This window comes from Dipodomys merriami, unplaced genomic scaffold (genome assembly GCF_024711535.1).
Source record: "Dipodomys merriami isolate MVZ:Mamm:240054 unplaced genomic scaffold, mDipMer1.0.p SCAF_156, whole genome shotgun sequence".
NCBI lineage: Eukaryota > Metazoa > Chordata > Mammalia > Rodentia > Heteromyidae > Dipodomys > Dipodomys merriami.
This window is the reverse complement of record NW_027202893.1, coordinates 760,607-876,769: the sequence shown is the minus strand read 5'-3', so window position 1 is coordinate 876,769 and position 116,163 is coordinate 760,607. Positions and strand designations below refer to the sequence as shown.

The 116,163-nt window shown below is 40.6% G+C and overlaps 3 protein-coding genes across 6 annotated transcripts in view; 1 reads left to right on the top strand and 2 right to left on the bottom strand.

The window, feature by feature from the left end:
* Nucleotides 1-29,850: 29,850 nt before the first annotated feature.
* LOC138827447 (translationally-controlled tumor protein-like) lies at nt 29,851-57,771 on the bottom strand. Of its 3 annotated transcripts, none has more exons than XR_011372099.1 (4): nt 57,500-57,771; nt 57,001-57,047; nt 54,958-55,046; nt 42,703-44,192 (listed from the first exon to the last, which is right to left on the bottom strand). XR_011372099.1 is itself a non-coding variant. In XM_070022951.1 (2 exons), exons 1-2 carry the CDS (start codon nt 54,965-54,967, stop codon nt 29,953-29,955), a joined length of 573 nt encoding a protein of 190 aa, XP_069879052.1. In that variant the 5' UTR covers nt 54,968-54,982; the 3' UTR covers nt 29,851-29,952. The 3 variants fall into 3 exon arrangements, 1 of the variants encoding a protein (XP_069879052.1); XR_011372100.1 differs by lacking the exon at nt 42,703-44,192 and adding an exon at nt 49,946-50,706; XM_070022951.1 differs by lacking the exons at nt 42,703-44,192; nt 57,001-57,047; nt 57,500-57,771 and adding an exon at nt 29,851-30,515 and having other exon boundaries at nt 54,958-54,982.
* A 20-nt stretch (nt 57,772-57,791) lies between these two features.
* On the top strand, nt 57,792-110,386 carry LOC138827446 (apoptosis-stimulating of p53 protein 2-like). Of its 2 annotated transcripts, none has more exons than XM_070022949.1 (18): nt 57,792-58,096; nt 79,746-79,893; nt 82,676-82,789; nt 86,385-86,467; nt 88,392-88,493; nt 89,984-90,158; nt 91,089-91,270; nt 91,627-91,791; nt 92,227-92,455; nt 93,845-93,952; nt 94,283-94,431; nt 95,954-96,416; nt 97,324-98,093; nt 101,047-101,184; nt 101,840-101,973; nt 103,888-104,054; nt 105,668-105,867; nt 109,571-110,386. In XM_070022949.1, exons 1-18 carry the CDS (start codon nt 58,070-58,072, stop codon nt 109,610-109,612), a joined length of 3,396 nt encoding a protein of 1,131 aa, XP_069879050.1. In that variant the 5' UTR covers nt 57,792-58,069; the 3' UTR covers nt 109,613-110,386. The 2 variants fall into 2 exon arrangements, with proteins under 2 accessions (XP_069879050.1, XP_069879051.1); XM_070022950.1 differs by having other exon boundaries at nt 95,954-96,173; nt 109,571-110,385.
* Nucleotides 110,387-114,385: 3,999 nt separating this feature from the next.
* The window catches only part of LOC138827445 (calpain-2 catalytic subunit), a 52,654-nt gene continuing 50,876 nt past the window's right edge, over nt 114,386-116,163 (bottom strand). The window contains exon 21 of the mRNA XM_070022947.1: nt 114,386-115,834. Within this exon, the coding sequence (XP_069879048.1) occupies nt 115,811-115,834 (24 nt within the window). The 3' untranslated portion in view covers nt 114,386-115,810. The remainder of the gene's footprint in view (nt 115,835-116,163) is intronic.

The window sequence follows — 116,163 nt, the reverse complement described above, 5'->3', positions numbered from 1 at the left end:
TATTTGAGAACATTGGTACCTTGTGAGCGCCTGGAAGAGCTACGTTGTGGTTTTTTAATAAGAGGGAATAAAGAGGAATGGGAAACATATACTTAAGGGTAGCAAATCAATTTGTGGACTGAAGGTTATATTGACTCTTTCGGGTCACCATGACGTCATTCAGTACCCTAAATTAGTGGTTGCTAAAACATGAGTGCTTATTTAAAAATAAAGATTCCTTGATACCTCTTCTGAAGATTTAGGTTTAGTGGATCTGGCTGGACTGAGTCCAGGAAAACTCTTAAGTTCTTAGGGCCCAGCAAGTTTGGAAAACTATTCCTTTAGCTACATATTGGTAAATAATGATGTCAAGACCTGAGAGTATACATTATTTTGCATGATATAAAATTTTCTTATATAAGCTGGGTGTTGGTGCCTCATGACTAATCCTAACTACTCTAGAGGCTAAGATCTGAGGATCACAGTTCAAAGCCAGCCCACACAGGAAAGTCCATGAGACTCTTACTTAATTAATCACCAACAGCTAAAGTAGAGCTGTGGCTCAAGTGGTAGAATACTAGCCTTGAGCAAAAAAAGCTCAGGGACAGCTTTCAGGTCCTGAGTTCAGGGCCCAGGACCAGCACAAATATTTTTTTTCCTTATAGAAATTTATCAGATCAACATTAAAGAAAAACTTTTAAATGTAACTGAACAATATTTCTACCATTTGAACACAGCAGATTCTCTGTAATTTATTCTATACTAGAATTTAATATATTTATAAATATAAACAAAGTGAGATCCTTGGAGATTTTATTCTTTTTTTTGTATAACACATTAGATACATATTTTTTCCTTTGATGTAATATAAGGTTGGTAACTTGGTCCATTCAGGTTGCTAAAACAAAAATAACATAAGCTGGGGAAAAAAACCTTCATAAACTGAGTAGTTTACAAAAACCAAAAATTTATTTCTCCCTATTCTGGAGGCTGGGAAGTCTAAGATTAAGGCACTTGCAGACTTAGTGTCTGGTGAAGATTTGTTCTATTTCACTGATAACACCTTCCCACAGTGTCCTTATCTGGTGAAAGAGAAAATAAGCTTCCTTAGGCCCCTTTGCTAACAATTCTATGCATGAGGGCACTATCCTCAGAAGCTAATCACCTCTTCTAATACTGTCACATTGGTGATTAGGTTTCAGCATATGTACTTTAGGAAGACACAAAAATTCAGACCACAGTAGTTGCTAATTTTAATATCTAGAATTTACCTATCCATTTACCAAGTGTTAAACACTTTGCCTATTTTTAATTTTTTATAGATGATGTAATACATAGTTGGTGCATATAGCTTTTAACTTCAAATTACTTTTTTTTTTTGTTGGTCATGGGGCCTGAACTCTGGGCCTGGGCACTGTCCTTCAGCTCTTCAGCTCAAGGCTAGAGCTCTACCACTTGAGTCACAGCACCACTTCCAGCTTTTTCTGCTTATGTGGTGCTGAAGAATCAAACCCAGGGCCTTATGCATGCTAGGCAAGCACTCTACTGTTGAGCCACTTTCCCAGCTCTCAAATTACTTCTTGAAGTACTTGGTTCTACATTAAAAAAATATTATATAGCCTGGTACCCGGTGGCTCACGCCTGTAATCCTAGCTACTCAGGAGGCTGAGATCTGAGAATTGCAGTTCAAAGCCAGCCCGGGGAAGGAAAGACCATGAGACTCTTATCTCCAATAAACCATCAGAAACCAGAAGTGGCTCTGTGGCTCAAGTGGTATGGCACTAGCCTTGAGCTCAAAGAGCTGAGGGACAGAGCCCAGGACAAGGCCCATGACCAACCAAAAAACAAAAACAAAACAAAAATATTATTATGATGTATGTACTTTCTCTGACTTATATAACTGTAACAAGTTTTTTTGTTTTTTTGTTTTTCAGTGTGGGGCCTGAACTCTGGACCTGGGCACTGTCCCTCAGCTCTTCAGCTCAAGGCTAGCACTCTACCACTTGAGCCACAGTGCCACTTCAGGCTTTTTCCGCTTATGTGGTGCTGAGAAATCGAACCCAGAGCTTCATGCATGCAAGGCAAGCGCTCTACCACTGAGCACCTTCCCAGACCTAACTGTAACAAATCTAAAATTAACAAGGCTACACCTGGCTACCTGTAGGCATCTCCTTAAATGTACTATTCAAGGAAAGATAGGAACTATACAATCACTTCTAACGTGATATAACTATCCTGCATACAGATAAAAAGGCAACAACCAGGCTGGGAACATGGCTTAGTAATAGAGTGCTCTGTGGCTCAAGTGGTAGGACACTAGCCTTGAGCAAAAGAAGCTCAGGGACAATGCCCAGGCCCTGAGTCAAGCCCCAGGACTGGCAAAAAAAAATTAATTAATTAAAAATAAAAATAAAAAGGCAACACATTCTCAGAAAATGAGGTAAAATTCTTGAATGATGTTTGCTATTCTCCTTGATATGTCATATTTTATATACTATAAAATTAACAACATTTAACTACTAAAATTAAAAAATCCTATGATGAGAAGTAGAGGGAAAATAAACATTTCTTTAGTATACACATGATATATTAATAATAAAGAGAAAATACTTGTGATAATTTCAGTCCCTCTTTCTGCAACTGATCTTATAACTGTGGCTGAAATTTATATCTGTCCTTTCTCATGACCCTGTCTTCATATCCTTTGCCTTGATGAAGCACCTCAACTGGTCAGAGTTCCTTACCTGACAGACTGGTCATGAGTAGGTTGTGTTACTATAGGTTTTCATTGCCCTTACTGTGGTAATACTAGGAAATCTCTTATATTTCATACGTTCTCTTCCTGCCTCCATTATGAAGTAGTACTGTAGTTCAATATTTCTCTTTGATGGTTAGGATGGGTCACCTCACTAGCACACTAACTCCTTTCTTTTCCCATTAATTTAGAAGTCTGAGTTATCCAATGTGATCAGAAGGATGTAGTAACTCCAGTCCTATGGAAGTTATGTTTCTTGCTGGAAGAACTCTTCCCTTTGGAACTAAGACTTCTAGGCCAGCAGAGCAGAAGGTCATGAGCACAGGAAGGAGGAGGAATTTGCTAGAAAAGTGGTCTTACTAAGAAATAATCTGGGTAAAAGTGAGTGATACCGCTGTCATTTCTGACCATTGATTCCTGAACCCATGTATCTGGGCTACAGGAAAAATAGCACTGTATATTGGATGTTGATTAAGAGCATGCACAATTTTCTAAAGAATCTTGCTCTATATCTGCAAGACATTGCCACTAATTGTTGCTGTAACAGAATCTTCTGAAGGAGCTGGGCACCGGTGGCTCATGCCTGCTATAATCCTAGCTACTCAGGAGGCTGAGATCTGCGGTTAAAAGCCAGCCTGGGCATAAAAGTCTGTGAGACTCTTTTTTTTTTTTGGTCCAGTCGTGGGGCCTGAACTCTGGGCCTGGGCGCTGTCCCTCAACTCTTCAGCTCAAGGCTAGCGCTCTACCACTTGAGCCACAGCGCCACTTCTGGCTTTTTTCTTTTTGCTTATGTGGTGCTGAGGAATCGAACCCAGGGCCTGAGGCATGCAAGGCAAGCGCTGTACCACTGAGCCACCTTCCCAGCCCCTCTGTGAGACTCTTATCTCCAATAAACCACTCAGAAAACCGGAAGTGGCACTATAGCACAAGTGGAAGAGCACTAGCCTTGAGCTGAAGAGCTGAGGGACAGCACCTAGGCACAGAGTTCAAGCCCCACAACCAAAAACAACAAAAAAGAATTTTCAGAAGGCCATTTTACTCTCATCAAATTACCAGCTTCAGTGCTGGGCATTGGTGGCTCATGCCTGTAATCCTAGCTACTCAGAAGGTTGAGATCTGAGGATCATGGTTCAAAGCAGCCTGGGCAGGAAAGTCCATATCTCCAATAAACTAATAGAAAACCAGAAGTGGCTCTGTGGCTCAAACGATAGAGCACTTGCCTTGAGCTGAAGAGTGCAGGGACAGCACCCAAGCCCACAGTTCAAGCCCCATGACCGACAGACAAAAAAAAGAAAAAAGAAAATTACCAGCTTCAGGATGGTGGAAACATGTCACACTTCCTTTGCTGTGTAGTGAGTTCCATTATCAGAAGAAGGCTGTGTGGAATGTCATGACAATGGATAAGCTATCCTCTAAGTCCATAGATAGTAATTTTAGCAGGAATCATTGCATGAAGGAAAGGCAAATTCATATTGATAATTAGTGTCTCTTCCAGTAGGAACAAAACACTGCCCCTTCCATGATGAAAGTGACCCAATATAACTAACTTGCCACAGGTTGGCTAATTATCTCAGAGAACAATACCATGCCAAGGACTTGGGGCAGGTCTTTACTGCTGACAAATAGTAAGCACTCAGCAGTGGCTACAGCCAGAAGAGCCATAGTGAATGGAAGCCCATCTTGCATGAACCATGTATAACCTCCTACTACCATTTTGTTCATAAATCACCAGGCAATGAAAGAGGTGACTGAAGAAAGACAGGTAGCCATAGAATGGTTCAACCTATCAATTTGATTATTAAAAATATTCCAGGGGTTGGAGGCATAGCTCAGCTGGTAGAGCACCAGCCCATGAGCAAAAGGGTCAGATACCAAGTTTGAGACTTGATAGCAAAATGAAAAGAAAAGAAGAAAAGGAAATCTTCTGTTGAGGTTAACTTTTGGTGAGCATTCACATGGGATGCAATTATCTTCACTTTTTTTTCTTTTTGATTAGCATACACTAATTATACAAGTGGAGTTCCACTGTGACATTTGTCACATGCATACATCAATCACATCCTCTCATTACTTTATCCCACTTTCCCTTTCCCAAAACAATTTCAACCGATTTCAGCATTCTATTTTCATACATGCAAATGACATCAGCCATATTTATTTCTTTTCTTGCACCCCTCCCATTAGTCTTTCCCTCAGTAGCTCCCCCTCCAATGCAGCCTGCCTCACTTTGCTGGCATCCATTTTGCCATTTCTTTTAGTGTGCATTAATTGCATCCGTCTTCTTCTTCCTTTTTAAAAACATTTTCTTGTAAAGATGCTGTACAGAGCCATTACAGTTACATGTGTAAGGTAATGAGTACATTTCTTGTTCAGCATTGTTACCCCCACCTTTGTTTTTCTTCTACTATCCCTTCCCTTCCTCATCCTCCTCCCCAAAGTTGTAAAGTTCATTTCCAACATAGTGTCTTGTGAGTATCATTGTTTCAATGGCTCATTGTCCTTGTTTCAGCATTTTGTTATTCCCCTTCCCCTCTCCAAATTAGATAAACGTATATACAAGATGCAAGGTACCAAAATCAAATACAGTTACAACAGGGATATACCATAAGAAGAAGAACATACAAAAGAAACAAAACAAAAAAAATCACATAATACATTAAAAACAACAACAAAGAAAAACCTCCTGTCCAACTTGGGGTTCATTCCACTTAGCATCATCTTATATGGTCATATGTACATAGCTCTTGAGCTGTTCTGCTCATCTGATAAGATTATCATAGACGTATACTAATGATTGCAAATAAGGGAGACCATGGAATCTGTATTTCCATTTTCTTCTTTAAGAAAATCCATCAATATGCTTCTTTCCCAGATTTCCTTGTCATATCAGTTTTCCAATTGATGCCAAGTTCCTCATCATTCAGCCAAACCATAAGTCATAAACAATCAGTATAGAATTGTATGTCTAGCCAAGGAAGCTGTCGTGTATTCACTTAGAAGTTCTGTCTATGGAGTGAGATCTTACTGTATTTTAGGGACATCACAGAAAGAGACTACAATGTTTCATATACTTACTTATGGAGAACAATTCACAATTTATAAACCAGGCCTGAATCTTACCTTTCTCTGCCAATTGATCTTAGAATACTTCCCATGAGTTTGTAGGCGCAGGCCAGAGAGCACAGGCAGTAGAACAGAAGTGGGAACCATGGGCTTTTAGGTCATTGTAAGTGTTCCAAAGACACATATGTGTCAAGCAGACACATAAGATTAATCATCATAGGTCCCAAGCAAGAGAATCCCAGGCAGAGGGAACTGCAAATGCAAAGCCAATGGGGCAGAATGAACTTGGTGCTTCTCAAAGAAAGCTGGATAATAGTGAAAAGTAGCATAATAGGTAAGAGTTGATCATATAGGATCTACTAGGTCACAAGAAGATTATATTTTATTCTAAGGACTCCAGAAAGTAATTGTAGTAGTTTTTTTAAGTAAGAAATAAAAGGTCTTGATTTGAAAAAAAGTCAGTTTTTCTGTGGATATTAAATTGGAAAATATTAAATGAGATGGGTGGACTGGTCAATGGCTATTTTAATAATCTAAGGCAGAGATAATGTTGAGTTGGACTGAACTGATGACAGTGAAGATGTAAAGAAACATATTATGGATATATTTTGGAAAGAGACAGAGGATTGCTGATGGATTGAATGAGGTAGATAAGGTAAAAAAAGGAATCAAAGATGACTGATGCCTAGGTTTGTAAGCAATAAGATAAAAGAGGAGCCAATTAATGGGAAATACTGACTAAAGGAGAGACAGGTTTCAGCAGAGTATAAGAAATCAATTGTTGTGTTTTTGCCATGTCAATTGATAGAGAAGGAGGCTTGAACCAGTGTAAAAGAGGAAAAGATAGTAAAAAGACATCAGATACTGGATATCCTTCAAACAGATGAAAACAAATCCACAGAAAATTAGATAAAGGAGAGGAATCAGAGTGGTATAATTCACATGTAATGAAATACACCCATTTTAATTGTATAGCTTGACAAGAGTCCCACAATCAAGATGAAGAGCATTTCCACCAATCCAAAAGTTCCCTTGTGGAAAGTTGTTCTCCATCTCCACTCCCTTGCCTCAATCAACCAAATATTCTTTCCATTACATAAATTAGCTTTGTTTGTCTTAGAACTTTTTTGTACAAATAGAATCATAAACACAGGAGACATAAACAAGAATTAGACATGGTCCATTGTCTGGTACAATGTTTTTCACTTTTTTCCGCTCAGTGCTGGGATTCTAACTCAGGGCTTTGTGTGTGCTAGGCAAGCATTCTATCACTAAGCTACGTTTATATTTCTTGTTGTTTGAGATAGAGTCTTGATATGTAGTACAAGCTCACCTTGAAACTGCTATGTGGCCAAGGCTGACCTCCAACTCCTCCTCCTCCTCCTCCCCTTTTCCTTGGTGGAGCTCATGGTTTTAAACTTTTATGCCTTGATCTTCTTTGGAGAATGATAGGAATTTCAGGTTCTGTTCTGACAGTTATCTATCTCCCTTACTTGGGGAGGGGGGAAAGGAGTCCTTACTCTTAAGAATCACTTGTCTATTCTAAAAATCATGGCAGATTAGAGGGCTAACCATCTGGGAAGAAATTGAGCAGTGTTTTGGCTCATTGTGTTCCACTCTATGTGTTTGATATTTTATGGATACCAAACAATTTAATCATCGTAGATCAAAGTAATTACTCATGTCTTTGTTTTCTATCTCTTGGCTTCTTGATATTATTTTTAATAGTTCTTCCACAATCATATAATGGCTTCTTTTATAAGGTTATAGGGATCCAGGAAAGGATGAACATTCAAATAGGCTCACCAGACTTCAAATAGTTGTGTGGGGTAGGACATTCCTCAGCAGGGCTATTGAGGTTAGTATAGGAGTTTAAATTTCATAGCAAAGATTTTAAAAATCACAAAGAAATAGCAAAAAGAACAGATGTAGGTGTTGGAATCTAGTGTGTCTTAACAGAGATGTTTAAATTTTGACTGGATAGCAGAATGCCTCTATCTTCTCTTCCTCCTCCTCTGCTGCCTCCCTTCCCCCCTCCCCTCCTTCTATTGAGGGGGCTTAACATGTCAATATGAAGAAAGCCATTTTATTTATTTAGGGAATTTTTTTCTTCCCTCTTGTCTTCCTCCTTTTAAGACCCACATTACAATAATGACTTTGTATTTAGCCTTCTCTTCCAGCTACAAACTTCACAGCCTTTACACATACACCCAAATTACCAAAGAGCAGGTATCAAAAGCAGGAGGATGTTTGTTTGTTGTTGTTTTTCTTAATATTAAGAAAGAAAAGGAAGATGAGGAAAGTCTAGGCATTTCCTCCAGTTTCTCTGGTTATCCTAAAAGCCGTGCCTGTGTTCAGCCACCTGCAGGAAGCGGGATGGCATTGTTTCCACCTTCTGTAGATGTTTTTGTAGTGACTGGTTACTATATTGCACAGTATTTCTTTTGTTAGAGTCAACAGGACTTTCTTTTCTGTTTTCAAACTGTGATAATTATTCTTTTCCTGTGAAAATAATGGCTTTAATCTTTTGAGAGTACTGTGGGCCATGCAATACTTATCATATGTACTTTGAATTTGTCTGGGAATTTTTAACATTTAAAATGTTGGATTTTGGGGAGGTGGGGAGGAAAGGGATGGTAGGGGCAAAACATAGCAGGGGTAACAATGCTCAATAGGACATGGACTCTTTACCTTAGTCATGTGACTGTAACCCTTCTGTACAGTATCTTTACAATAAAAAATATATATTAAAATGTGGGATTTGTGGCTTTTATGACTGATGTATAACCTTTTCTGGCTTTTTAATGTCTTTGTGTTCTCTTGGTGTGGTTTTCAGTTGCTCACTTGCTTTTATTTTGGTTATAGGTGATTTATTTCTTTTAACTAAATTTTTTTGTCTTCTCTTTTATGTACTTGGGATCAAACCCAGGATGTTACACTTGCTAGGCAAGCACTGTGCACTGAGCTACATCCCAGCCCTGGTTATGGGTTATTATAAAATAATTTTTAACACGTTATACCTTCTTTGCAAACAATACATATAAGTATAGAAATTAAAAACTTGATGGTGAAAAACTTGTTTGGATAGGAATATTTGAACCATTAATCTGTAGAACTAATAGGCAGTTAACCTATTTGTAATCTGTATTTATTGGAGATATTGCAGTCTAATATTTTAACACATTCATTCTAAATTCTGGCCACTGGGAATTCAAATCTTGACTTGTTTCTTGTTTAGGATAAAGTAAGGCTGTGCTCCAATTTTCTTATCTGCAACAGGAACAATAAAGAATCATCTCCCGTCCCCAGAGCTGGTGGCTCAGGCTTGTAATATTAGCTACTCAGGACACTAAGATCTGAGGATCCTAGTTTGAAGCCAGACCAGACCCAAAAAAAAAAAAAGTCCATGAGATTCTTATCTCCAATTAAACACTAAAAAGCCAGAAATGGAAGTGTGGCTCAAGTGATAGAGCATCAGCTTTAAGAGAAAGAGCCAAGCTAGAACAAGTATAAGGCCCTGAGTTCAAGGTCCAGAACTAGCACTATAGATAACTAATGAAATAACTTTTTAAAAATTACAAAAATTTAAGTGAAATAATACATGTCAGGGATTTAGAACCACTCTTGGCATATAGTTAAGATGAACAAATATTGTTAGCTATTAGGATTATGGCCAAGATTTTCCAACAAGAGGCTCATATTCTTGATAGTTTTCTGCTATAACAGAAATCTACTACTATTATAGTAGATTTATTTGTTAAGTTCTAGTCCTATGTGTTTAAGATGTCACTGGATTTTGGTCACAACATGTATTAGTTACACATATTACTATTTAACAAATCACTTTCATATGTAACAGATTAGAACAGCATATAGGTATTATTATATTGTTATTGAGTCAGGAACTTGGAGAGGACTTAGGTATGTCATCTGCAAGAATCAAAGGTCTCATCCAAAGGCTCACCTAGGAACCCATCTGCTTTAACTTACTCACATGGTATTGATGTGTTTTAATCTCTCTAGTGATGTTAATGGAAGCTTCATTCAGTATCTTGCTGTTTGTTCACCAGAGCAAGTAAAAGGGGCATTCTACTTGTCAGACAAGTCATAATCCTGAGTCACTTGTTTTGTGTTATAAATAATTCATCTGGTCTTTCCTTGTATCTCCTGAGAGATAGCCTCCAAATTCGAGGCATTTCCTGAATTATAGGAGTGAGCCCTTCAACTGCATCTAAGTTACCTAACAAGGTGACTCAATATGGGGGTCTCTGTAGTTTTAGGATGGGGGTTGCTATGCTAGAAAGACCATCTATGCAAGAAAAGTGTTAGAACTTTCAACTTGATCTTCAGGGAGTAAATAAAGCTGAAAATTGAATTCAGTTACATCACATGCTCAGTGATTCAGTCAGTCATGTCTATACAATGAAATGCAAATAAAATAGGAGGACACTGAATTTTGGGTATACTTCCTGGTTGATGAACACACTGATGTATCAACATGATAAGTCCTGACTCAACTGTGAGAGACTATGGAAACTCTGTATAGTGTCCTTTCCATCTTTGCACTTGTATGTCTTCATTTGACTGGTACAGATTTATAGCCTTCACAATAAAATTATAGTAATATTTTTCTGAGTTCTGTGATCTTTCTAGTGAGTAATTAAATTTAAGGAGATAGTTAAAAACTCCCCAAACTTGTAGACAATTACTCAGAATTGCTAATGGCTTGGAGACTCCCACTTGGGCTGACTTTTGAAGTACAGTCAGACTTGTCGGAGTCTGTGCCCTTAAATATGTAGACTCTGCTCTAATTCCATGTGATTATTATAGGATTAGCATCAGTTAACACTCTAGAATTGCACCTAATCTTCAGAAACACCTTATTACCTTTGCTGTATTCTGTCAGCTAGAAGCAAGGTGATAGGTCCAGCTCACACTGAGAAGTAAAGGACTATGTGAAGGTATAGACACCAGAAGGTGGATATGGGAACCATGTCAGAAGCTTTCTGTCACAATCAGTGTACCTCTCAGAGTTTGGTGACTTGGCAAGGCAAGTCAATCAAGGCATAGCATCTTCATTGAGGCACATGAGATCACAGATTATGAATTTTGTGTGTATGTGTGTGTTACTGATCCTAGGACTGAACACAGGGTCTTGGGTGCTGTCTCAGAGCTTCTGTACCTAAAGTTAGCACTCTACCACTTGAGCCATAGCTCCACTTTTGGCTTTTTGGTGGCTAACAGGAGATAGGCGTATCATGGACTTGCCTGCTCAGGCTCTCTTGAAACAATGATCCTCAGATCTAAGTATCCTGAGTAGCTAGGATTACAAGGGTGAGATACCAGTACCTGGCTAGATTGTGAAATTTTAATGGTAGAAAGAACCTTAGGTATTGTCTAGATCAACTTAATCCTCTTGTTTTGCAGATGAGAAATATCATATTCACAGAGTATAAATGTCTTATTTGAAAACATGCAGTGAATTAGTGTCCAAGTCAGAATAAGAGCCCAATTTCTTTTCCCAATACTGACTGAATGATTTAATCTAGCTACTAAATAAAATTTAACTGTCATGAACAGTTAAAGCACACCTACAAAGCTATGGACTCCTTGGCTGAGAGAAAAATTCTAAGATAAAGAGATTCAGACAGGATCAAAAATTTTGGCAGGCAAGTGGTTTAGCTGGCAGAAAAACTTTATGTGCATTTATATTTTTAATTAGAAGGAAACAGAGAGTCCAGAGGCTACAAAACAAAGCACAGCTACAAAAGAGAATCAAGGTTCAGACTAATAATTTACAGAGTAAAAGTCACGCTCTCTAGACATATGCATAAATCAATTCTAGTTCTTCAATTTTTTCTTTTATTTGTATGTGTGCACATATGTGTGCGTGTGTGCGTACCAGGCCTGCTTGGAGCTTGAATTCAGGGTCTCATGCTCTTATTTGGCTTTTTTGCTCAAGACTACTACTATTTCAACAGCACCTCTATTTTTTGGCCTTTTTTTGCTGGTTAATTAGGGGTAAGAGTTCTATGGGCTTTTCTGCCTGGGCTGGCTTTTGAACCTGGATTCTTAGACCTCAGCTTCTTGAGTAGTTAGGATTACAAGCATGAGCCACCAGTAACGGGCTATTTCATTCTTAATTGACAAAAATTGTACACATATATAGTGTACAGCATGAATTTTGGAAATGGAACAGAGCGATTGAGTGACTTAGTACTTTTGTGGTTAAGAGCAATTAGAATCTACTCTCAGCAGTTTTCAGAATACAGCACTTTTCTTTTTAACTGTAATAACAATGTTGTGCAATAGATCTAGTGAACTTATTGCTCCTATCTAAATGAAATTTGGTATCCCTTGACCAACACCTCTGCAGCCCCCAGATAACTAATCCCTGAAACCACCATTCTATGCTCTTATAAAACAACTTGATTTGATTACAAATGTAAGTGACATCATGAAGTATTTGTCTTTCTGTGCCTGGCCTATTTCATTGAACATAATGTCTTCCAGGTTCATCCACTGCTGAACATTTGCACTGATTCCTCCTCTTGACTATATTATGAGGAGTGCTACAAGGACCATGGCAGTACAGCTATGTCTTCCTCACACTCATTTCATTTCCTTCACACTCATTTAATTTTCTTTGGATGCTCAGTAGTCCTCTGGATCATATTGTGATTCACTTTTAACTTAAAAAAAAAATTGTTGGTCGTGGGGCTTGAACTCTGGGCCTGGGCGCTATGCTTCAGCTCTTCAGCTCTACCACTTGAGCCACAGTGTCACTTCCAGTTTTCTTGTGGTTAATTCAGAGGTAAGAGTCTCACAGACATTCCTTCCAGGGCTGGCTTTGAACTACAAACCTCAGATCTCAGCCTCCTGAGTAGCTAGGATTACAGGTGTGAGCCACCAGCGCCCCGATCTAGAACTATTTTCTATATTGGTTGAACTAATTTGCAGTTCCATCAACAGTTCCTCTTTGTTCACACCCTTATTAATACTTGTTATTTTTTTCTCCTTTTTTTGTTTTTTGCCAGTCATGGGGCTTGAAGGCGGGTCTTGAGTGCTTTCCATGAGCTCTTTTGCTCAAGGCTAGTGCTAGTGCTCTAGCAAGTTTAAGCCACAGCTCTACTTCCAGTTTGTTGGTGGTTAATTGGACATAGAGTTGCACAGACTTTCCTGCATGGATTGGCTTTGAACTTCAATCCTTAGATCTCAGCCACCTGAGTAGCGAGGATTACAAGTGTGAGCCACCAGTGCCTCACTCTCCTCTTTTATTATAGGAAAAAGAACACACAAAATTTATTACATGCCCAAGGCATTTAGACATTTTTTCTTCTTCTTTAGAATACCTACATAATAGGTAGATTAAAACCATCTTGTGTGGTTTTAATTTGCGTTTGCCTGATAACTGGTGAGGTATACTATTAACTATTTATATATTTTTTTTGAGAAATACCTACTCACATTTTGCTCCCTCCTTTTCTTTTTTAAAGAAATGTTTTCTTGCTAATGAGTCATTTGAATTTCTTATGTATTTTGTATATTGGTTGTTTGTAAGATGAATGATTTGAAAATATATTATCCCATTTTGTACACTGTCTCTTCACAATGCTGATTATTTCCTTTGCTATGCAAAAGTTTTTAATGTGATATAATCTCATTTGTGTATTATTGCTTTAAAATTTTTAATTGTTATTATAAAGGTGACATACAAAGGTGTTACAATTACATAAGTCAGGTAAAGAGTACATTTCTTTTTTTTTGTTAAAAACAGTACATTTCTTTTTGGACAATGTCATCCTTTCTATTAGAATACATTAGTTGTACAGGAGAATTTCATTGTGACATTTCCACATGTGCCTATGATTGCCTCTGTATTTTTTATTTTTTGTCTGTCATGGGGCTTGAACTCTGGGCCTGGGCACTGTCCTTCAGCTCTTCAGCTCTAGATAAGCACTGTACCGTTTGAGCCACAGCGCCACTTCCGGTTTTCAAGTGATTTATTAGAGATAAGAGTCTTACGGAGTTTTCTGCCCCGGGCTGACTTTGAACCGTGATCCTCAGATCTCAGCCTCCTGCATGAGCCACCAGTGCCTGGCTGGCCTCTGTATTTTTTTTTTTTTTTAACATATCCAAACAATCATTGCCTGGACCTACGGAACTTTTCTTAATGTTTTCTTCTAGTAGCTTACAGTTTAAGGTTTTACATTGAACCTTTAATCCATTTTGAATTGATTTTTATGTGGAATAAGATTAATATCTAGTTTAATTGTTTTACATGTGGTTATCCAGTTTTCCCTGTACCATTTATGGGAGAGAATTCCCTTTCTCACTTGCATCATCTTGACACCTTTTTTGAAAATTCTGTGTAAATACATATTGCTAGGCTTTGCCTTTTTTTCTTTTTGAGTTGTAGGCTTGAACTCAGGGCCTGCACACTGTCCCTGAGCTCTTTTACTCAAGGCTAGTGCTCTGCCACTCAAGTGGTAGAGGGCCACTCTTGAATAAAAAAGCTAAGGGATAGATTTTAGGCCTTGAATTCAAGCCCTAGTATGAGAGAGAGCAGGGGAGGGAGGGAGAGAAGAGAGAAGAGAGAAGAAAGAAGAGAGAAGAGGGAAGAGGAAGGGCCTTTCAAGAATACCCCTGCCCCCATGATTTCACTTTCTTCCACTAAACCCCACTTCCTAAAGGATCTACTACAGCTCAATAACACCAAAGACTGGGGATTCAGTCTTTTAATACATGATCTTTTGGGGACATTTCTCCAAACCATAACAAGCTTTTGTTCTTTTTACTTCAATTGAAAATTCTACTTCCTGATGATTGTTATGTCCAAAGATAGTAGCGATCTAAAACTAGTTCTGAATGAATGCTTCATAGCACACAATTTGCTAAGCAGCAATTATATGATGAGCTAAAGTGGTCTGACCTCAAATAAGATGGGCAGAAACAAAAACCTATTAGGAGATACTAAGAAGAATTGTGGCCTCTCTAATTGGCTTACAAAATGACTTCCATTGTGGTCGCCAAGCAGACTGCCGGGAAACAGCAGCCACGCACTGTTAGGGAGGCTGGTGGATGTGGGCAGGAAGCAGTGCTGTGCTCCATTTTCAGCAATGACAGCAAGCAGCTTGCAAAATAGAGCAAAATGTCTAACAGTGATTCGGGATATACAGTGACCCTGGCTTCGAATGCATTTTTGGAAAAAAAGTCTTACAGAAGAGTTACAGTTGCATCATGTCATTGAGTGCAAACGTTGGCACAGGCTCTCAGTTGTCTTCATGAAGAGCAGGGCTTCAGTGAGGTTCAAGGGTACACAGTTCTTCAGTGTTCTTTCCCCCCTTTCCCTCCCCCTTCCCCGCCCCCTGCCCCCAGTCCTGTGCTCCAAGCCAGCTTGGTATTCTTCATTTACTTCCTCACATCATGCTCCTCACACTCTTCCCTTAGTCTCTCGTCACCATTTTTCCACACCAGGTAAACTTTGTCCTTCTCTGGGAAGCCTTCTTATACTTCTCCATTTTCTTACTTTTTGTATGTGTAAGCTGGTACTGTACTGGGGCTTGAACTCAGGACCTGAGTGCTGTCTTTTTGTTTTGTTTTGTTTTTGCTTAAGGCTAGAGCTCTACCAACACTTCTTCTCCTTTTTAGTGGTTAATTGGAGATAAGAGTCTTACGGACTTTTCTGCCTGGGCTGGCTTAAAACCTCCTCTGATCTCAGCTTTCTGAGTAGCTAGGATTACAGGTATGAGCTATCAGCACATTGCATTACATAATGAAAGTTTCTCAGTGTGCTAAGTGCCTTCTAAGCATTTATAGATCATCTTTCCAATAGATTTAGGAGGTAGGTATTATTATTACTGTCCAAGGAAGACCCAGAGACAGAATATCTACAAAAGACAAAATTGACTTTCCAAGACTACAGAAACACAGAAGGTCCAGTTTGCTTCATACAAACGGAAGTCTGTCAAAGGATAAAACCTCAGAATTACCAAGGTCATGAAACTGGAATAACTGTTCATAGTGGAAAAACATCAGTTTTCCTACAGGAGTTCTGAGTTCTCTTTTCCTGTCCCCTTCCCCTTCCCCTTCCTTTCCTCCTTTCCTCCTTTCCTTCCACTCTTCCTCTTCCTCCTCCCCGTTCACTCCCCTCCCCTTCCCTTTCTTGAAAATTGGATTTCTATTCGAATCCAGAATGATCTACTGGAAGCTTAAGTAAAACTTGTTATTTTCTTCCCGTTCCCATTTAACTACTTCCCAGGGCCTCTGAAATATTGAGATTTGGAGCAGCAGCAGAAATCTGCTGTCATCCAAAGACATGGAGACTAGCCTGTCCCCATAGTAATGACCAAAGAAAAATGGCTTTATCCTCTTAAACTTCCATTTCCTATGTTACAAGCATAAAACTCCAGCCATGTAATGATCGCCCCAAAGAGTCAAAAACAACTTTTTCAAGTGAAAGGAATTCCTAAGATCAAAATTTTGTTGAAAGGCCATTAATATACTTAACCAGCCAACAAAGACCATCTTTCTTTCTTTTTTTAGTGAAAAATAATGTGTTTAATAACACATTAGGATCAGTTGTTGGGTGGCTCAAGTGGTAGAGTGAAAAATAATCAGTTGTTGGTCAAGAGTACATTATAACAGTTATTTTATGAACACATTCTAAACTCTTACCGTAAACCACTTCTGTCACATACCTTTAGATCACAGCAGTATCTTTGATGATATCAACATCATGATTATAGTTTGAAAAAACTTCCCGAAGTATTCAGAGTGCACAGAATTCTTTCCATTGAAAAACACTGGCTTCAATTTGCCTATTTTGTATGTTATTCTTTTGATAGAGAATTTACTAACAGTATTTTAGCATATTAACATATACTGCTTTGTAACTTGGACAATCTTTTCCTCCAGTAACTAAAAATTCTTCTTTATGGGGTAAAGAAAACCATAGAGATTATCATATATTTCTGAAAATATATAATTGGTATGAAGTTTCCTCAAAAACTATATGATCTTGCTATACAATTCCTAAGCATATATTCAAAGGAATATATGTCAGTATATAATAGAGATACCTTTATACCTATATTTATAGCCACACTGTTCACACTAGCCAAACTATGGAATCAGCCTAAGTATTCATCTGCCAGTGATTAGATAAAGAAAATATAGTGTGTACACAATGGAATATTATTCAACCAAAAACAAGAATGAAAATATGTTATTTGTAAGAAAATAGATGGGACTGAGAACCATCATGTTAAGTGAAACAAGCCAGACAAGGAAAGACATATCACATGTTCTCTGTCATGTGGAATCTTAGCCCCCCCAAACTATGTGAAGCTGGTCACTGGTAGCTCATACCTGTAATGCTACACAGGAGGCTAAGATCTGAGGATTATGATTAAATGCCAACCTGGGCAAGAAAGTCTATTAGACTCTTATCTACAATTAACTACCAAAAAAGCCAGAAGTGGAGCTGAGGTTCAAGTGGTAGAGCACTAGCCTTGAACACAAAAGTTTAAGGATAGTACCCAGTCCCTGAGTTGAACCCCAGGACTAGCACCAAAACAATAAAAGAAAAGAAAATAAATATAGGTGTAAAACAGAAGATAAGGGGAGAGAGTTCAGGGGTGATAAATGGTGAGGGAGAGAGACAAAAGGATAGGTTAAATACCATCAAATTATTCTGTATACATTTGTGAAAATAAAATCATGAAACCTGTTTGAAAGGCCTAATAAGGGGGGATAGAGAGATACAAAGAGTCGTGGGATAAATTTGATCAAAATGTATTGTATGAATGTAAAGAAATACCATAATGAAGCAGCTTTGGACAATTAATACATTCTATTTAAAAAGACAAAAAGAGTAAGGGTGCCATAACAAACACTTGTTCTTCACAGAGGCTTGGCTATGTGATAGGAACCTGGTTCTGGTGAGGCATATGGTGTGACATGTTCATGATCTTAATGTTATCATCCCTTTGGAATCTTTGCAGGGGACTCCAGCTATTAAAGAGTCCTGAAGCAACTTTAGATAAGGACTGTCCATTTCTCTAGTGAGCCCTAGTCTTGGTGTCAATAGTTATCTACTACTCCTGCCTCTGTATCCTCCAAATTACCTGGGATTGCCTGTTGGTGTGGCTGGTACTTTCAGGCTGACTGACTTGAGGACAATCCCAATTTCAACAAGATAATCAACCTCATCAAGTTACTATAAATATAATGTGAGGTAATGTACAGAGAACACTTGGGACTATGCCAGAAGTCATGTAAGCATTTGCTATTTTCTTCTAATAGACTATAGCAATCCCATCCTTCTTGTGTGTATGTGGTACTAAAGTTTAGACCCAAGGTCTCATGCATACTAGACACTGAGCTAATATTTCCAGCCTTTTATAAAAAATTACTTTGAGCCGGGTGTTGGTGGCTCATCACACTTGTAATCCTAGCTACTCAGGAGGCTGAGATCTGAGGATTGTGGTTCAAAGCCAGCCTGGGCAGGAAAGTCTATGAGATTCTTATGTCCAACAAACCACCAGAAAACGTGGTGCTGTGGCTCAAGTGGTAGAATGCTTACCTTGAACTGAAGAGCTGAAGGATAGCGCCCAGGCCCAGAGTTCAAGACATACATATATATACATATATATATATATATATATGTATATATACATACATATATATACATATATATATGTATATATATGTGTGTATATATATATATATATATATATATATATATATATATATATAATTTTAAGTTAGAATCTCACTAACATGCCCAGGATGGCCTTGAGCTTTCCATCCATTGGCAAATCCCATGCTTTGGCTGAATTTCTCTCAGCAAACAGCACAGACATAGTATCAGACACTAAGTGTATACAAGTCTGTTCAACAATTTTGATCTCTGAACATCTCAGTACCAGCCACTTACTACGAAAGACTGTCACCTCATTCAGTAAGGGGTGGTGGTGGCACATGCTGGGATCCCAGCTACACATCTGTAAAGAAGACTGTGGTCCAAAGCCAGTCCTGAACAAAACTGCAAGAACCTACCAGAAACAAATTTCAAAAAGGGTTGTGGTCCAGTAGGCTTGTATTGGTATGAATAGTAGACAGTATAAAGAGGATAGTAACAGGTTAAGGTAAAGATCCTTTTCCTGTTAAAAGTTGTTTGGAAATGGCACAAGCTAATGCACAGTTTCTGTGCCATTGAAGGATTAATGATTAAACTAAGTAACTTCCAAGGGCTTTTCCAGCCCTATTATTCCATTTCAAGTCAAAGAGTTATTTGGAATTGGAAGAGCTAACATATAATACATACATGCCCTCCTCATTTTTTAACACAGAAATTCAGAGCCAACTGATTGATCAGTCTAGGAAGTTCTCTAACCAAGCCTTCTAATTGCTCTTGAGTATATTATGCCCCTGGCCTGTACCATGGCTATTTATCCATTATAGAGAAATTCTGCTCACCCTTGCAACTTTGGTCTTTTGTTGTAAACTACTTTTGTTATTTTAAATATCTTAACACATATAGACACCTACAGGAAGAGTTTCACAAATGGAAATGTGTGCATTTTTTGGTATTATGCATTTGTGTTTGTAACTGACAAAGACCTTAGAATTCTGGTAGCTTCTCAATGCCCAGGTCTTGAACTTGTCCTGGGGCATGAATGACAAATATCACTGGTCCAGCAACAATGACTACATATTTTTGCCCTGTGAGCAAACATACACTTGAAGGGCTTCTGTGTTCTGTGACCTGAGTTTGAAAAGTTTGCTACTCTTTAAAATTTCCAAGCTAGTCTATGTCATTTATGAAATCTAAGGCCACACCACAAGTCACATTTCCATGTAAACAGTTACATGGAATACCATATGGGAACTGTCTGTTCCCATTAACTCTACTTCAATCCAACAATGCTGCCATTCTCCCCAGACTGTAAGTATTGGTATGGTCCAGGGGTTCCTAAATCAAAATTAATAACTAAATAAATGGCACTGGGTGCCAGTGGCTCATGCCTGTAATTCTAGCAACTCAAGAAGTGAGGATACCAGTTTGAAGCTAGCCCAGGCAAACAAATCTGAGAGACTTTTATTCCAGTTAACCAGAGAAGAACCAGAAGTAGAGGTATGTAGCTCAAGTGGTAGAGTGTTAGCCTTGAGAAAAAAAAAAAAAGCTAAATGAACACATGAGGCCCCAAGTTCAAAAGAGCATGAAGCCCTAAGTTCAACCCACACATACCAAATAAGAATCAAGTGGAGGGCTGGGAACGTGGCTTAGTGGTAGAGTGCTTGCCTTGCATGCATGAAGCCCTGGGTTCAATTCCTCAGTATCACATATACAGAAAAAGCCAGAAGTGGTGCTGTGGCTCAAGTGGTAGGGCACTAGCCTTGAGCAAAAAGAAGCTCAGGGACAGCGCCCAGGTCCAGAGTTCAAGCCCCAGGACTGGCAAAAAGAAAAGAAAAGAAAGAAGAAAGAATCAAGTGGAAGGTAAAGCTGTATGCATGCAGAGTAGTTTTGAGGAGTACACTGTTGTAAGAGGTCAAAAGTGGGTCAGATATCCAGGGAAGGAAGTCAGTAGTTAAAGGACAGACAAAAAGTTCCCAATTCAAGCTGATAAAGCAGCCAGGACAAGGGTCCCCAATCAGAGCACTGGGATGGGAAGTACTTTGAGGGGCGTATCAGAAATCTAGGAGCATATGAACATGAGCTTGCCAGTCAGATGTCACTGTGAGCTCCTACTGAGAGAAGAGCTCTGACTCTTGGTAAAGTCTGCTGATACCGTCTGAAAATAGCTCTAAGAATGGCATACTGTGTTGACAAGGAAAACACTATTGGTGATCTCATAAATCTTCTGCCCAAAGCATCAATTAACTCTTTCCCCTTAAACTTGTATTGGGGGAAGACAATTTCAGTGGGAAAAGGGCAGTTAGTACGATCCTTTACCATATTGCAGTTTTAGGAACTGATAAGAGTAAAATTCGAAACAGATTTTCTCATTTGACCATCAGAACTGAGCCATAATTTTCCAATGTCAAGGTCTCTTTTTAAAATTGGTCTTTCTGTGGAGTTAAAAGCAGAATAGCATCAATCTTTTTGACTGGGCGCAGGTCAGGAGGTTATGGGATGAACAATAACTGGTGATGAGCATTTCTCTGTGGTGACTAAATAATCATTTCTTCATAGGCAGGAGTGACCACAGATAAAATGCTCCCTAAGTTATGACCAGGTCCCTGAGTCATCTGGCTTGAAATGACAGGCAACTATTAAAGTAAATCACACAGTGATGACATGAGTCCAAAAAGGAAGCTCTGACCTTCTTCTTCATAAATCTTCTCATTTTCACAGCTCAGACTCAACTTATTTTTAGGAAGTATAATTATTCTTCTTGATCCAATCAAGTAGGAGTTTCTTTTCTCACATTTTTTTTTGGCAAGACTTGAATATAATAACCTTATCCTAAGAGACTTCCTGATTATCTTTGAAATGAGAGAGAAGAAAGAGTATAAGCCAATTTTTTTTTTAAAAAGAGCATGGTTGGAAAAGCTATTAGAGGGTATTTAACTCTTTTTGAGTTACAACCTCACTTGAAGGACCTAAATACTTGGAAAACTGAACTCCTCCCTTCCCTTTCTCTCGCCTCTCTCCTTCCCCATAGTGATGTATATTGACTCTAGAGTTGTATACATTCTAAGCAAGTACTCTGCCTCCTTTCTTTCTCTTTCTTCCTTCCTTTCTTCCTTTCTTTCTCTCTTTCTTTCTTTCTCACTTTACTTTTTAACCTTCCTTCTTTTCTCTTTCTCTCTCATTCTCTTTTCTGTTTCCTTCTTCCCTCCCTCCCTCCCACCTCTCCCTCTCTTCCTCCCTCCCTTCCTCTCCTTTCTTTCTTTCCTTGGTTCGTTTTTTTTTTTTTTTTTTTTTTCATTTTTATCGGTTGTGGGGCTTGAACTCTTGCCCTGAGCACTGTCTCTGAGCTCTTCAGCATAAGGCTAGTGCTCTACAACTTCGAGCCACAGCACCATTTCCAGTTTTCTGGTGATTAATTGGCGATAAGAGTCTCACTGACTTTCCTGTCCTGGCTGGCTTTGGACCTTGATCCTCCTATCTTTGCCTCCTGAGTAGCTAGGATTACAGGTGTGAGCCACCGGAGTCCAGCTCTTTCCTTGATTTTATAAAGAATTTATAGCTAATCTAGACTCATTGTCTATCACTTAAGAATTGGGCTTCAGGTTTCTCTTGCTTCTATGAATGATTAGATCTAGTGGTAATCTGCAGTGTCTTTTGGTTTTCCATATTTAATAGGAAAACAATAATTATCGGGTATCAGACAGACTTTCCAGGCATTGTTCTAAGATGTATCTGGCATACTCTTATAAATAAAATGTAAAACATGTTGCCTCAGTCAACTTGGTAAATTATTTAATCATCTGCTAAGCAATTGGAATGAAGATGTAAGCTTTTGCTATTCGTCATTTAAACTCTATATCATACCTGACTTTACAGGTCATTTTCTTCCCCCGAAGTCTTTTCCCTAAATTAATTGGTATAAGACAATACTAAGTGATAGCTGGGTTTGAAATCTTTCGGGATTACCATCCATTTCTATTTTTACAGTACTTCTTGCAAAAACTGAACTCAACAAACAACAACAAAAAATAAACCTGCCCTGGGGCTGGGAAGGTGGCTCAGCGGTAGAGCGCTTGCCTTGCATGCCTGAGGCCCTGGGTTCGATTCCTCAGCACCACATAAGCAAAAAAAAAAAAAAAAGAAAAAAGCTGGAAGTGGCGCTGTGGCTCAAGTGGTAGAGTGCTAGCCTTGAGCTGAAGAGCTGAGGGACAGCGCCCACGCCCAGAGTTCAGGCCCCATGACCGGACCCCCCCAAAAAAAATAAACCTGCCCTTTAAAAAAAGAACAAATTTAAATCTATCTTGCTTACTTCAGATATATTCATGAGCTGTAGATAAAGTTATGTAACAGCTAAGTAGACTTAGTAGACAGGAGCCCATAAATTAACCATGAATTAACCATGAATTAGTGGATTTGTGTCTTGAATCAGATACTCAATACATTAGATTGCTTAGAAAAAGGAAGGCCTCAGATAACACATACAAGGTCTCAGGAAAACACTCTTTTTCCTCTTTGAATCCAACTAGGACATATTGTCAGGTTTACTCAGAGAGGCGGGAACCCCAGATTTTCATTCTCTTTTTCATCTTGCTTCTGGCAATAGTTCCCAACAGTTACATAATGAGCTCTTCATTTCATTGCCTTAACTTTATTTCCTTATTCAGATCTTTTCTAGGATTGTCCATTTATGCTTATAAACTCCCTGTCCTAGTAAGATTTCTGTACTTTTGTTTTTATATAATTGCATTTACACCAAATCTCCTTTTGGATTCTTTAGTTCCAATTCTTACTGCACCTTAAACACAAATTTACCATTTCCTTTCTCATATTTTACTGGCCTTTTCCACAGCACTGCCAAGTAACAGCTGTTTTGCTAATATCTATTCAAATTCCACTGAAAATTAAGTCAGAAAATTGGAATAACATGAGTTTATTGCTGTCAATACCTCTAACCTGACAGATGGAGCAGAGTAGGTAATGTGTATTTAGAAGATTCACAGGCTGGCCCATTTAATTTTTGTTTGTTTCTTTTCAGTAACTAAATGTTATACCTATAAATGTCAGAAAGCAAGAGCTTTATCAGTAGTTTTAGAAAAATCACATGAGATAGGTCACACAGGACACCTCGGATGATCACACAGGATACCTCGGATGATCCCACGTGGCTGATCATCCTGCCTTCACTCCAATGCCTCTTAGAGGAACAAAGTCTGCCTACCCATGGGAAGTGCAGTAAGGTGATAGCTGTGAAGAAGTTGGGAATAAGTTGATTCTTAAACATTCAAGGCAAATCTGTAGCATGCAGAATTCCTCAAGAAGAGAGAGGCCTGTAAGGCTCAAGACTGACTCAGTGAACAACCTACCAGTAATACGTGATAACTTCTTACATGTGAGAACCAGGAGCAAGTACCTCTTTACACCAGACATTCTCCACAAAAACATCTCTCACCCATAGTGTTTTCTCTGTGATGACCAAAGTCAGATGACAAAGGATGCTCCTGGATGCGAGGCTCTGGAACTGGACACTCTGGAAATAAAGATTGGCTCACAGGAGGGCTGATGGTAAGCACTGCAAAGCAGCCAAAGTTCTAGAGCCTTCCCCACTCCATGCTGAAGGTCTGACTGGCCTAACCTGACTGAAGATAGGAAGGGTGTTCCTCTGGGGAGAGTACAATAATATCTTTCTGTACTGGGGACAACAGACACATCCTAGGACTGGGGATTGAAGAAAGCAACTGTTGCTGACATCAGCCCTCTCCTTCCCTCTTTCTGGATTTAGCTCTAGGAGGCTAGCATACAGAACATGACCTCTGGAATTTCTAGGGGACCCTAAAATATGACCCCCTTGGGTTGTCTTCTAGTAACTCTCGGTTGGGAAACAATACACAGGGCTTTGGGCTTTTTGGCAATTATCCCCAATTCTTAATTTTGAGCACACAGTTACTACCTAGCCAAGGAAGGCCTTGGATGTGAAAGTCAAGGACCCAAAGCAGTAAGTGGAAAAAGCACCTTAAAGGAAAAATGGGAGATGTTATATCCAGGAAAAGGAGCAGGATACTCTTTTTAAAGGAAAAACTCAGAGAACCAATATTAGTTCTTAGAAATTAAAATCAAGGCAGGATTGAAAAGACCTATTTGAAAGTTGGAAGGTCAAGTTGAAAAAATTTTCCAGAAAGAAGAACTAAGAGAAGAAGAAAAATATAGAAAAGATGAAAAATGGTAGTTACAGAAACATAGAAGAGAAAATGATCCCAGAAGTTAAGGACTTGAATTTCCAGATGGAAGAGACCACACACAGTAAGAGACCCCACAGCAAAGAATACTGGTGGAAATTCCATAGATACAGCAAAGAAAAGAGCTTGCTTGCAAGTTTCTAGAAAGAAGAAGCAGCAAATCAGATGACAAAAAATAATCAGGAAATGGAGTGACTTTGGATTTCTTAGTACCAATGGTGAGTGCTAAAATGTAGTTGAGTACTGCTTTCCAAGTTTGGAAGAAAAGTGATGTCCAGCTAACCTCTCAGTTAAGTGTGAAAGGAAAACAAAGGCATTTTCAGATAATTAAAGTGTCAAAACATTTACTGCCCTGTACCCTTTATCAGAAAGCTACTAAAGGATGTGTTCCACCAAAATAAAGGGAGGGAGGGTGGGAGGAAAGGAGAGAGAGGGAAGGGAGGGGGAGAGGGAGATAGAGGGAGAGGGAGAAGGAGAGGGAGAAGGAGAGGGAGAAGAGAGGAGAGGGAAGGGAAGGGAAGGGAAGGGAAGGGGAGGGGAGGGGAGGAGGGGAGGGGAGGAGAGGAGAGGAGAGGAGAGGAGAGGAGAGGAGAGGAGAGGAGAGGAGAGGAGAGGAGAGGAGAGGAGAGGAGAGGAGAGGAGAGGAGAGAAAATGCAAGATCCAAGGCAAAGGTGAAATCAATCTGAGATGATTGGGAAAAGATCCCAGGATGGTAGCATGCAACGTGTTCAAAGTAAAAGTCTATCCTTATTTGAGCCAATTGGAAGGCTCCAAGGGAAATCTGACTAAGAAAATGAAATGTGTATTTTATCACCTCTGCATGTTCAAAAACAAAAAATCACGTGACATATTTAAAACCCAAAGCTTAATCACTGACAATCTTAAATTAGTTCAACTGTAGAATAAAATGACTATAGTCACAACTGGTTGTCAGTGGCCCACATCTGTAATCCTCGCTACTTAGGAGGCTGAGATCTTAGGATCTGAATTTAAAGCCAGTGGAGGCAGGAAAGTCCATAAGACTCCAGTTAACCACCAAAATCCAGAAGTGATGCTGTGGGTCAAGTGGTAGAGTGCCAGCCTTGAGTAAAAAAACTCAGAGACTCTGCCCCAGCCCTAAGTTTAAGCCCCAGTATGGATATGCACATGCGCGCGCACACACAGATTATAGTCAACATAAAAAATGATGGTGTTAATGATCAGGCAACTTACACTGTGTCATTTTGATAATTATTCTACAGGTGAATTATTTAGATGGCTAATGAATGCTATATTTGTACATGTCAAGAACATTGGAAAGTGATAAAAGGTCATTTTCTTGATCTGGGTTCAATTCCCAGTATTACAGAAGGAAGGAAGGAAGGAAGGAAGGAAGGAAGGAAGGAAGGAAGGAAGCAAGGAAGCAAGGAAGCAAGGAAGCAAGGAAGCAAGGAAGCAAGGAAGCAAGGAAGCAAGGAAGGAAAAAAGAGAGGGAGAAGGAAAGGAAATATATAGCCACAAATATTTTATACATAAATATTACAATAGCTTTAAGCTTTATTCATAAAGCCCCAAACTGGAAATATCTCAAATGACTAAAAAAAAAAAAAGGGCACCCATATTGTTTTTACAATTGTTTTCCCCAGAAGTGGAACTTGAACTGAAGGCTTTGCTCTCCTGGCTTGGCTTTTTTTTTTTTTTTTTCTCCCTCTCAAGCCTAGTGCTCTATCACTTGGGCCATACCTCCATTTTTTTGTTCTTACAGTTTTTTGTTGTTGTTGTTGGTCATGGGGCCTGAACTCTGGGCCTGGGCGCTGTCCCTCAGCTCTTTAGCTCAAGGCTAGCACTCTATCATTTGAGCCTTAGAGCCACTTCTGGCTTTTTCTGCTTATGTGGTGCTAAGGAATCAAACCCAGGGCCTCATGCATGCAAGGCAAGCACTCTACCACTGAGCCACCTTCCCAGCCCCTGGTCTTACAATTTTTAAAAATAAAAACCTATCGGTGCCTGTGAGCTGCCTCTAATGACTGGTTCCATGTGGTTTTTCACGTGCTTTAGTTTGCATTGAAACCTGGGCATTTGCCTTTCTTCCTATCTACTGAAAAGGACCACCACAACAAAAAACTCTTTCTTAATTCAAAACTTAATTCAAGGACTACAGTCTGCCGAAGAGCTATGGCCTAGTGATTGGTGCCTCACACTCAGCTAAACAATTACCTCATGCTTACTATCTGAACTTCTGAGTGTTACAGGTAAATCTTCACCTGCCTTCACAGCATTTCCTGAGACAACATGTCAGTCCTGGATACTTACTGTGATTTTGTGGACCACCTGCGTCATTGCTCTGCTCTTTCTAAACACAATGCTCTGAGAGCAGATTCTGACCTACCACCTACTGTTGGTCATTCCTCAGACACCTAGTTTGATCTGCCCTTCCTGTTACCATGCCAACCCTCAAAACTCAAGAAGGGGGGATGAGGAGCATGAACATGCCACAGCCTCACCCAAGTGAATGGGACTCAATATTACCAGAAGGGCAGCAATAAGTCTAAACTGTACATAGGTGAGTGATTGGGGGTTCTGTATCATGGCAGATCATGCAGGACTATGTTTTAAATGACAATGAACATTATATAAGGCTAATTTCACATGCTTCCAATGTTTTTCTTATTTCCAGGTCACTAGAATTTTTCCTCCTCTTACAAGTTGAGGGACCCTGTTTCTTCTCCCTTCCATCCCATAACTGACCTCTATATTGTGCCTAAAGTTCTCTGAATCCAGAGTGGATTTTAAGTGATGTAAGCCAAAGTGTCACAGGCTCCCAAGTTTCTGTCTGACACTGAAATCCGCTTGGACCTTCCTTATGTGATTCACTTTCCCTGCCCCCAGAAGAATATGAAATACCTTTCCTCAATTCAAAACAACAACAACAAATACTCTTCCTTAATTCCAAACAAAAATAAAACTTCAGGAAGTTTGACTTGCTAGATACCATTATCTAATATCCAATCCATATTTTTCCCATTTGCCTCAATAATGCCATCAAGATAACTGTAACTTCTTTAATTGAGAACAACTTAGCTTTTGTTTTTTTCCCCTCATTTAATGTTTCTTTTTTATTGTTTTTTTTTTAATTTTTATTGTAAAGGTGATGTACAGAGAGGTTAGAGTTATATGTCAGGTAATGAGTATGTTTCTTTTTTCTTTTTGTTTTTTTCTTTTGTCGGTCGTGGGGCTTGAACTCTGGGCCTGGGCGCTGTCCCTCAGCTCTTCAGCTCAAGGCGTGCGCTCTACCACTTGAGCCACAGCTTCACTTCCAGCTTTTTCTGCTTATGTGGTGCTGAGGAATCGAACCCAGGGCCTCATGCATGCAAGGCAAGTGCTCTACCACTGAACTACCTTCCCAGCCCCGAGTACGTTTCTTTTTAAACAGTATCACCTTTTCTCTCATTTTCTTCCAGGTTTTCCCACCCAGCTCCCCTCCCCCACAGGTTGTATAGTTCATTTTCAACAGTATCTAGAGAGTATCACTGCTGCATTTGTTCACCCTTTGTCCCACCATTTCTGTACTCCTCCTTACCATCCCCAAAACAGATAAACTTACAATACCTTCAAGACAAGATACAGAAATAAAAAACAATGACAAAGGAGAGGAAAAAGAATTTCAAAATAATGTAAAACTTTGTTTCCATTTCTTGGAGTTTATTTTGATAAACATTATTTTATATGATCATATGCCTGTAGCTATTGAACCTTTGTGGTCCTCTCCTAAGAATACGCTCCTTTACTCTCACTGTGTGAATGTCTAGAGTCCTGTATAAATTATCATGTCCAAGTTCATTTTTTCTGTCTTTTACCATCCAGTGTGTTTACTTGTAGATTTATAGGCACTTTCTAGTTACAACAAATAAGGAAACCATGAACTGTATGTTTCTTTGGGGCTGGCTTACTTCGCTTAATGTAATTTTTTCCAAGTCTTTCCATTTCCTTATGAATTGTATAATATCATTTTTTTCTTATGGAAGCATAGAATGGCACTGTATATATATATGTATATATATATATATATATATATATATCTCACATTTTCTTGATCCATTCATCTGCTGAGGGGCATATCTTGGCTATGGTAAACAATGCTGCAATGAACATATTTGTGCTGGTAGCTTTAGTGTGGCTTTGTTTGTGTTCTATGGGATAAATGCCCAGGAGTGGAATTGCTGGGTCAAAGGGAAGCTCTATGCTTAGTCTATGTTTAGTCCATACTGCACTCCAGCATAGTTGAACAAGTTTACATTCCCACTAATAGTGTAGTAGCATTCCCTTTTGGCCACAACCCTGGCAGCATCTGTAATTGTTTGTTTTCTTGATAATAGCCATTTTGCCTGGGGTGAGGTGAAATCTCAGTGTTGTTTTGATTTGCCTTTCTTTTGTAGCCAGAGATGTTGAACATTTCTTCATTTGTCTATTTGTTGTAAGGTAAATCATCCAGAAGCCACATTTTAAAATACACAATATTGGAGTCTTTATTATACAGTTAACAGGCTTTAGGCTGCCAGTTGTTACAACTGCAGCACGCAAATACACATAACACAGCTAGGAAACATGCTAAAGAGGAAAAGAATAACAAAAACAATACCAACAAGCCAGTTCAGCTCCAATGGAGAGCTGAACTGGGAAGCCATGATGACTAGAGAGGAGCCAGGATACAATGCACAACCATAGAGACACCCGTGGAAAGGCCCTCAGCGGCTAGGCTGGTCCGGGCCTAAATAGGTCGGCGCAGGGGGCAGATCCTCAGGAAATTCCCAGTCCCAGCTATGGGACTGACATTTTCAGTAACTAATCAGCTAAGTACCTGCCCCTGCCTCCAGGGGTCCAGGCATGCCCATTACCTGGAAGGCAGGTGATGGGGTGGGGGGTGGGTTCCTTCTCCCAGCATGAAGACAAGATGCCAGACCCTACCATCCACCATGTGGCCAATATGGCACCGGCCAGACCTGGCCTCCTTACTTCATATTGACCATTCTTACTTCTGCTTAGAAGTCTTTAAAATCTTGATTTTCAAGTGTAGTCTTTTTTTTTTTTTGAGTTCAAATGCACTTTATTTTTAGACAACCTACATGACATTCTTTTTTTTCTTAAAAAACAATGTCTCCACTCCAAATAAACCATGGTCAAAAGAAATGAAGAGTTCCAGATGACACCAGTCCCGTTTGTCTTAAATGCTGGTGTTGTGTGGATGACAAGCAGCAGCCAGTTATGGTAACAGGTGATAGATCCAAAATAATTGCCCAATTTGTTAACGTTTTTCCATTTCTAAACCATCCTTAAAGAAAATCATAAATGGGGTCACACCATCCTCATGGTAGTCCAGGAGAGCAACCATGCCATCTGGATTCATGTTTTCACCAATAAAAAACTGGTAGTTATTGAAATCAGCAAGAATGTGCTTGATTTGCTCCGAAGCTCCTGTCATAAAAGGCTTTACTCTTCCAGGTTTCTGTTCTTCAAGTTTGCCTTTAAGTGATTTCATGTAATCTTTGATGTGCTTTTTGTAGGCTTCCTTTGTGAAACTGGTCTCCGGCAAGTGATGGTTCATGACGAAGTCCACACCAGTGACTACTGTGCTTTTGGTACCTTCGCCCTCGGGGCCTTCGGCGGAGGCATTTCCACCCATGAGCGAGTCATCAATGTTAGCCTCTGTCCTACTGACCATCTTGCCCTCCACCTCCAGGCACAGCCCGCCCGCGATCTCCGGGATCTTGTGGATGTCGGAGAACAGCTCATCGTGGCTGATGAGGTCCGGGTAGATGATCATGATAGCGGCGCTGGCTTCAGCGGGAGCTCGGAGTGATCGCAGAGCTGGGGGAGAGAGGGAGCAGGCGGAAGAGCTCAAGTGTAGTCTTGTAGAGTGTTTCTTAGTGTGGGTTTGTTTCATATTGAACGTTTTTAGGGGGCAGGTGGAGTACTGGTGTTTCAACTCAGGACCTCATGTTTGCTAAATGAATGTTCTACCACTTGGGCCATGCCCTCAGTTCTTTGCCTTAGTTATTTTTCACGTAGTGTCTTGAGATTACAGGTATGCACCACCAATGTCCAGCTTGTATCACACATATTTTAGTGAGAATAGCCCAGAAATTATATTCCACTTTCTGGTACATTACCTCCAGGGGAAACTCATACTAACAATCAGTTTGTCACCACTATGGGTGATGTTAACTATTATCTGATGTTTTAAACATTGTTTTAAAAGCAGAGTAAGAACTGGGAGAACAAAGCTAATCAAAATGGCTGGGTGTTGGTGGCTTATGATTATTATCCTACTTAGGAGGCTGAGATCTGAGGATCTTCCCAAACAGGGAAGTCCATGAGACTTTTTTTTTTTAAGTCGGTCATTAGGCTTGAACTCAGGGCCTGACTAATGTCCTTGAGACTTTTCACTTAAGGCTAGCACTCTACCACTTTCAGCCACTCTGGTTTTCTGGTGGTTAATTACAGGTAAGAGTCCCATGGACTTTCCTGCCTGGGCTGCCTTGAGCCATGATCTTCAGATCTCAGCCTCCTAAGTAGGATAATAAACATAAGCCACCAACACCCAGCCATTTTAAGTAACCAGGATTACAGATATGAGCCACTGGAGCCCAGCTCAAAAGACTCATTTCCAATTAACCACCAAAAAACCAGAAGTGGAGCTGTGGCTCAAAGTGGTAGAGCAATAACTTTGAGGAAAAAAGCTCTGGGACACAACCCAGACCCTGAATTCAAGCTGCAAGACTGGAAGAAAGGACAAGAAAGGAAAAAAAAAAAAAAAACCCAAAATGCTAGAACCCAGTTAAACGGAAGGATTTCTTAGACCAATGCTATACATTATCTGAAGATATTTTGTATATCTTCTAATTTTTAACTACTTTTAGGAAATATAAGCATTTTCATTGCTGTGATGAGATGTATTTAAAGGAAGATGATTTGCAACATTTCCCGAATAGGCCCTGACAGGCTAGTTTGGGAGAAGCATATGGGAAAGCTAATACATACCTTACCTTTGAGTAGGCAAGTATTAGGGTTCACAGAATCCAGGGACTTCTCAAAGCCAGAAGTAGACCAGAAGATCGGAGGGGCCTGACCTCCCTGATCACCTTTTCCAACTTCACATCCTGCATCTTTACCAACAACTTTACTAACATCTTTACTAACAAGTGGTTCCTGTATGCTGCTTCATACTTCTAGCCTTTGCATACCCAAAGTGGTCCAAATGGATGAGAAAGAAAGAGAATGAAGTGTACCCAGCTCCTGCTTTAATTTGTCTGTTTTCATGACAAAGAGATGGTGAATGATTTACTGTGTAATCAGGAACTAAAGATTTACAGAAGTAGGTGTTTAAAAAAAACAAAAGGAATGAGGCCCAAGAAAGCGGAGCACAAGGGAGAGATGCACAGAGAATGAGACACCACACTCAAAAGTTCCTTCCCAAAGAGAAATTCTTCACATTTTTAGTGCCTGATCCTTTCCCACTGGGACTTGTCACCTGGGAAGCTGTTCTTGCAGTCAGATAGGTTTCTCTCTTGGGGGTTGCTAATGATAATTCAACAACAACAACAACAGAAAGACTTGAAATTAAATGTGGCTATTTAATTACTAAAGATGATTGTGTCAAGAATAGTGTTCTGTCATACTACGCCACCTATAAAATGATAGTGAAATATAATGTCTTTTTGTAAATCAGACAGACCTGTAGTATTAATAATACAACATATTGTCCTATTTCTAGAGGATAATTAGATAATGTGCTGTAGCAAAGGGGTAGTTTTGCCAATTTAAGTGTCAAATCCTGATCACTGGTGTCCATTAGTCATGTATTCTGTACATAGCCTTTCCAAAGACAGATGATAGAGACATGCAGACCAAAAGAGATAAAACATGACCAAGGAACATGGCAAAGATGGAGAAGAAGAGGACATGTAAGTATGCCTGTGAAGCTGACCAATAAATGATGCTCAGTCTAGAGCCTGTTAGTTTTAATTTCTGCTGTTTTTTATTGCTAGGAATCATCTGAGTTGTAATATTCTCACTCACCACCAGAGGGCCTTTAATTCATTGTGGTGCACGCAAAGCAAGCCCAGCCCGACCTAAGCTAAGCACCCAGCCTTGAGCATTGATAATCAGTCCTATCCTGAGTATTTGTTCCCCTGACAGGACTGACCTATTTCAGTGCCCATCTGGTCCTCCTTGTTGTGCTGGAATGCCTACCAGATGGACAGACTCTCCTCTGGGAAATGAACCAACCATTCACACAAAACCTAATGAACACTTCATTCTGTTTTAATTCTTTCAAATTCATTTTCTACCTTTCATAATGTGTCTGCATAGATTGTATATAATTTTAGCAAGTATTTGTCTGTAATTTGGATTTCTGCTTTTAATGAATGTCATTTTAGCCAAACAAACAAACAAACCAACGAATTCTAATGAATTCAGATGCTCCAAATATTAGCTTCCATTCTCCTCCTCTAGGAGCTTCCTAGATCAGCCAGACCTGATCTTATACATGGCTTGTTCTGATGTACAATTATTGTCAGATAAAAGGATTTAGGATCAAGCACTTCATATTTTCAATTACTTATGTGGCTCCTTTTAGAAATGTAATTGTGGTGATGGCCATGTAGCTCATCCTGTCATTACTTTGGTCCAAGTGTAAGGGTATCTTTATAATAAAACTTTCATTAAAGTACAACATACATGCCCAAAATCATATAAATAAAGTTATTTTCTTGTGCTTCTCATCATATAAAATATTTATTGAAATGAAGGAAAAAAAGTTTATCTCCATGTGGATCAAGACGAGAGCATTGCTGGTTGTGAGGTCTTGCTTATTACTGCTTCTCTGTTACTTCCCAGATTTGCCCTTCCATCAGCTTGGATTAGCTTTGCCCCCTTTGAACTTTATATGAATGAAATCATGCTGGGTATACTGCTGTTTCCTGGCTTCTGTGCAACACTGTGTTGTGGCATGTGGCAATAGTAGGCTTTGCTCATTCTCGCAAGCTACATGATGTTTCTCTCCCAATCTACCATTGCTGGGATTCTGGGTTCTTTCCAGTTTTTGACTATAAATAGTACTTCTATGAATATTCTCGTAGAAGTCTCTTGTGAATACACATTTGCATTTCTATTGCATATGTACCTTAGTCATTGGGTATGCATGTGCTCAGATTTGAAAGAAATTGCAAAAGGGTTTCCAAGGTCATTATATCAACAGACATAGATTTTTCTTCTGCTTCATGAAAATAGGTGCAGTGAAAACTACGTTGCTCAAGACTAAATGCTATACAGGAAATTTAAAAGATTACTTTAGCTGGGTGCCAGTGGCACATGCTTGTAATCCTAACTACTAAGAAGGTTGAGATCTGAAGATTTTGGTTAAAGCCAGCCTGTCAGGAAAGTCTGTGAGATGTTCAGCTCCAATTAACCACCAAAAAAAAGGCCAGTAGTGGAGCTGTGGCTCAAGTGGTAAAGTGCTAGCCTTGAACAAAACTCAGGGCTCAAGCCCTGATTTCAAGCCTCAAGTTCAAGCCCCAGGACCAACACAAAAACAAAACGTAAGGTTCTTGCTCATTTGTTCATGAGTGGTTAAATTGGTTTTTGGCCACTAGAGTAGTCTCCCTTTAATATTATACTTTGCTTCTACTCATTCATGTCCAGCTGTTAGGAAGTTAAGCTTAGGCTTAGAATTGAACTTCTTTCCTTCCTCACTACCAAAATTACAACGTTTTCATAGGTTTGACGGACACCTCACATGCAATCCTAACCAGCCAGTTACAACAACAACAAGATTAGCATTGTCAACTAAATGATTATTCCCTATAACAGGAAGCCATGCTATCAAGCAATGGTTAGGTCCCCAGATGTGGGTAGTTAAGGAGTTTATTAATTCCATCTTCTTGTTACCCTTACATGGTCTTTAAGAAGCCAGTGTTGGTCTCCAGGCCACAGAGAAATGCTGGAGTTGGTGGGAAACTGGCCTAGGTATCTGTACTTCCTTGTTCTCCTCATACTAAACTTGATCTTGAAGATTAGCTTTCGAGTTCTAAGGTTCTAGAAGGCAGCTTCTGAAAGGGCTCTGCCCACTTACTCATTAGACAGCATTTTTAGGATATAGGACTCTTCATTCAAGTGAGTATAAAATATAGCTCATTATGTGAACATTACATTTCACTTGGTATGTAGAATGTATCTGCTAACAAGAAGCTTCTAGTTTACCTTTCTTGCTTACAAAAAAGCTCACAGGGGCTGGGAAGGTAGCTCAGTGGTAGAGTGCTTGCCTTGCATGCATGAGGCCATGGGTTCGATTCCTCAGTACCACATAAGCAGAAAAAAGCCGGAAGTGGCACTGTGGCTCAAGTAGTAGAGTGCTAGCCTTGAGCTGAAGAGCTAAGGGACAGTGCCTAGGCCCAGAGTTCAGGCCATGACCGACAAAAAAAAAAAAAAAAAAGAAATAAAGAAAAAGAAAGCTTACAACACACCAATCTGCTGGCCTCTTTTTTTTTTTTTTTTTTTGGTGATTATGGATTTCCATAACTGTTCATGGACTTATCTCCTAAAACATTGAGATAGCCTGTTCTGACTTGTGAAATTTTTACATCAAGACCTTGGAAATTAGTTTCAAAGTGAATGCATCATTTATGCATCCATCAATTCAGCAAACTATTTAGGATTTCTTGTAGCCAATGCTCTGTGCTTCTAGGATGGGAAGGAAACAAAAATTAATTTAAATTTTACCAAACTTGAAGCCAGGCTCTATTGGCTCATGCCTGTAATCCTAGCTACTCAGGAGGCTGAGATCTAAGGATCTATGTTCAAAGCCAGCCTGGTCAGGAAAGTCTGTGAGACTCTTAGGTCCCCAGATGTGGGGAGTTAAGGAGTTTATTAATTCCATCTTCTTGTCACCCTTACATGGTCTTTAAGAAGCCAGTGTTGGTCTCCAGGCCACAGAGAAATGCTGAAATTGGTGGGAAACTGGCCTAGGTATCTGTACTTCCTTGTTCTCCTCATACTAAACTTGATCTTGAAGATCAGCTTTCGAGTTCTAAGGTTCTAGAAGGCAGCTTCTGAAAGGGCTCTGCCCACTTACTCATTAGACTCATTATCTTCAATTAACCACCAGAAAACCAGAAGTGGTGTTTTGTGGCTCAAAGTGGTAGAGCACTTGGCCTTGAGCAAAAGGGACAGCACCTGGGCCCTGAGTTGAAGCCCCACAACTGACACCCCCCCCAAAAAAAAAGGTTTTACCAAACTTGAACTCTCATAATAAAAAGCGTTAAGACAAGTGCATAAAAAGTTATAAAGAAATGGTAGGAGAGGAATAATTCAAGTGTGTTAGGGGTCCAGATAAGGGGGAGCTTCCTCTAGCTTAAAGAATGTGGAAAGAATTTGTGGGGGAGGTAGCATCCTAGCAGGGCCTGGAGGAGTGGGAAGGGCTAATGGGTGGAATTTCAGCCATGGTCCCCCCCCCCCCCCCCCCCCCCCCCCCCCGGCTAATGAGAGCTAACAGTGCCCCAAACTGAAGACAGATGGGCAGAACAGAAGAGAATAATAAAAAATGGAGTTCAAGCCATGACTAGAAAACTCTTTAGGAATTAAAACTCCAGAAGAGAGAAAACAAGGAGATACTTACTGGTAGGAGCTGGGAGAGAGTTGGGTGTGTGCTATTAAAGAGTACTCAAGAGCCAGGTATGGTGGCTCACTCCTGCAATCCCAGTACACAGAAGGCCAAGACAGGATGATCATGCATGCATTCAAGACTAGCTTGGCTACATAGTAAGAAAAGAAAAGAAAAAAGAAAGGGCCTCTGAGAAAATGATCCTAGGTATGACTCTTGTTGGGGGCTGTTACTGGCTGCTCAAGCTTCTGTTGCCTTTTGGTGCATAGTAGGTGTCTTACAGGGACTAGCTTCACATGCACACTTGTGCCTGGCTAATCCAAGAGAAGGGAGCATGTGAACAAAGATATAAGAAGGTGCTACCTGGGATCTGGGTAGAGATCAGAGCGTAGTAGCTCCAGTTTAGCAATGGGAACCAGGAGACATCCCATGTGGATGATCATGCAGGACCTTGATCAGTCAGGTCAGGTAATTCTCCTTTCCCCTCCCCTCCCCTCTTCTCTCCTCCCTTCTCCTCCTCTGCTTCTTCTCTTCTCTGCTTTTTCTGCTTCTGCTTTTTTGGTGCCAGGACTTGAACTCAGGGCCTCACATTCTTGTTCAGCCTTTTTGCTAAAGGCCATGCTTTACCACTGGCACAATACCTCCACTTCTGTTTTCTGCTGATTAATTGTAGAGAACAATATTATAAACTTTACCGCTCAGCCTGGCTTTGAACCATGCATTCCCAGATCTCAGTGTCTGAATGGCTAGGATTAGAGGTAAGGTCAGTTTTTTTCTTTCCTAAAGGCAATAAGATTCCTTTAAATACATGTCTGATCTGTGCCAAGGTAATTCTAACAGTTATGCAATACTAAGCCATGTCTCGTGTGTTTTTGCTACTTTAGGTACTTGAAGCCAAAAATATTCAGTGTAGACAGTGCTTATTATCATCACTCTCTTAGGAAAGACAGAGTCTGGGTTTTACATGTCCCGAGTGTCACTGTGAGGAGGAGGAATGGGTGGGAGATTTCCTGGGCAGGCGGAGGACTCAAGCTAGATATGGATTGAGCCCTATTCTGGTTGAATCAGAAGGCAGCATGAGTTGCTGAGATGGGCAGGTAGCAGTCATAGAGGAAGCAAAAACAGGCCCAGGAGCTAAGAGATACATGACTCCAAAAGGTGAGCTGAGGATGGAACAGGTCCTGGCTGTACACATCAGGTGCTTACAGCCTTGAGTCTTAGTAGCCCGCATCTTTCTTGGCAACTTTTCCTAATGTCTGCATAGATGAATTGTGGCAAAGACCGTGATTGTTACCTTGAGGACCCAAGTTTGGGTCCACATACAAAGAGATGAGAAAAGCAGGGATAAAGCAGGCTGAAGACTGGAAAAATAGGTATTTACTTATATGTACAATGTACTAGGCTCATTATAGGAGGAAGGGAAAACACTTTTGTGGGTACACTTAAAAACTATTTCTGATGGGGCTGGGAAGGTGGCTCAGTGGTAGAGTGCTTGCCTCCCATACATGAGGCCCTGGATTTGATTCCTCAGCACCACATGAGCAGAAAAAGCTGGAAGTGGCGCTGTGGCTCAAGTGGTAGAGCGCTCTCCTTGAGCTGAAGAGCTCAGGGACAGCGCCTAGGCCCAGAGTTCAGGCCCCATGATTGACAAAAAAAAAAAAAAAAAAAAAAAATTCTGAGTAAGGCCTTGACAAAAGGTATCATTTAACACATGTGTGAGTTCTAAGTGTCCTGGTATATAGAGGTTTTGTTTTGTTTTGTTGTTTTTCCTCTTTTTGAAGGGGTCATCACTGCTGGGAACACAGTGGGTATGTACAGGACTCCACTGGCACCTCACGGGGCCTAGAGCTTTAAGCTCAGCTCAGTCCTTGAATATATAGGTTTCGCACTTGGATTTTCTACGTTCTTTTGGTAATAGAGTCAGGCCTGCCAAGCTGACATTAGATGGATGCATCCATTAGAATCCAGGACAACTCACACCAGGTCTTTCTTTCCATTCCTTGTTTGTTTTCAGAGAGAGAGAGAGAGAGAGAGTGCTATTACCATTTGTATGGCAAGGACTTTTATGTGACTGCTATTAACCAGAAGGCCCAGTTGGGCACCTGTGATTCACATCTGTAATCCTAGCTACTCAGGAAGCTGAGGATCATAGCTCAAAGCCAACCCTGGCAGGAAAGTCTGTAAGACTCTTATGTCCAATTAACCACCAAGAAAGCTGGCAGTGGAACTGTAGCACAAGTGTCAGAATGCTAGCTATGAGCATAAAAGCTCTGAGACAGCACCCAGGCTCTGAACTCAAGCCCCAGGACCGGTACTAAAAACAAAGGACTCCTTCCTACATGTGAAACCTGAACAAGAAGACCATTCTGACCATGAGTATATGCCAGCTGTATTCCTTTAATGCCTGAAAAATTCTCTTCTCATCAGCAGATGCTTCTTCAGTGACGGTTGTTTGTTCAGTGATTTCAGATGCAGGGATTTGGGCAAGGGGGGGGGGGGAGAATGTTGGTGAAGAAGGCTGTTTTTGCCTCCCTGTCTGTATTTTCCCTTAGAGCAGTTCCTCTGTCACCTTGTTCCCTTAGATAGCTTTAGTATCACTGATTAATACCACACCAAGGGATCGTTCTGTTGGCCTGGTAGATGACACAGTGTCAAATTTTCCAGAGTCTGAGAGGTGGATTACTGTCTGGGCTGAGTTTGGGAGATTTCAGCTTTGAATTTCTTTCAAGTTGACTAGTCTGGTATTTAGATCAAGAAATCATGCCAGGCGATGGTGGTTCATGCTTATAATCCCAGCTACTCAGGAAGCTGAGATGTGAGTGAAAGAAAGGTCAAGGAAAGCCCATGAGAGGTTTATCTCTAGCTAACCAGTAAAAAGCTGGAAGTGGAGATATGGCTACAGTGGTAGAGCACCAGCTGTAAGTGAAAAAAAAAAAAAAACAGAAATCAGCATGACTCCATTTCACAGCAGCCTTGATTAGTCTCCTCAGCTACAGTAATAAAGACACACCAGGGGCAAATTTTAGTCTATGCTCTCAGACAACACAGCATGTTCTCCCATGTTGATTTCCATTTCTCTTCCACAGAAGGAGCAGGTAAGCTTTGCTACAAAGAGCTGTTTCCTTTGACCATTGCTTTTTATGTGAATCATTAACTCCTAACTGGTGAGATAATTTCCAGAATTGCACCATGGTGTGTGTGTGTGTATGTGTGTGTGTGTGTGTGTGTGTGTGTTTGTGTGCGTGTGCATGGGGTGTGTGTGTGTGTGTGAGAATTTCATGAGAAAACTTTTAGAATCACACAGTGGAAATCCCCTTTCAGTCCCTCATAAGCACCAGAATAAGCCTGTAACATTAGGATACTAAGGCAAAAGGTCTTTGTGGAAATCCCAGTGGATGGAAGCAGATACAGCTAAGAGCTCAGAGTGAATGAATACTTCAGAGTTGTTGGCAGGTTGATAGAGGGATGATGACCAGATAGAAGGAGTCACCTTCAGAAACATAATACATGGGTGGAGATCAGGAGGTATTGTGAGCACTTCTTTTAGGGTTCACTTGGTATTGATCCACAATGATTTAAGCAAACCATTTGGCTTTGGTGTTCTAGAAAATAATCATGAAAAAGTCCATGTAATCACAAGGATGAGATAAGATATTAGGACTGTTAACCCAAAGGGAAATGTGATCATCATTCCGTGGCTACTAAGCCCCCAAGTAGGCCAAGATTACATAGTAAAAAGAGGGTGGGATTTGGAATTAAGACTTTTTTTTTTTAAATTACAGCTCCTCTAATTACCTGACTCAGATTACTTTACTTTTTTCAACTTCAAGATCTTTTCTTTGTAGAATAGAAAAAAATATAACAACTACTACATTGAGTTGTGGGAATTTAATAAACTGGAATTTGTGGATATGCTCAGTAAGTGTCAAGCAGTCAGAAATAGATCCCTCATTGTATGCAATTCCAAATAATGTCATTTTAGTTTTCGAATCAGCCAGAAGAAAAGATATTTGATAAGCCTTAAAGTCTCACCTTTAGTTCTAGCTGTTAGAACTTAGGCTCCAAGATTGTTTTTATTTCCAGATTTTTGAGGTCACATGGTTTTCATGAGTTTTCTTCTTGTTGCATTTGCTTGTTTGGAGGTAGGTATATGAAGTCTCGCATTCATCTCCCTAGAAATGCAGCTCTTTATTGGTCCTTGTAGATTGGGTCTGGGCACATGAGTGGCACAGTCTCAATGGACATGTGGCTGTGGGCAAAGGCCTGAGAGATGATGTGGCACAGAGCCTGCACTGGGTCCATGGAATCATGGTATTTTAAGAGCTGTGAGTTACTATCTCGGACTTTTTTTTTTCTGTGCTCACTGCAGAAATGACTTTGGTTAGAGAAATAGTATTTTATGACAAATCACAAGGAGCTATTAGGCTATAGAATGTGAATGAACAATTACAGTGCATGGATTTAATCATACACATTGACCATACATGATAGCACATGCATACATAATGTACACACGATTAGCTGTATACCTATTAGTAAACTAAAACATGTTATAATGTTGGTATATAAAAATTATACACTTCCCCCATACTTGCTTTGTTCTGTGAATGACACTTGGCTTGAAAGCTTGGGCTCTTACGTATCCCATTCCTGCTGGGTCCATCGTTCAGTGTTTAGGTCGGTTTCACACTCATATTACCAGCGGGCCCCAGGTGGGCCCTCTTGCCCCGATGGAGCAGTGCAGATGATCCCCAAAGCAGAGCCTGATTCAATGATGGGGATGCAAGGAGTAGAAGTGAGAAGAGCAAATGAGATAAGGAAGGAGAAAAGGCTCATAACAGGACACATTATTGGAGGTACAAATTACCTTGGGCCATGGAGCCGAGATTCCATTGGGACTTTGCAGAAAGGGTAGGAACACCTTCTAGAATAGTCCACTTGAAGGATGGAAGATAAATACTTTTGCTTCTCATTGGTTGAGGGGAACCCTTTATTTATGGGCTTTATTTGTCTATGCCAAATAGACGAATTGTGAGCTGTCTAATTCTTAGAGAAAGCCTGGGGCAGTCAGCAGAAAGCTCACTGTGTGCCTCTTGAAGTCTCAGGTAGGCTGGGAGAATGTGAGGAGGCACTGGGTCCCCAGTGCCTCGTAACTGGATAACTGTGATTGCTCCTTAATTAGTCTTCCTGTCTCTGTATCTCTGGCTCCAACTACTTTGCATCTAATGTCAGGTTAATCTTCCTAATAAATAGCTGTTATCATGTATCCCTCTGCTTGAAAGTCTTCAATATCTCTTCATAATACTCTGGAGAAAAGCCAGACTCCTTGAGCTGGCGCTCCAGGTCTTTGTGAGCGTATTTGAAACTGGGAAACTTTACAGGAAAACTGAGAGCAGTTAGCCAGTATTATGGACTGCTCTCTCTGAATACTCCCAATTCTACTTCCAGTCATGCTTTCCCTCTGCCTGAAGAGCTTCTTTCTCTTCTCTATATTTTGAAGTCCTATCCATCTCTCAAGGGATAGTTTAAATGTCCCTTGTATTAGCTTTCTGTTGCTACACAGCAAATCAATACACAGCTGCTGTTATGTTTTAAATGTAAGGTACATAAGTCTAACTAAGGGGAAAGAAAGAGGATGAAGACTTTTGCAATCGATTGCAGATATATAGGAAACAGCATAAAGAATCTCAATGAAAGCTGTTGATCAATAGGAAGTTGGAAGACAAGGAAGAGACCTAGGCTCTGTTGGGAAGTGGGTACTAGTGGGAAAGGTTTGGGCTCAAAAAGGATGAAAGAGGATGCATATGGTTAAAATAGGTTGCTTGCTCTACTTGCATACTTGTTTGCATACTATAGTCTATGAAAATAGAATGAAAACGGTTGAACTTGTTTTGAGAAAGGAGAGATGGAGAAATGGGGAAGGGGAAAGGGAGAATGGCAGAGGCAGTGAGATGGAAATGTATTGTACATATGTATAAATGTAACCATCTCCCCCTTAATGCTATTAGTTATATTACATACAACTGATGTAAGCTAATAGTAAATGAATAAACAAACAAATGTATGGTACCTCCAAAACTCACATTGAAATTAAACTGCCAGTGTAATGGTATGGTAAGGTGGGGTTTTAAAAGGCAGAGACGTAGCCAGATGCTGATGGCTCATGCCTGTAGTCCTCGCTACTGAGGAGGCTGAGATCTGAGGATCCCAGTTCAAAACCAGTCAAGGTTGACAATCCTTTGAGACTCTTATCTCCAATTAGCCCCCCAAGTCTAGAAGTGATGCTGTGACTCAACTGATAGAGTGCCAGCCTTGAGCAAAGAAACTCAGGGACTCTGTCCCAGCCCCTAAGTTTAAGCCTCAGTATAGACAGACAGACAGACAGACAGACAGACAGACAGACAGACAGACAGACAGACAGACAGACAGACACACACACACACACACACACACACACACACACACACACACACACACACACACACACACACACACAGACCATGAGACCTCTGCTTCCACAAGTGAATTTATGTCTGAAGAGTTTAAAAGTTCTCTTGGGAGAGTGTTTTCCCCTTTCTGTTGTCAGCCATGTGAGCATCCAGCCTACCCCTCTATGGAGGATGCAGTATTCAAGGTGTTATCTTGGAACAAGAGTATAACCTCATTGAGTACAGAACTTGCCAGTATTTTGACTTACCATTTCCCAGTTTCCAGAATTGTGAGTCAACAAATGCCAACAAACTTGTTATAAATTACTCAGTTTCAAGTATTTGGTTATAGCAACACAAATGAACTAATAGACTGGTTCTAACCAATAGCCACATATTACCTAGAAGTTATGAAAATCATAGGTCCGAGCAGGCTCAACTGAGTTCTCTGTGTAGGGTCAACCAGGCAGAAGTCAAGGTGTCTGCAGGAATGGATGGCATCTGGAGACTCTGTGGACAAATCTCTAGGCTCATTCATAGTTTTAGCCAAATTCAGGTCTGAGTGGTCTTAGGAAGAGGCCTGTTGGCTAGAGGCTGCGCTAAGGCCTTTTAGAGGCCCCTTCCATCTCAGCAATGGAGAGCCCCTTCCAGTCAGGTCCATCTCATACTGCGAGTTTCTTCCACTTCTATCACCAGCTGTGATGAAATTGGACTCACTTAAATATGAGGCAACAACACAATGCGAATGATGTGTATTATGTGAGCATGTGTATTTTTGTGTGTTCAAGCCTTGTACTAGGGCTTGAACTCAGGTCTTGGCACTGTCAAAGCGTTTTTTGTTGTTGTTGTTGTTGTTGTTGTTTTCTCAAAGCTCTAGCTCAAAGCCACAACTCCAGTGCCTGCTTTTCAGTGGAAGACAATTGGAGATAAGAGTCTCACAGACTTTCCTGCTGAGGCTGGCTTTAAGCTGCAACCTTCAAACCTCAGCCTCCTAAGTAGCTAGGATTGCAGGTATGAGTCAATAGCACCTGGTTATGACCTCTTCATTTTCCCAGGTTCCTTCAATACCAAAGGAGGAAACAATACGCAAGGGTGAGAGGATGTTTTCACATGTGTAGTCATTATAAAAAACAAAAAACCCCCACAAAACTTCATTGTGATATTTTCATTCATGTATATAAAGCATTTTAAGCAAATTCACTTGAAGGTCCCTTTTAGAATTCTGTCTACTGTTCCACCTTTTCCAGAAAGCTTGTTCTGACCCCTTTGATGGGCGCAGGCTTCTTCCTCTGCACCAGGCAGCACTCACTATAATGAGCTCATTGTGCGTGCGTGCGTGGGAACTGTGGCCATCCGCTTTTCTCTCTCCACACAGTAAGAGGTCGTTGGTTTGCTTACTTTTTATTTGTCTTTCTTAGTTTTGGCTCCTTCAAGTCCCTGTATTATGACTGCACCCTATTTAAATAAAAAAACACATAAAAGGTAAAACCTAAAACTTAAATGTACAGAGTAATAAAACAAGTGGTCATAAAGAAGCCTTTGAAAAACATATTATACATATACACACAACATCTATTGATCATTTATCAATCATCTATCTACTATCAATTATCTGTCTGTTTGTCTGTCTGTCTGTCTGTCTCTCTCTCTCTCTCTCTATCTATATCTCTATCTCTCTCTGAAGAGGCTCTTGCTATGTTAGCTAAGCTAATCTCAATGTCCTGGGATCAAGTTATCTTTCTGCTTCAGCTGGTACTAGAGATGTGTCAATATAATTTTTACAGGCATTTTTCCTTGGCATTTCTTTTTTTTTTTCTTTTTTCTTTTTGGTCAGTTGTGGGGCCAGGCCTGAACTCTGGGCCTGGGTGCTGTCCCTCAGCTCTTCAGTTGAAGGCTAGTACTCTACCACTTGAGTCATAGCACCACTTCCGGCTTTTTTCTGCTTATGTGGTGCTGAGGAATCGAACCCAGGGCCTCATGCATGCAAGACAAGCACTCTACCACTGAGCCACCTTCCCAGCCCTTTCCTTGGCATTTCTTAGTGAGTTTAGTGTGAAATAATTCTCTTCTCTCAAATTTTATTTTAAATTTTTAATAGGTGATAAAGTGTCTGTTTAATGAAGAACATTTAATTGGATTTTAAAAATCTAACCTGAGTCTTTCCCCTTCCTCCCCACCATGCCCAACTGAGTCTGTCTTTTATATTTTTTATTTTATTTATTTTCCATTTCTGGGGCTTGAACTCAGGACTGCGTGCTGTTCCTGAGCCTCTTTTGTGTTCAAGGCTAGCACTCTACCACTTGAACCACTACACCATTTCACAGATTTGTCTGCCCAAGCTGGCTTTGAGCCATAATCCTCAGATCTCAGCCTCCTGAGTAGCTAGGGGGACAGGTGTGTGCCACTCGCACCCAGCTCAGTCTATCTTTTAAATGCTGTTTTACCATTTACACCTACTATGAATACTATTACATTTAAGACTGTCACCACTATCAAATTTGGATTTCTTTCTTTTTCTTTCTTTAATTTATACTGGGGGTTGAACTTAGGACTTTGCACTTTCTAGGCAGCTTCTCTACCATTTGAGGCATGCCTTCAGTCCTTTTTGTTCTTACCATGTTTTGGATAAGGTCTTATAAGTATACCTGGGGACCTGGACCACAATCCTCCAATTTACACTTCCCATGTAGATCATAATAATCATTTCACTATGCATATTTACATCAAAGCATCATCCTTCTCTCTTTGAATACACAGACACATATAGTTTTGTCAGTTATACCTCAATAAAGCTAAGGATGGGTGAAATTTTAAAAACAGATAATGTGAGAAGTAAACAGATATAACTTCTGCTTTGTACAAGTGAGGACTCATCTCATTAATGTTACTTTTTAAAACTGCATGTAAAACGAGTTTGAAATTTGAAATGTCTCTTTAAGGCAAGAGATGCTTAACTTTTAACTCATTTATCTGTTCAGAGTAAAAGTATGTCGAATTATGACATCTAAGAATATAACAATAAAACACCAAAATAGGTTTGCAAGATGGCCCCAGGGGATAAGAGACTTTTATTGTTTTATAATTTGCAAGGTTGTAACATTTGAATTATTGAGCTGGACACTGGTGGTTCACTCCTGTATCCTAGTTACTCAGAAGGCTGAGATCTAAGGATCACAGTTCAAAGCCAGCCTGGGAAGACTGTGAGACTCTAATTTCCACTAAAAGCTATCCTCTCCCCCTGAAAAAAAGCCAGAAGTAGAGCTGTGGCTCAAGTAATAGAGTGCCAGCCTTGAGCAAAAGAAGCTCAGGAACAGCTTCCAGGCTCTGAGTTCAAGCTTCAGGACTAGCACCAAACGAACAAAGTAATTGAGTCAATTTGTAACAATGAAATATTTACAAAAAATAAACTTTCATTGGACTAAAGCACAAAATAAATCAAACACAAGAGTACATACTGCTTAATTTTACTTATATGACATTCTAGAATAAGCAAAACTAGTCTCGAGTGTCAGAAAGAAGATTAGTATGTATGAAGGAGTAGAAAGGTAACAGGCTGATTTGGTTTGCAAGGGTTACATATTCTCCACAACTCAGAAATTATGCCCTTAACATACACACTTTAGGACTGGGAATGTGGCTTATTAATAGAGTGCTTGCCTACTATGCATGAAGCCCTGGGTTCGATTCCACAGAAACAGAAAGAGCCAGAAGTGAGACTATGGCTCAAGTGGTAAAGTGCTACCCTTGAGCAAAAGAAGCTCAGTTACAGCATCTAGGCCCTGAGTTCAAGCCTCAGGACTAGCAAAAAAACCCCAAAAAACAAAAAAACAAACCAAACCAAAACATGTATACTTTACATTGTGTATAACTTTGACTTAAAAGATAAAGACTGAGGTTTTTGAATTAAGGTTACCGGTCACTATGTCTCAGTAATATGTGACCTTGCACAAGTTACTTATCTAAGTCAAAATTTATCTTTAAATTGATACTATTAATAGTATCTACTTTGTAGGTTTGGTGTGGTGATTTAATAAGGTATTGCATGTTGTATAACTTTAGGGGCTGGCATGGAACAATAAAAGGCAGTGTTATTAATAGTCATAGATTTTTCCTAATCATATAGTGAAAGACATTAGCAGGGAATTTATCAGAATTTTTGGGGAGAGCTACTGCTACAGATTTCAGGGTGGGTGTGTACCTTGACTTACTACCTAGAGATAACTCATGAAAACATAGAAATTGTATTCTTGGCTTTCCATTAGTATAACAAATAACTAGAGATAATGAACTTAAAAAGCAAGGAGGTTTATTTTGCTCCCACTTTTGGATTTTCCATCCATAGTTGCTTGATCTGTTGATTTGGGCCTGTGGCAGGCAGGACAAAATGGTGACAGTGTGGTGGTGAACCAAAGGTCATTTTATGGTAACCAGAAAGTAGAGAGAAGTCAACATTCCACAATCCCCTTTGTGAACATGACTAATCTCCAATGAGCCAGAGTAAAATACTCTGCCGTTGGATTGAGGGAGAGGTCTAGCCCTTTAAGACAAAATACAATTTCTTTGGGGCAAGACCCTGCAGTTGCATCCCAGATGACTTGAGTTACAGTGAGTTCATTTAACACAGCTAGGTGTCAGAACACCTCTCCCTTGGCTTCATCTGTGGTGTTATATTTCACTGGGGTTTTTTGCTCTCTCTTGTTTATGATAACTTGTCTGGCAACTTGAGCTTGTTCAGCCCACAATTTGGTCATCTGCCACTTACTTTCTGATTACTATCTCAGTAAGGATTCTGGTTTGAATTTACACCCCCTCTCATCCATACACCAGTTGAATCACAGCCTGACTAGCCACTCTGCACTGCCTCCTGTAGATGGCTCCTGCCTACTGGCCATGCTTCCCTTGGAGCAAAGTGTGGGCCCTTCAGACTGAATAGATCTCTGCTGATACTTGTGAGAAGCTGTAAGAATTTTTGTGATACTTTCTAATCTGAAGTATCACAGCTGCATTCCATCAGCCCGTCAGAGGATTGCAGTCTCAGATAAGATGGGTGGAGGTTAAGATACGTGGAATTAGGTGAAGCTAGATTTGATAGCACCCGTGGGATAATAGGCCTTGTTTGTGCATCTCTTTTCTTAGAGGAAATCTTTTTGCTTGCAAGACTTCCTTCCTTCTTCCTTCCTTCCTTCCTTCATTTATTTATGGTGCCAGTGCTAGGGCTTGAACTCAAAGCCTTGCACTACCACTTGCCTTTTTTGCTCGACTAGAACTTTTCCATTTGAGCCACTCCTCCATCTTCTGCCAGCTTTTTGCTGGTTAATTGGAGGTAAGAGTTTCATGGACTTTTCTCCTCTGGCTGACTTTGAACTGTGATCCTCAGATTTTAGTTTGCTGAGTAACTAGGATTACAAGCTACTGATTCTCTACCCATGGATTCTTTTTTTTTTTTTTTTTTAGTGCCTTTAAGCTGGGTGCTGGTGGCTCATGTGTGGAGCCCTAGCTACTCTGGGGGAGATCTGGAGGATCATAATTCAAAGACAGCCTGAGCAGAAAAGGCTGTGATACTCCATTTCCAATTCACAAGCAAAATGTTGGAATGGAGGTGTGGCTTAAGTGGTAGAGTGCCAGTGGGGAGAGTATGAGGACTGAGTTCAAGCCCTGGTACCAGGAGAACTTGTATAGCTAATTCTTTGTAATATACACCCATAATTATTTTAACAAAATGTGTTTCAGTTTTTAAAAAATGTCTTTTCTATTCTATTCAAATGTAAGTATGTATGAGAACAGAGTTATATTTTTTCCAAATCAGTTTATAAACTCTTCCAGACTACAAATAAGAAAACAAATGCTTCAGTGGTTACAGCTTGGGAACTCGCAAGTTAGAAGTGCAAATTTACTCCATAGAGATGCTACTCGCTCCCTCTTTTGGATATATAGTCTTCTACTTGCCTTTTTGGTTCATGTGGGTTACTTTAGAACCCTCTCTCTGATCTTTAACAAAAGCAACAAAGTCTGAGTTTATCATAGACTTCGAAATGCTATTCGTCCTCAACCAATATACATTCTACAATAATAGGGGGTAGGAGGTAGTATTCTCAACTATCCATTAATAACTAACTTAAGTGTTACAAATAACAGTTCATAGAATTGAGTTCTGGACTCTACCTAAATAGGGTTTGAATAGCCAGATAGAAAACAATCTCATTAGTTCTTTCTTTTCTAATTGTTTTATCTTTATTTGGAGAAAAACTTACAGTAGAACATATTACATTCATTCAATAATTAAATTGTTAGGGCTGGGAAGGTGGCTCAGAGGTTGAGTGCTTGCCTTCATGCATGAGGCCCTGGGTTTGATTCCTTAGTACCACATAAGCAGAAAAAGCCAGAAGGGGCACTGTGGCTCAAGTGGTTGAGTGCTAGCCTTGAACTGAAGGGCTGAGGCACAATGCCCAAGAAGACAGTTCAGGCCCCACAACCGACCAAAAAAAAAAAATCATTAGTGAAACATGGGGTATCAGGTAAAAGGGAGTATCAGGAACTTTAACAATTGGCTTTCTCCAAAAGGAGTGTTGCCTACTTGTAAACACAGTATGTTTCCCATAGGTATTTGTGTTAGTCAGTTTTCAGCTATTGTGACAAAATACCTGACACAAGCAAGTTAAAAGAAAGAAAGTTATTTTTCAGGTTTCACTCCATGGTTAATTGGCCTCATTGTTTTTGGTCCAGTGTTGAGGCATCACATCATAGTGGAAGCATGTTGTAGAGGAGCTGCTCACCATATGGTAACCAGGAAGAGAGAGAAGAAAGAAGAAGGGCTAGGGTCCCAATATTCTTTTCAGGGGCACAACCCAATAACCTCACCCCCTGAAGTTTCTGCCACCTCTCAACAGTGCCACAGGCTGGGGATCACGTGTTCAATACACAGACCTTTAAGGATATTTAGGAATAAATAATCCACTTGAAAAATGGTTTCAAAATTATTAGAAAAAAGTTCATTCTAGTTGGGGGCTGGTGGTTCACGCCTGTCATCTTAGCTACGCAGGAGGCTGAGATCTGAGGACAGAAAAAAAAAGTTCATTCTGATTTAACATAGTGTGTTTCAATATAGACTAGGAAGAAATAGATGTACATTCCTTAGAGTAAAACTTTTTTGTTGTTGTTGTTGTTGTTGTTGTGGGGCTTGAACTCAGAGCCTGGGTGCTGTCCCTGAGCTTTTTCACTCAAGGCTAGCATGCTACCATTTTGAGTCATAGTGCCACTTCTGGTTTTCTAGTGGGTAATTAGAGATGAGTCTCAAAGACTTTCCTGCCTGGGCTGGCATTGAATCACAATCTTTAGATCTCAGCCTCATGAGTAGCTAGGATTACAGGCATGAGCCACTGGTGCCAGCTAAGAAAACCCTTTTGATCAGAGAGAACACGGATGGCAGCCAACTCTGCTGGTGACCAATGGCTCTTGGGAGATGATGTGTTTGGATTTATGTGTGTTGGTTTTTACAATGTCTTTGTAAGAGGAAGTAGTCAAGTAGGTAGTGTCTGGATACCGATATCCAGGGCTCTTTAATAGAGCTTCCTGTGATGAGGTAAGTATTCTATGTCTACACTAATGTTTTAGCTATTAGTGGCCATTAAAATAAAACATTTGGTTCCTAAGTTGCACTTGTCACATTTTAAGTACTCAGTAGTGACACATATGGGCTGGGAGTACTGCTCAGTCAGAAAGCATATGCTTGGCCTGTATGAGGCCCTCTCTCCAAATAAAAAAGGAGGTAAATGTACCTAATGAATAGCACAGTTCTAGAGGCCAGAGAAACAGTCTGGAGTTGGAAATTTAAAAACTGGACACACGTATAGATGAAGTTTAAGAAGGTAGGTAAAACCCAACTGTGATGGCACACACCTGTAATTCCAGCAGTTGAAAGGCAGTTCAGGAGGATCCTGAGTTCAGGCAAGCCTGGTCTACATAGTAAGATCTTATCTCAAAAAAGAAAAAAAAATGACTTATTTAGGAAGAGAGCAGTCTATGAAAACAAGAAGTGGCTAGGACTGAGAGTCAAAGACCTTTAACACATAAAAGCTGGTGAAGAACAAAGAATCTTCAAAGGTTATCAGACAGGTAGAAGGAAAACCACAAGATGTTGTCATTCAAGTCAAAGGAAAATCATGTGCTGGGAAGAGGAATGAGTAACAGCTTCCTGCCCCTGGCAGGAGGGTCATGAAAGACGAAGACAAAACACAGTTACTGGGTCAGTGAGTTAAGGCCACTGGTGACTTCAGCCAGACCTGCGTCAGAGGAGGAATGAGCTGAGAAGCAGAGGTGGTGAGTAAGGGGAGGTGAGGTCCTGGAGAGCGAGCTGACAATGGAAGAGAAGTCATGGATCCCTGCCCCACTGGTTACCAAACAAAGCAAAGCAACTCACAATCCAATCAAGGTAAATCAAACTGAAGTCAGTTTTGTAGACTAGCCTTCGAAGCACTGAATTTCTTACCATGTTATCAATTTTGAATGTTTTGTCATCAATATGAAGAGGCTTCCTCCCTACCCGGACGCTCTCAGAGGGTGGTAGTAAGAGCTAGACCAAAGCAGGTCTTGGAGGCCATGTTATGGAGCATTTATTTTTTGACACTGGTCCTGCAGCTTGAACTCAGGGCCTCATGCTCTCACTTGGTCTTTTCACTCAAAGTGGGTGCCCTACCATTTGAGCCACACATCCACTTCTGGCTTTTTGTTGGATCTACAGTCTCAAAGACTTTTCTGCCTGAACTGGCATTGAATTGTGATTCTCAGTTCTCAGCCTCCTGAATAGTTAGGATTACAAGTGTGAGCCACCAGTACCAGTATCGGCTTAAGAAATAGTCCTTTTATCCTTACCACAACAGACAGAAATCTAAGAATTACTTTTTTCTTCTGATTTCCTTTTTTTTTTTCTGCTTATGTGGTGCTGAGGAATCAAACCCAGGGCCTCATGCATGCAAGGCAAGCGCTCTACCACTGAGCCACCTTCCCAGCACCCCCCCCCCTTTTTTTAAAGAGAGACTTTATTCCAGAATCTAGAGCATACACAAGGAGACAGGAAAGAATAAAACTCCAGATATCACTCACCAGGCTTCAACACTTTTACCCTTTGTCCTACCCTCCCATACCTCTAACTCCTTTAACTGAAGGGTTTAATGCACGGGAGTGACATGATTATATGTGTGTTGAAAAGATCATACATCTAGATAACATAGATTTTCTGTTTGTTTGAGACAAGGTCTTTCTGTGTTGCCAAGAATGGCCCTGAACTTTTGGGATCAAGCAATACTCTCACATCAGCTAGCAGAACAGCTGAAACTACACATGTACACCACCTTGCCCAACCAGAAAATAAGTATTTTAGGTTTTTTAAGCCATACGGTCTCTGTCACAACTGCTCAACTTTGTTGTTATAGCTAGAAAGCAGTCCCAGACAAAAGCAAATGCAAATGTGGCCGTGTTCCAACAAAATCTTATTTACCGACTCTGAAATTTGAAATTCACATAATTTTATGTGCCATACAATCTGCTTTTGATTCCCCTCCTGATTTAAAAATGGAAACCACCATTTTTGGCCATACAGAAACAGGCAGAGGCCAGATGTGGCCTGTTGGGTAGAGAATGCACTGTAGTGGTAGGGTAGGAAGACCTGCTTGCAGCTACTGCAGGAGTCAGGAATCAAATCACAGCATGTGTAGCCAAGGGAGAAGAGAGCATAGGAAATATATTTAAAGTACTTTTATCAAGCACTTTCTGTGCCCTAAGCCCAATGGTAGGGCTGCAGATATACAAACGAACAAGTAGTTTTTGCCATTGAGTCCAATTAGAGAGACAGATGTAGACTTTGCTATGACGAGTGGTAAGAACTACAACAAGGTAGTATGGAACGTAGCTGAGATGTACTGACAGGTTCCTTTAGAGAAATGTCATACAGGACTTTCAACAGCAACATTTAGGTAAGAACTTAAAACAGGAGTAGAAATGGCCATATAGAGTAAGTGGGGAGTATATATTTAAGGCAAGGATATAAACTTCAGCTCCATCTTTCTTTCTTACTGAGGGCTATATAAGAGGGAACTGAACAAATTTGTAGGCCAAGAAACCTGTCAAATAACTATGGTTGACAATAATTGATTATATATTTCAAAATAGCCAGCAGAGAAGATTTCCATTGTTCTGACACCAAGAAATGCTAAGTGTCTGAGGCGATGGTATATCAAGTACCCTGACCTGATCTTTACACATTTTATACATGGATTGAAATACTACACTCTATCCTGTAAATGTCTACTATTATTAGGTGTCAATTAAAAATAATAACAGGTCAAATAGTGGATCAAGATTTAACCTTAGCTACCTTGGTGGTGGAGACTGGGGAATCTGGGTTTGAGGTCAGTCAGCCTAGGCATCAATGTTTTTGAGATTCCCTCCCAAACAATGACAGGACATTTATCTGAGTTCCCTCCCAAACAATGACAGGACATTTATCTGAGTTATGAGGGACGGACACACAATGGCTGGGTTGCAAAGGCTGGTGCCTTCCTTGGGAAAGCACAAGTAGGAGGCCTGCAGCTCAGCCTCACCTGGGCATAAAGAGAGACCCTACCTCAACTTGTGAAAATGGACTAGAAGCACAGTAGACTCTGTTTAGCAAGCACGAAACTCTGAGTGTAATCCCCAGTACCACAAAGAAATTCAAACAAAAAAATGAATTGAAAAATATAATACAGAAGAAGTGAAGCTATGGATCAAGTGCTAGAGTGCCAGTCTATCGAATATGGAAATATAATGATGAAATCCCCTTTTGGATAACTAATAATACAAGCCAACAAAAATATGTATCACACACATAATGTGTAAAGGTAGAGTGCCTGGTGAGAATAATTGGAACATTAAATGCCCTCCTGCTCCAGGCCGGGGCTACCTCCTCCATCTCTCTTATCTCTCTTACCCCTCCCCTCCTATTCACTCCACCCCGGCCCACTGCCCTTTTCACTATTCCCTTAAGGTACCAAAGACAAGACTGTCTCGGGACCATTGTCCTGCAGTTCCCACTGGCCAGAGTCTGGCTTCACCTTTGCTTTACTCCCTGGAAGCCTGTTCTGGCTACCTTGTCGAAAACAGACACTGTTCTCATGTTTGTTTGATTACCTACCCCCCCCCCCATAGCATTTATTATTATCTCATTCATTTGCTTATCAGCTAGCTTCCCAACTAGGACTATAAGCTCAGATAAAGAAGAGTCTTTATTTCCTTAGTGTCTGGAACAGAACTTGGCTCACGTGAGTACACTCCACGTCCACAGGCTTAGAACAGGCAGGTTCCATCAACCTCAAAGTGAGAATATTCCAGGGAGGGGGGCGGGAAACACCCAGAAAACAAATTGTACCAGAACTGAAACACATATGAACTTTTTTTTTTGGTCTTGCATTATTTTCTGAATAATTCAGTATGACAAGTATTTCTGATGAATTTATATTGCATCAGGAATGCTTTCAAATATACTTGAGAATGTGTGCCAGGTTAGATGCAAAAGCTGTATTTTTTACTACATAGCCTGGGCTAGCCTTAACCTTTAGATTTTCCCTAGTACTGGGATCACAAGGAGATTACAGGTGTGAACCAACACTCCTAGCTCTTCATAATGTAAGAAGCTTGGAACATTTGTAGATTTGGGTGTCAAGGGGAGTCCTGGAGGTTGTTCTCCTGGATATAGAGGCAAGAGTGTGTTAATAAAACAAATCAACAAAAGTGGGTGGGGAGGGGGGCAGCGGTCAGGGGCTGAAGGAATGAAATGGCAGGAATGCAAGCCTTATAGTCTCTATTTTATTGAGTAAGATGGAGAGAGGGGAGGGATTCACGTTTGAAATATCGAAGGGAAATGGCAAAGAGTGACAGGGGAAGAGAGACATTTGAACTCAAGCTAGATTAAGTATACTGTGTCCATGGGAGGGGTGAGGTAATTTGATTTATCTTTCTTGGAGTCACATAAGAATTACAGGGTGAGGAGAACCAAGTAAAGGCCCTAGGAAGAATAAGGTGAAGGTGAGGGGTGCAGAGAAAGTGAAACCTGAGAGGTACAGCTAACTCATTGGAGGGTCATGAGTGGAGTGCTACTGAATCTAAGGGAATGGGACCAAAGAATACACAATGTTTCCTTGGCTTTATGCAGTGGGTGATGAAAACCACAAAAAAACAAGAAACATACCTTGCTCCATGGCAGCTGGGAATTCTCAGTTGGCTGGAAATGAGTTTCAGGAGGAATTGCCAGCTGCTATCCTGTCCTTCCTCCCTTCCCTTGGGCAGGACATTTGTAAAAACAAACAGTAAAGAATTTTATTCCAGGTCTTTCCTCCTTACTTCTGCTTTCATTGGAATAGTTTTATTGCTAAGCCAATGTTTTAAATGTTCATAGTAAATATGATTTGATATTGTGTGTGACCAGTTTTGAGGTGGTAATGAGATAGGATTTTTTCATTCAGAACTGAAGGTTTAGTGATGGGTAAGAATTTGCTTTTTTGGTGCAAGGAAGATCCTATCAACTTGCAGGTTAACAACAAAAGAATACTTGCTTTCTCCAAATGTGTTTATGGTCCTCTTATCTCTGCCTCCTAAGAAGCTGGGATTATCTAAGCATAAAACACGGTCCTTAGCAACTAGTGGTAAGCTTCACCTTTTAGAAAAAAAAATCTTGGACTTCTCCTATATCCCATATTTAATCTGTCTGGAAATTCTGTGGTCTCAAGCTTTTAAAATATACCCCAAATCCATTTATTTTTTTTTTCCCCCACAGCCACTAATATGACCTTTGTCCAAACCATCATTTTCTACCTAGATTAATGTAAAAATTTCTAACAGGTTCTCTTTCAGTCTGTGTTTTACAACAGCTGGAAGGATCCTATTAAAATACAAGTCAGCTTACAGCACTTCTGTGCTGAAAACCTTCCCAGGGCTCCTCATTTCACTCAAGAGTGAAAGCCAAATTCCTTATAATAGCTCACTAGTCTCTACATTATCTGATCCTTTGTATCACCTTGCCTCATCTCTACAACTCCCCTTCTTATCCAGTCTGTGCTAGCTAGTCTGGTCTCCCAAATGGTCCAGGAATACACCAGGCAGGCTCCTCTCTCAGGGTGTGTGGGTTCCTCCCTTTGCCTGGAGGTCTTTTCTCATGTAATCACGTTCTTCATTTTGCATCTCCTAGGTCTGTGCTCCCACAGCACCTTTTCTGTAAGGTTGCCTTAACTATTTAAAATCGCCTCTTTTGACTCCTTCTTTCTTTAACCTCCTACTCTTTTCTACTTTTTTTTTTTTTGGTCAGTCGTAGGACTTGAACTCTGGGCTTGTTCACTGTCCCTCAGCTCTTCAGCTCAAGGCTAGCACTCTACACTTGAGCCACAGCACCCCCTCCGGCTTTTTTGCTTATGTGGTACTGAGGAATCGAACCCAGGGCCTCATGCATGCAAGGCAAGCATTCTACCATTGAGCCACCTTCCCACCCCTCTTTTTTACTTTTATCCTAAGCCATAAGAGGTTTATTAGCTATTAATGTTCTTAATCATTGACTTTATTATCTATTGGATTTTTGTTTTCTTCATTCTTTTATCTCCAGTACTTAGGTTGGGATTCTGTTAAATAATGAATGCAGGGACAATTTTCTCTTACTTAACTAGGTATAATCCTCCTAAAATATTTAGACTTCAGCTTTTTTTTTTTTTGAGAATGCTATATTCTAATTGAATCTGCCAAAAGTTGTATTTCCAGAGATAGTAGTTGGGATGGCACAACAGGGTGATTGATGAGGATTTTGGTGAGGGATATGTAGGGTTAAAAAGCTGTCATTTGTATTTTTAGATACTGAATATTGAACTCAGGACCTCTTACTTGTTAGACAGATTCTCCACCACTCACTATCCATATTCCCATTCCTTTTTGCTTTAGTTACTTTTCATGTAGGCTCTCACTTTTCTTGCTCTGAGAGGTATATTATTGGATCCTACTTATGCTCCCAACTCCATTGGATGACAACTGTGCACCACTATGCCTAGTTTTTTTCATTAAGATGAGGTCTCGGGGAACTTTTGGTCTGGGCTGGCCTCCAACTTGATGTTCCTGATCTCCAAAAGCATGAGCAGTGGCACCATACCTGTGTTGTCCATTCTTGAAACTACATACATTCTGGTGTTCGACTCATCTTAATTTTCTAGAATCATGTATAACAAAGAAAAGTGATTCTGAGTGGATGACTTACCCAGAACTAAGCTTCTAGGAGGAAAGGTGCATGACATCTGTCCGCACCTGATGGAAGAGGGTTCTGTAAGTACCTTGGCTACTCTTTTAAAGGAAGTCATTGCCATTTTCCCAGGCCTTCGCTTTCCATCCTACAAAAGGCCAGGATCTCCCATGTGGGAGTGTGTTCCCACGGCCTTAGAAGGTCAAAAGCTCCTCAGAAAGCCGCTTTATATCTATTATTTACTTTGTGTCAACATATACCTAACAACAACAACAACAAAAACCCGACTACAAAACAACAAAAACCCCATCACTTTAACCGAAGTACTTTAAAAATAACATTTTTTTGACATATCTGCTACCATGGAACTTTTAAGTTAGGATCTGGACGGTGGCAATGGAGAGGAAGCATCCGGACACTCGCCAATCTCCATTTTGTCGGGACGACTCGGGTCCCCGCCGCCTCCGGCAGTCGCTTCCACCTAGCCCAAGGATCCGAAGGTAAGGGGTGCAACTACCGTGCTCAAAGGAGGAGCCCAAGCTGATGATGGCCGCACGCATCCACGGGCTCATTTGTTGTCTTCGGTGTTTGTGGTTCTCCGGGCTCCGCCTACCAGCATTCAGGTTCCGCCAGAAAGCGCGTCCCCGAGCCTCTCCACCGCGCGCCCCCGACGGCATTCTCGGCCAATGGCGAACCCTCGTGTCCCGCCCACCGGCAGGTGCGCGCATGCGCCTGCGGCGATCCGCGGGCGGGGCCGGCGCGAGGGGCGGGGCCGGCGGGGGGCGGGGTCAGGGCAGCTCCGCGGGGGCCTGGCTGGGATTAGTTGTTTCGGAGGGACGGAGAGAACCCCTGGGCTGTCGAGAGCCGTGCGGAGACAAAGCCGCGTTCGTCGCGGGGGGAAGAAGGGCTCGTCCGAGGGTGGGATCCGGGTTCGGTGGCGTCCCAGCCCGCCAGGGGACCCGCACGTCGCTGCCTCGCAACAGGTCCGCCGCGTCGCGCGTGGCCTCGCCCTCGCTCCCCTCCCCCGCGCCCCCCGCCCCCCGGGGCGCCTCCGCTCGTCCGGGCGGCGGGTCGGCCGCCGGCTTCCATGCGGTTCGGATCCACAATGATGCCGGTGAGCGGGTTGGCGTGCGGGGGGGACCGCGGCGTCGGGCCCGGAAGTGCGCGAGGGCGGGGGGCCGTGGGCGGAGTTGGTCCGCGTCGCGGGCGAGCCTGGAGTGCAGTCCCCGGGGTCAGGGGATCCGAACCCCCGGAGTTTGAGCCGAGGTTGAGGCGCCAACTCCAGTTCTCGGGATCCCTGGCGTGGGGGGTTCGGCGCTACCCTGGGAGGATCTTCACCCCCCCACCCCCAAACCAAACATTGCCCAGGAGTTAGTTGAGCCGCGCGCGGGTGGGGTCGCCCCTCGAAACTTCTCGGCTCTGGATTGAGCCCCGAGTCTTGAAGGTCAAGGGGAGCGGAGCCGGGCGGCGTGGACGCGGTCCTGGATCATTCTCATTGTCTAAACTTTGGTACCGGACGGAACAGCACCTGGGAAGAGGGTGCCCGGCGTTTCCCTTGGCTTTCGATCTGAGACCGCGCAGCCCGGTCTCTCTCACCTCTCGGTGGAGACGAGTTTTAGCCGAGGCAACCTCTGAAGTTTGAGTTCTCGGCAGAACCGTCGGGGCCCGGTTCCCCGCGGGCCCCCCCCCCCCCCAGCTGGGCCGGGGATGAGTGCGTTCTGTAGGTGCCCCGCCGGCACTTGGCGTGGCCTCCCGGTCACAGGTGAACTGTGCGTTTGAGACGCTACTCCAATAAATGTCTCTCTTTTTTTTCTTAAGCGAGCTCAGAAAAATCTGGCGGGTCGCGGTGGCTTTCTGCAGGGGTTTGGGAGAGCGAAGCCTCGTGGAAATTACGTTCGCTCCGTTCCCACGGAAGCCGGGGCAGCAAGCCCAGGTTTTTATGGCTCCGTTTGTCCAAAACAAAGGAACAGACCGACCTTCATTTTGCTTTTGCAGAACCTGTGCAATGGACGTTCCCCCCCGCCCCCCCAGCCACGTATTGGCCCCCCTTAACTTGTGTCATGGAGGACAACCCAAAACTTGAACGTACTGGACAAACATAGCTTGATTAAACCCTAAGTGGTTTGGATTGGTTTGGGATGGATTGTCCGGCTAGGAATCAAGGAATTTGGAATTGGTAAAAGCGTTTTGCCTCTTCGGGTTATGAAGTTAGGTTTATGGTGTGAATGCTCAAAATCTGTGCCAGGAGTAAGGCTGAAGGGTTTTTTGTCCCTTGAATTTACTTTTCTTCTACATGAAATTGCTTTAGCTGTGTGTGTGTGTGTGTGTGTGTGTGTGTGTGTGTGTGTGTGTGTGTGTGTGTGTGTGTGTGTGTGTGTGTGTGTGTGTGTGTGTGTGTGTGTGTGTGTGTGTGTGTGTGTGTGTGAAAAACAAGGAAGAGAGAACAGGTGTTTGTTGTGGTATAGCTTCTTTAGGGATTAGTTCTATGTCAAGGTATCTCTTGGGGTTTCTTTTAAAATGTGGGGACATTTTCCTTCCCCCAACTACATATTCTTTCATATCATATCACCAGACTTCTTAAAAAATTGGATTCCAGACAAAATTCAGTTCACGAATAAGATTTTTCAGACTGCTTTTCTGATGTTAGGCTAAAATCTTAACAGACTTGATGTGTTGTGGTGGCAAGCTCACCAACTTTGAAGTCAGACTAACCCCTTTAAGATTGAACAGCTCCTACTAACTTCAGTGACCAAAGGTTTTTATTTTTATTTTAATTTTTTATTTCTTTTCTTTTCCCAAATGAGGATGGGATGCTAATTCCAGTTAGGTGTTTTTTTCTGATTAGAGGTACTGTTACAGCCCAGCTTAGAGTGTTTTAGATAAAAACTGCCTGAATGATTAGCTTGGTTAAACTGGAAATTCTTATGCTGTGATACATAAATATGGGAAAAAATTTTATTTATGTTATTCATGTTATTCTATTCATGCTATATGGGCTTTTGTACTGTGGTATTTGGGATGCTTGGAAAAAAATTATTTTTCATTGGTGGGAAGCAGGGTCTTTGCACATGCAAGTGCTCTAACTCTTTAAGTTAGAGCTGGGAGTGGAGATATGGCTCAGTTGGTAAAGCACCAGCCTTGAACAAAAATAAAACAAATGAGAGTGCAAGGCCTTAAATTCCAGCCTGGTTACCCCCCCCCCCCAGTTACCCCCCCCCCCCATGCTGACTAAGGGGTGGGAAGTATTCCAATGGTGTAACTCCTTTGAACAACTAAGTAACAGTTTAACAAAATAAATACCTGGAAACTGAAAGACATTTTGTCAGGGAGGGAGGTGTAGGGGAAGGAGAGACAAGATGACTGGAAATGAAACCAGGTGACTATATGGATGAGGTTAGGAGAGATGGAGGGAGAATGATGGGGGCGGGATGGGGGGTGGGAGTAATGTTGATAATACTCAGTGGGTTGGAGGCATTACTCAGTTGGTAGAGTATTAATGACTGAAATGAGTGAAAGCATCTGGTACTCAGTTTGAGTTCTGGTCTTGGACCAAAAAAATTCTTTGTAAACTAAAGATAATTCAAAAAATTAAAAATAAAGGTGTTTTGTTGGTATCTTTAGCTTTTAATGTGATTGGATTCTTATTCTATAGTGAATAAGGTTTTGTTGTATTTATTATTTTGGAAAACCCCAACCAATTTCTCAGGAAAAGCATGCCTAATATGAAAAGATGAATAATCTCAGAATGTAACTAATTGCCATGATATACTTTTTTATTGTGTGTATATATATATGTATAATTTTAAAGCTTACCATTCTAACCCTTTTTGGGAGATGGGGATTGTATTGGGGTTTCAACTCGGGGCCTACACTTCCTAGGACCACTTGGACCATGTACCCAGCCCATTCTAACCATTTTAAACATACAGTTCTGTAGAATTAAGTGCATTCTCTGATTTGTTTTGAAAAGCATTATATATTAAGAATGTGCAAATAAATGGTGTTCATGTGTTTTCTCACCAAATAGCACAGAATCAAGTGGTGTAAGTGGGACATGAAGTGATAATTGGACCCCAAACCAGAAGTAGAAGACACATTTCAGTAGGATAACTAAAAATAAATAGGCAAGCTCTGCTAACCACAATAGAGATAATGATAGGGTACTGCAGAGGGAATGATAATTACTCTCATTTTCAGATACCTGCCATGTTTAGTATCTCTGATTCTGTGGTGTTTCTATAGCTGAGTAGGAGAAACTGATTAATCTTTCAAATTTCACACCTTATTTTTCTTCAGAAAAAGGGAACTATTTGTACATTGAGAGCGTGCTCTGTAGTATTCTGTCTTTGCATTTGATTTTTCAGATGGAGACATTTATCCAAAGTTTTTTTCAGCCATTTGAATTATGTTAGGTATCTTTTTTTTTATTACTTTCATTTTGTGAAGTGTTAGATTCGAATCAAAGTATGTTTTGATGTTAGAGCATGACTAACTTTCAAAGCATCCATTGCTCTTTTCAGATAATTGTATGAAAATTCCTACTGTTCCTGCTGCTGAAATGATAAATTAAAAAAAAACCCAAAATCTTAAATTTCACAAACGACATGCTGTATTTAGGCCAAATACAGTAGACTGCCAGAGTGCTTGAATTTGTGTGTGTCATTTACTGGTAAGAAATGACATGTACTTGGCATATGTATACCTATACTAGAAATGTTCTGTGTATGAATTGTCTAGTACAATAGTCACCAACCTCATGTGGCTACTGCCCTGCAAATGTGGCTAAGTACACCAAGGGACCAAACTTAAAGAAATTAATTTGAATTCTGTTAGTCTCATGTGCTCGGTGGTGACTGTAGAACATGCAATAAAACGCAGTGTCATTACACAAACTACAAAGACAATAGTTTCCAGAAAATAATACCTTATTTACTTATTTGCTGGTATTGGGGCTTGAACTTGGGTCCTTGAACTGTTGCTTATTAGATATTTTTTTTCCCTGAAGGCTGGAAGCTTTTTCTACTCTACCACTTGAGCCAGACCTTCATTACTAGCTTTTTGCTGGTTAATTGGAGATGAGTCTCTTGTATTTGTTGGCCTGGACTAACTTGGAACCATGATTCTCCAGTCTCTTATCTTCTGAGTCGCCAGGATTATAGGTGTGAGCCAATGGCACACAGCTATACTAGTTTGTTTTAAAAAGCCCAATTGAACTGATCATGGCTTATTTTGAAAATTTATGGCATTTTACCTTTCAGCATACAGAGATGTGATTTTTTAAAATATGTTTTAAGATCTGACTGGGACATTGTATATTTTTTGTTCTTAGCAATTTGATACTTAATCAGTAGAATTTTTATTTCTATGGATTGACTTTGTGTAACTTGTACAACTATAGCTGGTAATTTTTCTTTAAACACTTTGGTTAATTTCAAAATTCTACCTTTTTGGTGTGTTTTCTTGTGGTATTGGAGTTTGAATTTTCAGAGTCTTGTGTTTATGTCCTAGCTGGTTCTAGACATTGATCTTCTTACTTATGTCACCTGTATAGGTGGGATGGTGGAAATGACAGGTTTTTGTTGGTTAAGATGGATCTTGGGAACAACAAAGCTTTGTACATATTTTCCAAAAGGAAATTGTGTGTGAAAACCAAAGTCTTTCAAGTTACAGATTCAGAACACTGCATTTATATAATTATGAGGTCTTCTGAAAGAATTATTTGCTATTGAGTAATAATGTAGAAAGTTAGCTTAGACCAGGTTTTATTTCAGAATAAAGTGTAGATTAGGTTGTCAAGTTCCTATTTTTATATAATTGTAATTGTCAAGGGTTGCTAAGTCATCTGTTTTTAAAATATGCAAAAATATCTCACAGTTCATGTGCTGTAGCCTTGTTGCCTTATGACTTTGATTATATTAAATATGGAACACATTTTAAATTTTTTGTAATTTTGCTTGTCTCAGAGAAATTAAATTTAGATTGTGTAAAGAAACTTAAAGTGCATTTACTTTTGATTTCAGAATTAAAGAGAATTTCCTTATCTGGAATGGTCTCTTACTCTTTTTTTTATTAAATTTAAAAAATTGTTACTATAAAGGTGATATACAGAGGGGTTACTGTTTTATAATTTAGGTGGTGAGGACATTTCTTTTTGGACAATGTCGCCCGGTCATTTCTTCATATACTGCTCCTAGAAGCAACTCTTTCCCCTTTTTCTCCCCCCAACAGACAGTAAAAACAGTAAGACAAAACTTTCTGTTGTGAAGCTTTTAAGGAATACTGTGACTTTATCACCTTTGGTAATCTACCAAGTGTGTGCCACTCCTTAAAATGTCTTTCTAAAGCTGATTTAACATTAACTCTGAACAGGTCTTGAAGCTTAATTGGAGGAACTAGCAATACATGCTGCTGGGATTTCTCATCGTGTATTGTAAACCAGCAGGTATCTCAAAGAATAGGAATGTAATGTAAGAGCTTAGGAATTCAGGGAGCTCTCAGCTCATACCGTTTAATGCTGCCAAACACTATTTAAACACTTATGTTTTGATAGCGCGCTAGGTACCGCACAGAACATTTTTCTTTAATCAGTTGGAATTGAGAAAAGAAAACAGATAGTATGGCTATGTATGAAATATATACTTAGGTTGGAGTGGTGGGTGAAACTTGAAAATTGTACATCTCTTTGGGGTAAGCCAAGAAGTTCTGGTCCTTAAAGAGATCTGTAGATGAGCAGGAAGTACTTAGGGGACAGAGTAAAACACTGAGCATACTGACTTGTCAGAGGAAATTTGTCTTATGGAAGAAAGGCATATTTTATTTATTTTTGTGCTGGTACTGGGACTTGAATTTAGGGCCAGGGAGCTCTCCCTCAGCTTTTTTGCTCAAGAATGGTACTCTACCATTTGAGCTACAGCTCCACCTCTGAAAGGCAAATTCTAAACAATGAGAAGGAAGAAAGTTTCATAGAGTTAGTGACTGTAATTATTTTTATCTTGTCTTCTGCATAAAATGTATTAAAATAGTGATTAATTTGAATGATAATAGAACCGAATTCTCAGTGAAAATGCCTGTTTTCTTGTCAATAACTAGTGAACTTTTGAACACATAACACCATTTATTTTTCTAGAATCAGCTTTATAACAGTACTACCTTTATTTCGATTTATGTAGGTTTCAATATCTCTTAGGGCACAGGCATAGAAAAATAGTAGATAGGTCATGATTATACCACTCTGAGTTACTAATAGTGAAAGAAATATGGTTACAGCAATTTATGGATCTTCCTTTGTGCAAGAAACTTCCAGCCCCAGGTGGGCTGGAAGCCCTGCTCTCTAACTTCATTCCCAGATTAGGCCAAAGGCTTCTACTGGAGCTTTCTCTTGGTTGTCTTATCTGATCCCCTTTACATACTGTGAAGTAGAGCTTCTCATTCTCACTTAACAGATAAAGAATTTGAAGCTTAGAGGGTTTAAGTAATTTGTTCTTGGTCTTTTTTCTGAAATGAGATTTGAGCCGGGTCCAGATAGAAACCCATACCCTGTTCAAGATCACAAATACCTGGGTTATAGTGTTTTTAGATATATTTGCAGAGCAATCAGTAGTCTTGATATCATCTTTTGGCTATGGTAGCTTCAAATATTGCACTTCAGACTATAACTGTAATTACTGTTGAAGTAGAAAAAGGAAGACAGACATCTTCATTAACATTGGTCAGTCCCTTAGGAGTTTCATGTAATGATGTGATGGTACCTGCCCATGGGCAAAGAAACTTCGTGTGGTGGTGTTTTTTCTTCTAACTCATACTACTGGGGAGATCTGAAATGTTCCCCAGCTGCAGGTAAAGTGAAACAGGTTTGGGAATTAGCTTTTGTAGGAGGGGTATTAAACAATACTCTTTTTTTTTTTTTTTTTTTTTTGCTGTGGTATGTTTAAGTAGGGCTTGAGGGCAATGATGGAAGGTAGGAAGGAAAAGCGCAGAGGTGCAAAAGGATGCTGGGAGATTGGAGAAACAGAGAATGTCTGCTGGGAGATCATTGCTACCCCCATTCCCCAGCCATTTCCGGTTGTTTGGATGGTGCCAGAGGACCTGAAGATGGAGATGGGTGACATTTTGCCTGCAGCCTCAGGATTGTTTGTGTCACAAATTCTGTGGGATTACGCTAGGAACTTATCTCAGAGGAAATCATGTCAAATCATATCTCTTCATTCTTTCTTACTGATTGTTTTCTGATGACTATTTTGAGTATCACCTGTAGAACAAATATTTAGTCGTATCCACTGTATTTCTGTTCCTTTTCTAAATGTCCTAAGTACAGAAAAGAGCACAACACTGAAGAGCTTAACTTTCATAGAGTTTATGAGGAGTTTAGGTGAGGGAGACAGGAAATAACCATTAATGAAAAATGTGAAAGGATGAGTCCTACTTAACTGAGTTGGGCTCAGTGACTGGTATGGCTACTTTAGGTGGTCAGGAAGGTGACATTTCAGCTGGACTTGACTGCTAAGAAGCGGTCAGTCCTTAGAGATGTGCAGGGAGAGCATTTCAGTAGGGAAGAATTCCTAGGGATCGGGGTAGAAGAACCACTGGACTGGAGGCTAGGGGAGGCCAGTTGGCAGGGGAGAAGTGGGAGGAACTGAAGTAAAAGAGTTGGCAGCAGATTTTCCCTGGCTGTGACTAGGGAAAGAGTAGGGTAGACATTGGAGTTGTTTTAGGTTGGAGAGTAGCATAATCTGATAGGGAAAGCTTGCTTTGTTCTAAGATTAATGTGACCTAGAAGCACCAATGTGAAAGACATAGGCAAGGAAGGGCAAGAGTGGGAAAGGCTTAGAATTCCACCATAGAAAGTCTATGGAAAGCTGTTGAAAATAGATATTTATGCCCAGTTGTTGGGAGAAATTGGTTGTGGACTTAAACTGTTACTTTTTATAATGCTTTACTGATTTGCTCTAAGTGACTGGTGAAACCCAGGAATAGTAGAAGATCCTGTCCTGTGGATGGAAGGGAAAACTCATCCTTTTAATCTCATCTGAGAGCCCTGGAGAGCTACACAGAGCAGTTTAAATTTAAGCTTGTCACTGTGTTCTTTCAAGCTACAGAAGGCATATCAGGTTTCTTAAAGGAGCCTTATGCTTTAGAACAATTTACTCTTGACTCATGACCACTCTGTGATACTCTGGCTACTTCCACCTAAATGTTCTTTGACTTTCCCTCCTCCTCCTCTCCCCCCTCCATATTGAAGAAAATCAGACCAGAGCCTACTTTAATTTAATGGTCTCTTCATGTACATGTTTTTCTGAATTACAAAAAGAACTAGATGGTAATTGTTAGATGTAGGTCATTTTTAAAAAATGGGTTGATTTCTTGAAAGAAGGGGGCTGTTTTGGATAACATTTGTTTAAGTAGCGAGAATCTTGTAGTTGTTCATTAGCCAGAGTGTTACCTTAGCCCTTTTTCCTGTTTTCTCCTGTAGTTGTTGGATACTCATGCCTTTAATCCCTGTCTTCAGTCCTGGTGCTTCTGATCAAATCTGTTTTATACCTTCTTTCTTACATACATATACCTTATACCTTTTTTCTCCAACTGTTGTTTACTGCTTCTTCAACCCATTCAGTGTTGTGCTGCCCTGGTGGTCTTCCCAGCTACTTCGTTTTTTATTCCCTCTCCAGATTTCTTTTAAGACAGACTTTGAAGGGCATAAAAGGAAATTTCTTTGTTATCTAGCCCAGTGGATTTCAGCCTTTTTGTCTCAAGGATACATTTCCATTCCAGAAGCTTCAGCCATATTGTGGAATGGTCAGAAAACTCAGTATTAGAGTTGGTAGTTATGCTGGGCTGTGATGCCAGAGAAGTAGCCTTCCTGCCTTGCCCATACAGAAGGGCACGTGGTCACCATTTCCCTCAGCCTTTCTTGGAGCTGTGTCTCACCATGTAGGGAGATCTGTGTAGTGCCCCCTTTGTGTCTCTGAGGATTCCCTGGGCTAACTTGGGAAGTTACACTTCTTTCTTTCATTTTGCTCCTGAGTACTGGGATTATTGGTGAGCATCACCATGCCTGGTTCAGTAGTATTTCCAGAATCACTTTGATTCTGTGTCTTTCTGTTTTCATTGGACCTTAGGTATACCATGAGGAAGTTCTCATATGGCATGGCTCTGTAAGCTCTTTCAGGGTGTGGGTGCCTCATGCCTTTTCATCCCGGTGTTCTCAGCATTTAGCACAGTGTTTGCCATGTTGTAAGGATATAATCAGTATTGTTTATTAAGTTATGAATGGATATGTATTGTTGTTTCTTTATTTTCTTTGGTGCTGGCAGTTCTTGCCTTCACATCCATTGTGAAGGGTGGGTAGAAGGGAAAGAATTAGAAGTAATGGATTAGCTAACTCATAGCATCTTAGAGTTCTTAGTGAATAAATGTGAAAACCAGAATGCTATATATAACAACACTTGTATGTAATGTAAGACACATAAGCAGCATGGCTTAGGTTAGGAGAAAGCATACCTACATTAATCTTATAAAATAGTTGTGCAGGGCAAGAATTCATTATTAAATTCATATTTTTGGGTCTTTAATTTATTTGTAGATTGTTTCTGATAGCCAGTGAAAGCCGTGTAGCTTCTTCTAGGTGTTCTGCTTTGGAATTAGATCTCTCTCTAAATTCATCTGGGGTGTGACTCAAGTGATAGAAGTCTGGAGTTCAAACTTCAGTGCCATCAAAAATATAAATAAGTAAAAAAGAAAGAAAAATCATTTCTTGGTTTATGTCCAAATAGTCTGGAACATGTTGTCACCTGAGACAGTATATGGCTTCAGAAAAGCTCACTTTGAACCAATACCACATACCATTTATGGATAAATGTGTCTTGGTTAAATGTACTGACAGTCTTGTTCTAGTATTCTGTTAAGGTCTCCATCTTCCACAGACTTTTGACTCAGAGTATCTTTAGTGTACTTGAGTAGATACATGTTGCAGATTTGTTGTGGGTAAGTCTGAGTATATTGGGGGGGGGGAGTGGATGGAATAGGGGAGCAGTGCTTGGTGGTCACAGAGGCAAAGAGAACATTTACTTCTGGAGCTGGATGTTTTGTAGCAGAAGAAGTTTTATAACCTCTGAGTCATCCTGGGCACTAAGGGACAGTGCCTATCTAGGAAACAGATTAAGCTACTCTGGGGAGAGAAGCGATGGAAAGTATGGGTTATTTAGATTTTTCTTTGTGGTTCTATCTGTTCTTTTTGCTGCAGGGCCTTTTCGTGGAATGTCTTCCCCCAGACTGGCTGGCTTTTTCTTATCACAATTTGTTATTCTTCTCACTTCACTTTTCTGATTCCCATCATATTAATTTATAGAGCACTCTCTTTTCTTTCTGCCCCAAAGAAGGCAAGCTTTCTCATCACTGTATTCTCATGACCTAAACTGTACATATGTGCAGTGCTCAATAAACATAAATGGACAAGTGAATCAAAGACCTTAAAGTCAGGAGTTGTGATTGAGAAAGCTGCAGAATCAGGAGAGAGAGAGAGTGTCTGGCGTGGAAGTCTCAGTACAGAGGTGACTGTTAGCCTGTCTATGTATATGCAGTGGTTATGTTAACCAGTGGCTATGATCAACAGGTAGCTTGTGTTTTTCAATATACACTGACATTTTGCTTCAATTAACCAAACTTGCTGTATTCTCCCTCACCCAAATGTTAATTATCTTAGAAAATGATTATGCATTCTAAGTGAATGGAAAGTCAGGACATTTCTTCCACATGTAATTTTTTTATGGAATATGGATCCAATTAATACTAAAGATTACATACTTTTTTTGGTTCCCCAATTGGTTCCCAAAGGAATAGTGTATGATATTAAAAAATCCACTGGGTGTGAATCTATGATTTTGCTTTAACGCAGATCTGGCTGGTAGAAACTGATGCATGTATGCAGAAAGTATGCCATGAAAGAAACCAGGCCACTCAGGGATGTCACTCGTGGAAATAGACGGGGATTTTAAAAAGCAGTTCAGTGGCCTGAAGAGTAAAGTAGGTGGGACAAAAGACTCGGACAGCATGCCAAGCCTTTGTGAGCAGTGGTGTCCAGTAACCATGTTGAAGCTGGAACCCATCATGGGGAAGGTTGGAGAGTGTCTCCAAGAGACAGGCTCATAGATGGAATGTGTCAGGGGCTTGTCCACTCAGAATCTGGGGACAAAAGGAACAGTTTGGGCTGAGATCCTGAGCTGCATAGAAAGGGCAGCCTCATCTGTAACCAGGGCAGAACATGCTCAAGGTAGGGAACCTGAGCACCCCACCCTGTGTACATTTCCTGAAGGCAGAGTGGCCACAGGAGCAGAGTGGACAGCCAGCTCATCCCTGAGGAGCAGGAGGCAGAATGTCCCAGAAGACTAGGATGGTTTGGATCTAGTTTCTAGATCTCTTTGGTTGGGAAGAATGTTGGTGTGTGAGTTTGAGATAGAAGCTGTTTGATGTCGCTGTGTGTGTGTGTGTGTGTGTGTGTGTGTGTGTGTGTGTGTATGTATGTGTGTGTGTGTGTGTGTGCGCGTGCGTGTGCGTGTGTGTGTGTGTGTACACGTACGTGTATTTGATGCTGGGGGTGGAACCCAGGCATGTGCTAGACAAGAACTTTAACCACTCTCCTCTGATGTAGCTGTTTCTTAGTTCAGTCCCTTTTCTGTCAGTGTTAAGACAGCAGTTGAGTTATGGTCTGCGAACGTAAAGGAGACTCGGTAGCATTCTTCTCCAGAAAGCACTCTGGAACCTTCCTTCAACCTTCATGAGGATAAAACAAAATACAAAAACAAAGGGCTAGCTCCCATGAATTTTTCCACTGAGGATCTACCAGACTCAGAACCCACCCCCCTCAGGCTTTGTTCTAATCTCACTACTCCATACTTTGAGGTGTTAGGGAGTTTCCTGTTGTGGAAGTTGAGGAGGAGGATTTGTGGTATTCTTTTCATAGATGGTTCATTTTTTTCTTTAAAGGACAGTTTTTTCAAGGTATATATATATATTTTTCTCCTAAGTAAACCTTGGGTAAATTCCAGTTTTCATCGGTGACAACTCTAAAAGCTTTATTTCCTGTCTGTATCACAGCATCTTCACCTCAAGTTCCTTTTTTTCTTTCTGTGGAGTTTCATGTGACTTTTATAATCAAATGAATAAACAAGTGTCTGACTGAAAGTAAATTTCTTGTAAATGCTCTAGCCAATTTTTTTTTTGGTATTTGCTCTTGGAGAGGTCATTTAAATTTTAATCTTTAATAATGTCTCTTAGAAAGTGAATTACTTGGGCTGGGAAGGTGGCTCAGTGGTAGAGCGCTTGCCTTGCATGCCTGAGGCCCTGGGTTCGATTCCTCAGCACCACATAAGCAAAAAGAAAAAAACCGGAAGTGGCGCTGTGGCTCAAGTGGTAGGGCACTAGCCTTGAGCTGAAGAGCTGAGGGACAGTGCTCAGGCCGAGTTCAGGCCCCACAACCGGACCAAAAAAAAAAAAAAAACAGAAAGTGAATTACTTCTTCCATCAGTGACATAATAGTTACCATGAGTCTATAACAATGGAGCTATAAAATAAATCTATGGTCTATGCTTCCCACCCCCCCCCCCCCCCCCCCCCAGGTTGTGAGGCTTGAACTCTGGGCCTGGGCGCTGTCCCTTTGCTCTTCAGTTCTAGGCAAGTGCTCCTACTGCTTGAGTCACAGCGCCACTTCCAGTTTTCTAGTGGTTTATTGGATAAGAGCTTCAAAGACTTTCCTGCCCAGGCTGGCTTTGAACTGCGATCTTCAGATCTTAGCCTCCTGAGCTAGGATTACAGGTGTGGCTTGACCTATGCTTTTTAAATGAAAATTATCTGTGCCCTTGGATTCTTAAAATTCGACATCAGATTTGTGTTCTTGGACTTCTGGAAGTCTACGTCTTTGGCATGAAGCCTACCTTTGGCATGAAGTACTATGCAGAATATGTGAGGGTGCTTTATCTTCTCCTGAGCTTTTTTTTTTTTTGAGATTGATTGCAATAAGAGGTAGAAATGGACTGTAATGTGGCTCAGTGGTAGAGTGCTTGCCCAACATACATGAAGCCCTGGATTCGATTCCTCAAGTGCTAGCCTTGAGCAAAAGAAGCTCAGGGACTGCCCAGGCCCTGAGTTCAAATCCCAGGATTGGCCAAAAAAAAAAAAAAAAGGTAGAAACAAGCATTAATCATTAAGTGTGACTTTTAAGGTGCAAATTATTTTATGAATATTTCAACTTTGAAAATTTTTAAAGGTTTTTTTTTTTTTTTTGGCAGTACTAGGCTTTGAACTTAGTGCTTGGTATTTGTTAGACAGGTGCTCTACTACTTAGGCCATGCCCCCAGACCTTTAGTCTCTGGGATTTTTTTTTTTTTGGTCAGTCGTGGGGCGTGAACTTTGGGTCTGGGCATGGTCCCTCAGCTCTTCAGCTCAAGGCTAATGCTCTACCACTTGAGCCACAGTGCCATTTCCTGCTTCTTCTGCTTATGTGGTACTAAGGAATCAAACCCAGGGTCTCATGCGTGCAAGGTAAGCACTCTACCTCTGATCCATCTTCCCAGTTCCTGTCTCTGGGATTTTTGAGGTAGGTTCTTGGTTTTCACGCAGGCCTGCCTAGACTGTGCTCCTTCTGTTTTATTGTTTCTGTTGTGGCTGAGATGACAGGCATTCACCACCACACCTAGCTTTTTCTGTTGAGATGGGTATCTTACAGATTTTTAATTGTTTGTCTCTAATTGGTCTGGAACCATGAACTTCCAGATCCCACATAAGAAAGATGACAGGTATGTACAGTGCTCAGCTGTTGGTTGAGATAAGTTTTTGTGAAGTTTTCCCCCCTAGCTGGCCTCAAACTATGATCCTCCCAATCTTTCCCTCCTGACTTAATTTGACATCTGTATCTGCTCTCCTAATACCACTGATTTCAATTCTGTGTTTTCTTTTTCTTTTTTGTCAGTTGTAGGGCTTGAACTCTGGGCCTGGGTGCTGTCCATCAGTTCTTCAGTTCAAGGCAAACGCTCTGCCTCTTGAGCCACTGTGCCACTTCTGGTTTTCTGGTAGTTTATTGGAGATAAGAGTCTCATAGACTCTCCTGCCTGGTCTGGCTTTGAACTGCGATCCTCAGATCTATCTCAGCCTCCTGAGTAGCTAGGATTACAGGCATGAGCCACTGGCACCCAGCCAATTCTGTGTTTTCTATACAAGTAGTTTCATTTGTACATGCACATCTATTTTAAAGGGCTATGCTCTATGACTTAAAGTTCTATTTTATAACATTAGCTTAACATTTTTCTAACACTCTGTTAACTCAAATGGTAATTAGTATCTTGACATAGTTTTTCTAGCATGTGTATTTTAATTTAAACAATTTCATGATGGTGGATATTTAGTTTTCCATTTTATTGTTTACAGATGAAACAATAAATCTCCAAGCATTAAATGCTTTTCTTTCAGTTCTTTGGGATAAATTCCGGGAATAAGGTCACAAAGAATTTCATTTTCCAAATGTGATTTTAACAGTTGATAATACCATCATTGTGTCTTTGAGTGAATCACTTCCCTTCTACTTCACCTGTGTGGGGTTCTATTTTTAATTGAAGACTGTTTTATAGCTATACATGGTACTTCATTTTAATTTATATTTTCTAGTGCATTTATTTGTGTTGTCTTGAGTGTTCTTTTATCTCTTAAAAATGCTTGCTTGTTTAATCTCTTTTCCATACAGCTCACACTGTAAAAAGTGTTGCTTATGATTTGAAAAGAAGCTAACAGTGTTACGTGGCCACACAGAGGAGCTTAGCTATCTGTCATCCACATCTGCCAGCAAGGGAACAGAAGCATCTTTCTTGTTGCTACCTGACCTATACACATTGGGAACATTTCCCAAAGCCCAGTGGCTTTTTGTCCTGAGACATGAGTGTGCCTGAAAATGCTGATGTAGACTCTTGATGGAAATAATTTACATCAAAGGTTCTCAGAAACCCATCTATGGCTTAGTCAGTGAAAGTCAGTTTCTTGCCACAGGTTCCCAGAGGATTTAGCTCTAGGAAACACCATTTTGCTTGCTTCCATGTGGGAAAGAAGCCATACGTACATTGTATATATGGAAATGTCACAATGCACTACCATCCTTGCCCCCTCGTACAACTAATATATGGTTTGAAAAAATTATGAAGATGGTATTTTGGAAGTACTACATAGTTTAAAGAATTGTTTCCTTATGTTTTCCATTAGTTTATGCCTCATTACCAAAACCTCAATCTACTTCTGGTCACATTAATCTTTTTCTTGTTCAAATTTTTATTGTATGTACAATTTCATATAATTTATACTAAACTATTCTCTAGCTGTTCTGTGAGTAACTTTTTTCCTCAGGATATTTTTATATTTTGCATAAGCAGCATGCAGTGAGCTCCATTTAAGAAAACTGTGTTAGAGACAGTGTACAGTTCAGCTGGGTGCTGGTACTTCAGGACTGTAATCCTTACTAATCAGGAGCTTGAGATCTGGAGGATCTCAATTCAGTGCCAGCCTGGGCAGAAAAGTCTGCCTTGTCCAGTTAACTAGGAAAAAGCAAGGCTGTCAGTGTGACTCAAGTGATAGCCCTTGAGATCATGTCCTGGTGCCAACCCTCCTTCCCCAAACAAAAAATTACAATTAATTGGTTTCTAGTATATTCACAGGGCTGTGCAAACCATTACCATTAATTCCTAAAGGTTAATCACTCCCCATCCCTCCCTCCCTCTGTCTCTAGCTCCTAAAAACCATTAGTTTATTTATTTTTCTCCATAGGTTTACATAATTTGAACATTTTATATGGATGAGTCGTGAGCTATAATGGTTTTGTGTCTGACTTCTAGCACTTGTAATTTTTTTTTTTTTTTTTTGGTTGGTCGTGGGGCTTGAACTCTGGGCCTGGGCGCTGTCCCTCAGCTCTTCAGCTCAAGGTGAGCGCTCTACCACTTGAGCCACAGCGCCACTTCTGATTTTCTGGTGGTTTATTGGAGATAAGAGTCTCAGGGACCTTTTCCTGACCGGGCTGGCTTTGAACCATAATCCTCACATCTCAGCCTTGTGAGTAGCTAGGATTACAGCCGTGAGCCACTGGCACCTGGCTCCACTTGTAATGTTTTCAAGGTTTAACCATGTTGTAGCTTCTGCCATCACCTTGTTCTTGGAAGTAACTTTTATTCCATTTTAATGTAGTAGACTTTTAAGATACCTATGTGTTTTTCTTGAAAGCATTTTTAAAATTTTTTATTAGCATATATGAATTGTAAAAAGTAATGTGCTTCACTATGCCATTTTCATACATATATTATATACCTTGATCATATTTACCCCTCATTACTCTTTTGTTCTTCTCCCCTTCTCTGCTAATCTTCTCCTCAAAGAGTCCCCCCTATACTTTCCTATCTTTAAAAAAATTATTATCTGTAGTTGTACAAAGGGGTTTCAGTTCATCATGTCAGTTTATGAGCAGAATGCATCTTGATCAGTGGCCCCTCTTCCATTATTCTCCCCCAATACTCTCTCTTTAATCTAGAGTCTACATATAAGGGAAAATACACAATGATTTATTGAATCTGGCTTGTTTCATTTAGCATGGTCCATTTTCCTGCAGATGATATACTTTCCATTCTTTTTCATGCTTGAATAAAATCCCATTGTGTACAGAGCACATTTTCTTTATCCTTTCACCTATTGATGAGAACAGGGGCTTATTCCATTTTATGATAACAAAACCCTGCCTTCACTAAACATCTCCTTCATGTATAGCTCCAAGTTGTCTACCTGTGTTAAAGCACAACACCTCAGAAGAGTTATCGGTACTGATTATCTATGCTCCTTTCTTTCCTCAGGTTCTCTAGCCTGTTCCAGCCAGGCCCTGTGTAAGGCAGTCAACAGCATCTTTTCAGATTCTATGACTCAGCCCTCATTTCTGAGACCTCTAAGTCTCATTGACTCAGTTGATCCTATCTTCCTTCCTGAACCTCTTTCTTTGCTTGGTTTCTGGTGTATTACACTTCCCAAGGCTGGCTGGCTTCACTCTCTTTTTCTTCCTCTTCCCTGCCCTCCCTCACCCCACCCCCCATGCACCTGCCTTCCTTTCCTTTCTTTCTTTCTTTTTTCCCCCCCTTTCTTCCTTGTGATAGTGATGAATCTTTGTCTCTATGGGACTTCTTCTGGGTGTTTGACTTGCTCAAGGCATTAAAAATGAGCTTTCTTTTCTGCCACTAGCTGCTCTCATCCAGTCTTAGGACCTCTATGTAATGTCTGGGAGGTATCTCAAATGTGACATGTCCTTGTCTATGGGCCCTTTTCCAGCCTGTTCCTCCTCCTTCATCTCAGTAAATTGGCAACAAATCAAGATTCATTTCTAATATCTGTCCACTTTCATATCTTACATCCTACCTCTTAATTGAGCCTTCTTGGCTCTGCTTGCAGAGTATCACTCAGATCTAGCCATTTTTCACCATCTTCATTCTGCCTACAGTCTGTGTTACTACATTAGCTCATATGTGCTGTATGTATTTCTTAACTGGTCTTCCTTACTTCTCCTGTAGTCTCTTCATGTAAAACACCGTGTGTGTGTGTGTGTGTGTGTGTGTGTGTGTGTGTGTGTGTGTGTGTGTGTGTGTGTGTGTGTGTTTGTGTGTGTAATGACATAAATCACTTTACAATTCAAACCTCCCCATGATTTCTTTTCTAGATTGAGAATTCACATACCATAACTAAAATTGACCAGTCTGAAGTATGCAGTGCTTTTAGTGTATTCACAGGTTTGTGCAACCATCCCTGATTCAGTATTTGTCACTCTACAGAGCAGCCTTATGTTCACTGGCAGTCACTCCTCAAGCTCTTCCTTTCTCCAAGCCCATGGTATCTACTAATCTACTTTGTCTCTAAATGATTTGCCTCCAGTGTGTCATAACATATCATCTGAATTCCTTGTTAATGGTCTTAGATAGTGGTTCTCTGTGTGGTTTCTGGACTGTGTCCACTCCGTCTGAGAGCTTATTAGATATGGAGAGTCTCCAGTCCCCTTCCCAGATCCATTGAATCAGAAACTCCCAGGATGGGGCCAGCAATCATCTCAACAACCCTCTGTCCTTGTCAAAGTTTTAGAATCTCTGGCCCATAAAGATGTGGCTTCTTACTTGCCTCATTGAACTAATTTTCTGTAGTCTTCCCTCTTGTTCCCTCTGCAGTGACACCTTATTCTTGCGTGGCAGCTTTTCTATTGGTTCCTTCAGTTTGGTGTGTTTATTTCCCAGAGCTAGGCTTATGTGTCTATAGTACAGACAGAAGGCTCTGTGCTAGGAACTTGGGTTCCTCCTTTCCTTTCCTGTGCCTTGCCTTGTGGCCAGGAGGACAACTTCTATAGGCTCTCTTGATACTTGGCTTCTCCAGTGGGGCAGGAGGTAGAGAGTAGGAGAATGGAAGAAGGAACCAGCCTGGGCTATTGGTTCCTAGGTGCTTCCTATGGAATCCCTGTGCCCCTGTCCTCTCTCTGTGAATTTTGCACTGTGTGCATTCAGTGTTAGCTATTGAGGAAAGAGTATTTGTACACACAAACTCAGGCCATATTGCAGATAGTGTTTAACTGTTGACTGAATAGAAAGAATATTGAGACAAAAGTAACATGACTCAGTGAACTGAAGAAATGAGAGAATCCACTTGGATCAGAATATATAGAGTTTGTATGCTCCGGGCAAGACCATCTAGCAATTCCTAAACGAAAATTTACCATGAAACAAATCAGAGTTAAGATGTGGGCAGACATCAGTGTAAAAGGCAGACCTGGAGGCAGTGACAGAAGGTGGTCCACATCCAGGAGAGCCCATCCTCATGTGCTGCTAAGGAAGGCGCTGGAAGATAACAGGGGTTGAAAGCTCGGGCTATGGAGGAAACCTGGCTTGGGTTACAGACTTCTTTCATTTTGCCATTTAATTATCTGTGTGACCGGGGCAAGTCACTTTCATCTCTCTGCACTTCAGTGTTTCCAGCTGTAAAATGCAGTAGCATGCACAAGATGTATAACACATGTGCTTATTTCCCTTTGGGCTGATAAAACCCTAAACTAAGACAAACACCTTTGTGTAGAGACAAAGGCTATGATATTCATATTCTGGGAGCAGAGTCCATAACAAAAAATCCAGTCAAATAATTCTCCCCTATGTCTGTTATATCTCAAGTAGAGGAAACAAAGCTGGGAGTAGTGTGTAGGGGTGGGGCTGGAAGACCTAAATGAGAGGGTGACAATTGCATGAAAACATGAGGAAATCAGTCAGCTATGCTGCCCTATGGGGAAGAGCATTCCAAACAGGAATGACAAGTGCAAAGCCTGATGTGGGACCCTGCCTGGTATGTTTGCTGGTAGTGAGGGGAATACTAGTCTAGCCGAGGATGTGGGGGAAGCGGTGTGAGGGATGGTAAAGGGAATGGGCCAAGTGTGCGTCCCGGCAGATCACCTGGGACCTTGTCAGTGTCGTACGTGGACACCTATTAAACATTTAGGGAATTTGCAGACTTTCATTTGAAGATGAGGAGGCTGAGTTTTAGAGAGGTGTCCTTGTTTCCCTAGGGCAGTCTTAAATATGCATGCATCTGGGCTGGGAAGGTGGCTCAGTGGTAGAGTACTTGCCTTGCATGCATGAGGCCTTGGGTTTGATTCCTCAGCACCACATAAGCAGAAAAAGTCTGACGTGGCGCTGTGGCTCAAGTGGTAGAATGCTAACCTTGAGCTGAAGAGCTCAGGGACTGTGCTCAGGGACGGTGCCCAGGCCCAGAGTTCAGGCCCCACAGCCGACCAAAAAAAAAAAAGAAAAGTGGATCTAGCATTCAAATCAGATCTGCCTGGGAAATGTCACATTGCTGGCTGGGCACCAAAGGTTTGAGAATAATTACTAAAACCAGTTCAGAACTGATCTTCATATATAGAAGAAGAAATGGAGTCTGGCAGACCAGGCAGACCAGTGCCTTCCCCTTGGGAAGGGATTCCTTGGTAGGACCACAGTTCATCATTCTGACTTGTAGCTAGGCTTTTAAGTAAATAAAGCTGTTAGTCTTTCAGAAAGTAAAAGACTAGGTCTGTATTAAAACAAACCAACAAACTTGGGTGACTGTGGTTAAGTGGGATACTTCCTAAGATTTTTCTTGCTAGAAGGGACAGTTTCATGAGGAGATGACAGATCAGAAAAACAAAATTGTACCCTGACCTTCTCACTTAGCAGCCAGGTAGATCACTTCTCAAGTCTTTTTTTTTTCTTTGTTTATAATGATCAAAGAATACCTGCTCTGTTTGTCTGAGTTGATGTAAGTTTGAGAGAGGGTAAAAGTACACTGCAAAATGATGTGTGCTAAGGTACAGTGCTGCTAGGTTACATAATAGCTTTGTATTTGTGATATAGCACAGGTTAGTGTATATACTGGATAGCCAGTATTTCTGTAACTTAATAAATACCTTCAATCTCATTGACAAGGAAATTACTATTTTTGAAGTGATAAACTTCAGAGAAAGTGTTGGTGCTAGTGGGGAGTCTGGCGAAGTACTTCTTAATACAAAAGTGTAAAGAATTTGTTTCCATCATTAACTGTGCTGTGTATTTTGGCCATGGCAGCAACTGGGTAGAATTCTGCAAACTTGGTTAATCTTTATTTTTTTCAAGTGATGTTGTCAAGGTTTTATGATTTTTCCATTGTCAGTTTAAGTGCTTCCCTGTTGGCTAAATTTGAAGCCTTAGAACTGTATATCTTTATGCTGTACCACTTATCAGAATGTGAAAAACCTGAGATCATTTGTGGGAAAGTTTCTTCGCTTATACTGGGAAATTCTACAGCTTTCCCCCCTTTTATATGCCTTATGGTTTTTACAGTATATCCTCTTAATTTTTCTGGTTACCTTGTATGTATATAATCTATAGATGTATATATCTAATTTCACTAAGAGAAACACACACACACACACACAATCTAATTTCACTAGGAGAAAGATTTTTGGTTAATTATCTATTATATCTATTAGCTTAAATGTTTATATGCAAGGTTAGGTAAGTTTTAGTATATTAGCTATTATTTCTGCTTATTATTTAATTCATGCTGGTAAGGTAGGTTTATATATATTAAATTTTTCTCTAAGATAGGTCTCCAGTTTCCCATCCCTGCATATAAGCAGTACATACTATATTTTTAGATATCTTTTATCTGTTCAATCCTGAGGGATTGACTGGTTTGAGGTATGGTTCTGACATTTTTGCTACTTGGTAGATAAATAGCATAAAAATAAAACTGGCAGAAAAAGATTTGACCTTCTGCATGAACTGTTTTGACTGAACTATAGGATTCCCAGAGTTTCCACAGGCAGTGCCCATGGATAAACAAGGATCCCCACTCCACTTCAGCCTGAGGCAGCCAGGCTGTTGTGTTGTACTTTTTTTTTTTTTTGGGTCCGGTTGTGGGGCCTGAACTCTGGGCCTGGGCACTGTCCCTCAGCTCTTCAGCCCAAGGCTAGTGCTCTACCACTTGAGCCACAGCACCACTTCCGGCTTTTTTCTTTTTGCTTATGTGGTGCTGAGGAATCGAACCCAGGGCATGAGGCATGCAAGGCAAGCACTCTACCACTGAGCCAACTTCCAGCCCCTGTGTTGTACTTTTGAACTTCCAAGTGAGGTGATGTAGAGAAAGGGCTGGGGTTGAGGGGAGGGGAGTACTACCCAACAGACAGGACTAGTGACTAACATGTGTCTTGTTGTTTCCAGATGTTTTTGACTGTGTACCTCAGTAACAATGAGCAGCACTTCACAGAAGTTCCCGTGACTCCTGAGACAATCTGCAGAGATGTGGTAGACCTGTGCAAAGAGCCCGGCGAGAGTGACTGTCATTTGGCTGAAGTATGGTGTGGCTCCGGTATGCTACCTGGCTTTGTACTTCACTTCTTCTTCTTTTTTTTTTTTTTTGGGGGGGGGGTCCGGTCGTGGGGCCTGAACTCTGGGCCTGGGCGCTGTTCCTCAGCTCTTCAGCTCAAGGCTAGTGCTCTACCACTTGAGCCACAGCGCCACTTCCAGCTTTTTTCTTTTTGCTTATGTGGTGCTGAGGAATGGAACCCAGGGCCTCAGGCATGCAAGGCAAGTGCTCTACCACTGAGCCACCTTCCCAGCCCCCCCTGTGCTTCACTTCTTTTGACTTATTTTGGGGTTCTAGGAGTGACTGGGTACTCCTGGTGACCCACAGAGAAACGTGCCCATCAGGAGACAATGCTTTCACCCAACTTTTGTGACAAGGTTCTCTCTTTGCTGATTCCTTTTTCTGCAGTGAAATGAAGCCGAGCACTATTAAGTTAACAAAAGGTCAGGATAGGTGGCCGGTGTGCCCAGTGTGTCTTACAGTCAAATGTATAGTGCTTCAAAGTAGTTTTTGTATATTTAGGTGTTCTTAGAAGTTTGAGGGATCCTGATCATCTTGACCTCTCATTTTTTTTTTTTTTATTTATAGTTTTTTAGGGACAGCTGTCATTGTTGAGCAACAGAGGTGGGAGAGGGGCAGAGGTGGTGGTGCTGTCACAGGCAGTATCAGAAGCCTTGAAGAGATTCTTTACAATAGCTCTTTGGAGCTCTAAAATGGGGTGGCCTGCTTCCTTTGGGCCCCAGTGGGGTTTGTAGAGGTGGGAGAAGTTTCCATCATTTCTGCCTTGTTCCTGCACGGCTGGGTCAACTGCCACTGTTTCCTTTTCCTTCTCTGAAGGTGCCAGAATGTCTGCAGAGCAAGGTATACACTGTGTTAATGAGATTGCTCCATTCATGGCATCTAATTTTAGCTGAGCCCTCACTTCTTACCAGGCAGGGTAGGAAGTTTTATTCATCTTTAGTTGACTTTCCCACAGTTGGATGTTCTAGAAGGTCTTCTGCACTCTCTGAATTATTTTTTCTCTTTATGTAAGAGTCAAATAGACTGTTGGTGTGTAATGAAGCCCAGTGATCTCTTACAATGAGAACTGGATAATACCAGTTCCTGCTATTAAAACTCTTCAGCCGCTTTGCTTCCATATATAGGGAAGTCTAAAACTCTGCCTTAGATTGTAAATTCTTAAGAGTCCTGGAGATTTCAGTTTTCCATCCCTAACCCCTGGCCTGCTTTACTTCTTGTCTTTTGTGTGTGTGTGCAGTTCTGCGGCTTAGGACTTGGGCCCTGTCCCTGAGGTTTTTTTTTTTTTTTTTTTTTTTTTTTTTGGTCAGTTGTGGAGCCTGAACTCTGGGCCTGGGCACTGTCCCTCAGCTCTTCAGCTCAAGGCTAGCCCTCTACCACTTGAACCACAGCATTACTTCTGGCTTTTTCTGCTTATGTGGTGCTGAGGAATCAAACCCAGGGCCTCATGCATGCAAGGCAAGCACTCTACCACTGAGCCACCTTCCCAGCCCCCTGAGGTTTTTTTTGCTCAAGACTAGTGCTCTACCATTTGTGCCATTTTTGTCTTTTTTGATGCTTACTTGGAAATAAATGGCTTTTCCTGCCGGGGCTGGCTTTCAACCTTCGTCCTCACATAACAGCCTCCTGAGTAGTTTGCAATATAGGCTTGAGCGAGCAGGAAGGACGTATCTACTTCATGTGTTTTGAGTACAGTGTTTGTTTTTGGGGCATTCCTACTAAGAGAATTTCCTCAGATATGAGTGTTCTCCTTTTGGAGAGAATCTTACATTTGTATGCTTTTTAGAGCAGAAAAACCTCTCTAAAAAGTACTTTACATACTTTCCAGTACTTTACGTACTGGAAGCAGAGCCAGAACTAGAACTACAAGTTGTTTATTCCAAACAACCAGATTAAGCTCAGAGTTAATTCTCAGAATTATCTGCCAAAGGTTTGGCTGCCACATTCTCTGTGCCCTTGTTTATTTGAGGTACTGCCACATTCTCTGTGCCCTTGTTTATTTGAGGTACTGAAATCATGTCTTTGATGGCTGATTAAGTGTAATTTAATCGACATGTTGTAGTTTCTTTGGTAGTTTGTAGTTTCTTTAAGCACTTGCTTTCTCAATGAGGATGTTTGGTTTTACACCCAGCTTCCTTTCCTGAGGGTGAAAGATTTTTTCTGTGTTCTTTTCTGAGAACTCAGTGTACATTGTTTCTCCTAAAACTCCCTTTTAGTGTGGAGCATTTACTTGTGCCCTTCTTTTTGTCTCTAGATAAGTACTGAAAAAAACTGGTAATCTTGCTGCAGGAGAGCCATATATATATTTTCATTGCAATAAACAGCCTTTTGTTAGGAAATGGAAAGTTTAAACTTGTAATATCTACAAAATTATAGTTTAGAAATAGCCTATATCAAAGACTATAATTAAAAAATAATAGTCTAGTTAGAAAGTTGCTTTCACAAGGAGACCCTGTGATCTAATACATTGCAAAAGTTAAACAGCTTGCTTACAGTGAGTGAGCAGCCTTCCAGATTAGACTCTTGAGCTCTTGACAGCTGGCCTAGATCTGAATCTCTTTCTAGTACTCCACCTTGGCATGACAATGATTGTTAAGTGTGGGAAATCTGTGACACTTCTGCTTCTTCTGAGTTCTTTTAATGGAAAAAACGATTTTCTATGATGCCAAATACCTCATGCATCCATAATTTACATCAAGGATAGGTAGCAAATATGTTCTCTTCCTTTTACCTACCAATAATATGATTTCTCAATCAATTCTTTCAGAACGTCCAGTTGATGATAATGAGAGAATGTTTGATGTTCTTCAGCGACTTGGAAGTCAGAGAAATGAAGTTCGTTTCTTCCTTCGTCATGAATGCCCTCCTATTAGGGACACTGGTACGTAATATTCTCTGAATGATTCATAGTTGAGCTTTGTACATTAGAAGTTGCCAGGGGAGGGGGGGGGAAGGGGGACACGGACATGTGATGCCTGGGGAAGAGCCTAGAGCTTTGAGATGGAGAGGTTAGGAAGCTGAACCAGTGGAACAGGTACATTAGTAGAGGTGGTCATATGGGGTGGTGGTAAGAGAGATAGGCTGGCAGGTTGAGACAGCTGCTGTTGAGAAGAGAGTGTGCTTACGGGGAAGCCAGGTTGCTGCAAGCTTTGGGGCCAGCTGAGATGAGAGACTTGAACCATGTGTAGTTTTTCTGCACTAGTGCTTTGCTTGTCCAGGGAGATTGTGAGAGATGATAGTTAGACTGACCCCTCCCTGGTTGGGATTTTGCCCAACAAACCCACTGGGAAGTGTGTGCAGGGGAGAAAGCACTAGCAAGGGAACATCTAATCTGAGTGGGAAACATGAAGACCGGAGTCATGAATGTCCTCCTGAGGGGGCTGAGGGCCAAGAGGACAGTTCAGAGACCGCAAGCATCACTTGGATTAATAAACAGGTATAGCAGGAGAAGAAATGAATGAGGTAAGTAGCTGGAAAATAAATTGTGGTGAAAAGCAGAACATTTGGAATTTGAACTTTCAGAGGCCGGGTGTTTCTAGGTCACCTTAAAAATGAGCCTGCCTCAGCATGGAGACCACTCAGCTATGGAACTGAGAGGCTAGCTTTTGGTGGCAAAGTCATCCAGAAGAAGACAGGACTTGTACCTTGAGAGAGTAATGGAATCATGCAATCACAACTAATGACCGATGGTTATGAGCCGAGTTTTTGGATGTAAGGAAGGGGTAGAAAGTCATACATAGAATAGAGAGTTGTGGGCTAGAAGAAGCACTAGACTTGAAGGCATGGCCATCCTGTGACCTTGGAGGTCTCAAAATGTGAGGGAAAGAGTAACTTCACCTGGAGATCCGTGAAGACGTGCCCTTCTCAGGGAAAGCGATGGCTAGAAGGATTACCATGTAATTCTAAAAGCGCTAGAATTGCTAAACTAAAAATGGAACATACTGCATTTTTCTTGTTAGTAAAACCTGTTAATTAGTAGAAATTATAAAATCTTAGTTTTAATACTAACTCTTGTTTTAATAGAAGGGTCCATATATAACCTGACTACTAGAAATGATGAAATTTAGAATAGGGAGCCAGAATTCAGTCCGGCCTTTTTTTTTCCTCTGTAAGGAGAGCAGACCTGATAGCTAGGGTTAAGTGACTCGTCAGAGGCCGTACCTAGAGGCAGAGCCAGGAGTGGAACCTGAATCACCTCTGCCAGGCTGGCTTACCTGACTTTTAGTATCTCTGGTATCTGTCCTCTTACTTGGTAGGCATGTATTTTTTCCTAAGCTCTTTTATGTTTAAGTTGTTGGCATTTGTATCTTATTTTTGTTATATTCTTTGTTTACATTACTACATATATCCTTTTCTAAGTAATCTAGTAATTCAAAGATCTTGCTGTGCAGTACTGGGTAAATTATTGAATAGTCTCTTGTAGTGCAATAGGCAGTTTCAATGTATCTGTAATATGAGAAATATAATGTTCAGATAACAGGGCTGTTTGCACATTGTTGCAAAGCACCAGTGCCACATGGTGTTTAGATTAATATATAGCAGGATTGCTTCAGTCTGCTCTGGGAAGGTGTTAATTTACCAGCTTTGGATTGGGAGACTTTGACCATGTCCTTTTTCTAACCTAGAATGTGTATGAAATTATTTTTTAAAGTACTTGCTTTTACCCTCATTCTGTAATTGATACATTAAGGAGAAACTAGTAAAGTGCTCTGTGGGGGCAGCAGAGAAAATAATTAGTCTTAAAGTTGAACAGGTTCCCCACCCCCCTCCTCTTTTTTCTTGTTTACAGAAGTGTTGTGTAGATTAGTTGAATCTTTTCTTTTGTGCTGGTCCTGGGACTTAAACTCAGGGCCTGGGTGCTGTCCCTGAGCTTTTGTGCTCAAGGTTAACACTCTACTACTTGAGCCATAGCTCCACTTCTGGCTTTTTGGCAGTTGATTAGAGATAAGATTTTCTTAGGCTTTCCTGCTTGGGCTGGCTTTTGAACTATGATCCTCAGATCTCAGCCTCCTGAGTTGCTAGGATTACAGGTATGAGCCACTAGTGCTCAGCAAACTTTTCATTTTATGATGTGTAAGTGGTACAGAGATTCACTTGAGTTTTCACTTGAAAGTTCTTTTTAACCAAAAAAGCAGAATACTATGTTGAAAGAACTTCACAGCATACTAATACACTACCACAGAATGTCCCCAATAAACAAAATATTCCAAACATAAATGTCCTGTTTTCAACTGCTTCATTCCTATGTAGTACACAGACAATGAACACAGAGTATAGATGTGATTTTCTATTCTTTCAATGGTGCTATTTTTGGTTTCACTACTAAGAACTAGGAGCAAGAACTGTAGATGCTGTGTAAGGTACAAGTATATTATTTTCATTTACTTTCCCACCTTCATTATGTGAATTAGGAAGCTTTTCTAGTTGAGTAGTTGGCAAGATGGCACACACTTATTACTAATAGTCACTGTTCCATGTAATTGATTTTCCAAAATGGACTGAATTATGAGACCTAACTTCATTGTTATTAGCATTTTAAGTATGTGTTATTTTAAAAATTTATTTATTTTGTTGGTTATGGGTCTTGAACTATGGGCCTGGGCACTGTCCCTGCGCTCTTCAGCTAGCACTCTACCACTTGAGCCACAGCGTGGCCACTTCCAGTTTTTCTGTGGTTAATTGGAGATTAGAGTTTTATGGACACTCTTGTCCGAGCTGACTTTGAACCGCAATCCTTAGATCCCAACCTTCTTGTTAGCTAGGATTACAGGCATGAGCCACCAGCGCCTGGCAAGAATTTAAAAAAAAATTTTTTTTAAAGTTAATTATTTTTAGTATTTTGGCAGTAACCACAGTTTGAATTCAGGCTTTGAGCTTCGTTGGCTAGGTGGCTTGTCTACCCCTTGAGCCATGTCCCCAGCTCTTTTTGCTTTATTTATTTATTACTTTTTTTTGTTGTTGCCAGTCCTAGGTCTTTGACTCAGGGCCTGGGCACTGTCCTTGAGCTTCTTTTGCTCAAGGTTAGCACTCTACTTGAGCCACAGTGCCACTTCCGGCTCTTTCTATTTATGTAGTACTGAAGAATCAAATCCAGGGCTTCATGAGCACTATGCAAGCACTCTACCACTAAGCCACACTTAAAAAAAAAAAAAAAAAAAACCCACTTCAGTCTGAATTGCAGTATTCCCATTTATGCTTCCCTCTATGTGAGATGACAGGAAAGTACCACCACACAGTTATTTACTGGTTGAAGTAGAATTTCAGACTTTTTGCCTGGACTGGCCTTGAATCACAATCCTCCTGATCTTCTGTGTAGCTAAGAATAAAGGTGTGAGTCACTCACCACTCACTGTGCCTGGCTAGTATTCATTCAACTTTAAGTATCAAACAGTTATAATAACAGAACTCTGAAAGGAACTGATGCTGTTATCTGTCAACTCAAATGTTAACACATAGTTTTTAAACTTTGTATATAGTGAGTGGACCAAGATCTCAGGATCCAAATCTAAAGAGGAATGGAGTGAAAGTTACTGGTGAACATCGAAGAAAGGAAAATGGCGTAAGTGGGCATTGTAAATCCATGTCCTTTAACCTGCTTTTTAACCTTTAAATTTTGTAAGTGTTGAGCAAGTTAGAGGAAGTTTTTTTTTGTGATTTTATTTATTGCTATCATTACTTTTAGAAAAATGGAAACATATCAATAGTTGTTGCTATCGCAACTTTGTGCTCTTGCTTGGCTTTTTCACAAATGACTAAGTTACACCTCCACTTGAGTCACACCTCCACTTCTGTTTTTTTGCTGGTTAATTGGAGATAAGAATCTCATGACTTTCTTAACTAAGCTGGTTTCAAATCTTGATCCATAAATGTTAGCCTCCTGAGAAGCTAGGATTATAGATGTGGGCTTTTGGTGCTTGGGTAAGCAAGTTTCTCAACATACCTTTTCCTTTTTTTGTCTTCCTTTCTTTCTTTTTTGCCAGTTGTGGGGCTTGAAATCCAGGGCCTGGGCAATGCTGTTGAGCTGTTTTCCCTTAGGCTAACATTCTACTATTACTTGAGCCATAGCTACATTTCTGACTTTTGGGGGATTATGGAGATAAGTCTCATAAGCTTTCTTGTTTGGGCTAGCTTCGAACTACAACCCTCATATCTTAGTTTTCTGAGTAGCTAAGATTACAGGTGTGAGCCATTGGCAACCATCAAAATGTTTCCTTTCATAATTCAGAATTTCTAATACCATTAGAGTTAGCTAAGTCATATTTCTCCTGTCTATACTTTATGTTAGAATCCAGATTATTAGCATTTGCTCCTATTCTGGCAGGAGACTTTCCTATTTTTCCTGTTTGTATACTTTAGTTTTAGCTGTTTTAGATGCTTTGCATTCTCTATGAATTTTGGTTTATCAGTTTTTGCAAGAAAGCCTGCTAGGATTCTAATTGGAATTCTGTTGAATTTACACCTTGATAATTTGAACTTTCCATTCAGAACATGGTATATTGTTCCATTTATTTAGGTGTTTTTTTCTCTCAGCAGTATTTTGAAATTTTCAGTGCACAGGTCTTGCATATACGTTAAATTTATCCCTAAGGCTTTCATATTTTAATTCTATTTAAAAATGTTCCATTTTTGGAAGTGGCACTGTGGCTCAAGTGGTAGAGCACTTGCCTTGAGCTGACGAGCTGAGGGACAGCACCCAAGTCCAGAGTTCAAGCCCCATGAATGACAAAAAAAAAAAAAGATTACGAGGTTAAAAATGTTCCATTTCTGTAGGAATATGGAATATATATATATATATATATATATATACACACACATATATATATAAAATCTAGCAATCTTGCTAAGTAACTTACTAGTTTGGATAGCTTTTATTGTAGATTTCATAGTATTTTTTTTTCATAGGTGAGTATGTTGTTTCTGAGTAAAGACAACTTGGTTTCTTCCTTGCCATTCAGAATTCTGCTTATGTATTGTTTTGCTGCACTGTTTCTCTAGAACAATATTGAGTAAATGTTAAAAGAGTACACTTTCTCATTCTGCTCCTGATGATCCACTGTGTCTTGAATTTTTTACTACTAAAATATTTTTAAATAATGTTTCAATGACTCGATTTCTAGTTTGCTGCTAATACCCTAGTACTGTGTTTAATATGATCAGATATTATATAAATTAAATCTTTCTATAAATTACCTATAGAACAGAATAATTCTAAATCATTGTTTATATCCCTATTCATTGAAACAACTCAATTTAAATTGACAACAAAACAGTGTTTAAATATTAGTATGTTTTATTTCTTAATAAGTCAACATAATGAATGTTAATGTAAAAATTAACATTATGAGCCAGGCACTGGTGGCTTAGACCTGTAATCCTAGCTACTCAGAAGGCTGAGTTCAAGCCCCAGGAAGCTACCAAGTAGACCATTGAGAAAATCTCTGTGATCATTTTATAGTAAGTTGGATTTGTGATTTTATCTATAGGTTAGTAGTCCTAGGATGGATATGACTCTTGCAGAACTTCAGGAAATGGCGTCTCGCCAGCAGCAACAGATTGAGGCCCAGCAACAGATGCTGGCTACTAAGGTAAGATCTTCTTTTCAAAGACCTACCAGTCCATCATTGTTAACATAAGCGTAGAGCCATTTCCAGTCCACATTCCTTATTAAGTTGGCAGCTTCCCACGTTGAACGTGATACTGTCAATCCAAAGTCATAAGCTATATGGCTCTTTCTTCCTTTGCTTTAGCACTTTGTAGAAATCTTTGCTTTATTCCAATGTTGAAAATTTCCTGACCCTTGATGATGACTTCCCCCACCCTTTCTGACATAGTATCTATGCTACCTAGGCTGGAGTCAACCTTTGGGCTTTCATGATCCTCCTGCCTCAGCCTCCTGAATAGTTGACTATTGGTTCATGCCACTGTGCCTGAGCTGACCCCTAATTTTAATTAAAATGAATTATGTCTCATTGAGAGGCAGTGAACTAGGAAGGTTATAAAGAGCCTTTTGCTTTACTGCCAAGACCCACTTTGAGCTACAGCAGGAGCAGCTTTAAAGTTCACCAATGCTAGTGTTGTCTCCTTTTGCTGCTTGATAAGAATAGTAGACATCTTTCTTAATTTGGGGCTATTTTGGGGGAATTAATTTCTATGAATAGACTACTCCTAGTTTTGGCCTTGACAAGACTATTATACGAAACCTCGCTTATACTGTCAAAACCAGTCTCACTGCTGCTTTTTTGCTAGCTGTAGGCTTCTTTATTAGTGCTGGGGTTTGAGCAAGGGGCCTAGCAGTGTCATTTGAGCCATGTCTCCAACCCTTTGCATTTGTTAGTATTTGAATAGGGTCTCACTTTTTGCCTGGTCCAGTGTGGTCAGTTATCTTCCTATTTAAGCTTCCCACATAGCGGGAATGACAGGTATGTACCATGGCACCCAGCTTTTTATCAGTTGAGCTAGGATCTTGCAGATGTTTTTCCTGGACTGGCCTTGAACTATGGTTCGCCAAAATATGAGTCTTTCAAATATTGAGGATTACAGGTCTGAGTCACAATACCTGACTATAATAGCAGTTTTCGAAAGGTGTTTTTTCTGTGGCTCTTCCCAGTTACCTTTTATGTAGTATAAGAGATTTGCATTTCTTAGATCGTTTAATCTTCACCATAGTAACAAGTATCACCAAGTCTCTCTACTTTGTAGATGAAGAAACACAATCTGTACTTGGAGATGCTGTATAGTTTATCCATAGGGAATACATGTCAGAACTTGGGTTTGGATCTGAATTTGAATCCACATCTTTTGAATTTATGTTCTTATACTGCCTCCCAACTCTTCATCAGCTCCTCCTTTATGAAAGTTAGTTTAACAATCACTATTTGCTGTCTCACAGAGCTTCCAGTGCGGTCTCAGGAGGGTCTGTTTTGAAGAACCTAACAGGGAATTAGGGACGGCAGCGTGTGGGATAGGTAGGGGAGCAGAACACCCAGCCTGCGCCTGTCTCTGAACCCTCGGTTGTGGGATGGTTTTGAGATCAGTAGTTTACCTGTGCCTGATGGTTGATTTGTTTCATGTCTAGGAACAACGCTTGAAGTTTTTGAAACAACAAGATCAACGTCAACAGCAACAAGCTGCTGAGCAGGAGAAACTTAAGAGGCTCAGAGAAATAGCTGAGAATCAGGAAGCCAAGCTCAAAAAAGTGAGAGCACTTAAAGGGCATGTGGAACAGAAGAGGCTGAGCAATGGGAAACTTGGTAAGTTGTTCCCAGGAGACAGGACATCTTTGGGGAAAGCCATTTTGGCATTAAAAAGCAGAATGGTATAGGAAATATATATTGAATTATAGTAAGAATAAAGGTGAGTCTCTAAACTTTATTGGTTTTTTTTTTTTTTTTGGGTCAGTCGTGGGGCTTGAACTCTGGGCTTGGGCGCTGTCCCTGAGCTCTTCAGCTCAAGGCCAGCGCTCTACCACTTGAGCTACAGCACCACTTCCAGTTTTCTAGTGGTTTATTGGAGATAAGAGTCTCAGGGACTTTCCTGCCTGGGCTGGCTTTTGAACCACGATCCTCAGATCTCAGCCTCCTGAATAGCTAGGATTACAGGTGTGAGCCACCGGCGCCCGGCTGAGTCTCTAAACTTTAGGGAGAGATTTTGTTGAAAAAGTATAATTTACTACATGTAATTTTGATACTACAAGTTTCTCCCAGTGGAATGCATCATTAAGTGTTTTAGACATGGTTTTAAAATTGCTTCTGAATTTGTAAGTTTTCTTTAACTTTTTTTTTTCAAATTAAGAATTTGTTGAAGGTAAGGATTTTTGTTCATATGATAGCTCCACTTATAATAATACCATTTTAATTACAATTATAGTGATTCCGTAGTTCCATCTACCATCATTATAAGATTGGGAAAAAAAGCACTGAACAAATTTCATTGTTTTCAAAATTTGGAGTTGAATGTTTAATAGTAGTCAATATATAAATTCTCCAAATCCTTCAACTATCTGCATCCAGATGGTAGACGTTTAGAGATGTCTGTGTTGATTTCATTTGCTTCTAAAAGAAGTGAGGCTGGTTTTAGGACATTCTGAGAGTTTTCTACTTTTAATTGGAAAGTTTCTTGTAAAGCTTGGTTGCCAGGGAAGTAATCCATTCTCACTTTTCTTTTCAACCCTCTCATTGTAGTGGAGGAAATTGAACAGATGAATAGTTTGTTCCAACAAAAACAGAGGGAGCTCGTTCTGGCTGTGTCAAAAGTAGAAGAACTTTCCCGGCAGCTAGAGATGCTCAAGAACGGCAGGATCGACGGCCACCATGACAACCAGTCTGCTGTGGCTGAGCTCGATCGCCTCTACAAGGAACTGCAGGTAGGCCACAGCTGCTGATTCCTGATGCAGAGTGCTGGGAGGAAACACAGAGCTTTCTGTCCTCAGAAGTGGCAGGAAGTTGCTAGATTACAGCTGCCTTCCTTCGGGTAGAAGGAGAGGAGAGCCCTAAACCCCAGAGAATCCAGAATAAACTTGATGTTACCTTACACAGGAAACTTGAGGCATAACCACAGCCAATGGACTCGCACACATGTCACTTGATTTTAAAGCAGGAGGTGAGGCATGTGGAGAAGGACTTGCATTTTTAGAAGTTATGTCATAGTTAACCATGTGATCACCTGTTGGAGAAATTTTATTTTTCGGCTTTCTTTTTGTTTCCTTCCTATTTTATTCAGCTAAGAAACAAATTGAATCAAGAGCAGAATGCCAAGCTGCAACAACAGAGGGAGTGTTTGAATAAGCGCAATTCAGAAGTGGCCATCATGGATAAGCGTGTTAATGAGCTGAGGGACCGGCTGTGGAAGAAGAAGGCAGCACTACAGCAGAGGGAGAATCTCCCAGTGAGTGGGCTTCCTGAACCTGGTTTGGGGGAGGGCAGTGAGCCAGGGAGGAGGGAGCAGGTTGAGGGAGGGGAGAAGGGGAGAGAAGGATGACCTGCCCAATGAGTTCAGATTTTCTTAAGCAGCTAATGGAGAGAATTCTCCTGTAAGCGTGTCCTCCAAAAAAACAACAAAAAAAAAGAGTAGTCTTAGATCTTTGGAAGATAACTCACTGCTTTTTTACTTTTTAAAAAGTTTTACTTACGTAGTCCTGCTTATACTTTTATTAAGGATGGGTGAGAGAGCACATTGTGGAGTGTTTTTGTAAAGGGATGTTTTGAGTAGGTATCTATGGTTAGATTCTGAAAGCAATCATTATGAAAATGTCACAGGCTTTTCTGAGTGTGATCATCCAGTACAGCTTGTAATACAAAAAGACCTGTCTTCTTGCCTGAGGTTTCATCTGATGGAAATCTTCCCCAGCAAGTGATGTCAGCCCCGAGTCGCGTGGCTGCTGTGGGTCCCTATATCCAGTCATCTACCATGCCACGGATGCCCTCAAGGCCCGAACTACTGGTGAAACCAGCCCTGCCTGATGGCTCCTTGGTCTTACAGGCTTCAGAGGGCCCAATGAAGATACAGACACTACCCAATATGAGGTCTGGGGCTGCTTTGCAAAGTAAAGGTAAAAACAAAGTCTTTACACAGTTTGTTTTCCTAGATACACTTATTTTTCCCATGCCTGAGTTAAAAGGTTTTTTTTTTTTTTTGTTCTTGTTTTTTTTTTCTTACATTTTCCCTGAGTAAAAAAATTCCACTTAGAAAATGAAATAAGATAAAATCTGAAAGTTATTTTTAGGAGTTCCTTTCTACCAGGCATGGTGGGTGCACACTTGTAATCTCAGCACTTTGGAAGCAGAGGCAGAAGGATTTCAAGTTCAAAGCTCCCCTGGGGTACATAGAGACTATGTCAGCAGAACAAGACAACAAAACAAGTTCCTTCTTTTCAAAGAAAATTTCTATCTCTTGTCAATAACTTGAGAACATTTCTTTTTTTTGTACAAAGATCATATATACATATACATATATGTATATATATAAATAGTGTTATCTTAAAGAAAGTTAAGTGCTAAATCCATTTTCTAAATGAATAATGTTACATATTCATTTGTTTTTGCATGGAAATTTACGTACTGATGATTTTTAGAATAAAAGTAAACAATTTGAGCGTTGAAAAGTGAACGTAACAGGGTCCTGGCATTAGTAATCTTTACATTCTATGTAGTCCTAGGGTGCAGGCCAGGACTTTGTAACAGAAAGAAAAAAAATGAAGGGGGAGTTGTGGGAGGCAAAAGCCATAAACATTCTTTACCCTGTTCAGAACTCCAGAAGGAAAAGGTAGTAGCCAGTGTTATTTTTTTTTCTTCAACCTGTTATTAACATGCAAAAAATAGCTCATTGTATTTTGTTATTTTGCCATGGTAAGTGCTGTGAATCAGTAGTGCCACCTACGTTGAATTTTATTTTAGAGAGTTACAGTTTTGTTTTTGTAAGACCAAGTTTAAAAGAAGGCTGGCATTTGAAATTTAAATATCAATGTGTAAAAGTCCTGAACACACTGATTTGTGAAAGGCCTTGGGTTAAAAGTCTTCTCTTTGTCTTTGTGTTGTATACATGTCACTTAAGGTATTGTGTGTAAGGTATGTCTGCAGGGCTTATAAATTATTTTCTAGGTGATCACTATTTCTTCCACAATGAAGAAAATAAAGAATAATGACATTGGGCTTTTTTTTTCCGTACTGGAATTTGAACTCAGGTCCTTGAGCTTGCTAGACAGGCATGCCTAGCGTGGGTCTTTGCTGCTTCAGACTCTTTGTCTGCTGTAACTAATGTTACATTGAGAAATGTGGGAAAAACCTGGAATTAGAAAAAAAAAGTCTTTTTAAAATAAATTTTAATAGGTAATTGAGTCTGGAATTTAAAGCTGATTTTAGAGGTGCAAAGTCTGAACAGAAAGAATAAGTAAAAGTGCTTTTAGAATTCTGTCATTTGTAGCTGTTTTTCTGCATTCTAGGCTCTAAAATCCATCCAGGTGGTCCTGATTGGAGCCCTTCAAATGCAGATCTTTTCCCAAGCCAAGCTGCCCTTGTACCTCAGAGTGCTGGGAATGCCCTGGACCAAGGTGAGGTTCATCTGCACCATCCAGATAGTTACTGTTTTTGCCATTGAAAAGGTATTAGATATTGTTTTCTACATAGTTTATATTCTGATGTCATAAAGTCAGGGACAGTTTATAAACCATAGTTTATGTCCATGACTCCTTCATTTAGCTGAGGAAGTAAGGGGCTAGCATTGTAGCATTTGGGTTATCCTTTTCTCAGTTTAGCTCAAAATAGAAGGGGAGTTGATGAGTACAGAATTTCAATAGAGATTGAGGAGAGAGAAACTCAGGAACGAATAAGTAATTTCAGTCCAAATGGTTTGAATATCAAAGTGTGTTTTCTATCTTCAGTGGATGATGGGGAGGTTCCACTGAGGGAGAAAGAGAAGAAAGTGCGTCCCTTTTCAATGTTCGACACTGTGGACCAGTGTGCTGCCCCCTCCTCCTTTGGTACACTGCGGAAGAACCAGAGCAGTGAGGATATCTTGCGGGATGCGCAGGTACTTAGGAGTATTCCAGTTGTTAAAATGCAGTGGTAGTTCTGCAGCATATGTTTTAGAAGAAATAAAATTGGTGAAAGAGACCAAATGAAATAAAGTGTATCTGGAACATTAGAAAATGTAATAGCAGGGCTGGGAAGGCGGCTCAGTGGTAGAGCGCTTGCCTTGCATGCCTGAGGCCCTGGATTCGATTCCTCAGCACCACATAAGCAAAAAGAAAAAAGCTGGAAGTGGCACTATGGCTCAAGTGGTAGAGTGCTCGCCTTGAGCTGAAGAGCTGAGGGACAGCGCCCAGGCCCAGAGTTCAGGCCCCACCGGACCCCCCCCCCCAAAAAAAAAAAAAAAAAAAGAAAAATGTAATAGCATTCTGTTACTTTCACATTTTTTGCCTGAATATATTTGCTTTTGCACTGTATTGGAGAATGAATGATGTTTTTGCTTCTTACTCATATGTCATAATTTTTATAAGAATGTAAGCACATTGAAGAACAAAGTGTGCTTTATGAGAATCATTTGAAATTTGGAGCTGAAGTTAGGTCAAACAACTTCATAACAAATCATTGTTATTTAACCATCAGGATCTAAACTTTGGATAAGCAGGTTAGGGTGAACGTGACAAGTGAGGTGAATTTTAAATTTTCTTTGTGTGTGTGTGTGTGTGTGTGTGTGTGTGTGTGTGTGTGTGTGTGTGTGTGTGTGTGTGTGTGTGTGTGTGTGTGTGTGTGTGTGTGTGTGTGTGTGTGTGTGTGTGTGTGGTTTGATGGTACTGGAATTTGAACTCAGGGCCTTATACTTACTACGCTGCTGTACCACTTGAACCACACCTCCATCCCTGTGTTTTGTTGGCTAATTTGGAGATAGTGTCTAGTGAAGTCTTTTGTTTGGGCTGACCTCAAACTGTGATCCTCTGGAGCTCAGTGTCCTGAGTAGCTAAGGTTATAGGCCTGAGCCACCGGTACCTGGCTTGTGGGTTTCTTCTTTCTAATTGTTAACAGCGATTTATTTTAGTGTAATGGGGTTAAAGTAGGGATGAATAGAAGTAGAGAAATATTTCCCGAGTTTATTTATTTATTTTTGAGACAGGGTCTCTTTGTCATTCAGGTTGGCCTCTAATTCATGATTCTTCTGTGTAAGGCCTCCCAGATGCTGGGGTTACAGGCATGCACAGCAACACCTGGCTAGATTGCATGAGGTTCTAGTGAACAAGAATGGCCTTTATTTCTTGGTGCTACCTGAGAATTTGAAAGACAGCTATTAGAAGTTTTTAAGTGGGCAGGAACAAGAAGGAAGTCATGTAGGGGGAGAAGGATCTTACATCACTGAGTTCTCCTAAGAAATATGTTTAAATACAGAGATTTGAGGCTTTTTAAAGGATTTAACTTGTTATATCTTTAAAGAGTTAATATGCTTGTATGGTACACTTATATTTGTCAATTAAGTTGTCTGAGATGTCCTATATACTCAGTTATACAGTGTTTTAACTTACCCCCACTCTCCCCTTGTGTGTCTGTGTGTTTTATAGGCTGCAAATAAAAATGTGGCTAAAGTACCACCTCCTGTTCCTACAAAACCAAAACAGATTAATTTGCCTTATTTTGGACAAATGAATCAGCCACCTTTAGACATTAAGCTCGATGGAAATCCTCAGCAGTTGCCAACAGTGCTTACATCCATGGGAAATAAACCCAAGCCAGCTGCAGGGCAGCAGCCGAGGGTGCTACTGTCTCCCAGCACACCTGCAGGTCAGGACCAAACCCTTTCTCCAGGGTCTAAGCAGGAGAGTCCACCTGCTGCTGCAGTCCGGCCCTTTACTCCTCAGCCTTCTAAAGACGCCCTCCTTCCAGCCTTCCGAAAACCACAGACCGTGGCAGCAAGTTCCATATACTCTATGTATACACAGCATCAGGCTCCAGGAAAGAATTTCCAGCAGGCCGTGCAGAGTGCATTGACCAAGACGCAGAGCAGAGGCCCACACTTTGCGAGCGGTAACGTTCTTGGTCTCCTCTACCTAAATAGATGGCATGCTGAAGTCCTTCCCCAGAGCTGCCAGCAGACAGCAAAATAACTGCTCTCTATTTGGCTGGCTGATGCGATGGCTGAGAGCCGAAACTGTACTGCACTGTGCAGGGGCAGTTCTGACACGGTGGGGGTGGGGTGGGGTGGCCGAACCTGCTCTGCTCCCGTGCCCAGGCACTGTTGGTGCTCAGAGAATGGGGCCGGGGCAGTAGTGCTCTGTGTCTTGTACTTTCAGAAGCGATACAGCTATATTTTTAAGCTATTCTAATGAGGACACAATGCTACATAGGAAACCGTAACTAGCTTATCTAAGAATCATTGTAGTGCCACTTCATGTTCTATCATGAATCTTCGGTGAAAACATCACTAATAATTTGGAACTAGATGATTTTGATAGAATTGAATGTTAAAGAGGAATGTCTTTGGTAAAGACAGTGGTTCTTAATTTGTAAGCCAAACATAATTTCTCAGTGATTCACTTTGAACAGTATAAAGTTGAGATGGTGCCTATTTGTATTTGGTCTGAGCCTGTAATGGATTAAAATTTTTATTGGTTCTAAGCCTTTTTCATGTTGTCATTTTAAATTAGGATAGCACAGTCAGTGATTGCTTATATATAGTTGGCCAGATTTTCTTACTGTTTCATAAAATAATGGTGCCCTTTAAAATCAGAGGGGATTTTGATTCTATAATATGCTTAATATGCAAAGATTTCATCTTTGCTTTGTCTTTTGTTATTTTAAGAAGTCAGTTCTGCTTGAGGGGCAGTTGTGTGGTGACTGAAATTAAGAGGGACTTTAGTTGTTAACTGTTCCTGTTCCTGTCTAGTTTTGTTTAGTGCTAATGAGAGCTTTTTCTCTTCCTTTTCCTGACTAGTGTATGGTAAGCCTGTGATTGCAGCTGTCCAAAATCCACAGCAGCACCCAGAGAACATTTATTCCAACAGCCAGGGCAAGCCTGGCAGTCCAGAACCTGAAACAGAGCCTGTTTCTTCAGTCCACGAGAACCATGAAAACGAAAGAATTCCTCGACCACTCAGCCCAACCAAATTGCTGCCTTTCTTATCTAATCCTTATCGAAACCAGAGTGATGCTGATTTGGAAGCCCTACGAAAGAAACTATCTAATGCACCAAGGCCTCTAAAGAAGCGTAGCTCTATTACAGAGCCAGAGGGTCCCAATGGACCAAATATTCAGAAACTTTTGTACCAGCGGACAACCATCGCTGCCATGGAGACCATCTCGGTTCCGTCTAAGTCATCCACCTCAGTAACTGTCAGCCCAGAAAGCCCGGTCGATATCGTGAATCCCTATTTACATGGAGAGCCAGAAAAGGAGGATGTCTCCCTGGCTGCTGAGTCATTGCCCCCAGAGGAGGTGGGAAGTACCAGTACAGAGAACAGTGACATGCCAGCTCCTTCTCCAGGCCTTGATTATGTGCCTGAAGGAGTCCCAGAGATCAGTTCAAATCTGCAGAATAATGCAGAAGAAGCAAACCCAGAGGCTCCTCATCTGCTTGAAGTGTACCTGGAAGAGTACCCTCCTTACCCACCCCCACCTTACCCATCCGGGGAGCCTGAAGTGCCTGAAGAAGACTCAGTGCGCATGCGCCCACCTGAGATCACTGGACAGGTCTCTCTACCTCCTGTAAGTAACGTCATGCCTCATGGCCATTTAGGGAAGGTGTTACTTTGTCATGCCCTACTAGATGGTCATAGTCTTCTCCAGCTTGCCTTTTTATTTTTTATTTTATTTTTTATTGTGAAAATGCCATACAGAGGGGTTACAATTACATGGGCAAGGTAATGAGTACATTTCTTATCACGCATTGTTGCTTCTCCTTTGTTTCCCCTTCCCATCCCTTCCCATCCCCTTCCCACCCTCCCCCCCCCCCACTGCGCCAAAGTTGTAAAGTTCATTTTTCAACATAACGTCTTATACATCTCACGGTTGCAAATGGGTTTACCTTCCCCTCCACAAATTATAGCTACATCAAATACAGTGAAAACAGGGGTTATACCGTGGGGGAGGGAACATACAAAGCAACAAAGAAAACAGTAAGAAAAAAAAACATTTTAATCCTTATCTTGGGGTTCATTTCACCTAACATCAACTTATCTGACCCTTTCTGCTTGTCTCAGACATATACTAGTTATTGCAAATAAGGGAAACCATGGGACCTATGTTTCTTTGCACCTGGCTTACTTCACTTAATATAATTTTTTTCCAAGTCTTTCCCTTGCACAGAGTGGCTTTTAATAGATGCCGTAAAATGTAGTATATTCAGTATAAAGACTTTCTGTATTTTAAAAAGAACCTGAAACAATTACTGTTCTTATCTCTATAAATGCTTCATTTGCTGTTTCCCTCTCCATCTAGCTGATCCACATTAGGGCAGCAACACTGGAATGAAAAGACCCGGATTGGAACTTGATTCCTAGCTTAGCCCTGTAAAGCCTGGCAGATAGCATAAATCTCTTCTAGGCAGTGTCCCATTCTCAAACATTTCTTTTTGTTATCAATGAAATTTGTTTTTAATGAAGTATTAGGTGAAATCTTACAATAGTATAAAATTGGAAGAGTTGGGTGAAAAGGTAGCAGGGAGGTAACTGGGCAGAAGGTGGTGGGCATCTCTAGGTCTTCCTTCCCCTATAGAGCTCAGAACTTTAGCAAATGCATGATCCCTAAGTTCCTTTGTACTCTAACGTTGTTATTTAAAAACTATATGTTTTTTGGGCTTTGGGGTGCCTTCTCTACTGCTTCTAAGAACTAGGCTTTTATCTAGAAATTTGTCGAGTCACTTTGAAATAGGTGAGAACTAGGTAACTCCATAATGTCTGAGTAAAGTCTGCTTTTCTATATTTTGATTAGAAGTCATTTGGATTCTTTAAGCATAGAATATCTAGCTACAGACATAGATAGATAGGTACATAATACATACTCACATATATAGTTGAGTCATGAATTTAAAATGTGTTAAAAGCAAAATAGCATTTTTAAATGATTGTTTAAAAATTATACTTTATATGTTGGATCCCTTAATATATCTTCTGGCTATCCAAAGTTACTCTATTGGTTACAGTAGACATTTATTTAAAACTCTTACAAAACAGAAAACATTTGAAATGAGAAGAAAAAGTTTTAAAATAGAAGTTATCATTTTTTTAAACCATTTTGTCTTTTAAGTCCTAAGGCTTGATTCTCCTCATATTAGTCTTAAATGTGAGAAGAGTTTAAACCATACTGACCAAGACCACCCCTCACCATGACTATTTGTTGTTTCTCCTCTTTTTTTGTTGTTATGTCAAAATAAATTTTACTTTCACGGAAGGAGAAAAGAAACTGGAATTTGTCAAAGGATCATACTTTGTTTGGAAGATACTGTGTCTTTCTTCCTAGGAAAGTGATTTACTGTTTTTCCTTCTTGTGTGAAGCACTGTCTTGTCCTCTCCCCCAAAGTTGGTCACTTATGACAGCTGTTAGCAGCATTCCCAGCCTGAGGGTTGTAGGTGCAGTTGCGAGGTGTTGCTCGTCACTTTGTGTTCTTCATTCACCTGTGGCTTTCCAATTTGAAATAAAAGCATATAATAAAAACACAGTATCATGTATGTATCATATGCATATTAAGTATATATATCATACTTTAGAAAGTGTTTCTATTTTGTTGAATGTGTTTAATAGATATTAGAGCTAGTCTTTAATGTCTTTTTTTTTTCAGCCTGAAAAAACATACTAAGATGGGTAGGAATCCTCCTGTGTATACCTAGTAATAAGTAATAACTTTATTATTTAGCTTAATGGCCTGCATTTGCCAGAGGAAGCACTGAGGTATGAAATGGGTTGAGCAGGGCTTCGAGGAAGCCAGCTTTACCTGCATTTACAATCCAGCTCTGCTGCTTACCAGCTGTGTGCCTTGGTTTTCTTTTGTGTAAAATAAAGGACAGTGGGGTTTTTGTGAAGAGTAAGTGAACGGTCATTTGTATATCTTAGGTATTATAGTCCTGAGCTTGGCTGTTACCCAGCTTGAGTGTGAGGCTTGCTGTACTGTATTCAGATGGGCGATTTAAAGACCACTATTGGCTGATTGTGCTGCTTGATGGATAGCCAGACTAGTTGTCACTTCAGATTATACTGAGCTCCATTTGTATTCTCATGTCCTCACCGGGACTTCCATCAGGCTTTGTAAGGCTAAGCTCCTCCCACTTGGCTATGTGGATAGTTACTTCATGAAAATTTATTAAGCAGTGTACTATAATATGTAAGCTTTCTCTTTTTCTAAAGTTCCTTTCACTACTTTAGCTTTTTGTTATTTTCTTTTGAATATTTTTATAATCTTTTTTCTGCCCTTTTTAAAAATTTTAACTTTATTTTATTGTAAAGGTGATAAGAGTTACAGTTACATTAAATAAGGTAATGAGTACGGTTCTTGTTGAACAGTGTTACCTCCTTCCTCGTGTTCTCCTACTTTCCCTCTTCCTGACTCCCCTCCCCCAAGTTGTAAAGTTCATTTCTAACATAGTGTCTTGTGAGTATCGCTGTTGCATTGGTTCATTCTTTGTTGTTTTCTTTGGCTTAATTTTTTTGTGCATTTCCATTGCAGGGTAAAAGGACAAACTTACGTAAAGCCGGCTCTGAGCGCATAGCCCACGGGATGAGAGTGAAATTCAACCCTCTTGCTCTACTCCTCGATTCATCTTTGGAGGGGGAATTTGACCTAGTACAGAGAATTATTTATGAGGTATGGCTATAAATAGGATTTTGTGTTTCATTTTTTTAAGGGTCAGAATAGACCCTTTAAAAACTTAAACCATAGAGAAATTCTGTTTTTAAATTTCTTTTTTTGGGATGTGGAGAGGAACTTTTAATTATGCTCTAAAATAGGCTGTGCTATTTTAAAAATGTAATAGAAATACGGATACATAGAAGTTCAGTTTTCACTTAGAACCTTAAAGTGCTTTTCTTTCTTTGGGACAACATTCTCTGCTATAAACATTGCTCATATATGGATTTTTCTTGTACAGTATTGAATTACTGATATGGTACTTACTTTTCAGAAGCCTACCGTTTAAAACATTTTTATGTGATCTTTGTTTTTCCTTTCCATAGCAAATGTGACTTATTTATGATGCCAAGTTCAGAGGATAAATAAAAATCACTATAAGGATGTAATTTATTTTTTTAATTAAAAATATTTTTATAGTGAACAACTACTTCAATTTGGCTTTTCTCTGCTCTATTTTTAGAACTTCTCTTAATAAAGTTTTCTTAGTTCTATAAGTTTTAGTTATGATTTTTAAAACTGCCCCAAAGTCTCTTACTGTTATCTTAACCCCAAGGAACTAGGTGACAATACTTGGAGTGAAGCTTACTTACCCTTCTGGTTGATGCTACAGGTTGATGACCCAAGTCTGCCCAATGATGAAGGCATCACAGCCCTACACAATGCTGTGTGCGCAGGCCACACAGAAATCGTGAAGTTCCTGGTACAGTTTGGTGTGAATGTGAATGCTGCAGATAGTGATGGATGGTAAGTCTCCTTTAACATAGATTAGCTTCAGTTGTGAGAGTGTGCTGTATGAGCAGTGTTGCAGAAGATGAAGTATGTGAGTGTATACCCTCCCATTCTTGTTGTTAGTAGACAGACATGCTATGTGTTTTTGAGGAGTTAGCATGTCTCATAGGGCAGTCATTTCTGTCCATTTCTGGAAGTAGTAGATGGACTTTTAAAAAAAGTTTAATAATTAAGTTATAGTAAAGATAAGTGTTACCAAGTAATATATAAATAAGCATGCTTAAATTTGAGAAATGCTGATTTAAGCATGGTCTAAATCCTTGAAACTTTTGAGTGTTTAATATACTGATATGAATTTCATGTTTCTAAGAAGGCATTATAATTTTATAATATTCCACCAATATATTTGACCATTGAATCCATTTTTCATGGGACATTTTGTGGCACCTCGTATGTTAGTAAAACACTGATAATTGTTGAAGGATAACAAAATGTTACTTGGCATATAACAATAATAACGATAACGATAATGATAATAATAATGGTCCTGATGAGGTACTGTTATTCCCAATAACTACAATACACTGGATAGTAAATTTTGCATTTTGTTTTTAAAAAAGAAGGAAGATTTAAGCTTTAAATTATAGTACAGTAGTTAAACTTTATAATATGGGGCTATATTCCAAGACCCTCTGGGAATGCTTGAAACTGAGGGTAGCACTGAGCCCTGTACATGCACTAGTGTTTTGAATCTGTGCATACATACCTGTGATTTAACAAAGTAAATAGTCACATAATATACTGTAATAAAGCACCCCTGCTCTTGTCCCTTGATGCGATTGAGTAAAATGGAGGTTTCTTGGACACAGGGACTGGAATACAGTGAAAGTGACTTGGGTATGGAGTTGGCTACTTGGTGCCGAAGCACAGGTGGCTTGACTGTGGACGCACTGGACAAGGCGTGGTCACGTCCCAGGGCTGGTGGTGCAGGATTTCACCGCACTTCTGAGAACCGGGCTCAATTGAAAACTTTCGGTTTATTTTTAGAATTTTCCTTTTAGTAGTATTAGATCTTGATTAACTTCATGTAACTGAAACTAGAAAGCAAAACTGGATAAGGGGTGACAGCTGAAAGTTCTTTTTGTGGACTAGTAAAAAACTTTAAAAGTTGTATTAGTATTTAGTTTTTTATAGCTTGTTTTCCCTTTCTATGTACAAATAATTATTTCAGATTCATATAAGTTGTATATAAGACATAAAAGTAAATTTGAATTAGCTTTTTATCATTCCAGTTTTTCATTGTTGTAAATAATGCTTGGAGACACTTTCTTGCATTTAAAAGTAATTATAGAAGTAACATGTATCCATTCTGGAAAATGTGTAAAATAGAGAAATCTGCACCTCCAATAATCTTTTAAGTGAACACCATTGATAGATTGGAATGTATTTGCTTTAAGCTGCTCTAACACTCCCATCCCCTCCATCTCCAGACGTTGGTGGTAGGATTGAACCCAGGGCTTTGTGCATATTTCACACATGCTCTACTTGTTCCTTGAGCCTTCAAGCTCTTAATGTTGTTAATAATAGATTTTGTGATTTTGTGATACTGTAGCCTAATTTTTGGTTTGGCATTATAAATAAGTCAAATCCTTATTACATTGAACTGTCCTTGTTTCCCTAATATTGGAAGCTTAGATTGTATACAGTTCTTTTACTCTTAGAAGCCATGCAATAAAAAATAAAAAATTGCTATTGTTTCCTGAGCTAGGAATAATACTTTGCAATAGGAAAGAGAAAGAAGAAAACCCCAGAACAACATGCCCCCAAGGAAGTTAAAATATAAGGAAAAACTTCCTTATATACAACTTACCAAACATGTGGCAATCACTTTGGAGAGCATTTTTAACTCTTGCTGTGTTTCCTTCACAGGACGCCTTTGCACTGTGCTGCCTCGTGTAACAATGTCCAGGTGTGTAAGTTTTTGGTGGAATCTGGAGCGGCGGTGTTCGCTATGACCTACAGTGACATGCAGACTGCTGCAGATAAGTGTGAGGAAATGGAGGAAGGCTACACTCAGTGCTCTCAGTTTCTCTATGGTGCGTAACCCATAAGGCTCAGCGTGTTGATGTCTGCATTTGTTTACCTCTCCCCCCTCCTTCTTCTGTGATATGATTTAATAAGTGTGTTAATTTTTGGAAAAATCTCTGTGCTTTGCTTGGTTCCAGGTGCTAAACGTAGGACAGCCTAGTCACAGATCTTTGTGTGTGTCTTGAAATGGCTGTTGCTATTTCAGCTGCGAAATGCTAATACTGCTATTGACATAGTAGGCTGATTTTAAATCTTTGGATAATCAAAAGACCGCCGCCCCCCCAGCCCCCCCGCAGTGAGGTTTTAGCCTTAATGGTGACTAATATGTATCTTTTCATGGAAGTTAACTTGGAATTGTTGAAAACCTTATTGTCTAATTCCCTTCCTTTCCCTTTCCTTTCTTCCTATCACCTGCAAGTTGACTGTTGTTTCTGGTTATTGACCTCTGCCTATAGGATTGGAAGGTATATGTGGAGAAAGGTGCAGCTTCAAAGTTAATTTGGACTAGACACTGGTGGCTCATGTCTAATCCCAGATCCTTAGGAAGCTGAGATCTGAGATCTTCATATTGTGATTCAAAGCCAGCTCAGGCAAAAAATGTCAGGCTCTTGAGTTAACCAGCAAAAAGCCAGAAGTATAGGTGTGAATCAGCAGTAGTGCACCTGTCTTAAGTACAAAGTACAAAAGGAAGGTGCCCTGGATCTCAGTTCTGGCACCCCTCCGACCCCCAAAAAAAGTTAATTTAAAACTTGGTTAATTCTCGTGTGGAAAGTAAGCTTTTTGAGATTTTTTTTCTTCCCCCAATTTTTGGTTTTCAAAGTCATTCAGGATTCTGCTTTTCATTATTTTTTAGAGTGGCTACATGGACTTTTATGTCAGAGATGCTATATTCTATATCCTCACATATTTTATATGAATTTCCTTTCTTTCTCCATTTGGGCGTTGATGGAGACCTTTGCATTTTCTTAGTTGGTTGTGGGGCTTGAACTCAGGGCCTAGGTGCTATCTCTGAACTCTTTTTGCTCAAAGCTATACCACTTGGAGCCACAGTTCCACTTCTAGTTTTCTGGTGGTTAATTGGAGATAAGAGAGTCTATGGATTTTCCTGCCTGGGCTGGCTTCAAACTGTAATCCCCAGGTCTCAACCTCCTGACTAACTAGGACTATAGGCATTGAGCTACTGGCGCCCTGCAATGGAGAACATTTTAATAGGTGGGATTTTCTTATTTCTTTTCCTGTCTGTTCTGAATGTCAGGTAAAAAAGGAAGTGATACTTTCAGAATTCCTCGGTCATTATACTTGGAAGTATGCTGAAAGTTGACAAGCATATCATTTACTCTGTTAATATTCTAGACACATTAAGTTCTTTTAATTTTTTTTTTAAGTTCCTAGACTGGCAAAAGTTTCTGTTCTCTGAATAAGGCCACTTTTGAGAGATAGGTATGAGGTGCTAGTTGTTAGAACTGCTTTTAGAGTAACATATATGCTGCTTGCCTTTCCCTCCTCCTCTGAAAATGGAGTCATTGAGTTTTCCCACTTAGTTTCATGTAGCTAAACGTTCTTACGTATGTTAATGTCCAAGTGGGATGTCTCAAGCTGTGTCTTTCTGTCCTGATTGTAGGAGTTCAGGAGAAGATGGGCATAATGAATAAAGGAGTCATTTATGCACTGTGGGATTATGAGCCTCAGAACGATGATGAGCTTCTTCTGAAAGAGGGAGACTGCATGACCATCGTCCGCAGGGAAGATGAAGATGAGATTGAGTGGTGGTGGGCTCGCCTCAACGACAAGGAGGGATACGTGCCTCGCAACTTGCTGGGCGTGAGTGACCCCAGTGCTTATTCTGTCCTTGGTGTTCCAGAGAAGCGCTTTGCAGACGCTGCTGCATACTGTGAATACAGTGTAGCTTAATGCCCTTTCTTTTTTTTTGGGGGGGGGGGTCTGGTCGTGAGGCCTGAACTCTGGGCCTGGGCTCTGTCCCTCAGCTCTTCAGCGCTCTACCACTTGAGCCACAGTGCCACTTCCGGCTTTTTTTTCTTTTTGCTTATGTGGTGCTGAGGAATGGAACCCAGGGCCTCATGCATGCAAGGCAAGTGCTCTACCACTGAACCACCTTCCCAGCCCTTAATGCCCATTCTAAAGAAACTCAGAACTTTTGTTTTCTGATGGTTCTCAGGCTTGAACTCATGGCTTGAATGCTATTCTCTTAGCTTTTTTGTTTAAAGCTGGTACTTTACCATTTGTGTCATACCTCCACTTTAAGTGGAGATGGTCAGTCTCTGGGATCTTTTCTGCCTGGGCCATCTTCAGACTGTAATTCTCAGATCTTAGCTTTCTGAGTTCCTAAGATTATAGGTAGGAGCCACCAGTGCCCAGGGAACTTTACAGTTTTAATGGTCTTATATTTAGACTTAAGGTACGTTTTGTGTGCAAGAGCATATTAATATGTTTGCCAGAGAAAGTGAGAGTAGCATGTTTTAAGACTTTGCATTAAGTTCTGTTGTAGATTCAGAATTTTATTGTGTGGTTCTAAGTGTATAGGTGTGTACGTGCGGACCTGCATGCATGTGTGCATGCATTCCTCTGTGTGTGTGTGTGTGTGTGTGTGTGTGTGTGTGTGTGTGTGTGTGTGTGTGTGTGTTGAGTGTATAAAAGAGAAGAGTGATAAGGAAAATTGAGTAAAGTTTAAAGGGCAAAATCTGTTCAGGAAGTAGGAAAGTCTTGGGGAAAGGAAAGCCAGTGATAGACAGCGTGTGGCATGTAGGTCACAAGCTCAGGATTCCACATCCCTTGAGATGCACAGGTGGAAGGAAGGTGAGAGGGCAGAGAAGCCTGCCTCCTGAAATTGTCTTTAGGATAGTTAGTACAACAGTCTAATAGCAAACAGTAGTGGATACTATAGGTATTTCCATCAAGTGTCAGGTAGACATGGTCCCTACCTGCATGAAATATCTACTTAGGCATCTGGGTCACCAGCAGGGTCCTGTCTATTCCTGTTCCTCTACTGGGGAGTTTCTTTAAGTGACTCCAGTGCTGAGATCTGCAGTCTGGATTCTGACTCCCTCCCCGATGATTGCCTGTCTTGTGTGCAGCATAAATTACTTCAGACACCTTGACCACTGCCTTCCTAAGAGCAATATTTATTGTTATTTGGAAGTTTCAACAGTAGTCACTCACAGTGCTCACTTTAGCATGGTACATATATACTAAGGGGCTGGAGGCACAGTTCAGTGGTGGAGCATCTCCTTAATGAAATCAGAACCTGCTGTTCAAACAACAGTATTGCTTTAAAAGAAAAAGGAGAGAGAGAGAGAGAGAGAGAGAGAGAGAGAGAGAGAGAGAGAGAGAGAGAGAGAGAGAGAGAGAGAGAGAGAGTCATTTATATGATCTTAAAGAATGAGAGACCTAGTCGGGTATAATCCTGTAATCCCAGATGCTTGAGAGGCTGAGATGAGGAGGATTTTGGTTTGAGGCCAGCCTGGGGAAAAAGTTCTCAAGACCTTATAATGCAGAAGCCAGATACCGTGGTACTTATCTGTGGTCTTAGTAATTTGGGAAGCATACTTAGGGGATCACTGTCCAAGGCCAGCCCTGGGCCAAAAAACTGAGACCTTATCTAAAGAATAAAGTAAAAGGGCTGTGTGCATGACTCAGGTTGTAGAACATCTGCTTAACAAATGTGAATTCAGACCCATTCTCACCAAAAATAAAACCCAAAACAAAACAAAAAACCGTGGTGTCCTATTAAAAAAAATTCAAACCACCACAAAGGGACACCCATTAGCACCAGAGAAACACTTGCTTTTCTAATCAATATCAACAGTAAGCACATTTAGATCTTATAGTGTCTTACCTGGAAAAAGTACTACCTCTTAGAACCAGAATCTTTTCATTCTTTAGGTTAATAAATACTTGGACATTGTGACTATAACATGGTACACACAGTGATGAGCCAAGCTAATACATGCACCTCATGGAGCTAACTCATGTGTGCATGGAGCAAATGCCCCTGGCAGTTTTCAAGTACCACCATCATTTGTAATGTGGCCCCATGTTGTACAACAAAACCCTTTATATTAATTTGCTGGCATAGAGGTGCTATGGTTAATGAAATGGGGAGAATTATTCCCAAGCATGGAAGCAGCTGGTAAAAGACTGTATTCACAAAGGTTTCTATATTAGCAGAATGAATGTTTTCATTTTAGTGCAAAGAATAGACATTCTTAGTTCTTTGGAATTCTTTTCTAGTTACAACTGTCCTCTATATAACTTTTTCTTGTATCTTTTGAAGTTAAAAAGAAAACAAAGTACATCAATGTCAAATTTTCAGACAGAGGCTCGGCTATGAATCTAGAAAATGTATTGGCTAGTACTTTTTTCTCAGACAAGGAAAAGAATTCTTTATGCAACATGGATCAACCAGTTAGTTTTTCAGTTTGGGTGAAGCCTGACCTCTTTAAATAGCCCTTTTTTTCCCAATTGTCTGGAGACGGAAGGGGGAGGGCTTTTTGTTTAGTCAGTTGAATTACCAGTTTGACTCACTGTGGGCTTCAGGACAGGACTTTATAGCCTTCGTAAGCCTTCTCCTCTCAGCCCTTGTTATAGAAAACACAAAACCACAGAATTTGAAGGCAGCACACTCCCTGTGCTTCTGTGGCGTTTTGTTCTCGATAGTCTCAAGTCCCATCGCATAATGTTATCTTCACTGTGAATAAGTAAAATGTTGCTGTAAGCCAGTATGGCAGCACAGGCTAGTATTCTGGAGCCTGAGGTGGGAGTATTGAGAATTCAAGGCCTGCCTTGAGCATGACTAGGTGCTGGTAGCTCACATGTGATAATTTTAGCTGCTTGGGAGGCTAAGATCTGAAGATCATGGTTTGAAGTCAGCCATGGCAGAGAGATCCTGAGAGATCATTAAAAACAACAATAACAATAACAACAACAGCAACAAAACTGGAAATGAAGCTATGGCTCAAATGATAGAGCTACAGCCTTCAGTGAAAAAACTAACCCAAGAGTACAAGGCCCTGAGTTCAAGCCCTAGTACAGTATGTGTGCCCACGTGCATACACATCCAACCCCCCCCCCCCCCCCCCACACACACACAAAGTAATCAGCTCATCTCTTTCTTCCATGGCAGTGAATGTTCCCAATACTGGCATGTGTATTGCACGAATATCGCAGACCATTGTCAGCACTCTGCGTGCTTTAGGCTGGATTTGCAGTTCAACAAGCGGTCAGAGCTGTCAGGTTTTCATACCTCTGTTCTGTGGTCTTGTCACAGCTGACGGGTCTGTGTGACCTTCAAATGCCTTTACAGAGTAGCTGATGAGAACAGAGCTACTGTGAGCCTCTGTGTACTTGGGCAGCTCTGTGGCTTGTCATCATAGAATGCCTTTCTTGTTTTTCTTTGTTTAATTTCTTCCCTGTCACATTCCTTTCCCTCCTCCCCATAGCTCCTGAAATATTCTAATACTCCCAGATTTGTGGAGTATGTAAATATTGTTTCAACTTTTTTTTACAGCTCTACCCAAGAATTAAACCAAGACAAAGGAGCTTGGCCTGAAGTTCTGTAGAATTTTAGTTGATGAACATTTAACCTCCGTTACGACTAAGAAGAAATAATGATTGTTTGGGCAAAAATTTCACAAGACTCACTTTAATACAAAGACAGAAAGCAGTGAAGAATGTGTTCTGGGTGTAATGAAGGATTGGCGAATTCACTGCTCCTAGGAGACACTGAGCAGCATGGAAGGAGTTCCTCAAGAAGCAGACCACATTGCTGGGAAAGCCACCTGCCACAAGTAGGCCTCCGCGGTACAGTGACAGCCCCGCTTCTACAAGAAACAGGGTCATTTGTTGGGTTGTTGGGAAATGGGCTTCCTTTCCACCCGGGGTGTTTTCAGCACCGTTCCCACACCAGTCCTCCTACCAGAAGGACCAGTGCCATCAGGAGACTTCTCCACTGGCCCCCATCACCAGCAGACTTGGCTCTAGTGAGGCTCATCGGTGCTCAACCCTCATGTGTTGTCAGCGAAGGACTGTTAGCCGAATTGTCAATGAAGCAATAACTATTGTATGAGTTCTTGTAGCAGCTGAAGGTTCACGCTTATATAAGACTTATATTTGAAATACTGAAACTAAGTTCCACTACCTAATCTCAATTAGATTTAGTGTCTTGTTTTTTGGCTGAATTGGAATCTATATTTATTGTCTTTCGTACCTTGGAAATTAGAGACGTGCTTTAGATTTACCCATAATATTTGTCAAGATCATAACTGACTTTAAAAACAGTTGTAATAAAATAAACCTTATGACTAAGCCACTTACTAATTTTCATTTTTGATGTCACAGTCTTGTTTAAGGTCACAGGCTATTGGGATATTTTGTACAGATGAAAAATAATTAACTGCCTAGTGAAAATGTGTGTATTTATAATGAAATGTGATTATTTCTTTGCTTATAGCAAATAACTTTGGGTGGGTGATCTTTAGCATACAATTTTTTTTGGTGGGGGTCATTCTTGTGGCTTGAACTCAGGGCCTGGGCATGGTCCCTGAGCTTTTGTGCTCAAGGCTAGTGCTCTACCACTTTGAGCCACAGTGTCACTTCCAGTTTTCTGGTGGAGATGAGTTTTATAGACTTTCATGCCCTGGCTGGCTTTGAATTGCGATCCTTAGGTCTCAGCCTTTGGAGTAGCTATTATAGGTGTGTGCCACCTGTGCCTGGTTGGCATACAACATTTAAAAAAATTATAATATATAATTTTTATGGGGTTATAATTTCATAATTTAGGTAATGTGTACATTTCTCTTGTACAATGTCACCCCTTTTGCTTTCTCCCATTTTCTCTCTTTTGTGCCTGCCCACAAGTTCCATAGTTCATTTACCACACAGTATATACTGAATACCATGATTGCATTTGTTTACTCTTCTTCCCTCCTTTTCTGTACTTCCTCCTCCCGCAAGAATTTTTTAAAAAAGCTCACACAAAGTACCAATAGCAACGTAAATAACCCATGTTTCAGTTCCCTGGAATTTGTTTTGATAAATAGTATTTTACATGTTCAAGAGTTAGACCTTTGGCTTTCTCCACTAGGTATCCTCCTTTGGCCTGACCATGTGTGAATGCCTGGAGTCATGTATATATTTTACATCTGGCTTCCACATATGAGAAAGAAAACATGCACATTTCTCTCTGAGCTTGGCTTATTCACTTAACATGATTTGTTCTAGATCCACCCATTTCCTTGCAAATGACATCCTATTCTTTCTAATGGGTAAGTAAAATTCCATTGTTTATACTACATTTTTGGATCTACTCATCTGTTGTGGGGCATCTGGGCTGTGTCTATAATTTGGCTGTTGTGAGTAGTGCAGCAATGAACCAGGTCATGTTCAAGTGTCTATTTAGAATAGCCTGACTTGGAACCTTCTGAGTAGATGTCCAAGAATGGCATGGCTGGGTCAGGGGGACATTCTCTATTTAGTTTTTGGAAGAATCTCCAAACCAACCACCTGGCAGAGTGGCTGAACTAGTTTCCATTCCATGGTATACACTTTTTTTTTCCTTTTTCCTTTGTTTGTCGTGGGGCTTGAACTCGGCCTGGGCACTGTCCCTTAGCTCTTCAGCTCAGGCTAGCATTTCTACCACTTGAGCCACAGTGCCACTTCTGTTTTTCTGGTGGTTAATTGGAGATAGAGTCTCATGGACTTTCCTGCTGGGCTGGCTTTGAACCGTGATGCTCAGATCTCAGCCTCCTGAGTAGCCAGGATTACAGGCCTGAGCCACCAGTGCCTTCTGTCACTGTTTTCAGCACCTTCACTTTTTTCGGTGTCTTCATAGTTACCTACATTGATTTGTATTGTCAATGAACTCATTCTGCTTAATGCAACTATTATAAAAAATGTAAAAAACTAGTGGTCAGTTTTTACTTATGCACTTTTATGAGTAACTCAATTCTAAGGAAGGTAAGTGAATGACAAAGTAACAAGCCTTTTCAAGTAATGGAGAAAGAATAACAGCATAAGTTACACATCTAAAGATACACTTGACAAGCAAAGTTCTAAATCCTCCCACAATCCTTCTTCTGGGTTCTTCAGTACTAATCTGGGTACTGTTGTGAGGGATTTCTCAGATTAAGTTCTCTAATCAGCTAACCTTAAAATAAGATGATCAACTTGGATTATCCAGGTGGGCCCAGTATGCTCACAGGAGCCCTTCAAAAGCATTAGGAAAACCAGAACACGAGGCAGAAAGGATAGCCAGCAAGACATAGGGTAAACTTTGCAGGATCTACCTACCCTTCCTGGCTTTGAAGCACAAAGGGCTATAAGCCAAGGAATATGGAAACTCAAAAAAAGCCTTTGGCTGAAAACCAGCAGGGAAATGGGAATCTTCGTCCAGTCCTATATCCACATGGGAAATAGTACTGCCAACTTACTGGAGATGATGACTCCTTGTGTTTCTAGGAGGAAAGCATTTATGAAACGATGTTAGATCTCACTTCAAAAGAACCCTGAGAGAAGGGATTGAAGCCACTAAGTTTATATTAAATCTTACAGCACTGGCAGGAACAAGCACAACAGATTCTAGAGAGAGAGTGTGTGTCATATGCCACACATGTGGAGACATTTGACCTCCCTGAGACTTGTTCTAACATTTGTAGCCGGGTTTCATGCCAGTACCTCTGCATTGCTCTGAGGAAGACCATACTAAGTGCTCTACATGGGGTACTGGGTAAGCTAATATGCAAATGTGTGGAAAGAGAAGACATGAAAATTAAGAACCCAGGATGATCTAAGTTTTTATGTTGCTTAGTCCTAAACTTAGAACCCCATTTGTTTTGATTCTCCTTGTTGGGCTTTTATTTCACTATCAAAGCACCTTGTAGGAAACAAGGCATTGAGGAGTAGCCAAGACAGACTTGAGATCGCAATTCAGGGCACAGGTTGAGGGTGAGGTGTGTGAGGGTATGGTATAGGCTGTGAGCCCTGAGAGGTAGACAGGTAAGGTTTACTTTATTCTCCCTGTAAAATGGACAGTGACAAATTTTATGTGGTGAAACTCGGGATGCTTCCTTTTCATCTTTTCTTTTTTTTTGGGGGGGGGGTCTGGTTGTGGGGCCTGAACTCTGGGCCTGGGCGCTGTCCCTCAGCTCTTCAGCTCAAGGCTAGCGCTCTACCACTTGAGCCACAGCGCCACTTCCGGCTTTTTGCTTATGTGGTGCTGAGGAATCGAACCCAGGGCCTCATGCATGCAAGGCAAGCGCTCTACCACTGGGCCATTTTCCCAGCCCCCCTTTTCATCTTTTCTAAATTTACTGTGATAAACATTTGCCTTTTTCTTTCTCTTCTACCATTTGGGTTTGAGACTTGACAGGCTTTATACAATTTGATAATAGTAAATCCTTAAACTCAAGTCCTTGAGCATATCTGGCCTTAAACATTTAGTCTTATTAAGTATAGAAGGGATGCTACTTGTCATCAACTGAAGCAGTTGGTACAAACCAGGCATCTAGTAGGTGATTGGCTGGACCAGCTCTTTCAGTTAAGGACAGTAGGAGGGGTGTGGCCAGGACAGCTGTCTGGACTGGAATAGTTTCTGCCCTTGTGCCTTACTCCAAGCCTCCTAACTGGGTATTGTAGGAGTCCCATATTTCAGCTACTTTAGTCAGTTCACTCAATTCTCTCATTCCTGGTCCTCATCCCTTGCTCACTTGCAGACCCAATCACCCCAGCACTACCCCTCCCCACATCGCTCCAGCGAATTCAAACTGCTTTCTATTCACACCTTCTCTATGCCCACAAAGCCCACTGAAGAAGTAGGAATTCAGGCTCATCCTACTTGTGTTCAGGAAGTCTACCTTAAAATCTTTTTAGGAAATAATACATAGAATTCGTCTATCAAGTTACCTTCATCTTTCCAGTTTTGTACGATACCTTGCTGATCACCAGCAGCATACCAGTGATTCAATCTGTGTTTTCTCAGCTCTCTTGCTGTTTTTTGTTTTGTTTTGAAATTTTTCTAGTAGTAAGAGCTGACCAGAGTGCCATTAAGCTGGCAGGGAATGCAGGAAACTTCTGGAGAGGTACACAAGTCTCTTATACCTCCTTAAAAGAGATCAACAGGTAGTAGAAATTATAGCTGCTCCCCTCCCTTTTTGGGGGTCAAATAATCAGTTTCAAATTGGCTAGTTCCCCATCTAAATGAGAGGTAATATGTTTTCTCAATATTATAGAGGCAACATCCTTCATGTAAGTTCAAGTCGGCTGTAGTACTATGTGCTCATAAATGATGGCACTGGAGCCATCATCCAGGAAGACAAATGCAGAATGGTGTGATTGCATGGGGCGACTTTATTGAACAGTACATTGGAAGGAGATAAGGCAACAAGGCAGGATTTTCATAATGTTGCTAGCATGTTCCCAAGGTCAAGTCAGGAAGCCGGCTCATGTCATTTCAAGAGAATTTCTAGCTAACTGCACAAATACTGGTGGAGGTTCTGAAGTGCATAGATTTTTGAGGCAGCTGACACCATGTTTTGTCCATTATGATCTGTTTGCAAATTGGATGCCTGGTTGGTGCATACTGCTTCAGTTGATGACAAGTAGCATCCCTTCTGTATTTAATAAGACTAAATGTTTAAGGCCAGATATGTTTAAGAACTTGAGTTTAAGGATTTACTACTATCAACTGTATAAAACCTATCAAGTGTTAAATCCAAATGACAGAGACTTGTCTTCTATCTGGATTCTTTTTCTTTCATATATATTGTGTGTGCGCGTGCCAGTACTAGGGTTTGAACATAGGGCTTTGTACTCTCACTTGGCTTTTTCACTCAAAGTTGGCACTCTTCTGCTCCACTTCTGTTTTTTTTGTGATTAGTTGGAGATAAGTCTCATGAACTTTACTACCTAGGCTGGCTTCAAATTGCCATCCTCAGATCTCAGCCTTCTGAAGAGCTAGGATTACAGGGTCTAAGCCACTGGTACCTAGCAAATTTTCTTTGCGTTTGTGGGGAAGGGTACTGGGGTTTGAACTTGGCTTTTTCACTCCAGTTGGTGTTCTCCCACTTGAGCCACCTCTAATTCCTCTTCCTTTCTCTGTCAGACAGGATCTTCCTAGGTAGTCCAGGCTGCCACTGAATTGGCTAGATAGCCGAGGCTGAACTTGAACTCATACTCCTCCTGTCTTACCTTACTGGGTTCTGGGATTACAGGTGTGTGTACACCACCATTCTAGTTCCTGGACTCTGAAAATGTCTTGATAAGACTACTACACAGTGGATCCTATTTCCCAGTTTGCTCAAGGGAAATGGCAGTCCCTGGATTTCTGTGTGGTAGGTGGCACAGTACATTTTTAAAGTTAAAATTGCTTTAAATATTCCCAGAAAGGACCTTGTGGTCTTTAAGACTGACTTAATTCCTGCTCAGCTGTTAAATACTTCCCTGCATTTCATCCTGGTTTAATATTGCTATGAACAGGAAAGTGTGTAAAAGTAGAAAGTGTATACTATTTACAGACTTAAAGCTTTCTTTGAGCTTACCAGGGTTATACATTTCATTTATGTTTAGTATAATAATAGGCAACTCCTTTACTTTGATATGTGAAAGTCTTGCTATCTCAAATAGTATTATTTTCAGCTATAATAATCAGGTTTAGGTGAATGTTCCCATAACTTCAAGGTCCGGATACAAAGTGTTGTTTAGTCCGTGGCCAATTTTCTTTCACAAGAAGTTTTCTGGCAGATTAATTACAACTTCAAAGTACTGAAAAACAGAGCCACTGTGGGAAAGAAAAAAGAAAGTCATTTCAGGGGGCCACTGAAAGTTTTATTCAAGCACCTTTGGATTATTCTGAAAGCTTACCAAGCGCTAAGATACTAGTGCATGTACATTTTTCTACCGAACTTCTAGAGCCTCACATTTTCCAGATTGGTGGTCTATGTGGCTGGCATCAGATTGTCACTGCTGGATTAACTGAACTCATGAAGGGTGAAATTCAAACCACACATAAACCAGCATTTTTACATTTTGCCTCAGAGTGTCACAGCAGAAGTTAGTTTGGGTTGTGGCTATCAAAAGATCGCCGGTGTTTGGGGGTCTATATTGGCT

What these genes read in the sequence shown, in the direction of transcription:
- LOC138827446 (XM_070022949.1), top strand. Translation starts at nt 58,070, where the DNA reads ATGCGGTTCGGATCCACAATGATGCCG. An exon ending in ATCGAAGAAAGGAAAATGGC is followed by an intron (nt 86,468 to 88,391) that starts GTAAGTGGGCAT and finishes TTTTATCTATAG; the next exon opens with GTTAGTAGTCCTAGGATGGA. An exon ending in GCCTCTACAAGGAACTGCAG is followed by an intron (nt 91,271 to 91,626) that starts GTAGGCCACAGC and finishes TATTTTATTCAG; the next exon opens with CTAAGAAACAAATTGAATCA.